This window comes from Oncorhynchus nerka, linkage group LG19, assembly GCF_034236695.1.
Source record: "Oncorhynchus nerka isolate Pitt River linkage group LG19, Oner_Uvic_2.0, whole genome shotgun sequence".
NCBI classification, from domain to species: domain Eukaryota; kingdom Metazoa; phylum Chordata; class Actinopteri; order Salmoniformes; family Salmonidae; genus Oncorhynchus; species Oncorhynchus nerka.
The window spans coordinates 15,836,914-15,958,342 of NC_088414.1; the positions used below are offsets into that span (position 1 = coordinate 15,836,914).

The 121,429-nt window shown below is 42.7% G+C and overlaps 2 protein-coding genes across 6 annotated transcripts in view; both read right to left on the bottom strand.

The window, feature by feature from the left end:
* LOC135562530 (uncharacterized) overlaps window positions 1-4,683 on the bottom strand; it is a 35,148-nt gene extending 30,465 nt beyond the window's left edge. Inside the window, exon 1 of the mRNA XM_065005031.1 lies at window positions 4,639-4,683. Within this exon, the coding sequence (XP_064861103.1) occupies window positions 4,639-4,683 (45 nt within the window). The remainder of the gene's footprint in view (window positions 1-4,638) is intronic.
* A 16,120-nt stretch (window positions 4,684-20,803) lies between these two features.
* On the bottom strand, window positions 20,804-119,186 carry fcho2 (FCH and mu domain containing endocytic adaptor 2). 5 transcript variants are annotated; one of them, XM_065004750.1, is made up of 31 exons: window positions 118,993-119,186; window positions 92,382-92,473; window positions 87,533-87,607; window positions 87,007-87,148; window positions 85,564-85,716; window positions 85,055-85,159; window positions 78,412-78,510; window positions 72,526-72,622; window positions 63,660-63,704; window positions 63,261-63,333; window positions 62,613-62,637; window positions 62,282-62,338; window positions 62,137-62,197; window positions 61,734-61,909; window positions 55,543-55,567; window positions 53,182-53,229; window positions 52,590-52,632; window positions 52,293-52,372; window positions 48,020-48,036; window positions 39,773-40,178; window positions 39,525-39,740; window positions 38,908-39,020; window positions 38,558-38,690; window positions 38,248-38,334; window positions 37,965-38,024; window positions 37,000-37,111; window positions 31,724-31,879; window positions 30,709-30,841; window positions 30,170-30,369; window positions 24,004-24,233; window positions 20,804-23,749 (listed from the first exon to the last, which is right to left on the bottom strand). In XM_065004750.1, the coding sequence occupies exons 1-31, from the start codon at window positions 119,023-119,025 to the stop codon at window positions 23,727-23,729; spliced, it is 3,315 nt and encodes a 1,104-aa protein (XP_064860822.1). In that variant the 5' UTR covers window positions 119,026-119,186; the 3' UTR covers window positions 20,804-23,726. The 5 variants fall into 5 exon arrangements, with proteins under 5 accessions (XP_064860822.1, XP_064860818.1, XP_064860820.1 ...); XM_065004746.1 differs by lacking the exons at window positions 39,525-39,740; window positions 39,773-40,178; window positions 48,020-48,036; window positions 53,182-53,229 and having other exon boundaries at window positions 61,734-61,907; window positions 62,135-62,197; window positions 118,993-119,184; XM_065004748.1 differs by lacking the exons at window positions 38,248-38,334; window positions 39,525-39,740; window positions 39,773-40,178; window positions 48,020-48,036; window positions 53,182-53,229 and having other exon boundaries at window positions 61,734-61,907; window positions 62,135-62,197; window positions 118,993-119,184.
* Window positions 119,187-121,429: the final 2,243 nt, after the last annotated feature.

Below are 121,429 nucleotides of genomic sequence, written 5' to 3' on the forward strand. Positions count from 1 at the left end.
GAGGAAAAAAGGGGGGGTGAACCTACCCCCAGGCCAGCGTCATGACACTAGTAATATATAAATATATATATATTTATATATATATATATTTATGAATTCTAAAAGTTATGGGTGGAGCTAAAAAGTTGGCTGACAGAAGTGTTAAAATGTAAACTTACTTTTAATCCATCTGTCTGCGTATTTCAAGACATGGCATATGGGGGTGGTCATCTTGGAAAAACGTATGCTAAAAACCTGGAAATCAATCAATCCACCATCATTAACACAATGGAAAAATCCAATAATTTATTATTGAAATAGCGCGGGCGAACATGTTGATACAATTTAAGGCCATGTGGCAAACACTAATGCAGGCACTAGGGATGGGGGTGTGAGCATGTAGGTCCGGGCAGATTAAACGTAGTCCTTGTTTGTGAGCGTCTGTAAGTTGTTGTTTGTATGTATATGTTTGTAACTGGTTTGGAGAAGAACTGGTTTGGAGAAGAAAAAAATAAAAACATTTGAAATAAAATAAAGAGTTTCCCCATTTGGAGAGAAAAAAATGACCCCCAGTCAATCATAGTCTGGCGCCCACTCTGGGGCGAGTGAACTACAAAGGCCTTTTTTTAAACATTATTTATTACAAATTATACCGTTCAATTTACAAAATGAACTGAAAGAACTGTTAGGCTTGGCTACCAACAGCCCTAAGCATAACTGAATTACAACCTGTCCAGAATAAGTAAAGATTATCTTGTTTCTTATCAAGTCCATATCTTGAGTGAAAACCTGTCATGGCTGAGAATTGTAGCCTATACTCTGTCTCCGGTGTCCCGTGTCTGATTCCAAATCCTGCTACACACACACTCACGCACACATACACACACACGGGTAAAGGGCCTGGTCATCCAGTTCTAGGCCGAATGTATTGGATGGACTTGCCACTTTTTTCAATACATTTCTTAAAAATGATAATAATACAAAAATTAAACGATCAAGCAGACGCGTTAACATTTTTAAAAAATGTTTTATTGTATGCGTTCAGGTGTTCACACATTCAACAAGGTGTTAGTAAGGCTTTCGGTCGCTTGCCCCCTTCAGTTCATTTATGGCCCTAATCACCCTTCGTGTGTGTAATCTGCCCAGCAGTTCATTGAATGTGGTTGGGTTTTTACAACTGCAAACACTAATGAATGCAAAGAATCCATATGAACACAGAGTGTTTAAAAGAACCCACCAGAATTGGAGCGCCACACATTCTTTCAATTAAAACAAGTCCAAATATTTATAATCAGCACATTTCTTCTCTGGAGCTAGTGTGTGTGTGTGTGAAGTGGGGGATCGATGACTCTGTGTGTGTCCTGCTGACTCATTTAGAGTTCAAATTGATTCCCTGTGTTCTTGCTTCACTTCCCTTCACTTCCTACTTTCCCTAGATCTACACCATCTCTGAACAAGTTAATAAAAATACACATTTATAACTCCTAATAGCAGAGCAAAGGAAAACATACAATCTTCCTTTGAATAGCTAAAATTATTCTGGATGTTTTATTAACTTTCACAGAAAAGTTACTGTCTGTCTCTCTCCACACTACACCCCTCCCCCTCATTCCGTCTCGCATGCTCAGCTGCACACAATATTTAGCTGCACGCTAGGCTAGACTCCAAGCGTCGCTCCTTGCCCGACAGACAGATGGACGGATGGATTGGGCATGGTGTCTGACCATGGAACGCTAACCTGATTCGCCACCACACCCTGCTTTTACAATCCATTTCCTACATTAACCACACCCACCATAATACCACGCTACGAGTCCACAGCTGCTTTGATTGAGACAATGTACTTTTTGTGTTCATGATTTTTACATTAAAAGTCTCAATTCAGAGTACTTTGCACTTTACCCAGGGAGAGGTTGAACTAGAATTACATGGTAGTAGTCTGTGATGTCTTTCTCTGAGGTCAGAGGGGACTAGAGAGGACAGGGTCCTTAGGGAAAAACCACATGATTTTCATATGTGAACACGTGATCTTCTATGATAACACGTGATTTAATGTGAAGGTAATGTGATAACGTGACAACATGTGAAGCAACATGTGATAACATAAATCTACACATGATCTCATGTGAAACTACACGTGACAACATGTGAGTGTAACAGGGTTATATTGGTGCCACTTTATTGTTAAGCCAATGGGTTTTTGGTTTTATTTTTGTCTTGCCTTCACCTACTCAACATGGCATCTTATTGGTTGGTTTGCGTAGCTTGCTTACGAGGGAGGATGTTTCAGTTAGAATCGTACCAGTGAACAAGCACCAAACCAGCGGTAAGTTGTTGGTTGCAAAGCACTCTACATCAAAAGTGATTTTTGTACTCCCAAGTGATGAATTAAATGTACAATTTATATCTATTTGTTTGTAAATGTTATTAGAACACCACACATAAGATGTAGCATTTTTTGGTGAATATTTGTTGTGCATTATATTGTAGAGAATTCCAGCTAATACTAGCTAGCAACTTACTGTGTCTGGTGGGAGGGTTCGTATATTTTGTACAGTGCGTGAGTGCAGAGTTGGATGGTGAGCCGTGCATTGCATGACGTGCAATTTTGTGCTGTTTCTATCAGGTACATTGTTCAAAATATTATATTGTATATTGTAATTGTTGTATTATTTTGGTAACTACATCGTCCCAGTGAACAAGCACCAAACCAGCGTGCGTGAGTGCAGAGTTGGATGGTGAGCCGTGCATTGCATGACGTGCAATTTTGTGCTGTTTCTATCAGAATAAATCTCCATGACTGGTGTTACAAGTTGGAGTCCGTGTCGATGATTGATTGAACACCACGCAAGAAGAGTACTGTTACATGAGCACATGTGGAAATGCAATCTCATGTGAATAAATGTGGCAACATGGTGATGCAAAATGTCTACATGTGATACCATGCAGGCACATGCACAGCTCTGACAGAGTTCCGGAGCTCCTCTGTGGAGATGGGAGAACCTTCCAGAAGGACCATCTTTGCAGCACTCCGCCAATCAGGTCTTTATAGTGGAGTGGCCAGACGGAAGCCACTCCTCAGTAGAAAGCACATGACAGCCCGCTTGGAGATTGCCAAAAGGCACATACAGACTCTCAGACCCTGAGAAACAAGATACTCTGGTCTGATGGAACCAAGATTGAACTCTTTGGCCTGCATGCCAAGTGTCACGTTTGGAAGAAACCTGGCATCATCCCTACAATGAAGCATGGTGATGGCAGCATCATGCTGTGAGGATGTTTTTTAACGGAAGGGACTGGGATACAATTATATGCATATCCTAGCTTCTGGGCCTGAGTAACAGGCAGTTTACTTTGGGCACGCTTTTCCCCCGGACGTGAAAATACTGCCCCCTAGCCCAAAGAGGTTTTAAGCTACCAGGAGTCAAAAGCCACCTACTGGGAAAAACATTTTGGAGGTGCGCATGGATTATTTGGACAATAATGTTGTGTGGAGTCCTTTTATTAGTGGGAAGAAGTTTAATTCATTGTGGGGTCTTTGGTAAACAAAAGTGACACAATATTTATCAATCAGGGCAGTTGAAGCCGAGCAGAGACCATTATGCCTTCTGCCAAACCTGGTCTGATATCGCAAAGAAGATTACAACTTTTATGAAACATCACAGCACAGTTGAAAATATATGGCAAATACAAAACTGGATAGTGTTCAGAGATAGATGGGAGGGGTTGAGTGGAGATGAAGGGTGGGACTGAAAATAACAAGATAACTAAAGTAAAATATACTGTGTTCGTAAAATGTGTAAGTTTGGACACACCTACTCATTCAAAGGTTTTTCTTTATATTCACAATTTTCTATATTGTATAATAATAGGGAAGATGTCAAAACTATGAAATAACACATGGAATCATGTAGTAGTTAAGAAGGTTACTAAAAGTAAAATTTGAGATTCTTTAAAGTAGCCACCCTTTGCCTTGATGACAGCTTTGCACACTCTTGGCATTCTCTCAATCAGATTCATTAGGTAGTCACCTGGAATGCATTTCAATTAACAGGTGTGCCTTGTTGAAAGTTAATTTGTGGAATTTCTTTCCTTCTTTATGCGTTTAAGCCAATCAGTTGTGTTGTGACAAGGTAGGGGTGGTTCACAGAAGATGACCGTATTTGAAAAAAGACCAAGTCCATATTATGGCAAGAACAGCTCAAATAAGCAAAGAGAAACGACAGTCCATCATTACTTTAAGACATGAAGGTCAGACCCACTTATGGCAAGAACAGCTCAAATAAGCAAAGAGAAACGACAGTCCATCATTACTTTAAGACATGAAGGTCAGACCCACTTCGGTCGTCAGTTGAACGGTGTTTCCTGTGATTCATTGTTGCGGCTGGCTTCTGGGTTAAGCGAACTGTAGTTAAGAAGCGCGGTTTGGCGGGTCATGTTTCGGAGGACGCATGACTCGACCTTCGCCTCTCCCAAGCCCATTGGGGAGTTGCAGTGATGAGACAAGATCGTTAATTGGATAGCAATTGGGGAGAAAAAAATTAATAAATAAATAATCGTTTGTGAACTGCACATCAGTATAGACCAGGTATTTATACTGATAGGATCGAATGAAAAGCAGCACTGCTCTCAGATCAGCTTTCTCCATTCAAATTTTACCTTGACGATTACACAGAACCCAAACCGGCTGCGCACGTGCGCCATCGTGCATAAATTTATTTTGTCCTCCCACACCAAACGCGATCACGACACGCAGGTTAAAATATCAAAACAAACTCGAAAAGCATTAAACATTTATGGAAATTTAGCTAGCTAGCTTGCACTTGCTAGCTAATTTGTCCTATTTAGCTAGCTTGCTGTTGCTAGCTAATTTGTCCTGGGATATAAACATTGAGTTGTTATTTTACCTGAAATGCCCAAGGTCCCCTACACCGACAATTAATCCACACATAAAACTGTCAACCGAATTGTTTCTAGTCATCCCTCTTCCTTCCAGGCTTTTTCTTCTCTTGACTTTATATTGCAATTGGCAACTTTCATAAATGAGGTGCAATACCGCCACTGACCTTGTTCATCTTCAGTCAGCCATGTGGGTATAACCAATGAGGAGATGGCACGTGGGTACCTGCTTCTACAAACCAATGAGGAGATGGGAGAGGCAGGACTTGCAGCGCGATCTGCGTCCGAAATAGAACTGATTTCTATTTTAGCCCTTGGCAACGCAGATGCTCGTTGGCGCCCGCGAGCAGTGTGGGTGCAATAATTGAATAACATAGATTTCGAAATATATTTTGCAACACTCGAGCGGTGTGGTCAGCCTATTAGAATTAATCCACAATACTGAATACGGATCGGATTGAGGTGGCTTATGACGCTTACCCAATAATAATGCACTACATCACAACATCAATGCGCAAGTTGTCAAGATGACGAAGAAAAAATTGAATTTGTTCTAAACAATCCCATACTGCCAGTGCCAGCCCATAGCCAAATGTTTAGCTAGCTAGCTAATGTTAGCATATTTTCTAGCTAGCACAACATTCAGTAGCTAACTAGCTAAGGACACTGCACTAACTGGGCTGCTTAAACCGGCGTTTCATGGAAACTTGCTAATCCATTGTGATTTAATTATAATGTCAATACAAGCTACAGTTGAAAGGCTATTTTGGAGGAAGTATTTCGTTTTGTGTCCATTGCTTCTGTGCACTTAGCTAGCTACCATACCATAGCCTACATTGCATATGAAGGATGTACGGAGAAAATGCTCTCTTTTTTTCTGTATATATTTTTGGGGGTCCCCGATGTGGGAGTTATTGCTCTCTGATTGGCTCCTGACAAGCATTGTTGGCCACTGACAAGCATTGGGATTCTACAAGTAGAAACGGTAGGTTCGGCGCTACTGGGTCGGCACGCAGCAGGTACCGCTTTTGTTTTAGCAAGAAAAGGAACGGCCTCCCACTGTGATAAGTATCTATCGGCAGTCTATCGGCAGTGAGATTATTGGTGTGTTTCATGCTTAACAATGATGTCAATGCTACAAAAGCTCTGGGAAACGTAGACCTGGTTTATTTATATGATATGAAGAGTAGCTACCCCCCAATTTAATAGGCATACCTATTAAATAGGCATACCTGTCCCAATCCACAGTTTGACCTCTAACCTAAAGTAAACTACAGCACTTAAGCCTAAAAATGCAGGAGAAGTGGAGGAGAGGAGAGAAAAAAAGAGAGAGAGAGGGAGAGTCATACACACAAAGGGGTGAGGGGGTGTTGTGGAACGGAGAGAGAGGCTTCTGCCTCTACAGCTGGCGGCTTCGAAAACTAGCAAATCACAGAGCCTGCTTTAGTTCACCTCGGCAGATGGCCAATTGTATCACTTCCAGCCTCTAACTGGATTTGGGCCAGACTTCATGCACACAATCGAAGCAAGGAACGGGGGGAACAGACACTTCAACCTGCTGGGTTTTTTTTGGGTGTCAGAAACACACACACCAAATAACTGTACCAGCAACCACGCATGTACACGCACACTCACTCAGGGCCAGCGGGAAGACCCTCTAATTACATCTGATTATTCTGTTAATACCAGAGGAAGTGACAAAGGACACTGTGACATCACTACAAGAGATCAGACGGCAAAGGTTAAGGGATAGCTTGGACAAGCATGCAAGTCAAATCAAATTTTATTAGTCACGAGCGCCGAATACAACAGGTGAAGACCTTTAAAGGGAAAAGCTTACTTACGAGCCCCTAACCAACAATGCAGTTTTAAAACAACATACGGATAAGAATAAGAAATTAAAGTAACAAGTAATTAAAGAGCAGCAATAAAATAACAATAGCGAGACTATGTACAGGGGGGTACCAGTACAGAGTCAGTGTGCGGGGGCACCGGTTAGCTGAGGTAATATGTACATGTAGGTAGAGTTATTAAAGTGACTATGCATAGATGATAACAACACAGAGTAGCAGTGGTGTAAAAGGGGGTGGATGGAGTCTTTGACAATTTTTAAGGCCTTCCTCTGACACCACCTGGTATAGAGGTCTTGGATGGCAGGAAGCCAAGGCACTACCCTCTGTAGTGCCTTGCAGTCAAGGGCCGAGCAATTGCCATACCAGGCAGTGATGCAACCAGTCAGGATGCTCTCGATGTTGCAGCTGTAGAACCTTTTGAGGATCTGAGGACCCATGCCAAATCTTTTCAGTCTCCTGAGGGGGAATAGGTTTTGTCGTGCCCTCTTCACGACTGTCTTGGTGTGCTTGGACCATGTTAGTTTATTGGTGATGTGGACACCAAGGAACTTGAAGCTCTCAACCTGCTCCACTGCAGCCCCATTGATGAGAATGGGGCGTGCTTGGTCCTCTTTTTCCTGTAGTCCACAATCATCTCCTTTGTCTTGATCACGTTGAGGAAGAGGTTGTTGTCGGTGATCAGATTATGTCATCAGCAAACTTGGTATTGGAGTTGTGCCTGGCCGTGCAGTCATGAGTGAACAGTAGAGGAGGGGACTGAGCACGCACCCCTGAGGGGCCCCTTGTTGAGGATCAGCATGGCGGATGTGTTGTTACCTATCCTTACCACCTGGGGTCAGCCTATCAGGAAGTCCAGGACCCAGTTGCAGAGGGAGGTGTTATGTCCCAGGGTCCTTAGCTTATTGATAAGCTTCGTGGGCACTATGGTGTTGAACGCTGAGCTGTCATCAATGAATAGCATTCTCAAATAGGTGTTCCTTTTGTACAGGTGAGAAAGATTAGTGTATGCAATAGAGTGCAATAGAGATTGCATTATCTGTGGATCTGTTGGGGAGGTATGCAAATTGGAGTGGGTCTAGAGTTTCTGTGATAATGGTGTTGATGTGAGCCATGACCAGCCTTTCAAAGCACTTCATGGCTACAGATGTGAGCGCTACGGGTCGGTAGTCATTTAAGTAGGTTACCTTAGTGTTCTTGGGCACAGGCACTATGGTGGTCTGCTTAAAACATGTTAGTATTACAGACTTGGACAGGGAGAGGTTGAAAATATCAGTGAAGACACTTGCTAGTTGGTCAGCGCATTCTCGCAGTACACGTCCTGGTAAAATACATTAGGCCCTTCGGCCTTGTGAATGTTGACCTGGTTAAAGGTTAAAGGTCTTAATTATAGGCTGCGGAGAGCGTGATCACACAGTCTTCTGGAACAGCTGGTGCTCTCATGCATGTTTCAGTGTTATTTGCCTCGAAGCGAGCATAGTAGTTTAGCTCGTCTGGTAGGCTTGTGTCACTGGGCAGCTCTCAGCTGTGCTTCCCTTTGTAGTCTGTAATGGTTTGCAAGCCCTGCCACATCCAACAAGTGTCAGAGCCGGTGTAATACAATTTTATCTTAGTCCTGTATAGACGCTTTGCCTGTTTGATGGTTCGTCAGAGGGCATAGCGGGATTTCTTAAGAGCTTCTGGGTCCCGTCCTTGAAAGCGGCAGCTCTAGCCTTTAGCTCAGTGTGGATGTTGCCTGTAATCCATGGCTTCTGGTTGGGGTAGGTACATATGGTCACTGTGGGGGGGGGACGCCATTGATGCACTTATTGATGAAGCCAATGACTGATGTGGTGTACTCCTCAATGTCATTGGAGGAATCCCGGAACATATTCATATGTGTTCCGGAGTTCTAAATTGAGCAGCTGCTGAAAAATGAGCTCCTGTATATATTGAGATTTAAATGGTTTTTTAGAGTGAAGTACATCGAAAAAATCAAGAGAAAACTGCAAGACTCAAAAGAAGACAAAACAAGGAACAAACCAAAAAGACAGGCTTTTGAAGAAGTAACTATTTTTCATAAAATTGTACAGTTATCTTAGCTAGCTGAATTGCTAGCTGAATTGTTTACTTGTTGCTAAGCAGCAGGGACTCTCCTGGAAGAAGCTAGCTAGCTTACAAATAATAACAACAAAAAATATCTAGTTAACAGAAGAAAGGAAGACAAAATAAGGACAGAAGAAAAAGGAAAAGAAAAAGGACAACAAAGTGAAACCTCTAAAGAAACAAGAGACCATAATACAAGAAACAGCACTATAGAGAGATAGAACAACAACAACGCAGCCACTGCCAGCTAGCCTACTTCAGCAGTACTGTATCATTTGAATTATTTTAGTCAATAAGATTCCTGCTACGTAAGCTTAACTTTCTGAACATTCGAGACGTGTAGTCCACTTGTCATTCCAATCTCCTTTGCATTAGCGTAGCCTCTTCTGTAGCCTGTCAACTATGTGTCTGTCTATCCCTGTTCTCTCCTCTCTGCACAGACCATACAAACGCTCCACACCGCGTGGCCGCGGCCACTCTAATCTGGTGGTCCCAGCGCGCACGACCCACGTGGAGTTCCAGGTCTCCGGTAGCCTCTGGAGGATATAACCCCACCCTCTTTGCTAAAGCACAGCCACCACTAGAGGGATATCTTCAACCACCAATTTACCATCCTGAGACAAGGCCGAGTATAGCCCATACTAACTGGCCACGTTCTTATCCCTTGCTTGCTAGCTAGCCAACTACGGCTAACTTAGTCATGTCAAACAGTGCAGCCAGAATAACAACAAAGTAGCTGCATTTGCATTTGTTTAAGCTGTTTTCTAGAGACATTTATTTGGACATCCATAACAATGAGCTAATGTAGAGCGATTTTGCCTGGCATAGAAAATGTGCTCTCTCGCCAGGACACTGTTGTTCAGAGGAGCTAGGCAACACCACAGCTAACACAATCACTTCAAACGGAAGCTGTAAAGACTGCAAAATAGCTGCACTTCATTTCGTTTGACCTTTTTTAAATTGACATTTCATTGTATATATTCATAAAAATGATGCCAGTTGATTCATGATTTCGACTGGCTGAGTAACGCTGCCTGCCTGTCTCGTTAAGACTCATTACTATGTGACAGCTGGAGATCGAATTTAAATATTGAAACAATGTTGCAAATGTCGGCGAGACAGACAGCAAGGTTTATACAAATCTCCAATGTTAAACTAAATGTTAGTCTAAAAGAAATGTGAGATAATGTCTTGATGCTTTTTATAGTGGAGATCAAGTTTATAAATTACCTGGCTGGGCTGAAGAGACAGTGGCTTGCGCAGTCAGATGGAACAGTAAATAGGCATTTTAACATCATAGATTTAGCAGGTGGTAACTTGTGGAATAGACACCGGCTGGAATGCGGTTTTAACCAATCAGCATTCAGGATTAGACCCACCCGTTGTATAAAGACTAATAATTACTTGGGGAAGTTAGACTATAGATTATATTTTGGGGAAGGGGGAAGAATATTGTCTCAATTTACGATGAGCTGGTCCTAGGCATCCATGTATGTAGCCTAGTGTGTTTATCACCTTTTCCCGCCTCTTCCTCTCCTCAAAGCAGTGGGTTCTCCTTCAACTGGAAGGGATTCTTCCACTGTGTCCAGGACCTCGTCTGCACTTGTGAATTCCATCCTTTGCTTTCCATTCCATACCCACAGCACTGCCGGGAAGCAGGGCATGTGGTGGCATGTTGTAACTAATTGGGAAAGACAACTTGTCTGTTTTGTGCAGGAGCGCTCGGTCAAATTGATAACACGGCAGTCTCATCACAATGCAACAACAGAAATGAATGAATTTACTTTAGGAAACTTTCTGAATGAACATTGAGAGAATTAGAGAACTCACATGCACACCAGTTAAAAGGACCCATCAATCATAGCCCCCAGCGCATCTCAAACACACAACAGCAAATCATATTTATCCTTTCCACAAAACGTAGGCTATTAAAAACCTAGGCCTATGGGATCATGCTAAAACAATGTAGCCTATCAAATTAATTGACAAGGAAAGTTTGAAGGGGATAGAGAGACAGCTATGAGACATCTGCCCAGCAGCTAGCCAGCTAGCTAACGTCCACCGTCTACCGAACAGCAGCACTGTAAAAACTATTACACTCAACTGAACGACTTGATTAGTGTAGTGTTAGCTAGCTACATAGTTGTCTTTGCTGTCTTCGTATCCAAGATAATTGTGTAGTTTAGAGTGTGTAGTCTTAGAGTGATTATCTTAATTTACCGAGGTTAGCTAGCCAGCTATCTGTCGTCCTTAACGTAGGAGACACTGCTAGCTAGCCAACAGCTAGCCAACGTCTACCGAATAGAACTTACTCACTCAACAACCCGGTCGCATTCCGCTTCGCTCCACAGGTAGTATCACATTTTCATTTCATTTCATTACAGTACAACGGTTTGATTTGTTTGATCGTAGCTAGCTACATAGCCGTCTTTGTATCAAAGATAATTGTGTAGTCTAGAGCGATTTCCTAGGTTAGCTAGCCAGCTATTGTCGTTCTTTTAACGCAACGTAACGTAATCAACACTGCTAGCTAGCCAGCTAGCCCCCGAATAGCAGCACTGTAGAAACTATCACACTCAACGGAACGACTTGATTAGTGTAGTGTCAACAACGCAGCCACTGCCAGCTAGCCTACAAAGTCAACAACGCAGCCACTGCCAGCTAGCCTACTTCAGCAGTACTGTATCATTTTAATCATTTTAGTCAATAAGATTCTTGCTACGTAAGCTTAACTTTCTGAACATTCGAGACGTGTAGTCCACTTGTCATTCCAATCTCCTTTGCATTAGCGTAGCCTCTTCTGTAGCCTGTCAACTATGTGTCTGTCTATCCCTGTTCTCTCCTCTCCGCACAGACCATACAAACGCTCCACACCGCGTGGCCGCGGCCACCCTAATCTGGTGGTCCCAGCGCGCACGACCCACGTGGAGTTCCAGGTCTCCGGTAGCCTCTGGAACTGCCGATCTGCGGCCAACAAGGCGGAGTTCATCTCAGCCTATGCCCCCTCCAGTCCCTCGACTTCTTGGCACTGACGGAAACATGGATCACCACAGATAACACTGCTACTCCTACTGCTCTCTCTTCGTCCGCCCACGTGTTCTCGCACACCCCGAGAGCTTCTGGTCAGCGGGGTGGTGGCACCGGGATCCTCATCTCTCCCAAGTGGTCATTCTCTCTTTCTCCCTTACCCATCTGTCTATCGCCTCCTTTGAATTCCATGCTGTCACAGTTACCAGCCCTTTCAAGCTTAACATCCTTATCATTTATCGCCCTCCAGGTTCCCTCGGAGAGTTCATCAATGAGCTTGATGCCTTGATAAGCTCCTTTCCTGAGGACGGCTCACCTCTCACAGTTCTGGGCGACTTTAACCTCCCCACGTCTACCTTTGACTCATTCCTCTCTGCCTCCTTCTTTCCACTCCTCTCCTCTTTTGACCTCACCCTCTCACCTTCCCCTCTACTCACAAGGCAGGCAATACGCTCGACCTCATCTTTACTAGATGCTGTTCTTCCACTAACCTCACTGCAACTCCCCTCCAAGTCTCCGACCACTACCTTGTATCCTTTTCCCTCTTGCTCTCATCCAACACTTCCCACACTGCCCCTACTCGGATGGTATCGCGCCGTCCCAATCTTCGCTCTCTCTCCCCCGCTACTCTCTCCTCGTCCATCCTATCATCTCTTCCCTCTGCTCAAACCTTCTCCAACCTATCTCCTGATTCTGCCTCCTCAACCCTCCTCTCCTCCCTTTCTGCATCCCTTGATTCTCTATGTCCCCTATCCTCCAGGCCGGCTCGGTCCTCCCCTCCTGCTCCGTGGCTCGACGACTCATTGCGAGCTCACAGAACAGGGCTCCGGGCAGCCGAGCGGAAATGGAGGAAAACTCGCCTCCCTGCGGACCTGGCATCCTTTCACTCCCTCCTCTCTACATTTTCCTCTTCTGTCTCTGCTGCTAAAGCCACTTTCTACCACTCTAAATTCCAAGCATCTGCCTCTAACCCTAGGAAGCTCTTTGCCACCTTCTCCTCCCTCCTGAATCCTCCTCCCCCTCCCCCTCCTCCCTCTCTGCAGATGACTTCGTCAACCATTTTGAAAAGAAGGTCGACGACATCCGATCCTCGTTGCTAAGTCAAACGACACCGCTGGTTCTGCTCACACTGCCCTACCCTGTGCTCTGACCTCTTTCTCCCCTCTCTCTCCAGATGAAATTTTGCGTCTTGTGACGGCCGGCCGCCCAACAACCTGCCCGCTTGACCCTATTCCCTCCTCTCTTCTCCAGACCATTTCCGGAGACCTTCTCCCTTACCTCACCTCGCTCATCAACTCATCCCTGACCGCTGGCTACGTCCCTTCTGTCTTCAAGAGAGCGAGAGTTGCACCCCTTCTGAAAAAACCTACACTCGATCCCTCCGATGTCAACAACTACAGACCAGTATCCCTTCTTTCTTTTCTCTCCAAAACTCTTGAACGTGCCATCCTTGGCCAGCTCTCCCGCTATCTCTCTCAGAATGACCTTCTTGATCCAAATCAGTCAGGTTTCAAGACTAGTCATTCAACTGAGACTGCTCTTTCTCTGTATCACGGAGGCCCTCCGCACTGCTAAAGCTAACTCTCTCTCCTCTGCTCTCATCCTTCTAGACCTATCGGCTGCCTTCGATACTGTGAACCATCAGATCCTCCTCTCCACCCTCTCCGAGTTGGGCATCTCCGGCGCGGCCCACGCTTGATTGCGTCCTACCTGACAGGTCGCTCCTACCAGGTGGCGTGGCGAGAATCTGTCTCCTCACCACGCGCTCTCACCACTGGCGTCCCCCAGGGCTCTGTTCTAGGCCCTCTCCTATTGTCGCTATACACCAAGTCACTTGGCTCTGTCATAACCTCACATGGTCTCTCCTATCATTGCTATGCAGACGACACACAATTAATCTTCTCCTTTCCCCTTCTGATGACCAGGTGGCGAATCGCATCTCTGCATGTCTGGCAGACATATCAGTGTGGATGACGGATCACCACCTCAAGCTGAACCTCGGCAAGACGGAGCTGCTCTTCCTCCCGGGAAGGACTGCCCGTTCCATGATCTCGCCATCACGGTTGACAACTCCATTGTGTCCTCCTCCCAGAGCGCTAAGAACCTTGGCGTGATCCTGGACAACACCCTGTCGTTCTCAACTAACATCAAGGCGGTGGCCCGTTCTTGTAGGTTCATGCTCTACAACATCCGCAGAGTACGACCCTGCCTCACACAGGAAGCGGCGCAGGTCCTAATCCAGGCACTTGTCATCTCCCGTCTGGATTACTGCAACTCGCTGTTGGCTGGGCTCCCTGCCTGTGCCATTAAACCCTACAACTCATCCAGAACGCCGCAGCCCGTCTGGTGTTCAACCTTCCCAAGTTCTCTCACGTCACCCCGCTCCTCCGCTCTCTCCACTGGCTTCCAGTTGAAGCTCGCATCCGCTACAAGACCATGGTGCTTGCCACGGAGCTGTGAGGGGAACGGCACCTCAGTACCTCCAGGCTCTGATCAGGCCCTACACCCAAACAAGGGCACTGCGTTCATCCACCTCTGGCCTGCTCGCCTCCCTACCACTGAGGAAGTACAGTTCCCGCGCAGCCCAGTCAAAACTGTTCGCTGCTCTGGCCCCCCAATGGTGGAACAAACTCCCTCACGACGCCAGGACAGCGGAGTCAATCACCACCTTCCGGAGACACCTGAAACCCCACCTCTTTCAGGAATACCTAGGATAGGATAAAGTAATCCTTCTCACCCCCCTTAAAATATTTAGATGCACTATTGTAAAGTGGCTGTTCCACTGGATGTCTTAAGGTGAACGCACCAATTTGTAAGTCGCTCTGGATAAGAGCGTCTGCTAAATGACTTAAATGTAAATGTAATATTCCAGTCTGTGCTAGCAAAATAGTCCTGTAGCTTAGCATCTGCTTCATCTGACCACTTTTTTATTGATCTAGTCACTGGTGCTTCCTGCTTTCATTTTTGCTTGTAACAGGAATCAGGAGGATAGAATTATGGTCAGCTTTGCCAAATGGAGGGCAGGAGAGAGCTTTGTATGTGTCTCTGTGTGTGGAGTAAAGGTGGTCCAGAGGTTTTTTCCCTCTGGTTGCACATTTAACATGCTGATAGAAATTTTGTAAAACGGATTTAAGTTTCTCTGCGTTTAAGTTTCTCCCCGGCAACTAGGAGAGCCACCTCTGTGTGAGTGTTTTCTTGTTTGCTTATGGCAGAATATGGCAGAATACAGCTCATTCAATGTTATTTTAGTGCCAGCCTCTGACTGTGGTGGTATGTAAAAGAGCTACGAAAAATATAGATGAAAACTCTCTAGATAGATAGTGTGGTCTACAGCTTATCATGATATACTCTATCTCAGGGAAGCAATAGCTTGAGACTTCCTTGGATATCGTGCACAGCTGTTATTTACAAAAATACATAGCCCGCCACTCTTTGTCTTACCAGTAGCTGCTGTTCTATATACAGCGTATAACCAACCAGCTGTATGTTGATAGTGTAGTCGTTCAGCTACGACTCTGTGAAGTATAAGATATTGCAGTGTTGAATGTTCCATTGGAAGTTTAATTTTGCGCGTAGGTCATTGATTTAATTTTCCAAAGATTGCACATTTGCTAGCAGAATGGAAGGAAGTGGGGGTTTATTCGATCACCTACGAATTCTCAGAAGGCAGCCCGCCCTCCTGCCCCTTTTTCTCCTGCTCCTCTTTACGCAAATCACAGTGATCTGGGCCTGTTCCCGAGAAAGCAGTATATCGTTCACTTCGGGCTCGTCAGACTCCTTAAAAGAAAAACACTAACTGGTTGTGAATAATTTTCTTCATGTGACATACTGTATGTGAGTCAGTAAGTGAATACTCAACTTGACAAATACACTAGAAAAGGAGGGAAAACAGTACATGTATGCAACTGAATAATAGTTATAGATACATTTTCTATCACATTGGAATGAAAGGTCCTGAAACCTGTCCTTTTGTTCCTATTTTCAGTGAGCGGGGATGAATAGTTCAGGGACTGCGTCACCAATGGTACCCGATTACACATATGTAGTGCACTACTTTTTGACCAGAAACACATAGGCTCTGGTCGAAGTAGTGCACTACATAGGGAATAGGATACCATTGGGGATGCACTTGGGGCTTGAGCTGCTCTTCCAAAGGAAAATATGATGAGAGATCATTCCACTGGATGTAAACTGTACCACTTCAAGCTCTGAGTTATACTGAAGAGGTCTTCTGGGCTTTAGAGCGTGGCGAAGGAGGATAGGAATCCATATTAATGTAATAAACTTACACCATCCCTGTTTGTTCAGATGGTTTTCCTCATGTTAGAGAGAGAGATCAAATAAGCACATCAATTAAATGTAACTGATGTTGCTCTCGTTCTCTGATTTCTAAAATAACTCATGTCTATGGCTCCACTGGGCCTCTGGACAAATATGACTCTGTGTGTGTGTGTGTGATGGCAGCCAGCAAAGGCCAACTGCTCCCTGTGCTCCAGGCTCAATCGGAGTCCATCTGAGGCCCAGACACACAATCTCAATCTATACCAGATACATATCCTTACAGAGTACATCAGACACACTGACCCCCTCAATCCACACCAGATTCATAGACCTTCAGGGCTATAGTCTAAGTGTACACTATAGTCTCTCAAATATATTTTGTTCAACCTACACCACATCATAGACCCTCTCAGTCAACGCCAGACTCACTGATCATCTAGATCAGTGGTTCCCAAACTTTTTATAGTCCCCTTCAAAAATTCAACCTCCAGCTGCCCTCTAGCACCAGGGTCAGCCATTGTAAGCCTGCCATTGTAAGCCTGCCACACTCTATACGATACAATTATAAGAATGAGTGTGAGTTTTTGTCACAACCCGGCTCGTGGGAAGTGACAATGAGCTCTTATAGGACCAGGGCACAAATAATAATATAATAATAATCAATCATTTTGGTCTTTATTTAGCCATCTTACAATTTTTGTTTATCAAAAATTGTGAATAACTCACCACAGGTTAATGAGAAGGGTGTGCTTGAAAGGATGCACATAACTCTGCAATGTTGTATTGGAGAGTGTCTCAATCATTTTCCACACACAGTCTGTGCCTGTATTTATTTTTCATGCTAGTGAGGGCCGAGAATCCACTCTCACATAGGTGAGTGGGGCATTTGTGTCTTAACAGCACAATTTGCCATGGCAGGAGCGCAGCCCAATCCAGAAATCTGGCAGTGGCTTCTGATCAAATTTTCACAGAACAGCTTGTTGCAATTTCAATGAGGCTCTCTTGTTCAGATATCGGTAAGTGGACTGGAGGCAGGACATGAAAGGGATAACAAGTCCAGTTGTTTGTGTTATCTGTTTTGTTAAAGTACCTGTGTAATTGGGCTCCCAATTCACTCAGGTGCTTTGCTATATCACATTTGACATTGTCCGTAAGCTTGAGTTCATTTGCACACAAAAAAATCATACAATGATGGAAAGACCTGTGTGTTGTCCTTGTTTTAATGCAGACAGAGAAGAGCTCCAACTTCTTAATCATAGCCTCAATTCTGTCCCGCACATTGAATATAGTTGCTGAGAGTCCCTGTAATCCTAGATTCAGATCATTCAGGTGTGAAAAAACATCACCCAGATAGGCCAGTCGTGTGAGAAACTCGTCATCATGCAAGCGGTCAGACAAGTGAAAATTATGGTCAGTAAAAAAAACTTGAAGTTTGTCACTCAATAAAAACAAAGTACTTTTCCCCTTGATAACCAGCACACTTCTTCTGTATGTTATAAAAGTGTTACATGGTCGCTGCCCATATCATTGCATAATGCAGAAAATATACAAGAGTTCAGGGGCCTTGCTTTAACAAAGTTACCATTTTCACTGTAGTGTCCAAAACGTATTTCAAGCTGTCAGGCATTCCCAAGGCAGCAAGAGCCTCTCGGTGGATGCTGCAGTGTACCCAAGTCCATTTGATGTCACAAAGCTGTCCAGTATTTAAAAAATATCCTCTCCTGTTGTACTGGTTTCCAGTAGTTTGCAGAAGAGGATGTCTTCCTTAATTGACCCCCCCCCCATAAACGTAATGGGAATATACCAGGAGCTGTGTCAGGCCTGCCAAGTCTGTTGACTCATCCAGCTGTAATGCATAGAATTCACTGGCTTGGATGCGAAGCAGTAATTGTTTCAAAACATCTCCAGCCATGACTGATGCGTTGTGAAACAGTGTTGTTTGATGAAGACATTGTCTGTATAGTTTTTTGGCCTTTTCCTCCAGCATTGTCCCAGCCATATCTGCGGCAGCAGGAATAATTAAATCCTCCACAATAGCATGGGGATTGCCTGTCCTAGCCACTCGGTAGCTCACCATATACGATGCTTCTAGTCCCTTCTTATTAATGGTATCTATTGCTTTTATACGTCTTACTATTCAGAAGTTGTCTTAAACTTCTTGGTGACATGGGGCAAAATTTTCACATCCGGATGAAATGCATGCCCAAATTCAACTGCCTGCTACTCATCCCCAGAAGATAAGATATGCATATTATTATTAGATTTGGATAGAAAACACTCTGAAGTTTCTAAAACTGTTTGAATCATGTCCGTGAGTATAACATAACTTATGTAGCAGGTGAAACCCAGAGGAAAACCCTTTTTTTTTTTGAGGTCACTATTTTCAATAAGTTTTAATTGGGAATCCAGATTTCTAAGGGACATTCTTGCAGTTCCTACCACTTCGAATGGATGTCACCAGTCTTTAGAAATTGGTTGAGATTTTTCCTTTGTGTAATGAAGAAGTAGCCCTGTTCAAAACGAGGGTTACTTCAAGTGTACTGTTTGTTAGAGGCGCGTGACCCGAAAGGTAGCGTCAGTTTGTTTTCTTCCTGTATTGAACACAGATCATCCAGTCTTCAATTGTATCGATTATTTACTTTAAAAAAATACCTAGAGTTGTATTACAAAAGTAGTTTGAAATGTTTTGGCAAGGTTTACAGGTAACTTTTGAGATATTTTGTAGTCACGTTGCGCAAGTTGGAACCAGTGTTATTCTGGATCAAACGCGCCAAATAAATGGACATTTTGGAAATATATCGACGGAATTAAAGGAACAAACCACAGTCAGAGGTCTGAGAGAGAGAGGGGTCTGAGAGAGAGGTCAGAGAGAGAGAGAGTGCCTGACGACCGGCAGGCCAACCGACCAGGCGGCTCAGAGAAGCTTTATTTCAATTAGCAAGGAGGTCTGGAAGTGAAGCAGCTGTGACATAAGGCATGACTGGCTGTGTAAATATGCACAAGGAGGCGGATGTAGTGCCCGTACGCACACGCCATTACCTCAGCCTCAGAGCCTGATGCTCTCATCTCGTCTCCCGTGACACACTCCCTCTCTCTGATGGTCGGTCTACTGTAGGCCACTGCTTATACATCACATGTGAAATAGCTTCAATGCCCTCATTATGAAATGTTCAGAATGATACATCTTGAATAGAGTATGCTGTACAGACAGTGGCTGTATGGAACTTTATGAAAGAAAATGGTCAGACAAGAGCAAAATTAAGCAACGCACGCACACATACTCACACACACTGTCCACACATAGGTGGGTGGATATGTACACACAGTTACGTCTCACAGATTGTGAGTGTCAGCTAATTAGCTGAATAAATTAGGCTAAAAGGTGTACCAGTGAATTCATTGGATGTGTTGCTAGTCTCTGAAGGCCAACTCAGCCTGCTTGAAGAAAAAGAAACACAGCCAGGACCGTTCATATGAGCAGTGGGTATAGTAAGGCTATCAGGTTATATTTATTCCACTTCAAGTCCTTTTCCCTATACTAAAATCAGAAAATATGGTCATCCTAACAGTAACCGGTCATTTGTTGACTTAAATACTCTAAAGTCATTGTGGGGCTGTATGAAGCCAGGACAGGAGAAGAGAGGCAAAGGCCAGTCAGTTGGACATAATAAGGTCTCTGGAAGGTCAGTGAGAAAATTGCTCCGAATGCACTGCTGTAATAGGGTTCATACTAACAAGGTCTCATCACCCTCTGTTTTTCATTCAGAGCCTGGGCTTGTTGAGATCCCCAAACTCAAATCAGACCTAAATCGAGGCTCTATCTCAACCTAGAAATCAACCGTCATCTCTTAAAAAGCAAAATTATGCAAGTGTGTCCCTTAGATTGTTCTTGCACATAGTGACCTAGTTTTGAATTTACCTTTAGTTGACAAAGGGTTCATGTCTGATTTTCTTTTTGACATGATAGCGATCTCTGAATGATCTCCCTTTGACAATAGCCTTATAAGGCATCATCATAAATTTAGGATCTACATTTAGAATCTAGATGATTCACACAGGTGCACAAGAAAAAAAAACATACAAAAGACACCATTTTAAGTAGTCATTTTTATATACACATGTATATATTCATATATTACACATTTAATACAGGCATAATAAGATCGATCATAAAGAGAAGAACAGAAAAAAGTGGCTGAGATATTTGTAAAAATGTACATTTCATGAGAAATCATATACACACAATTTTGCTTTTTCTACTATCCTTTTGACAGACATACATACAAAGAATTACCATAATGACAAGCTCCCCCCCCCCCAAAAAAAGAACACAGGGTGTTATGTAGAGACAGCAAGAACCAGCTTGCTAAATATACGTTGCATATATATTCCCGTTTCTGTGTGGGATTTCTCTGATCAAAGGGGTGAATCGAGAGTAGCCTGTGCTGTTTAAAGGAGAACGCCACAAAAATACGTTGTTCCTCTCTAAACTTTCCTCACCTACTACATTTGTTTTGCATGATAATGCTTTAGTTGAGTAAACTCCATTCAGATAACCTCACATCATTTGGTTGGGACAGTATGGTGTCATATAGTGTTCTTGAAGAGATTTAAATAAATGTTGAGTTTTTTTGTGTATTATTTTACCCATCATACAACTAAAGTAAGTATCTGCCTCTACAATGCTACTGAAGGTTGCAAATCTAATCTTAATTTTTTTTTTTTTTTACATACAATTTTAAAATTTCCAATAAAACAGTGGTGATTCAGATGAATCCATGCCCTTACAAAACGAAATCTTGACCGAATCGTACTGTGGTACAAAACAAATAATATTTTAAACATCAACATTGTTAAACAATAATTACTTCTTTCTCATAGTTATTCAATTCTGTGGCCACATGGACTAACTATTTTGTTGTTGTACTGAACAGTTTCATTTTGAGGATAGGTTGGATACAGAGATACATAGAGATAGATAGAGAGGAGTCTAGATGGATATATGGAGATGAGTCCTATCTATCTCTATAGGCGGATCACATATTAACTAGTAAGCGATGCGATGTGACGAAAGGCATCTTTTTATACAAGTAAGCGAAAGGCTTGGATTAACCAGATCTACTCATAGTGCCTCTGAAATGGTACACTATTCCATAGTGCACTACTATTAAACAAAATAATTGAACTATATACTGTGGGGGATAGGCTGTCATTTCAGAAGCAGCAAGAACGCTAACAGTATCAAAGCCTAACTGTTCCAAAGACCAGGTGTCTACAAGGATACAGTGGTCAGATGGCCACATACAGGATGGACAGTAACAGTACAAATCTAGTATTGAAGTAACCTACAATGCCTAGAGGGGCCTTTAGAAAATAGTCCACTATCACAGTGTTGCTGATGTGCCCATTATCAATGTTTGTAATGACATTACAGTACTGATCATTTACCTATGTCAAAACAATGGTTTTGGGGAGGAGGCATTGGATGAAAAAGGCATACAAAAACATGTTTGTGATATTGATAGAACTAACTGCTACATAACGTGCATGCATATCCCTCCATCTAGGAGATGTAGCCCATCTAGATACTGGTCCTCCCTTGGTATATAAGGCAAGAATGAATCACTCAGTATGACATCGAGTCAGCACCAAGAACCTTTGTCTGTCTCTCTCCTCACAGGCAAATATGGCAGTTACAGTATGTAACCTATCCCAACTGGGTAGCATTTTATTACCGTCATCAACAGACGTCAAGGTATATTTTCTTAAGGCATTTCTAGAATTGATTTGGCCTGATTTTGATTATGAAGCTAGGTCAGTAGGCTGTCCAGTGCTCTTAAATGGACAGAAGGCTTTTTGGGAACAAAGATCTCTCTCTGATCAAAGAGAAGAAAAATACCCCAGATAGAAAAGACTTTCAAAGATGACATCGTAGCAAAGAGTGAACTGAGACAGTGAGTCCACTGGATCAGTGGTTTCTGGAAGACAGATGCCTTTGGGTTTGACTGGTGTAGAAACTGGAGGCATTTTCCTTTCAATGTCCAAAAACAGTACTATTATAAAACAACAACTGGCACAAGATTAGTGCTTTCTTTTTTGTTAGCTGTGTTTTTTAACATACAAAAGGGCAGAAAGAAAAGATAGGCACGTTTCTCAATGAATTTATCCACAGTAAGAAGAGGCACTGAGGTCAGTTCAGTATGGGTTGCGCCTGTCACTTGGCCGTGTCATTGCCATTGTTATCAATGTTCTAGACGTCACAGCCATATTGATATCCAAAAGTAGAATGTAGGCTAATGACTGTTTTGTCTAAATTACACTATAGTGGCATGGAAATACGATGACATTTCTAAAGTAGGCAAATATTTAGTAAGAAACAACTTTGCCATCATTATGATGTTGTCAAATGTACTTTATGCAGATGGAAATGTTGTTATTACTTAGCACAGTTCCTCAATCTTAGCTAGCCAGCAAACATTACACTGCACCTAGTCAATATGGCAAGTCAATATAGCAAGATCAAAATGTTGACAAAAGGTTTTCCTACTAATTATTTTCCTTCTTTAGTAATGTAATTATATTTCCAAGCCACTGTAATGCACTTTTGATTAAATATTCATCAGCACCAATTGACAATGCATTGAGTGGAATGATCAGTCGGGCATCAGTCCTAAAACCAATGTTCAAAACAATATTGTGACGAAACGTGCAGCACACAAATTGTTTTTTGCCTTTGAACGAGAAAACTTAAAATGTACTTTGTATGGTTGTCTGAAGCAACATACAACCAATTAAGCTTGTGCTATGACAGTTTTAGAGAAGGTGTTTAGTTTAAGACAGCTTCTACTTAAATTTCTTCATTGCACACAATCAGAATAGAAACAGCCCAGAAAAAAAAAAATCTGTAAAAAGAGATCTCGAGTTAAGTCTTGCAAAGTACAATACTCAGCGACCGTATTTCGACTGGAGAAGAGAAGGAGAGGGGGGTGAGGGAAGATAGTTTGGCCTTTCCACTCCTCTTCTCACATCTTCTCTTCTCACTGTTTTACACAAAATCTTTGTTACTCAAGAGCTTCAGTGGAATAAACAGAACATTTACAAAGGAGAAAATAAAATGTCCGGAAAGATTGTTAGTGCAGAATTTTTCCCCATTTTTTTGTTGTTGTTGATATAATATATATATATTTATATATAAGCCATACATTGTCACCTATACATAACAAAACACTACGATTCTGACTTTATAAAAGTCTGAATTAAATCAGAAAGCATTACACTTCTCAATATCTATACCTTTACATTTCCTGACAGCCCAATGTTTATTTTAATTGTATTATTTAAAAAAAACAGTGTTCAATACTCAGTGCTGCTTTACTGCAGTAAGAAGCTCTCTTCTCTCTTCCTGGGGACAGACTGGTCCATTGGGACATAATATTAAGACGGTTTACAAAATGTCTGGATGTGTCACAAAAACCTGTTGTATTCGCTTGCACCTCCCCCCTCTAACCCTCCCTTTACATAAATATGACAAAAAAGACTAAACTATTGAAAATAAAAACTTTCAATAGAGCCGTTGTGCTTGGGGGTCCAGGCCGGTGTGCCTACTCAACAGTCTGCCATGTAACGACCTAGGAGAATAAGGAACAACACAGACATTAGACCCCAGTATAGACCACATCATTCACATTTGACTACCCAAAGGGAGTGTCTTCACCTCAAGTCACAACAGATACAAAGAAGAATAGATCTAAGAATAGATTATGTGGCGAGTAGGAAAGAAAATCTACCATACATGTTATATGCTCCTTTGCTTTACTGTTTTGGCTGCAGAAGCCTTTATCAGGTGTCAGATTCTGTGTCTAGATCTTGGTCCTATACATACCTGTGGCAAACCTCTTCTTGTTGAGGGACAGTCTGTACCCGGCTCCCAACAGCTCCATGTCCACCCCTGACAGCGTGCTCCCCTCGCTCATAAACTGCACAGCCAGGGTGGTTGGGGTGGAAGGGCCGTCCGACAGCTCAAACTTAGCCCTCAGAGACCCCGAGCCTTCATTATCAGACTTCTCTGAGATATCACTCAGCTTCCATAGAGACTTATTCAGCTCTGAGTTCCTGGTGGAAAGAGATGAAATAAGTATTTATTTTTTATTTTATTTATTTCACCTTTATTTAACCAGGTAGGCTAGTTGAGAACAAGTTCTCATTTGCAACTGCGACCTGGCCAAGATAAAGCATAGCAGTGTGAACAGACAACACAGAGTTACACATGGAGTAAGCAATTAACAAGTCAATAACACAGTAGAAAAAAAATGGGCAGTCTATATACAATGTGTGCAAAAGGCATGAGGAGGTAGGCGAATAATACAATTTTGCAGATTAACACTGGGGTGATAAATGATCAGATGGTCATGTACAGGTAGAGATATTGGTGTGCAAAAGAGCAGAAAAGTAAATAAAAAAAAAATAAAAAAACAGTATAAAAACAGTATGGGGATGAGGTAGGTGAAAATGGGTGGGCTATTTACCAATAGACTATGTACAGCTGCAGCGATCGGTTAGCTGCTCGGATAGTATCTTACACAAGCAGTTGCACTTCCACTCCACCATAGAGATATGACAAACAGAAATACACTATTCAGTGTTTCCCCTAAATTCATTCATTTTAAATCGTTGCCACCACTGACAAAAAAGGTAAATTGTGAGTCTCATAGCAAAGGGTCTGAGAATACTTATGTAAATAAAGTATTTCTGTTTATTATTTTCAAGAATTATGCAAAGAATTATAGAAAGCTGTTTTTGCTTTGTCATTATGGGGAAAGGGTCTGAGAATGATGAGGGAAAAAAATATTTTATACATTTCAGAATAAGGCGGTAATGTAACAAAATGTGGAAGAAGTCAAGGGGTCTGAATACTTTCAGAATGCAATGTATATATAAAGTATATATAGAATTCAAATGTTTTTCTGCACAGATGGGCTTTTAAAATCAGAGTGACAAGTTGCAAAGTTACATATCTTCAGATTCTCATCAGATCGTCCGAGAAACCTCCAAGGTAACTAGCTAGCTAGCGTGTAATCCTGGATGTGTAGTCAATAGACACAGGTAATAATTGTTAGCTAAGATGCAGTAATGTTAAGCTAGCTAAATTCTTTGGGGGTTAATATAGAATTGGCTGGTGATGTCATTGAGTTCAAGAAATACAATTAAAACAGTCCTCGAATTTCAAATGTGGTAAAAAAGAAATGAATTTCAAAGAGAACATAATTAAATGTTCATGCATTTTGGAGTAGGAATGTCCTTTTAAAAAATGTGTTAAAAAAATGACCTCACAGTCATTCAGGAAGACCCCACCCTCGCCACTACCTCTACCCCCACTCCAGAAAAAAATCCTAGAGGAAACACTGCTATTACTACAGATATACAACAACAAAAAACACATGTAATGCTAGCGATAAGTACAGTACAACATTAACCATGCTCACAGCTGATGCCAGTGCTGTGCTGTCTTGACTGTTGTGGTCTGTTTTTGTAATGGAAAATCAAATTTACCAAAAAGAGTCAGTCAATCCGAATCAATCAAGCAAGCAATATATCAAAGCATCAGTGACTGGCAGGTGGCAGCGTGGTAGGAACAGCTTGTCCCATGAATTCATCACAAAAATTGAGGATTAGCTGATAACTATGAAACAAACATTCTGGATAATATAGAGAATCTGGAGCTACTTATTGATCAGAATTTTGATATGCTCGAAAAAGAAGCGAACAAGAGAAGACCTTTAATCGAGTTCTGCGAGCGAAACTGAAGAGAAGCCGTCTAAAATTCCAAATGTAACATTGGAGGGGTGACGTTTTTATAACTATGTCTCCAGAAGATAGAGCATTGCTCACAAGTATGAGCAAGCAGTTAAAAAAAACTGGATCTATTGCATGGGCTACTGCGGGAGGTTGAGACCTTAAAAACAGGAATGGATTACAGTAATAAAATGCTGGAAGAAATACGAGCGGATAATAAGATATTGAAAACTACCGTGGACTCCCTAAAAGACACTACAGAGAGGCTCTGGTATGATAAAACAATGAAAGCCGAATTACTTGATCTAAAGTGCAGAAGTATGAAAAATAATATTGTTATAATTGTTATAATGGGCATAAAGGAAAAAGTCAAGGTGTTCATGAAACATAATCTCAAGATGACGGACGAACAGGTGGAAACAATTGATTTTCAAACGGGCTCACCGTTTCGGTGGAAGAGCAGAGGGAAGCCCCGTCCGATCGTAGCTATGCTAACCGACTACAACATGAAAATTGTCTAGTTTACAGGGTAGGGAAGAACACCCCATTCTCTATTAATGAACAATTTCCTCATGAAATAGTGGCGACACGACGTGCCCTGTACCCCACTTTCAAAAGGCTCCGAGCAGAGAAGCAGAATGTTCGTCTAGTGGTCGATAAATTATACGTCAACAACCAAATGTTCAAGGACTCAAAGATTACAACGTGGCTGTGAGTGATAGCTACCTCCTGTTGAATAAGTTTCCAGATACATATTTGCACCGCATTACACAGTAAACATATGGATTCAACTAACCGGTGCCCCCACACATTGACTCTGTACCGGCTATATAGCCCTGTATATATTGTTATTTTTTACTGCTCCTCTTTAATTACTTGTTACTTTTATCTCTTATCCGTATTTTTTTAAACTGCACTGTCGGTTAAGGGGCTGGTAAGTAAGCATGTCACTAAGTTCTACACCTGTTGTATTCGGCGCCTGTGACTAATAACATTTGATTTGATTGATTTGTTTTTTACATGAAGGACTTTTATTTGTCTTTTTCATACAGTATGGAACCGTGGACTATGTGGACTTAAAATAAGGTTGGACTTGTGGTAATGCAGAATGGGAATGATGAACTTAACCTTTTTCTATTTAGGCAATATGGAACTTTGGACGTAGTATCAGGTTTTGATTCAGGGGAAGGCGAAGTTGATTATTTATTTATTTAATTCGAAGATTGAACATTATAAATACCAAGGTTGTGTTTTTCAGTTTGATATGATATGGCCTAATTGTAGAGGTCGGGTATATTATGACTTAAAAGCTGTTATATAGTGCGGCCCTTGTTCGCCGATGTGAATCGGAATGATTAGCGTTTTAAGATAAAACGTAATAAATATGAATAGATTTATTATAAGGCTAAATTATTATATAACTAAAGACCTGCCTAGGTTCTCTATTGGAATAGTCCTATACGATCCTAAAATAATTGGTGTTATTACCCTTTTACATTTAAAATATTAAATCTCAATATAAAAAATGTAAAGGATGATTATTGTTCCGATACACACCGGCAAATGGAGTAGGTATTGTCTACAGGGTTGTTGTTTCTATTAGTGTGTGGCGGGCTGGTTAAGACAGATAAACTGATTGAAGTCAAAGGTAGAACTAACACAATCACTGGCTTATGGAAGCACTTCCCTAAGGGAGAGAGAGGTATATTATATTTCTATATAAGCTATTTATGCTACCTTTTATATTATTGAGTCTAATGATATAGGCCTATGTGTAAAACAGCTGAGGTGATAGCGCAACGACCCTGGAATAAAAACAAAATGTGTATCGGTGGAGAGAGGGTTGGTTTTACAGGTTTACTCGCTCTGTATTATATGCATGTATTCTTGACTATCGTGCCATGGCTGTGTCAGAGTCGATTGTAAGTTAAACTTGGGTAATTCCTTTATGGGCAGTGTGATGCCTAAGACACATTTTTACTTGCAGTCATTAGCGGCCGTTAGAATCTATGTTCCTTTTTCCTTTTCTCTACAAAACATGACTTAGTACTTGGTGGCAAAACCCTTGTTGGCAATCACAGAGGTCAGACATTTCTTGTAGTTGGCCACCAGGTTTGCACACATCTCAGGAGGGATTTTGTCCCACTACTTTTTTTATTATTTTTTTTATTTAACCTAGGCAAGTCAGTTAAGAACAAATTCTAGGATTCGGCCTAGGAACAGTGGGTTAACTGCCTGTTCAGTGGCAGAACAACAGATTTGTACCTTGTCAGCTGGGGGGTTTGAACTTGCAACCTTCCGGTTACTAGTCCAACACTCTAACCACTAAGCTACTTTGCAGATCTTCTCCAAGTCATTAAGGTTTCGAGGCTGACGTTTGGCAACTCGAACCTTCAGCTCCCTCCACAGATTTTCTATGGGATTAAGGTCTGGAGACTGGCTAGGCCACTCCAGGACCTTAATGTGCTTCTTCTTGAGCCACTCCTTTGTTGCCTTGGCCATGTATTTTGGGTCATTGTCATGCTGGAATACCCATCCACGACCCATTTTCAATGTCCTGGCTGAGGGAAGGAGGTTCTCACCCAAGATTTGACGGTACATGGTCCCGTCCATCGTCCCTTTGATGCGGTGAAGTTGTCCTGTCCCCTTAGCAGAAAAACACCCCCAAAGCATAATGTTTCCACCTCCATGTTTGGCAGTGGGGATGGTGTTCTTGGGGTCATAGGCAGCATTCCTTCTCCTTCAAACACGGCGAGTTGAGTTGATCCCAAAGAGCTCCATTTTGGTCTCATCTGACCACAACACTTTCACCCAGTTGTCCTCTGAATCATTCAGATGTTCATTGGCAAACTTCAGACGGGCATGTATATGTGCTTTCTTGAGCAGGGGGACCTTGCGGGCGCTGCAGGATTTCAGTCCTTCACGGCGTAGTGTGTTACCAATTGTTTTCTTGGTGACTATGGTCCCAGCTGCCTTGAGATCATTGACAAGATCCTCCCGTGTAGTTCTGGGCTGATTCCTCACCGTTCTCATGATCATTGCAACTCCACGAGGTGAGATCTTGCATGGAGCCCCAGGCCGAGGGAGATTGACAGTTCTTTTGTGTTTCTTCCATTTGCGAATAATCGCACCAACTGTTGTCACCTACTCACCAAGCTGATGGGCGATGGTCTTGTAGCTCATTCCAGCCTTGTGTAGGTCTACAATCTTGTCCCTGACATCCTTGGAGAGCTCTTTGGTCTTGGTGGAGAGTTTGGAATCTGATTGCTTCTGTGGACAGGTGTCTTTTATACAGGTAACAAACTGATTAGGAGCACTCCCTTTAGAGCGTGCTCCTAATCTCAGCTCGTTACCTGTATAAAAGACACCTGGGAGCCAGCAATCTTTCTGATTGAGAGGGGGTCAAATAGTTATTTCCTTCATTAAAATGAAAATCAATTTATAACATTTTTGACATGCGTTTTTCTGGATTTTTTTGTTGTTATTCTGTCTCTCACTGTTCAAATAAACCTACCATTAAAATTAGAGACGGATCATTTCTCTGTCAGTGGGCAAACGTACAAAATCAGCAGGGGATCAAATACTTATTCGCTCTCACTGTATTTGGGGCATACAACTATCTCAGCTCTGTAGACTTTGCTGCGAAGAGACAAAATCAATAGATAATTTATTCTGGTATTGCCCCGATGTAGCTTGTTTCTGGTCACAGGTTCAGGAATTGTAAAAAAATAAATAATCACAACATGCACTTAAAATTAACTTTACAAATACCATTGTTGGGCGATTTGGAAAGCCATCGTCAGTCAATAAATAATATAATAATACTCGTAGGAAAGGTTTTCAACTTTAGCTCACAATATGTGGATACTACATGATTATAAAGGTTAAAAAAATGATGTAAAACATCACAGCACAATTAAAAATATACGGCACATGGAAACCAAACGGGGGTGGTCTATGGTGATTAGGTGGGATGGTCTGAGAATGGCTGAGGGTTGAGATGAAAGAGTTTATGTTTGGTATTGTATTATTGTTATGTGACTGCTTTAAATATAAAAGTACCATTTCTGTCAAATTTATATGTAAAATGTATATGCTACATTTTTATGTAAAATGTATGTATATGTAGCAAAAAAAGCTGTAAAAAAAACTAAAATATATTTGTCCTCCGAAGAGGGGTGGAGGGGTTAATAAAATTAAATATATATAAACAAAATAGTACTGCTGTCCACATGTTCTCTGGTCATTTCTCTCACCAGACAGCATTGGGCAGGGACTGCATGTTGATGACCTCTCCGTCTACAGGCACTAGGACCTGTACGTTGGAAAGAGGGCCGGGGCAGAGCATGGACTCTGGATTGTAACGGTAGTCCAGCCTCAGGTCAGTGGTGGTAGGGGTACACTTCCAGTACACTGCCAGGTTCAGAGGGGTGGACTGGATCCCATTAGAGGACACCTAGACAGAGGGACAGGTCAGAGATCAAGTCAGTGGTAGCGAGGGTGCACTTCCAGTACACTGCCAGGTTCAGAGGGAGGTTGACTGGATCCCATTAGAGGACACCTGCACACCTAGTGACACAGCATAAGGTCAGAAGGAAAACAGCAAATATCATATTATTGAAGAGATGCCAAAACAATTAATACACTAACATTATGTGAAATAAATACATTTACAAACACAAATTTGATGGTAATAAACATTTCATTTTGAGTACAACTTATTTTACTTCTGGAGTATATACTGTAGGGGTTATCAATATACTAAAGTGAGTATTTAATTTAGTCTGGGACTAACCTGGTATTTGAGGATGTCCACATTGTAGTAGGATGCAGCAGGGTTCTGCTCTGATGCTTTCCTGAGGTAGGATGTGAGAGCTTGCATGTTGAACCAAAAGTCCTTGGTATTAGTGTCACTTTGCGAGGGATCACTGGATAACACACACACACACACACACACACACACACACACACACACACACACAGGAAATGATCAGAGACTCAAGTATTCATTGCTCTGTGTGTGCATGCGCACTTGCACCGAGCTCCAATAGCTTGGAAACCCTTTAATTGCCCCCCAGCTATTAAAAAATGAATTCCGTTTGATTCAATTAGTCCAGCCATGTGGACTCAGAATGACCCAGATGAAGAAGACCGAGAAGGACAGAAAGAAAACGGGGTAGAAAATATCTTCTTTTCCTTTGGGGGAAGAAAGGAATCCACTCTTCAAAGAGACTCTCATGTGGCTGTCTGTTTTCCACTGATGATTCACTGCTAATAAGTTGGCTAGGGCTAAACACATGGTGGCTATGCTGGAGAAAACACAACACGAAGCTTCAATTTAGAGGTGATATTATCGCTTGTTGAGAGTTGACGTAACACCAGGCCTGTTGAGAACCTGATGTCTGAAGAGGAATGGTGGAAAATAGTTCGCTGTCAGGATAATGATAGGTTTATGACCGATGCTAATAGAATTTCCCCTCAATGACGCAAGATAGGTTTCCCCTCATTACCCCACCACCACCACTATCCCCTCAACACCTCTCTCTCTCTATGGGCTGCCACCCTGATATGCTCCACTCTTGTCCACTGGTGTTCAACCAGTGTTATAGCCTTTCTTTGGGTCCAAACGTGCACACACCTGTATTGGAATCTGGTCATTACTGATATAGCTGAATGATTCTCTATGGTCCTGTATGCCTGTATGGTAACCACACATCAATCAGGTTCATTAAAACATTGTATGAATGTTTATGTTAACCATATCAACTGTGAATAAAACATTATCAGAATGTTGGAATTTCTCCACTCACCTGAACAGTAGTGTCTGGTTGGGGAGGATCTGCTCCAGTTTGGACGTGCTCTTCAGTTTGAAGGTGAGCACGGCAGGGGAGGGGTTACTGGTGAACACCTTGATGATACCCATGGGGAAGGACAGGGTCATGTCACCAGTGATCTTTACTATGCACCTAGATAGAGAGTGAAGGAGAGCAGCACGTAAAGGGTTAAACCTGTGATCTTCACCACACCCGAGGAGACGAGAAAATCAGCAAAGAAAGAGAGCAGGCCCTACAGCTCACGCAAAGAGACAAATTGCCACCACTCTGGATAGTTTTGTTCAAGTGACATGCGGATGTTACAGCACATCAGAGATTGTACTGCCGCGGATGCGCACAGAAAAGGAAACAGTACGTGGGACATGTCTATGCATGAACTCAAAGCATTTATTGCACTCATATCAATTTGATCTGATAGGTTTGAGGTTAACTTTTTTTCCCCCAAGAGTCCATGCCACGCAACTGCTTCAGAGAGATTGAGAGACACCTGCATTTTGATGGCGAGGATACCAAACACGCGTGCAGGCGGACCAAGATCACTGCCGTCTCAGACACCTGGAAATGTTGTGTGAAGAACTGCATTGCCAGGAGAGAATATAACTGTTGATGAGCAACTATTCCAAAACCAATTCTAGGTGCCATTTCACCCAATACATGGCCAACAAACTGGACCCAAGTTTTGGTAGGCCGCCGATGTCGAATCCAAGTACTTGCTCAATAGCTTTCCATATCTGGGGAAAGATTAATCCAGGCCAAGCGGGTGATCGACTGTTTGAGCCTGTGGTTTTGAGACTCAGAGCGTTACATGGGCAAAGGCAGTGACAACGGACAACTTCTTCACATCAATTTCCCTGGCAGACAAGTTGATTGCAAAGAAGACTAGCCTGCTCGGAACCTTGAACAAACAGACTAGGGAGCTGCCGCCCTCTGCGCAAAACATACCAGCGGAGCTGTACTCCATATCGGTGACGGAGAGAGACAACCACCTGGTTATATTATCTTTTACTTTCTACATTGTCAAAAGAAGCTGAAAATTAACTGTATTACTTACTATAACTATATTGCCAATCAAATCTACAAATCAAATGTATCAAATGTATTACACTAATGTTTTATTGTAGGGTACGAAAATAAGCTATACGTTTTTCACGATGACTTTGTAGAACGTTACAAAACTTATCCTTGACTCTATCCAAACAATAATGATTGTTGTATATCTTGTCATGGATATATTTCCACATCCTTTATAATTGTTTATGCACTATTTAGCAAATCAAATTTTATTACTCACATGCACCGAACACAACAGGTGTTGTACAATAAAATGCTTACTTACAAATCCCTAACCAACAACGCAGTTTAAAGAAATACGGATAAGAATAAGAAATAAAAGTAACAAAGAGCAGCAGTAAAATAACAATAGCGAGACTACCAGCACCGGTTAAGTTCAGGTAATATGTACATACAGTTGAAGTCAGAAGTTTACATAAACCTTAGCCAAATACATTAGTCAAATAATTCCTGACATTTAATCCAAGTAAAAATTCCCTGTCTTAGGTCAGTTAGGATCGCCACTTTATTTTAAGAATGTGACATTTTAGAAAAATAGTAGAGTATTATTTATTTCAACTTTTATTTCTTTCATCACATTCCCAGTGGGTCAGAAGTTTACATACACTCAATTAGTATTTGGTAGCATTGCCTTTAAATTGTTTCAATTCAGTCAAAAGTTTCGGTAGCCTTCCACAAGCTTCCCACAATTAGTTGGGTGAATTTTGGCCCACTCCTGACAGAGCTATCGTAACTGAGACAGGTTTGTCGGCCTCCTTGCTCACACACGCTTTTTAGTTCTGCCCACAAATTTTCTATAGGATTGAGGTCAGGGCTTTGTGATGTCCACTCCAATACCTTGACTTTGCTGTCCTTAAGCCATTTTGCCACAACTCTGGAAGTATGCTTGGGGCCATTGTCCATATGGAAGACCCATTTAGACCCAAGCTTTAACTTGTCTTGAGATGTTGCTTCAATATATCCATGTAATTTTCCATCCTCATTATGCCCCCAATTTTGTGAAGTGCACCAGTCCCTCCTGCAGCAAAGCACCCCCACAACATGAGGCTGCCACCCCCGTGCTTCACGGTTGGGATGGTGTTCTTCAGCTTGCAAGCCTCCCCCTTTGTCCTCCAAACATAACGATGGTCATTATGGCCAAACAGTTCTATTTTTGTTTCATCAGACCAGAGGACATTTATCCAAAAAGTGCAATCTTTGTCCCCATTTGCAGTTGCAAATTGTACTCTGTCTTTTTAATGGTGGTTTTGGAGCAGTAGCTTCTTCATTGCTGAGTGGCCTTTCAGGTTATGTCGATATAGGACTTGTTTTACTGTGAATATAGATACTTTTGTACCCGTTTCCTCCAGCATCTTCACAAGGTCCTTTGCTGTTGTTCTGGGATTGATTTGACCTTTTCGAACCAAAGTACGTTCACAGAACGCGTCTCCTTCCTGAGCGGTATGACGGCAGCGTGGTCTCCTGTTTATACTTGCATACTATTGTTTGTACAGATGAACGTGGTACCTTCAGGCGTTTGGATATTGGTCCCAAGGATGAACCAGACTTGTGGAGGTCTACAATTGTTTTTCTGAGATCTGGGCTGATTTCTTTAGATTTTCCCATGATGTAAAGCAAAGAGGCACTGAGTTTGAAGATAGGCCTTGAAATACATCCACAGGTACACCACCAATTGATTCAAATGATGTCAATTAGCCTATCAGAAGCTTCTAAAGCCATGACATAATTTTCTGGAATTTCCCAAGCTGTTTAAAGGCACAGTCAACTTAGTGTATGTAAACTTCTGACCCACTGGAATTGTGATACAGTGAATTATAAGTGAAATAATCTGTCTGTAAACAATTGTTGGAAAAATTACTTGTGCCATGCACAAAGTAGATGTCCTAAACGACTTGTCAAAACTATAGTGGTTGAAAAACCATTAAACAAATGGCTTCAACCAACCTAAGTGTATGTAAACTTCTGACTTAAACTGTACATGTAGGTAGAGTTATTAAAGTGACTATGCATAGATGATAACAACAAAGAGTAGCAGCGGTGTAAAAGAGGGGGGGCAAAGGTGTTCAGGAGTCTTATGGCTTGGGGGTAGAAGCTGTTTAGAAGCCTCTTGGACCTAGACTTGGCACTCTGGTACCGCTTGCCGTGCAGTAGCAGAGAGAACAGTCTATGAATAGGGTGGCTGTGGAGTCTTTGACAATTTTTAAGGCCTTGTTCTGACACCGCCTGGTATAGAGGTCCTGGAGGGCAGGAAGCTTGGCCCCGTTCACACTACCCTCTGTAGTGCCATGTGGTCGGAGGCCGAGCAGTTGCCATACCAGGCAGTGATGCAACCAGGATGCTCTCGATGGTGCAGCTGTAGAACCTTTTGAGGATCTGAGGACCCATGACAAATCTTTTAGGTTTTGTCGTGCCCTCTTCACGACTGTCTTGGTGTGCTTGGACCATGTTAATTTGTTGGTGATGTGGACACCAAGGAACTCGAAGCTCTCAACCTGCTCCACTGCAGCCTCGTCGATGAGAATGGGGGCGTGCTCGGTCCTCATTTTCCTGTAGTCCACAATCATCTCCTTTGTCTTGGGCAATTCCAGCCATCGAGGGCCTGATTGGTGTCACAGTTTGCCGCCGCCAACACACCTTACTCCAATAATAACCTAATCGTGATCATAAGCATTGGTGCTTATGTTTATTGCAAATCATTTGGCCTGGGGTTAATATGCATCTGATGCGTATGCTAAAGGGAACGCCCGGAAACGTTCTCTATCTAGCCTAGCGGGTACTTATAGGCTGAAAAGCCCAGCGGTTCTATTGTTAAACCTGTGCTCTTCACTATGCACCTGAGCGGCACAGCAGAGTGTTAACACAAAGGGTTAAACATCTGCCCACTAGTCCAGTCTATCACAGTACTGTACCTTTAATGGAATTGTAGTCCAAGGCAGTGCACAGTCTCAGTCTTAGTTAGTCCACTCGTTTAACTCCAAATGTAACTCATCCACGTCTAAATTCGACCCTGTACAACTCAGGCCAAGGCTACCTCAGTCCAAATGTAAACAAGGCCTGGTAGTCTAGCCCCATCCCAGTCTGCTGTGGTGTGGTCCACGTGCGAGCCCCAACCCTGCCCTGTGTGTCCACTGCACTGCTTATGAAATGTTCCATTTGCTAATCCCTGCAAAAATAATCATTTTGCACAGCAGCAATCTAACAGCAGTTAACCAATAAAAGGGTGTATGTTTTCTATGTCCCAGACTATAATCTGCCCCATGTGGGTTATCCACTATGAAAGAGTAATGTCGGTAAAACCAAAATCATCGCACGCACAGAGAGACGCACACAGACAGATGCACACAAACAGACGCACACAGACAGACAGAAAAACAAACGCACAGTCAGACAGACGCACAGTCAGACAGACGCACAGACAGACAGACGCACAGACAGACAGGCGCACACACAGACGCACAAAAACAGACAGGCGCACACACAGACACGCACACAGACAGGCGCACAAACAGACAGGCGCACACACAGACAGACGCACAGACAGACAGACAGGCGCACAGACAGACAGGCGCACACACAGATGCACACAGACAGACAGACAGACAGACAGACAGGCGCACAGACAGACGCACAGACAGACAGACAGACAGACAGACAGGCGCACAGACAGACAGACAGACAGACAGACAGGCGCACAGACAGACAGACAGACACAGACAGGCGCACACAGACAGGCGCACACAGACAGGCGCACACACAGACAGACAGGCGCACACACAGACAGACACACAGCCAGACAGGCGCACAGACAGACATACAGACAGACAGACGCACACAGACAGACAGACAGACAGACAGACGCACACAACGACGCGCACACAGACAGACAGACAGACAGGCTCGTCATGTGTGTGTGAAGTATGGAGCAAATTTTTTACTTGAATATTCGTGTAACATATTATGTGCATTGACGAGTTGAATAGCTATATGCAGCAGTAAATGCAGTGCAACAATGGTTGTTCATAGTGTGTGTACGCGTTTGTGTGTACAGTGATATGTGTGTGTGTGTGTCTATGTGCAAGGTGTGTGTTTACTTGCGTGCAGGTTGTGTGTTAGTGCTTGGGTGCTGTGTGTGTTAGGCCCAGGCTAGCTCTCTGTGCTGTAGGTGGTCATGTGAGACTCACTTAGTGGGATCAGCTCCTTTGAAGTAGGCATTAACAGACTCTGTGAAGGCCACAGCGATGGGCAAGGCATCCTGGGATGCCAGGGTCACCGGGCTGGGACCGCGAGATGTCCCTGACAGAGGGAGAGATAGAAAGGGAGAGAGATAAAGAGAAAGAAATAAAGAAAGAAAGAGGAGGAGGGAGTTGTGAGGGATAGAGGGAGAGAGATAAAGAGAAAGAAATAAAGAAAGAGGAGGGAGAGGGAGTTGTGGGTGATAGAGAGGGAGAGAGATAAAGAGAAAGAAAGAAAGAAAGAAAGAAAGAAAGAAAGAAAGAAAGAAAGAAAGAGGAAGAGGGAGTTGTGGGGAGAGAGATAAAGAAAGATCAAATGAGTGTACTGTTGACTGAAGTGTACAGTTCAATTGAACATTGAAATCAAAACGAGAAAGGCTCACACTCATTCATTCAACAGACAACACAACCTGAAGAACACAGTTAATTTACTACATAATAAGGTCATTCATTCATTATATCATTAAGGAAAATAGGCTAATAATCATTCCATTATTTCAGAGGAAAAGTACATTTAAAAATTCCCAAGACATTACATGCCAAAACAAATCACACCTCTCTAGGAATTAAATGTTCTAGATTTGGGTAAAATATTATGTAATGTTAAGAATTATTATAAATGTACCATTGGAATTAATCACTGTCTGGGATTCTTTGAGTAAGAACTGTTAAACACTGCAATTAACTTCCAGCCTTTAAATGATTTGTTATTTAACAGAACACAACCATGCTTTACGGTTTGTTGATTACATGGACGTTCACAGTGAGAGACGGGCGTATGCTGACAGACGTGTTGAAAAGAGAGGTACATTTCATAAGCAGGCAGACAGAGATTAGACAGCCAATCCGAGTGGCCGTTGTTAGTGTGTCACACACAGAGAGGCGTGTCCGGGATATTTGACCACACCCCCTACCTGCAGGCGTTTCACAGCGCTTCTCAAAGGTGGGCAGCTTCCCAATGAAACCATCATCCTCTTTAAAGGGCCCAACAAAAGAAAAGAGAGGAAAGAAACCAAAACCCCCAAGAACGTGGTGAGATGATGACACAGGGCAATGGGCTCCAAACCAACCCACCTGGGTGTGAATGTGAGCATCTGTACGAAATCAGGATGGGTGACAAACCCTAAAGACACACTGTGTGCATTAGGTGCTTTACGGAGTGACAGTGAGGGTGGAGGTGGGAGAAAGGAGACTCACTTTGGCTGAGGAGAAACAGAGGAGAGGGAGAAAGGAGGAACTCTGGTTCCGGAGAGGAGCGGGAGAGACGAAAGGTATGCTCAGACCCTGTGAGGAGGAGAGGTGTGAGGGAAGGAGAGAAGCCCAATAAGATTTAAAGACAAGAAGTGGGGTTAGGTCAGGTGAGAGTGGAGAGGAAACAAGCTGAGAATTGTTTGAGAGGAAAGGACGTTGTTAAGAAATGTGAATCGCAGTAGAGGAGGTGAAAGGAGAAGATTGTAAAGAGGAGGTACAGAGAAGGGAAGGTGATGGAGCTTGGTCATGTTCTTACCCACGGTGGGTGTGTTGGAGGCACTGAGGGAGGCGGTGGAGGACAGGGAGGAGGAGCTCTCTGCCCGGGCGAGGGGAGCAGCCAGAGGAAGACTGGCGTTGGACAACGTCTTTGGCGGGCTGAACGGCCGCACCTGGTTGGATAGACCACACAAACCCGGAAATTTAACCAATAGTAACGGATATGGCACGTTAACCCCATACATGGTACTGTATATAGCAAGAGTGAAAAACTCTAAATAAATGTAGTCCACTATCATTAATTAATAGAAAATGGTTTCATCGATCAATGCTCTAATGCACAAAGAGATATGTTAGATACTGGGCAGATACTCTGCTGGAGATACTCACAATTTCAGTGATTCCTGTGAGTTTTCCTGTGGGTAGTTTGGGTCTGGAGGAGGGTCGTGGAGGAGGAACCAGGGCTCCAGCTAGAGGAGTATTGGGTCTGGCCAGGGCAGGCACTGCAGAGGGACGGGGAGGAGGGGGTAGAGAGGGTCAATCATAGACTAAAAGCAGAAGTGAGCTACGGTATGATAAGGTAACGCCATGCTGCAATACTTGTGATGTACTTGTGATGGAATTCGAAAAAACAGGTTCAATGAATTTAAACTTCTTAGACAACAGAATCTCTCAAAGTAATGCAAAATCAGGCATCAAATGCAGAAGTCACGACATGCAAATTCCAAATCATAGAATACAAACAGAAAAAAATGAACATAGCTCACAAAACTTTGGGTTAACAATTCTCTAAAGGCAAACAAGCATATGCCCCGCAAAACAAAAACACACAAATACAAATGTATTATTCAACCAAAAAATATTGTAAATAAGATCAAAAGAACAACATTGTTATGAAAAGGTGGACATTTCAAACTGAAAAGACAATAAAAATAAATAAAAATAAAATAAAGTCAAAACTTCACTCAGACAAAAAAAACATTTGTTTATGGCATGCTAGAGGTTACCGTTGTTTGTTTGGCTAGCTGCTGAGGCTACCATCCCCTCTGTCAGTGCTGATAACACCTCCGAGACACAGGAGGCGCTGTCCTCCACAACCCCACTGCTCAGCGGCATCTTGTTATAGGGGTCAGTGGGGTCCTCAGAGAAGAAACGGATGGACCGGCCAGACTGGACCCTGCCAATAGGAGGGTTAGACTGGGTCCTGCTGGTAGAGGGTTTGACTGGGTCCGGTCATGGCTGACCGGGCCTGTACTCGTACCAGGACCGCAACTCTGTTGGCGTCGGAATGGCACAAAGTCATCGTTGAAGGCTATCCACTGGCTCTGGGACCAGGAGAATGCTGACTGGTCCTCTCCCTGAGGGAGCCTGGCTGGGGCTGCAGGGGTTGGGGTTGGATCCTGGGGGTCTAGGGGCTCAGCCTGCCGGGTGATGGGGGCACTCTGGGCCCGGGCTGGGATGGGCTTCAGAGCCAGGAAGGGGTCGTCCGGTGAGGCCTCCCATGGAGAGAAGGTATTAGTGGTGGTGGAGGCGAGGGGAGGGAGAGGGGTGACCTCTCCTTTGGTCTGCAGGCTGTCTGCCAGTGGGGGAGAGGAGAGCTCCCGTTGTAACATCACTTCAGCTGTGAGGGGCGCCGGAGAGTCCAGGGTGGGGCAGAATGATAGACACATGCCACAGATTAAGGAGAAGGAACCAAAGATATTCATGCAAACATCTTTACATTCCTACCTAATCAGGTGAATGATAATGACAAGGAGAAGTAATCAACATTTTAAAATGAATAGATTTGATATAGTTTTTCATTATTTTGACCTCCCCACATTATAATTGAAAGAGGAAGTGTAAACTCTAACATAGCCTATTAGCTAGAAAGGTGACTCCAAACATGTTCACTAAGAGCAGCTGTTTAACTGGTTAAAACAAAGGTTAGCCATGTGTTGGCAAAAATGTGTCAAGAGAGCTTACCAGCAGCCAGCAACACTTGTCGCAATGGTGCTTTATCAAAGCCTATGTCGGATACTCCAGTGAGTGTAATTTGCTCAATATTAGGAGTTGTAAGTCGCTCTGGATAAGAGCGTCTGCTAAATGACTTAAATGTAAATGTAAATGTGAGTTGAGAAACATACACACACACACACTATATTTTTTGTCCATTAAAATAACATCAAATTGATACAGTATAGACATTGTTAATGTTGTAAATGACTATTGTAGCTGGAAACGGACGATTTTTTATGGAATATCTATCTTCCATTCTATCATCTCTTCCCTCTGCTCAAACCTTCTCCAACCTATCTCCTGATTCTGCCTCCTCAACCCTCCTCTCCTCCCTTTCTGCATCCCTTGATTCTCTATGTCCCCTATCCTCCAGGCCGGCTCGGTCCTCCCCTCCTGCTCCGTGGCTCGACGACTCATTGCGAGCTCACAGAACAGGGCTCCGGGCAGCCGAGCGGAAATGGAGGAAAACTCGCCTCCCTGCGGACCTGGCATCCTTTCACTCCCTCCTCTCTACATTTTCCTCTTCTGTCTCTGCTGCTAAAGCCACTTTCTACCACTCTAAAGTCCAAGCATCTGCCTCTAACCCTAGGAAGCTCTTTGCCACCTTCTCCTCCCTCCTGAATCCTCCTCCCCCCCCCCTCCCTCTCTGCAGATGACTTCGTCAACCATTTTGAAAAGAAGGTCGACGACATCCGATCCTCGTTTGCTAAGTCAAACGACACCGCTGGTTCTGCTCACACTGCCCTACCCTGTGCTCTGACCTCTTTCTCCCCTCTCTCTCCAGATGAAATCTCGCGTCTTGTGACGGCCGGCCGCCCAACAACCTGCCCGCTTGACCCTATTCCCTCCTCTCTTCTCCAGACCATTTCCGGAGACCTTCTCCCTTACCTCACCTCGCTCATCAACTCATCCCTGACCGCTGGCTACATCCCTTCTGTCTTCAAGAGAGCGAGAGTTGCACCCCTTCTGAAAAAACCTACACTCGATCCCTCCGATGTCAACAACTACAGACCAGTATCCCTTCTTTCTTTTCTCTCCAAAACTCTTGAACGTGCCGTCCTTGGCCAGCTCTCCCGCTATCTCTCTCAGAATGACCTTCTTGATCCAAATTTCAAGACTAGTCATTCAACTGAGACTGCTCTTCTCTGTATCACGGAGGCCCTCCGCACTGCTAAAGCTAACTCTCTCTCCTCTGCTCTCATCCTTCTAGACCTATCGGCTGCCTTCGATCTGTGAACCATCAGATCCTCCTCTCCACCCTCTCCGAGTTGGGCATCTCCGGCGCGGCCCACGCTTGGATTGCGTCCTACCTGACAGGTCGCTCCTACCAGGTGGCGTGGTGAGAATCTGTCTCCTCACCACGCGCTCTCACCACTGGCGTCCCCCAGGGCTCTGTTCTAGGCCCTCTCCTATTCTCGCTATACACCAAGTCACTTGGCTCTGTCATAACCTCACATGGTCTCTCCTATCATTGCTATGCAGACGACACACAATTAATCTTCTCCTTTCCCCCTTCTGATGACCAGGTGGCGAATCGCATCTCTGCATGTCTGGTAGACATATCAGTGTGGATGACGGATCACCACCTCAAGCTGAACCTCGGCAAGACGGAGCTGCTCTTCCTCCCGGGAAGGACTGCCCGTTCCATGATCTCGCCATCACGGTTGACAACTCCATTGTGTCCTCCTCCCAGAGCGCTAAGAACCTTGGCGTGATCCTGGACAACACCCTGTCGTTCTCAACTAACATCAAGGCGGTGGCCCGTTCTTGTAGGTTCATGCTCTACAACATCCGCAGAGTACGACCCTGCCTCACACAGGAAGCAGCGCAGGTCCTAATCCAGGCACTTGTCATCTCCCGTCTGGATTACTGCAACTCGCTGTTGGCTGGGCTCCCTGCCTGTGTCATTAAACCCTACAACTCATCCAGAACGCCGCAGCCCGTCTGGTGTTCAACCTTCCCAAGTTCTCTCACGTCACCCCGCTCCTCCGCTCTCTCCACTGGCTTCCAGTTGAAGCTCGCATCCGCTACAAGACCATGGTGCTTGCCTACGGAGCTGTGAGGGGAACGGCACCTCAGTACCTCCAGGCTCTGATCAGGCCCTACACCCAAACAAGGGCACTGCGTTCATCCACCTCTGGCCTGCTCACCTCCCTACCACTGAGGAAGTACAGTTCCCGCGCAGCCCAGTCAAAACTGTTCGCTGCTCTGGCCCCCCAATGGTGGAACAAACTCCCTCACGACGCCAGGACAGCGGAGTCAATCACCACCTTCCGGAGACACCTGAAACCCCACCTCTTTCAGGAATACCTAGGATAGGATAAAGTAATCCTTCTCACCCCCCTTAAAAGATTTAGATGCACTATTGTAAAGTGGCTGTTCCACTGGATGTCTTAAGGTGAACGCACCAATTTGTAAGTCGCTCTGGATAAGAGCGTCTGCTAAATGACTTAAATGTAAATGAATATCTACATAGGCGTACAGAGGCCCATTATCAGCAACCATCACTCCTGTGTTCCAATGGCACACTGTGTTAGCTAATCCAAGTGTATAATTTTAAAAGGCTAAGTGATCATTAGAAAACCCTTTTGCAATTATATTAGCACAGCTGAAAACTGTAGTTCTGATTAAAGAAGCAATAAAACTGGCCTTCTTTAGACTGGTTGAGTATCTGGAGCATCAGCATTTGTGGGTTCGATTACAGGCTCAAATTGGCCAGAAACAAATAACTTTCTTCTGAAACTCATCAGTCTATTATTTTTCTGAGAAATGAAGGCTAATTCCATGTGAGAAACTGCAAAGAAACTGAAGATCTGGACAAATAAAATGTGATTTTCTTTAAAAAACAAGGACATTTCTAAGTGACCTGAAACTTTTGTACCGTAGTGTACAGTCGTGGCAAAAAGTTTTGAGAATGACACAAATATTAATTTCCACAAAGTTTGCTGCTTTGTGTTGTTACTATGGTATACTGAAGTATAATTACAAGCATTTCATAGGCGTCAAAGGCTTTTATTGACAATTATATGAAGTCGATGCAAAGAGTCAATATTTGCAGTATTGGCCCTTCTTTTTCAAGACCTCTGCAATTCGCCCTGGCATGCTGTCAATTAACTTCTGGGCCACATCCTGACTGATGGCAGCCCATTCTTGCATAATCAATGCTTGGAGTTTGTCAGAATGTGGGTTTTTGTTTGTCCACCCGCCTCTTGAGGATTGACAACAAGTTCTCAATGGGATTAAGGTCTGGGGAGTTTCCTGGCCATGGACCCAAAATATATATTTTTTTGTTCCCCGAGCCACTTAGTTATCACCTTTGCCTTATGGCAAGGTGCTCCATCATGCTGGAAAAGTCTTTGTTCGTCACCAAACTGTTCCTGGATGGTTGGGAGAAGTTGCTCTCGGAGGATGTGTTGGTACCATTCTTTATTCATGGCTGCGTTCTTAGGCAAAATTGTGAGTGAGCCCACTCCCTTGGCTGAGAGGCAACCCCACACATGAATGGTCTCAGGATGCTTTACTGTTGGCATGACACAGGACTGATGGTAACGTTCAACTTGTCTTCTCCGGACAAGCTTTGTTCCGGATGTCCCAAACAATCGGAAAGGGGATTCATCAGAGAAAATGACTTTACCCCAGTCCTCAGCAGTCCAATCTCTGTACCTTTTGCAGAATATCAGTCTGTCCCTGATGTTTTTCCTGGAGAGAAGTGGCTTCTTTGCTGCCCTTCCTGACACCAGGCCATCCTACAAAAGACTTCGCCTCACTGAGTGCATATGCACTCACACCTGCCTGCTGCCATTCCTGAGCAAGCTCTGTATTGGTGGTGCCCCGATCCTGCAGCTGAATCAACTTTAGGAGATGGTCGTTCTGCCCTTTAACAGGCAGTTAACCCACTGTTCCCAGGCCGTCATTGAGAATAAGAATTTGTTCTTAACTGACTTGCCTAGTTAAATAAAGGTAAAACATTTTTTGGAACAAACCAGTAGCGTAGTTTTCTTTTTTTTGTCACCAATTCAAAGAACAAGGCTTTATAATCCTTACACGCAGTGACTTTCATGATAATAACAAATGGTTTCCATCTAAACCATTGAAACATTAAATCCAACCCTGCTATGAGACAGCCAGGCTTAGTTCACTGTGAACTGCAATAAAATGCCATCTCTGCGCAACATTAGGCAATGTGAGTGTCAGGCTATGATAGGAATGCCTGACATGTTTAAAATGTAACTGAAGGGTTGGTTGTGGGTAATAAATGTGTTAGAGGATTACAGCTGGTTGAGGGGAGCTCAGTTACTCGGACTGTTTGGTGTTCGGTCATCACACCTTGCAGACACACAGCGTCACACAGAGCTCTCAGCTTATCAAAGCTTAGCAGGGCCTTTAAAATCTACCACTGTTTAAATTAGCTATCTTCCTCACTGGCTTGATTGAAAAAAAGTAAACATAGCTACAACTCATAACTATGAAATCCTACGATAACAGAGTGGATTTTTGGAGAGAGACACACAAAGCAAATTTTGACACAAAACGTGTTCATTTGAAAAACCAAAAATGCCACCAAAAAACACAAACAATTGTGCAACGACAAGCAACGACAAGCAATTGAATTGAATGTCGGATGCCATGTAAAGGATATTTGTAAGTGAGGTTAGACAGTTGAAAAACTATTGGATACTTGGAAAACTATTTAGTACAGTGCAACCATACTGCTCTAAAGAGGGGCAGCTAAGATGTTACCTGGCTACCCTGGTAGAATGACAGGGGACTCGTTAATGTGTAGAGGAGATAAAGGGATGGAGAGGAAAAGACAAAATGTCTGAGGAGGAGGGGTGAAAGGAGGAGAAAGGAGGAGGATAAACACACATACAGATAGCAAAAAAAACAATAACACAGCAACCAAACCAAACACAAAACTGCAAATCTTACCCAGAAAATAAGACACAAAAAGAACAAAAAGCAAAAGAACCAACTTCAAAGTTGGAAAGCCCCTGAATAATCAAACAACTATAAATTCTTACATGTTTCTCAAATGAACTGTTTGCAGTTCAGTCAGGGCTAGCTGAATGTGATGAATGTGTTATCGCCTGGAAAAGCCTCCATTGTACAGAGAGAGCTTAAAAAGCATCACAGTATCTTAAACCAGGGAACTTTATGCTGCTCTTTTGGCTTTTAAGCTAAGACCTTTGACAGTAACGAGATAGTGTTTGACAGCATACGTGCCAGTGGGCCTTATAGCCAGCCCTCTGACCCAAACTAGGTGCAATTAACTGTGGATTACGATTAGCCCAGGCAATGGATCAGCAGTAACGTCACTCTATATGAAAACACACACAGCCAGTCACACAATGGGCTGTGACGGTCTTGAAATTTTGTCAGCCAGTGACTGTCCCGTGGATCATTTTCATGCCAGCCAGGTAGGCTATACTCCTGTTGTAAAGAGAAGCAATGTGCTTAATATTAGGAAAGTTTAGAAAAATTATATAGTAGGCCTAGCCTATAGAAAGCCTATGGGATCCTCCTCTTTTTAATAGAGGCCATCACTCTGTTTTCTCACACAATTGCATAGCCTATAGAAATGTTGTGCAACATGAGCTCATGGGCTCTCATGAAGTGTTTGATTAGATTTTCGATTACATTTGCATTAATGTCAGAGTGATTAGAGTGACAATAGAGTGCTGAGTACCAGGCAGTTAGCAAGTTTGGTAGGCTACTAATTACCATGAGCAGCATCAGAGCTTGGAGTAGCCTAATTACCATTACTTTATTTAACCAGGTAGGCCAGTTGAGAACAAGTTCTCATTTACAACTGCGACCTGGCCAAGATAAGCAAAGCAGTGTGACAAAAACAGCACAGAGTTACACATGGGATAAACAAAAGTACAGTCAATAACACAATAGAAAAATCTACATACAGTGTGCACAAATGTAGTAAGATTAGGGAGGTAAGGCAATAAATAGGCCATAGTGGCAAAATAATTAAGATTTAAGATAATAATTAAGATTCCTTCCAGTCATTGGCAGCAGAGAACTGGAAGGAAAGGCAGCCAAAGAGGTGTTGGCTTTGGGGATCAGTGAAACATACCTGCTGGAGCACGTGATATGGTGGGTGTTGCTATGGTGACCAGTGAGCTGAGATAAGGTGGGGCTTTACCTAGCAAATACTTATAGATGACCTGGAGCCAGTGGGTTTGGCGTTGAATATGTAGCGAGGGCCAGCCAACGAGAGCAGACAGGTCGCAGTGGTGGGTGGTATATGGGGCTTTGGTGACAAAATGGATGGCACTGTGATACTCTACTCAGCAAACTGGATGTAGTCGGAGGCTATTTTGTAAATGACAATCGCCGAAGTCAAGGATCAGTAGGATATTCAGTTTTACGAGGGTATGTTTGGCAGATTTAATTTTGGATTGGAGATGCTTATTGTGAGTCTGGAAGGAGAGTTCACAGTCTAACCAGACACCTAGGTATTTGCAGTTGTCCACATATTCTAAGTTAGAACTGTCCAGAGTAGTGATGCTAGTCGGGCGGGCGGGCGGGTGCGGGCAGCAATCAGTTGAAGAGCATGCATTTAGTTTTACTAGCATTTAAGAGCAGTTGGAGGCCACGGAAGAAGTGTTTTATGGCATTGAGGCTTGTTTGGAGGTTTGATAACAGTGTCCAAAGAAGGGCCATATGTATACAGAAAGGTGTCGTCTGCGTAGAGGTGGATCAGATAATCACCAGCAGCAATGGTGCCATCGTTGATATATACAGAGAAAAGAGTCGTCCCGAGAATTGAACCCTGTGGCACCCCCATAGAGGCTGCCAGGGGTCCGGACAACAGGCCTTCCGATTTGACATACTGAACTCAATCTGAGAAGTAGTTGGTGAACCAGGCGAGGCAGTCATTTGAGAAACCAAGGCAATTGAGTCTGACGATAAGAATGCGGTGATTGACAGAGTTGAAAGCCTTGGCCAGGTCGATGAAGACGGCTGCACCGTACCGTCTTTTATCGATGGCGGTTATGATATCGTTTAGGACCTTGAGTGTGGCTGAGTTGCACCCATGACCAGCTGGGAAACCAGATTGCATAGTGGAGAAGGTACGGTGGGATTCAAAATGATTGGTGATCTGTTTGTTAACCTCTTCAGTCGACCCTCTACTTTTTTGAACATTTTGTTAAAAATCGCGCAACATTTCAGCGCCCTGCTACTCATGCCAGGAATATAGTACGTTCATATGGTTAGAATGTGTGGATAGGAAACCCTCGGACGTTTTTAAAACTGGTTAAATCACGACTGTGGCTATTACATAACGTGCGTTACATCGGAAAGCGCAGGAAAACCTGATCACAGAAAATGGAAATAAATATCCTTGCGCCACTTCCAGCAATTGTTAACAGTGAGCCGAATTAGATAAGACCGAGCATTCAACTCCCACAGCATCCCCATGTTGTCATCATCTTTGATTCTTGGTTGAACCGAAAGAGGGGCACGACTTACCTCCGGTCTCCGCCCAGATCATTCCGGAAGAGCTCTCTCCTGAAATTTTTTCCAAGACGACAGCTAATGATATTTACATCGCCTACGGATGATTTTTATCGCTTATTAACGTTTACTAATACCTAAAGTAGCATTACAAACGTATTTCGAAGTGTTTTGTGAAAGTTTATCGTCTATTTTTTTTATTTAAAAAAATGACGTTACGTTGTGAAATCGCTGTTTTTTTCGTTTATCACACAGTCTACATATAACGATATCTTGGCTTTATATGGCCCGATTTAATCGAAATAAAGACCCAATAGTGTTTATGGGACATCTAGGAGTGCCAACAAAGAAGATGGTGAAAGGTAATGACTGTTTTCTATTTTATTGTGCGGTTTGTGTAACGCCGAAATGCTAATTATTTTGTTTACGTCCCCTGCTGTGCTTTTCTGTTGTAGTGTATTGGTGCATGCTATCAGATAATAGCTTCTCATGCTGTCGCCGAAAAGCATTTTAAAAATCTGACTTGTTGCCTGGATTCACAACGAGTGTAGCTTTAATTTGATACCCTGCATGTGTATTTTAATGAACTTTTGAGTTTTAACTAATACTATTAGCATTTAGCGTAGCGCATTTGCATTTCCAGAGCTCTAGTTGGGACGCAAGCGTCCCAACTAGAGGCAAGAGGTTAACTTGGCTTTCGAAGACTTTAGAAAGGCAGGGCATGATGAATATAGGTCTGTAACAGTTTGGGTCTAGTGTGTCTCCCCCTTTGCAGAGGGGATGACCGCGGAAGCTTTCCAATCTTTAGGGATCTCAGACGATACGAAAGAGAGGTTGAACAGGCTAGTAATAGGGGTTGCAACAATTACAGCGAATAATTTTAGAAAGAGGGTCCAGATTGTCTAGCCCGGCTGATTTGTCGGGGTCCAGATTTTGCAGCTCTTTCCGAACATCAGCTATCTGGATTTGGGTGAAGGAGAAGTGCTTGGGCAAGTTGCTGCGGGAGGTGCAGAGCTGTTGGCCGGGGTAGGGGTAGCCAGGTGGAAAAGCATGGCCAGCCGTAGAAAAATGCTTGTTGAAATTCTCGATTATCGTAGATTTATCAGTGGTGACAGTGTTTCCTAGCCTCAGTGCAGTGGGCAGCTGGGAAGAGGTGCTCTTATTCTCCATGGATTTTACAGTGTCCCAAAACGTTTTGGAATTAGTGCTACAGGATGTAAATTTCTGTTTGAAAAAGCTAGCCTTTGCTTTCCTAACTGACTGTGTAAATTGGTTCCTGACTTCCCTGAAAAGTTGCATATCGTGGGGGCTATTCGATGCTAATGCAATATGCCACAGGATGTTTTTGTGTTGGTCAATGGCACTCAAGTCTGGAGTGAACCAAGGGCTATATCTGTTCTTCAACATTTTTTTTATGGGTCATGCTTATTTAAGATGGCGAAGAAATAATTTTTAAAGAACAACCAGGAATCCTCTACTGACAGGATGAGGTCAATATCCTTCCAGGATACCCGGGCCAGGTCGATTAGAAAGGCCTGCTCGCTGAAGTGTTTTAGGGAGCGTTTGACAGTGATGGGGGGGGGGGGGGTCGTTTGACCGCAGACCCATTACGGACGCAGGCAATGAGGCAGTGATCGCTGAGATCCTGGTTGAAGACAGCAGAGGTGTATTTGGAGGGCAAGTTGGTCAGGATGATATCTATGAGGGCGCCCATGTTTACAGATTTAGGGTTGTACCTGGTAGGTTCCTTGATAATTTGTGTGAGATTGAGGGCATCTAGCTTAGATTGTAGGATGGCCGGGGTGTTAGGCACCCCTGTTTAGCAGTAGGACAGTACGAACTCATAAGATAAAATGGGGGGGCAATCAATTCACATATGGTGTCCAGGGCACAGCTGGGGGCTGCGGGGGGTCTATAACAAGCAGCAACAGTGAGAGACTTATTTCTGGAAAGGTGGACTTTTAAAAGTAGAAGCTCAAACTGTTTGGGTACAGACCTGGATATCGTGACAGAACTCTGAAGGGCTATCTCTGCAGTAGATTGCAACTCCGCCCCCTTTGGCAGTTCTATCTTGACGGAAAATGTTGTAGTTGGTGGATGGAAATTTCAGAATTTTTGGTGGCCTTCCTAAACATGACTAAACGGTCATGTGGAATTTGACTACCATCATGACTCGTGACCGCCAGTGGTAATACGGTCACCGTAACAGCCTTAGTCACACACACGGTTTTGATAGTCACACCACACCACATAAACCTTGCCACTAAAAAAAACAGGTTCTCACATATCTGTACTGGAGTGAGGCAGGACAGAGTGAACAAGAAAAAGTGGGATGTAAATGAGATGCAAAATAAAGTAAACATACTTGTAAGTACAACCCCCCCCCCCTCACACACACATTTGAAGACAGCCAAATGCATACTAATCAAAACTGTGACAAGAATTCCACACAAAAAATCTCTAAATTAAATACACCGCAAAATAAAGGTATGAACAAAACCTCCTCACTTGAAACCTTTTAAGTCAAATTTTAAACAAATAAAAAGTCACATCTATTAAAAACTCATAACCAATACAAACAGTACACAAAACATGAGCACTGGAGAGTTCCCTGTCAACATAAGATATGTATGAGGAAGACTGATGTCAATGTGTAATGTGTACACAGTAGGAGCTTCCTAATGTTGTTGAGCTCTGCAGGGGACTGCCTGGCCTACCTGTGGAGCTGTGTGGGGTTATGTCTGTATCAGTAGTAGTCTGAGATGATAGTGAAAACATGACCTAAATGATTGGCACCCTCGATAAATGAGCAAAAATAAATTAGAAAAAAAAGACTAAAATAAAATCTACAAATAATGAGCTATATTACATGCAAAACATATGTTTTAATGATATTATTTTACACTAACACAATTGCTAATAAAATTTGATTTTTGTTAAAGCAAGTAATGAAAAATATAAAAAGATATGGGTAAACATTATTGGCACCCCTGTGTTCAATACTCCGGCACTCAATACTTCAATACTCTGGCACCCTCCCCTTGTGAGGACTAAGCTCTTTTCTAAAATGTTTTGTAAGATTGGAGAACATATTGGGAGGGATCATAGACCATTCCTCCCTATACACAGTGCCTTCTGAATGTACAAATTCCCCTTCAATTATTCCACATTTTGTTGTGTTAAAGCCAGAATTCAAAAGGGATTAAATATATTTTTTGGATCTCACCCACCTACACAAAATACCCCATAATGAAAGGTCTAAAAACATTTTTAACACAAAATATATATAGTGACTCCCTTCTTGACAGCAGAGAGAAACATTTATGTTGTAAAGTTAATTTCTTGAAATTCTACACATTTTGCCTTTGGGGCTTGCAGAAAAATGTGTTGTTTTAAAGCACGTTTCATGCAATTCTACTCATTTTCCCATGGGGTGGAGAGATGTCATTGCAGTTTTAAAGATAAATTCCTGCAATTCCACACATTTTGCCAAAATCAAAATGGGGGCCCCTGGGGGTCAGGGCTCCTGGGCATATGCCCTACATGCCTGGTGGGTATCAGATATAATTTCTAGACTAACTGGCTAGACTAATTTACTAATCTAACACTTGTTAGCTGACATGGCTAATTGAGTGACTGTTAGTGACTGACATTACAAGAGAAAAACTGCTGATGCACAAGCACATTTTTTAATTGCACGTTGTGCATTCTACTATTCTAATAAGTTCAGACCCCGACTGAGATCATAAAAAAATATATACAAGGGCCTCCCGAGTGGCGCAGTGGTCTAAGGCGACCGGGAGACCCATGCAGCGGCGCACAATTGGAACAGCTTCGTCCGGGTTCGAGGAGGGTTTGGCCGGCAGAGATGTCCATGTCCCATCGCGCACTAGCGACTCCTGTGGGGGGCCTGGACGCAGTGCACGCTGACACGGTCGCCATGTGTACGGTGTTTCCTCCAACACATTGGTGCGGCTGGCTTCTGGGTTAAGTGGGCATTGTGTCAAGGAAGCAATGCGGCTTGGTTGGGTTGTGTTTCGGGGGACGCACGGCTCTCGACCTTCACCTCTCCCGAGTCCGTACGGGAGTTGCAGCGATGAGACAAGACTGTAAACTACCAATTGGATACCACAAAATTGGGGAGAAAAAGGGGGTAAAAAGTATAAAAAAATACAAATATTAAATAAATAAATGTATTCACACACACACACAGAACCCCATGGTTGGCACCGAACTCGCCCAGCCACCCACAGGAAACTCTGTTTATACAGCTCTGGAAAAACATGGTGGGTAGGGGCGGGGCTTACCTGTCGATGAGGAGGAGCCTCCCAGGGTCGGGCCGAAAGGATCCAGAGAGAGAAGGTCATTATTGAAAGCAGGCCTACTGCTGAGAGAGCGACAGAGAGCAAGAGAGTGAGCGAGCGCGGGACAGGGGGAAGGGAGGGACAGGGGGAAGGGAGAGGTAGGGATAGAAAGAGACATGGAAATTAGAGCAATTACTAAACAGTGAGAGAAGGGCACTAAAGGGTGTCAGTCAAGGAGCTTTTACTGTGAGTGTTTCTGAGCCCATTTTTAACTGTGAAAGTTAAGGGACATCAACTTACTCGTTGAAAGACGCTGGAATCCTGGTCTTTCCCAACTCATCGCCTGGTTGAGGAAAGAACATACAAATTACAGACTTAACCTCGGCACACACAAGGTTACATAGGTGCAGAGGAAAACCCTGTCTCATACATACCCAACCAGACACGCACATAAAACACACACTGCAGAGAGCCCATGTTAAAGGACAGGGCTGCAGTGCGCTGCGTGGCTCAAACTAGAATGTGTGTTTAGGTGCTATGTGAAGCAGAGGTTTCCCACCAGCAAGACATTCCTTGGACACATATTTGTTCAGATCTACATCAAACTACTTAAACTTACGTGTATCCTCTCTAAGACAGTGGCAAATATAGCCACAAAGCCGCATATCCATAGTGTTAGCAAAGCTCTAGCTTTAACTAGAATATTCTAGTTTTGAAGAATTTCTAATAGCATTGTTATTATGTTCGCTTTAGCTGTAGAGAACAGAACAAGCCAAGGTACTGTATGGTCCTCTAGCCTAGGCTGTGGCAGTTGGACTGGGGTGGAGGTCAGGAGGACTACCTGGCGTGGTGGTGGGAGGTCAAACTAACTAGAGAGGTACATAGTACTCACCTGGCATCTGAGAGCCTAACCCTGGGGTGGAATACACTCCTAAAAGCCCTGAGCACGTGTAGAACACATGGCTATCAATTTCTTATCTCTACCAAATATACCCAGTAACAGTCTTAAGGATTGAACTATCACTCTTAAACTCTTTCAAAAAGTTGGAGGATTAGCCTGAACTCTATCAAATGGATAAAATACTTATAACTATAACTTGATATGATGGAAATATGAATAAAGGGATCATAAAGTGATGTTATTTAAACCTTCAGAAAGTATTCATATCACATTCAAAATTGATTAGTTTCTCACCCATTTACACAAAATAGCCCATAATGAAAAAGTGAAAACATGTTTTCAGAAAATGTTGCTAATTTATTGAAAATGAAATACAGAAATATCTCACACCCGAGTCAATAATTTGTAGAAGCACCTTTGGCGGCTATTACAGCTTTGAGTTGTCTGGGGTATGTCTATATCAAGCATTTCACTACACTCGCATTAACATCTGCTAACCATGTGTATGTGACCAATAAAATTTGATTTGATCAGTTTGCACATCTGGATATGAATATTTTCTCCCATTCTTACCTGCAGATTTTCTCAAGCTCTGTTAAGTTAGATGGGGAGTGGCAGTGAACAGCAATCTTCAAGTCTTTCCACAGATTTTCTGGGCTTTGGCTGGGTCACTCACATTCTTGTTCTGAAGTCATTCCAGCATTGCTTTGGCTGTATGTTTGGGTTCATTGTCCTGTTGGAAACTACATCTTTGCCCTAGTCTAAGGTATTTTGCACTCTGAACCAGGTTCTCAAAGGATTTGCCTGTATTTGGCTCCATTCACTGTTCCCCCTATTATGTTTATAATTTAGTAGATGCTCTATCCTAACCAGTCTCCCAGTTCTGCTGCTGAAAATAATCCCCATAGGATGATGCTGCCACCACGCTTCACAGTAGGGATGGTATTAGACAGGTGATGAACTATGCCTGTTTTTTTCACTTTGCATTCAGTCCAAAGAGTTACATTTTTGTCTCATCAGACCACAGAATCCGTTGCCTTATGCTTTCAGAGTCTTTGACGTGCATTTTTGCAAACTCCAGGCGTGCTGACATGTGCCTTTTTCATAGGAGTGGCTTCCATCTTGCCACTCTCCCATATGGCCCAGAATGGTGAAGTGCTATACTGTTGTCCTTCTAGCAGGTTCTTCCATCTCAGCCAAGGAATTCTGTAGTTCTGTCAGAGTGGTCATTGGGTTCTTGGTCACCTCCCTGACCAAGGTTGTTCTTTCACCGTTGCTCAGTTTGGTCGGACGGCCAGCTCTAGCAGGATCTGGGTAGTTCCATATTTTTTCAATTGCTCTTGGAGATTTTCACAACTCAAGAAATTGTTTCATACCCTTCCCCAGATATATCTAGGAGATCTACAGCCAGTCCTTGGACTTCATTGTGTAGTTTCTGCTTTGACATGCACTGTCAACTGTGGTACCTTATATAGACAGGTGTGTTTCTTTGTAAATCATGTCCAAACAATTGAATTGGCTACAGGTGGACTTCAATCAAGTTGTAAGGATTCAAAGGAAATTGCATGCACCTGAGCTCAATTTGGAGTGTTATAGAAAAGGGGCGTGAATACTTATGTAAATGAGATTTCTGTATTTCATTTAAAAAAATAAGAAATAAAATAACACATTTCTAAGAATATGTTTTCACTTTGTCATTATGGGGTATTGTGTGTAGATGGTTGAGATATTTAAAAATATATTTATAACATTTTGAATTCAGGCTGGACTAAGTCAAGGGGTTTGAACAATGTATACAGTACATGTATAGAATGTATAAATAATATACTTAATATATTATTCTTTCCTCATTCTTTACTTGCTAACCCCCACTAATACTTCATAGTGAGTTCACAGTTTGAGACTACGTGACTTGTTGCATTCCTCCATAGAAAATTAATTAACTTGTTCAAGCACTAATTTGTCCAAGCAGAAAATCAAACGTAGGAAAATATACAAAATTGTTGCCAAAGCGCAGGAGGAAAAATATAATTTCTGACATGCAAAACAGAAACAAGCAATTAAGCAATTCATCTTACTCGTAGCTTAGAGGGGGAATGGAAGTCATTTCTCAAATACACACATAAAAAACAAACTATGTTTACTTTCGCTGGGGATGTGTTGGTTTTGGCAGGGTCGCTAGGATTTTGGGAGAAAAAAAGAGCGAACCTCTTCAAAAATGACCGAGCTAAGAAAAATGAAGTTGAAAAGTCAAATGGTAGCCCCCTGGTCGCAGCCACAGAAGAGGAGGAAAGAGAGAGAGCGAGAGAGACAGAATCACAGAGAGAGAGGAGTGTAAAATAAAATACTCACTGGATTGATTCCTTCGCATCTGACCCTGAGAATATAAACACACTAATTAACTACAGCACAGATAAGTTACACACACTGAACTTCAGCCCTCATTCTCCACAAAAAAAAGACTCCCTAGCAAATCTAGAACAAACCAAAGATCAGGGAAAGTACATTTGAAGTGGATACCGTAACGTATGTAAAAAATGTTTGTATCTGGAATGTGCTTGAAAAGCATCCGTACTTAGATGTCATTATCACAGACTATAAATTATTTTAAGACGTGGCTTAAGTACTGCCTAGCCTTAGGACAGATATTGAGCAGAGTAGGTGTCAATTCACTTTTGCCTGTTTACAGGGACTGAAACTAGACCTACTTAAAATGACAGCACAAAGTTCCTCAATGTATTGCTCTTCAAGAATCAACACTTGAGTAATAACTTACTTTCTGAATTATACTTCCTAAAAACAGAGATGTGCGGTACAGGCTATATTTATCAGTGGTGACATGGTACTCGCAAGACCCCCAAATTGTCCCAAACAGTTAAGAGTATACACTGAGTATACAAAACATTAAGGACACCTTCCTAATATTGATTTGAATGCCCCTTTCCCCTTCAGAACAGCTTCAATTTGTCGGGGCACCGACTCTACAAGGTGTCGAAAGCGTTCTTTAGGGTTGTTGGCCCATGTTGACTCCAATGCTTCCCACAGTTGTGTCAAGTTGGCTGGATGTCCTTTGGGTGGTGGACCATTCTTGATACACCTGGGAGACTGTTGAGTGTGAAAAACCCAGCAGCGTTGCAGTTCTTGACACTAACTGGTGCACCTGGCACCTATTACCATACCCTGTTCAAAGGCACATTGTGTAAATCTTTTGTCTGGCCCATTCTTCCTCTGAATGGCACACATACACAATCCATGTCTCAACTGTCTCAAGGCTTAAAAATCCATCTTTAACCTGTCTCCTCCCCTTCATCTACCTTCTATACTGATTGCAAAGGATTTAACAAGTGACATGTATAAGGGATCATAGCTTTCACCTGGATTCACCTGGTCAGTCTGTCATGGAAAGAGCAGGTGTCCTTAATGTTTTGTACACTGTGTAATTGATACATGGAAACTTTATTAACTTTTTTTCACACCAGTGTTAAAAGACAGTAAATCACGGGATTAAGCCTCAAACGCACATAACACATTAAACCCAGGGGGAAGGATTCAGCTGCACAGAACAGACAGGACACAGTATCTAACCCTGCACTGTGATCAATCAGGCACTACACACAGAGGGAGAGACAGACAGACCGACACTGCTAGTCTAGCTCCCTAACAGAGGACATAAACCAGTTGTCGTGGCAAACAACAGAAGATCTGCATGTACTTTTGTGTGACCCAATGGAAACTAAGACCATCAATCCCAATAAAGCCTTTATTGACACACTGAAAAAGATAAGGAGAGGGAAAAAGGGAAGAGAACCAGAAGGGGGTTTAGAGGGACGCAGCTAAAGCGTTAAACCACCATAGCGCTGTGAGGTCAGGGTTTAGTCCCACAGGCACTAAGCAGCAAATGGGTTCAATCACAGCTGTAGCCAGCAACACAAACTCTACAGATCTCCACACACACACACACACACACACACACACACACACACACACACACACCTTATCAAGACTTCTATACACAGGCACACAAAAAGCACAGAAGTGTACCGGGAGAAAGACGAACAGCAACGAATGGGGAGGAAGAAGGAAAAGGAAAGTGTCTTCAATAATTCACACCAGATGCAATGTTCGTCTCGTCACCTAGATTTTTTTAACTTAAGAACTTTGAGCACAGAACATTTCCTTCAACATTAAAGTGGGGAAAAAATGGTGAAGAGATTTAAAGGAGGTATCGATAAAAGAGAAAACATGGAGGGAATAGTCCAGTATTTAGCTGAAAGACAAAGTAGAAAAAAAAGAAACAGTAGGTTGCTGTTTTCTGTTGTTGGACTGAGAAAATATTATTTGTAACGAACCAAGTCAGAGGTTCAGGCCGTGGAAAAGCCATAGAATGTTTTTCCTCAAGATACTCCTTAATGCTTAGAAAATATCAATAAATTATCCATAAATTTAGGAATTTTCGCCAAAGTGGAATCACTCTGTTTAAAACAAACTGTATGAATAACACATACCTGGAAAAACATTTCTACACACTTTGTCACATTTAATGGGCGACTAAACCCTATAAAGTGTGCATAAATAATCACATACAAGTAATGTCCAAACCAAGAAGCAAAATGACCCTAATAAAACAAGAGCGCAAAAGACCAATAGAGAGAGAGATAAAGAGAGCGTGGCAGAGTGAATGAGAAAATGATAAAGAGAGATTCCGTGACAGTTGTTTAGTGAGCAGTAGGACTCCTCTCCTGGGGAGGGGGGGGGACTCACACGACCTCTTTTAGACTCAGCACACTGAGCGTGCCCCCTACCGGACACAAACACGCACATAGTAGTGAAGTTTAATGGCAGTCGCTAATTCCAACCTGAGCAGGCAGGTAGAGAAAGACGGAGAGAGAGAGACAGAGGCTCAGACATTGAGAGATTTTATGGCTAGTCAGTTAAGGTTGAACGGAGAGAGCAACTCCAGGCAGAAAGGTCAAAGGTCAGGCCAGGCTTTGCGTGCAGTGCAGCTCTGACAGTCTCTGCATGCCAGCGCCTCCTATCCCATGCCATGCCATGCCATGATGTGACAGCAGGGTGAAGTGGTGTGTGTTTGTCTACTGACTCTACTGTGTAACACCACGCAACTAACTATACAGAAGCGGCATCCCTGCTGCCGTCTAAGCCGGGGGGGGCGGTTCTACTAAGCTAGATGGAATTGTTTTAAGAAAGTCATACCAAGGATTATTTAGCTCTTTGATTTTGAATTTTAAGACTCTTTGAAGTATTAAAAAATATATACAGAAACATTTGATTAAAATGATGTTTGGCCTTGCTGCTATTAGCCCATACAAATGCATTGAATAACAGATTCACCAAAAAACAGATTCACCAAAAAATTCACCAAAAATCTAAAAAGGAAGTAAGTTCTGAAGTGACTGTTCAATATCTGAGAGATGGAAGAAAGATCAGGAAACGTTTATTTAAAAAAAATCTATTTAACCTTTCCACGCGTGAGTTCCAAATATCTCTAACGGTCGTCCCCAGCGTGAGTTTTTCTTTTTATGTGCGTGATGTCAGAATGCACTCACTGTTCCAAAATGTGATTGTTACGCAACAGGACAGTTCACCCACGCTGCATTCAAACCAAGGCACGCTGCCTGCTAATTATCTATAGGCTACGTTTCAACTGACCAATTTCAAATTAATTTCTAACAAGTTTTATTTTCTAACAACAGTTTGAATTGAGGTGTGTTCCGCCTCCTCATTAATTCACATAGAAGTAGCCCATTTCACTGTTGAGGAAAATTTAGCTTTGAGGTTTTACTGAGCCGGACAAACTTCTCTCTTCGACAAGAGATCAAGCACAAACTTTTTCCTCCCCGGCACATTTTCCGGCTGGCACCCGCATTGCTTTCACTACTAATAAATAACTTTGGACGTGTGCGTTCCTATCAAAGTGCCTTATTACGTTATCATTATATTTTCTGAACATTGTGTTGACGTTTCTTCTGTAGCACACCGTATGAATGTATGGAGCATAATGTGTTTACTGTTTTATTCACATATTTTCAAGTACTGGTGATAAGTCATGCATTCCGATTTTGCATAGATTGTAATGGACACATACTGTATGATGTGTGTAAAATACTTTTTTGAAGGTTGTACTGATTATGATGAGCTAATGCTAAGTTAATTGCCAGCTATGTGTGGTGCCATGTTTACAATGCAATCTGGCCAAAGATGTTATAACAAAATGAGGTGAAAGGATGGTTCACTCAACTTTCAAGTAAACTGAATGAATGATGGAAGTGAATGATGGTAGACGACACACCCCCTTCAACATGCATACTGTAAACAGACCCAACTCATCTTGTAACTTCTAATCTTTGGTTGACACGAAAAAACAAAACATGGCAGCGAACACAACTACACATTGTCTAATAACTTCAAAAAAAAGAAAAAGAAAAGTGGTTTACTCAATTATTTAGATCACTGGTGAGGTCACCTGTGGTGTGATGAATTGTAAATAGTAATTGTTATTAGCTAATTCATATTATGGTTTCTGTCACCAGAGAGTTAGCTAAATATGACCGCCTGTGATAGGTCACTCTTTCCCCAGCGCTACGACTAATTGTGTTATGCTGTTGCTACTTCTGTGAATGTCTGAACATTGCATCCAAAAATAAACGGCTCACATTGAGGACACAACGTTGTAAAGACTGTCTGTGCAAAATGTTTCTGTGAAAAAAACTGTATGGCCAGCTCAAACACTGACTGTTGCGTCAATCGTAAGTGGACGTTCTAAATAAGCGTTCTAATCACACCGGTTTGAGCGTACAAACACATGTCAAAGTGTTAACCCTTTATTTTTGGCACTAAACAGTCTAAGCTATATGGAATTGTTTTAAGAATGCTATACCAAAGATCATGTTGCTATTAGCCCATACAAATGCACTGAATAACAGATTCACTACATGTAACAACAGATACCCCTCCCTAAAAAATCTAAAGGAAGTTTGTTCTGAAGTGTCTGTCCTATATCTGAGAGATATAAGAAAGATCAGGAAACATAAAAAAACAAAAACATATATTTAACCCCTTACAGTCTCCATATATAAACACACTACTTCCATAAAAAAAAAAACTGGAACCGGGAGACCTTCAGATGAGTCTCGTCAGGCCTGTGGGCATCGTCGAGAAAAATAACTGATACGTTGTGATACGTACAACTGATACGCACCTTTCCACAGAGGGGTATAGTGTGTAGCCCAAACTGTTTGGACGCTACAGAAAGAAGTTGACAGATCGGCAGGACTGACTTCTGACAAGTCCCAAGACGCTTGTGGGGTGGGGGTCATAAAGTACAGAGAACACCACCTCTAGCTCTATCTTTCAACACAGTGTGACATCGGCAGATGGGGTAAAAAAAACAGGTGTCTCTAGTGACTCATCTTAGAGAAAAGAGACAATGGTCCAAACAGGAAGAACGGAATACCTCAGGAACGACTTTCAAATATGAATGATACAGTGACTGTCTAATAATGTTTGTCAGCAGGAGAGCTTTTTGATAAGTACCCGTTTCCCAGAACTTACAGGTGAAATACAATGTACTGTTGCCCCCTAGTGTTAGAGAGGAGATGGGACAGACAGACGGACAGAAACTGTACTGCTCCTCAGACAGGCAAAAATACTAAGGTCAGTGAATGGGTCCAGATGAAGTGTACAGAGGAAACATCTTATGGAGTTAGGTAGGATACAGATCAGAATAAATTTGTTCTGTATGTACATGCCTAAAGTGATAATGGTAGTACTTTCTTGGTCTTAACATTGTAGGATATAGGATCTCCTTTATCCCAAATCTCTTTCTTGGTCTTTTCAAAGTATTCAAGTATGGAGGACTCCTTCATTATTGACTGATATATAATCAAATGGCCACCCGGGCTATTTACATTGACACCCCCTCCTGTCTTTACCCTGCTGCTACTCACTGTTTATCTATGCATAGTCACTTTACCCCTACCTACATGTACAAACTACCTCGACTAACCTGTACCCCCGCACATTGACTCGGTACCTCCTGTATACAGCCGCGTTATTGTTATTTTATTGTGTTACTTTTGATTTATTTTGAACTTTATTTAATTATTATTTAACTTTATTTTATTATATTTTATTTATTAAATATTTTCTTAATTATATTTCTTGAACTGGATTGTTGGTTAAGGGGTTGTAAAGTAAGCATTTCACGGTAAGGTCTGCACCTGTTGTTTTCGCCGCATGTGACAAATAAAATGTGATCATAATATATAATAATAATAATATCACCATTAAGCAAATGCTTTTATCCAAAGCAACTTATCCATGTGTGCATACATTTTACCTACGGGTGGTCCCAGGTATCGAACCCACTATTCTGAAATTGCAAGCACCATGCTGCTCTACCAACTGAGCTACAGAAGACCAAAACGTTTGTGACTGTCTACAATATGTGTGTGGAATCTCTGACAGAACTGTGGAGCAACAGGTTTCTATCAAATTAAGTTGTAAAGACTACAGAATTGACGTACCGTGGTTGGTGGCGACAGGCTGATGTTTCCGATGGAGGCCTTGAGTTCGTCGATGGTGGCTCGGCTCTGGTGCGTCCCGTTGTTGGGCGCCACCGGCTTGATCTCCACGCGGAACTTCCTGGGTTCATCCTCGTCCTCCGAGTCACTCGATGAATAGAACGAGTTCTCTTTGGCATGTGGAACACACGGTTAAGGAGCAGAACAGATCATAACACACAGCCACACTGATTAGTGGCTCTATGGCAATATAGTGGCTTCATGGGGATACGGTAACATGAAACCAACAGTTACATCTTATTGAATGCATATTAGAATGGGATCGGTGCAAGAAGGAATGATAAGATGCGTTTGAATACAAAGAGTTTTTGAACAGTGTAAAGCATTGAGGAGTGTTGGAGGATATCATTTTCGTTACGGTCTTCCGGTCTGATACAGAAGCCATCTTCGTCAACCGTGGGGACATTCTAGAAGAGACAACAAAATATTGGGTCATTTAATGCACATAACTTGCTGTGGTATTTTGCTGTTAGTGTGTGTGTGACACTCACAGCGTTCTGGAAGTCTATGGTGCCATAGTACCCAGGAGGAGCTCCGTTGGCATTATTCTACAGCCCAGGGAAGAAGAGAGAGGGACAGGCAGAGAGTGAGAGAGGCAGAGAGAGTGAGAGAGGCAGAGAGCGAGAGAGGATTACTATAACTTCAACAAATTTCGTTACTTTGACAATTTCTACAATAATTGACAAATGTTTGCAATACTATTGCATGATGACAACACTACAAAATAATTCACTAGTATAATAACCCAGTATCATACATACTGTTGAATTAATGTCATTCAAATAAATTCCATTTTAAAGTATGTAACTAAAGGGTACTCACAGCAGCTTCAACTTCTGTCGACTCCCTGAGAACATGCCAAAAGAAACAACCAAGAGTAGTTTCATACTCATAAAAAAAGCCATGGTCATAAAAGTTAAACATTTTATCATGGAGTCCAACGAAGTTAAAGGAGTATCATCTATCAGGACACCAAACCTGGGTTACATGAGTAATTGATTATTTGTTATTTAAATTCGTATTTTCTGTGTATTTTTCAAATAACTTGGCCAAATCAACTACTTCTATTGGAAGTATTTAAACGTATTTTCTAATCATATCCTATAAATAGCCTACTATTTCAAAGAGTTTTCATTACTTATTTCAAATACTATTTTCAAATACATGGGAGTGTATTTGAGTCTGCGCATGAGCATTTTCAAATTCTATCTGAATACGTATTTCGAAACGCATATGTGAAACTACTTGAGATATTTGAAATAGTCGAACCTGGGTCTGCAGGACACCACCATTAAAAAGCAAGATCATTTGAATTTATCTTGGATAATTTGAAACAGAATCATTCAGTTAAAAGCCATCCCATCCTATTCCCAGACAGTGGAAAGTACATAACTAACAGTATAAAAAAACGACTTACAAATCCTTGATAAATACTTTTCAAAGTGTAAAAAGTAGAATCTGTACACTCACGTGGAGTCTGTGTCCTTGTTGTCTTTCCGGCGGCCAGGGAACGCATATGTTTTTCTCTTTCTGGGTTTGGCTCCTAGAAACAAACCAAAAGAGTGCGTGTGAGACTGAACAAATGCATTTGTTTTGACAAATATGAGTGACAAACTCCAAACCGAAAAAAAAGTGATAAATCATCAACTTTTAGAAACACTCATAATTCTTCAGATTTATCACAATTGAGCTGGGAAGAGGTCGGACAACTTAAAACATCTAGACTAAGTGTTACCACTTATTTCCAAAATATAAAAAGGTCTGACTTTTCACATTTATTTCAGATTTTCATCCAGTTCTCGGGTTGGTTTGCCTGTTTCATTGAGGTGGGAATAGACTATAGAAAAGCAGAGTGTGTGTGAGACTTACCTTCAGTGGCGATGGCAGTGTTGCACTCCTCAAACTCAATAGGACCTGGTAAGACAGAAACAATCATTTAGGTTAATTTGGCATTCAGAGGGGCTGCAGTGGCTCACAGGTCTGCTTACCCACATCCTGACCCACACATGCAGTCAGAGCCAGTCCTAGCCTTTTAGGGGAACGAAGTGAAATACGTTTAAGAGTTCATTTCCAGCTATTTTATGCATTTTGCCATGGGGCGTAGAGAAAACGTGGTAGTTTTAAAGAAAGTTTGCTGCAATTCTACACATTAAGCCATGGGGCGGAGAGAATATTTAGCAATTTTATTATTGATTTCACGCAATTTGACCCATATTTGCGATGGGTTGGGGAGAAATGTTTGCAGTTTTGAATAATCCCTTCTCTAGAGTCTCCTGATAAGACAGAAACAATAAGTTAGGTTAATTTGGCATTTAACGGTCATGGAATTTTAGATGACAGTAACTGTCCAGCCAAATGACCACTGTCATTGTAATAACCAGCAAAACATATATTTTTTAAACGCACATTTTCTCCTCTCTGGACTACATGTGCTGACAAAGAGATATAATTAATAGAATGGGCATCCTCATTCAAGTCAATGATGGCAAAACAGGTAGACTAGCGGTCATTGCGAGTGTACCCATAGGAAGTAAAAGCAGGAAGTGCACCCATCAATGTGCCGTGATTTGTGGATTAAACTCAACTGACATAAAAATTCAAAATAAATCCATTGCATGAGCCACATCAGTTAATATCATTTGAATGAACATTCTACAACACCATGAAAATTATTACATGACAATACCAGGCAGCCATTGCGAGTTTACCAGTCAAATTGACAGGGTTAGAACATCCATGCCCTGCTGCTACATTGTGGGGGGTGTTGCCTAGGCAACCGACTCATTTGCTACAACAACTAGCTTGTTTTCGCAAGTAGCAACAAAGTTTCAATAAGTTGTTAAGAGTCCATGTTACCGCAGAAACGGACTCAACTGAATGAATGCCCGGCCGTCCGCTATTCAGTCAGCAGTTTGCTCCACAAAAACCATTTAAACGGTTAAATTGTATTTTCATGACAGTCTTCTTCCATAACCGTCGGTCACATGGTTATACGGTAGTTGTGCGAGCCCGAGGTGAATGACCCTCTGCTGGCAGTGTAGTGGATGTTGCGCACGCACACACAGCTTGGCAGGAACAGACAGCATCCGGTCAGATACACACACACACACACACACACACACACACACACACACGGTAAATTGTCCATGCTGATCCTAGAGGGCAGACAGTGTCCTGATCTGCCCTTCTCGTAAGCGAGAGCGCACGCACACACTAAAACACACAGAGCTTGTGAGTTGGCTCCATCTCAGTCTTCACAAACCAATGATAATGCATATAGTGATAATTCAATAAGTAGACATGTTTTTTTTTTTTAAAACAAAAAGGTCAAGTCTGCCTGGAGGAATGACCTTGATGTAATTTGGAGCCTAACTTGATTTTAAAAAATAAACTAAAATATTAAAAATCATACATAAATTAATAAGAAAACCCCCTGCGAAAAACAACAAAGATCTTGCTTAATTTAATGTTCATCAATTATGCATATTTACCTCTGAGCTCTTTCACTTGGAATGCCACGAGTCTTGAGAAAATGCCTCTAGTATCTCTATGCTAGAGGCGTCACTACAGGCCCTGGTTCGATTCCAGGCTGTATCACAACCGGCCGTGATTGGAAGTCACGTAGAGCGGCGCACAATTGGACCAGCGTCGTCTGGGTTTGGCCAGGGTAGGCCGTCATTGTAATTAAGAATTTGTTCTTAACTGACTTGACTAGTTAAAAAATAAAGGTTGAATAAAAAAAATAAAAGCTGTGGGGAAAAGCAACACTCACGATGAATATGCGTGTCAATAGTACAAGGCCCCATATGACATTGGCACAATAAGTCAGACAGTCAAAAGCTAGTGTGAAATGGTGACTTTTACCTTGTTTTACGTGAATTTTTTTAGAGGAATAATCTATGAACAATAAATGAATTCCTATTAACATAAGATTAAAGTGGTATAGACTATAGTAGGTGTGGAATAACTATGATTTTATTCATTTTGTTATCTATTTCGAACGTTGATAAAGCAATGTTGGGATTCCGTGACTACACAGCCTACTCATCAGAACACAGATCCGTTCCAAGTGCCTTTCTGGGCATTTTCCTTTGTATTTATCTTTTTAAAAGCTCATGCACAACACACAGTCTGCGTTTACTAGCCTATACCAGACCATGGAAAGAGAAAGAAGAGAGGGGAGGAGACCAGCCTTGGGCATGATTTTATTTCAATGGAACCCAAATGCCTTGACCTGAAAAAACAAAGCTAATGATATTTTAGTCAAACATATACGGCAACAGCGGTTCAATGCAGCCTTCCCCAGAGAACGTCAGTCGCGGGCAGAAATGACGCATTGTTCAGGGCGCGTGGAGCTTGGAGAAGCGCATGGAAGCGGCGAGTCACGAGAGGCACGCATCACGCCAAGTGAAGTGGATAGAGTTCACCAATGACCGATCTACTCTACTGTGCAATATCAGACCGTCTACCGTTAGCTCTTCACCGCCGGCTAACACACACTGACGTGACTGCTGTTTGTGTGTGCGCTCCATTCCAATCAAAACACAAACGCTACGCTCATCCAGGAACTAGTTCACGGGAGAGGAGAGGAGAGAGGGAGAGAGACCCTTGCTCAATGCCTAATCCACACAGTGCTGACATGAAGCAGGTATATTTACTTAGCCAAGAGGGAACACTTACATTTACCATAATCTCCAAAAGTATTAAACAGTTGCTGCCATTGCCAAACACCCCATAGTAACCAATTCTAAGAGAATAATAAACATATTTGAAAGAACATTTCTAAAGCCTATACTTAGGCTACTCCACATTGCATGACTGACCAAAACGGCTATTGCCTGAAATAAAGCAAGAACAATGCAGGAACCTTTCGCTGACAGCATCCTAAAATTGCATCTGACAATATTTACGCATACATGGACTACAGCAAAAAACCTACAAACTAGACACGCTAATCTTACCTAAATCTGCACAGGCGGCATTGGGAACCGTTTAAACATTTCATAAACAGACAGACGACTTTGTTTATATAGAGGAAGAGGTTTCTTTTCTATTTCTCTCTTTGAGAGAAGCATGCAGTCGAGTCACACATGAGCGGAGAATGGTTTTTTAAATTGCATATGCTTCATATGGTGCTCGGAGCGGAGCGGGGAGAGAGGGAGAGGGGCGGAGGGGTTGCGTGTCTGGCTAGCAGCCAGTTGACAGCTCAGCTGGATATCGGTGAACACTGCGAACCCCCCACCCACCCACCCTCGCAGCGTGTCACTTTAGGATTGTTTCCGCAGTAGAAAGTTTATTCAAGCTCCCTCTCTCTAAAAGGCACTGGACCGGCCATCCGTTCAGCTATTTCATCAAGGGACAGGCAGGTTATTTTTCTGACACGGCCTCGGCTGATAAGGGGAGGAATTTTACAACTGTTTTCAGCCCTCAATTAATTCTGCTGTCAAAACAAAATGAAGGCCGCTGCTGTCCGGACGCCACGTCTGGACACAGAGGTCAAGGGTCACCATTTGTATACACACAAACACACCCCAAGTTGGGCCCATTGTGTCGGCTACATGATAGGATGTGGCGCAAGCCCCTGGGAAAGCCACAATGCATAACACAACATCGGCTGTAACCATAGATAACTCCTTCACCAGGAGTCAAAAGGATGGCATAAGCTATTTATGAATATGGAGATGAGAGAAGGATGTGTCAGGTAAAGATGTGAATGATGCCCCATTATCCTTGCCATATTTACAGTGCCTTGGGGAAAGTATTCAGGCAACTTGACTTTTTCCAAATTTTGTTAGGTTACAGCCTTATTCTAAAATGTATTAATTAGTTTCCCCCCTCATCAATATACACATACAATAACCCAATAATGACAAAGCAAAAACAGATTCAGAAATGTTTGCTAATTTAATCAAAATAAAAAGTGAAATATCACATTTAAATAAGTATTCAGACCCTTTTACTCAGTACTTTGCTGAAGCACCTTTGGCAGCGATTACAGGCTTGAGTCTTCTTGGGTATGACGCTACAAGCTTGGCACACCTGTATTTGGGGAGTTTCTCCCATTCTTCTCTGCAGATCCTCTTAAGCTCTGTCAGGTTGGTGAGCGTTGCTGAAAAGCTATTTTAAGGTCTCCAGAGATGTTCTATCTGGGTCATTCCCAACTTCTTCCATGTAATAATGAAGGAGGCCACTTGGTTATTAGGGAACTTCAATGCTGCAGAAATGGCACCATTCCCCAGATCTGTGCCTCGACACAATCCTGTCTCGGAGCTCTATGGTCAATTCCTTCGACCTCATGGCTTGTTTTTTGTTCTGACCTTATATAGACAGGTGTGTGCCTTTCCAAATGTCCAATCAATTGAATTTACCACAGATGGACTCCAATCAAGTTGTAGAAACATCTCAACGATGATCAATGGAAACAGGATGCACCGGAGGTCAATTTCAAGTCTCATAGCAAAGGGTCTGAATACGTATGTAAATACAGTATTTCTATGCCTCATTTTGCCAGAGGCAAAAATGTCTAAAATCCTGTTTTCGCTTTGTCATTATGGGGTATTGTGTATAGATTGCTAAGGATTTGTATCTATTTAATCCATTTTAGAATAAGGCTGTAACGTAACAAAATGGAAAAAGTCATGGGGTCTGAATACTTCCCGAATGTGATAATCAACCCACTTTCTTTAGGCCTACCATGATTGGCTTTAAGATTAGGAGCTAATAAACTCCTGACACGCAAGGTTTTACACAGACGAGTTTGCGAGAGAGTGCAAGACCAACCGAGCAAGAGAGAGGGAGAAGGAGTTACACCATTTGGAGAGATTTCCCTTGATTACTGTAGCATGTCGTAGTTTACACAAGAGCCAAAGTTGAGCTCCTGACCTCCAGAAGAGCTTGGTTCTGGCTGCTTAGTTCAGTCTTCAGCCTCAACACAGCAATGTGTGTGTGTGTGTGTGTGTGTGTGTGTGTGTGTATATATATATATATATATATATATATACACACACAATTTTGACTTATATATCATAATTTCCAATGACCGAAAATAGCTTCTGAACCACAGAACAGCGATCACTAACCTCGATTTGGATGACAATTTCGAATTCAATGAGTCAGCAGCTCTGGATGTTCTGCTTTCTCCGGACCAGGCACTAATCCCCGGCACTCGAAAGAGAAAGCAACGGCGCCAGAGGCAAACGAGCCGGCATCCTGACAAGACTATGTTGGCGAACAAATAAACCGCCTCCACCCTTCATTCTATTGGCAAATTTACAAACACTAAAGAACAAACTGGAAGAGCTCTGCTCGAGACTATCCTATCAACAGGACCTGAAGTACTGTAATATTCTATGTTTCTCAGATGAAGAACATGGATAATATACATCTCGCTGTTCCTTTTCCATAAATCATCTAGACCGGACGGCTGCCTCAGGTAAGAAAGGGGGGAGGGGTGTGTGCTCTTTCTTACAACAGCTGTTGTGCGATCTCTAATATTAAGGGAGTCTAGAGTTTTTGATCGCACAGGTTAGAATACTTCATGATAAGATGCAGACCATACTATTTACTTTTCGTAACTGTCTATTTACCACCACAAACCGATGGTGGCACTAATACTGCACTCAACAAGCTTTATAGGGCCGAAAGCAAACAAGAAAATGCACATCCAGAGGTGGTGCTTCATGTGGCCAGTGACTAATGCAGGGAAACAGGACTCAGTTCTCATTTTTACTAGCATGTCACCTGTGCAACAAAACTCTTGATCACCTTTACTCCACACACAGAAATGCATAAAGCTCACCCTCGCCCTCCCTTTCGCAAATCTTACCATAGCTCATCCTTTGGATTCTTCTTTACAAGCAAAACAGAAAAGTACCAGTGATGCGCTCAATACCGAAGTGGTCTGCTGAAGTGGATGCTAAGTTACTGGACAGCTTCGCCAGCACAGACTGGAATATGTTCCAGGATACATCCGATAACATTGAGGAGTTTTACCACATCAGTCACCGGCATCATTAATAAGTGCATCGATGACGATGTCCCCATAGTGACCGTACGGACATATCCCAATCAGAAGCCATGAATTACAGGAAACATCGACACTGAGCTAAAGGCTAGAGCTGCCGCTTTCAAGGAGTGGGACACTAATCCGGACACTTATAAGAAATCCAGCTACGACCTCAGACGAGCCAAACAGGCAAAGCGTCAATACAGGACTAAGATCGAATCCTACTATGCCGGCTCTGATGCTCGTCAAATGTGGCGGGGCTTGCAGACTATCGTGGATTATAAAGGGAAACGCAGCCACAAGCTGCCCAGTGACACAAGCCTACCAGACGAGCTAAATGCCTTACATTCTTGCTTCGAGGCAAGCAACACTGAACCATGCATGAGAGCACCAGCTGTTCCAGACTACTGTGTTCTTGCTCTCTGCAGCCGATGTGAGTAAACAGGTTAACGTTCACAAGTCCACAGAGCCAGATGGATTACCAGGACGTGCACTCAGAGCATGCGCTGACCAGCTGGCAAGTGTCTTCATTGACATTTTTTGCCTCTCCCTGACCACCATAGTAACACCTACATGTTTCAAGCAGACCACCATAGTCCTTGTGCTCAAGAACATCAAGGTAATCTGCCTAAATGACTATCACTCCGTAGCACCCACATCTGTAGCCATGAAATGCTTTGAAAGCCCGTCATGTCTCACATCAACACAATCATCCCAGATACCCTAGACCCACTCCAATTTGCATACCTCCCCAACAGATCAACAGATGACGCAATCTCTATTGCACTCCACACTGCCCTCTCCCACCTGGACAAGAGAAACACCTATATGAGAATGCTGTTCATTGACTACAGAGCAGCGTTCAACACCATAGTGCCCTCCAAGCTCATTACTAAGCTCAGGACCCTAGGACTGAACACCTCCCTTTGCAACTGGATTCTGGACTTCCTGACGGGCCACGACTCCAACACTGTTACAGGCTTTGGTTTTTCCATTCATGTTTTGAAGTTGGACTTTAGCACGTATAGTTTGTTAGCACGTAGGGCGGATCTATTGGTGTCACCTCGTTAGTCAGTATACTGTATGTTACACCGGTGCTGTTTGCCATCTCATTTGTGGGAAGGTGTTTCACCTGTGCGAGCCCAGGTGCTATTTAAGAGTGGCTGGCGCAGTGCTCCAATTGTCTTGAGAGATGCGGAGGGTTAACTAACACCTTTAGTTGGATCTCCCTATTTTTTTATTTCTAGACAAACCTTTTTTCTTATTTTGTTTTTTTGGTTTGCTTCCTGTCTTTAAGTTTGGTGTTGGTTTTCATTTTGGTTTGCCTTTACTAATTTAGTGGGTGCTCATGGTGGGTGTTTTTAGGTCCCAGTTGTTGTTGCTGCTATGCAACTTTCAGTGGACACCCCCAAGAGTGTCTTTTATAACCACTCCTAAAACCCCACCTCTTTTGTTTGAGCAACAGTATTTGGTTTTCTTGCTGGGAAAAGTAACACACCATCATTAAGTTTGCTGACAACACAACTGTGGTAGGCCTTATCACCAACGATGATGAGACAGCCTGTAGGGAGGAGGTCAGTCAATTTGAAGGCCCACAACAACCTCTCCCTCAACGTCAGCAAGACAAAGGAGCTGATCAAGGACTTCAGGAAACCGAGGGCCGTGCACACCCCCCATCCATATCGTTGGGGCTGTAGTGCTTCAAGTTCCTCGGTGTCCACATCACTAAGGAATTAACATGGTCCACATACACCAACACAGTCGTGAAGGCACGAAAACGCCTCTTCCCCCTCAGGAGGCTGAAAAGATTTAGCATGGGCCTTCAGATCCTCAAAAAGTTATACAGCTGCACCATTGAGAGAATCTTGACTGACTGCATCACCGCTTGGTACGGCAACCGCTTGGCTGCATCCGACCGCAAGGCCCCACATAGTGCGTACGGCCCTAAAAATTGGAAGGCCCTAAAAGGAAGGAAGGCCCTGAAAATTGTCAAAGACTCCAGCCAACCAAGTTATAGACTGTTCTCTACCGCATGGCAAGCGATATTGATGTCAATATCCACTGGACCCTAAACAGTTTCTACCTCCATGCCATAAGACTGCTAAATAGTTAACCAAATAGCTACCCGGACTATCTGCATTCACTCCTTTGGCTCATCATATATGTTGCTGTTATTATCTATCCTGTTGCCTAGTGACTTCACCCACCTATATGTACATATCTACCTCAATTACCTCGTACCCCTGCACATCGACACAGTATATATCCAAGTTATCATGTGTGTAAACGCTCCGACCACTGTCCCAGCTTGCATGGTGTCACATGCGAAGTGGAATATCACCTACCTACCTTTACAGCAGATTACATATATTGAGTCAGATGACAATTTATACAACCTCTCATTACTGCTCTCTCATTGGCTAACTCCCTATCATAGGCCCCTATCCATCTTAAAGACAGAAAGTTACTTTCAAGGAAGTGGCCTCTAATAAATGGACACTGATACAGGGTCAGATTCAGCCACATTGAAGGAGTAAGTATAGAAGTTGCCCCTAACTAACCACTGATCCACAGTCAGATTCAGGCATACTGAAGGAGTAGACAAATTATATAAAATAGCCCCTAACCACTGAAGTGCTTCACCAGTCATACACAATAAGATGTGTGTAATACATCTGCATACGTGTTTTTCCTATCATCGCAGGTGTATGTGCGTGTAGGGCATCTTACCTGGTCTCTCTTTGCCCGTTCCTTTACTTTCAGACAGTTTCTGTATCAAGCCCTCCACAGAGGTGTTCTCCATGTTCCCCAAAAACTCTGTATGGACCTGCAGAGGGACAACGCAACAAACACATCGGGTCAAGAGGTGCCTTTCGTTTACAGATTGAGTAAGTTAGAATTTTGTCCCCAAAATGTATATTATATAAACTCAGCAAAAAAAAAAAAATTCCCTTTTTCAGGACCCTGTCTTTCAAAGATAATTCGTAAAAATCCAAATACCTTCACAGATCTTCACTGTAAAGGGTTTAAACACCGTTTCCCATGCTTGTTCAATGAACCATAAACAATTAATGAACATGCACCTGTGGAACGGTCGTTAAGACATTAACAGCTTACGTCGCAGTTATGAAAACTTAGGACACTTTCTACTGACTCTGAAAAACATCAAAAGCAAGATGCCCAGGGTCATCTGCGTGAACGTGCCTTAGGAGGCATGAGGACTGCAGATGTGGCCAGGGCAATAAATTGCAATGTCCATACTGTGAGACACCTAAGACAGCGCTACAGGGAGACAGGGTGGACAGCTGATCGTCCTCGCAGTGGCAGACCACGTGTAACAACACCTGCACAGGATCGGTACATCCAAACATCACACCTGCGGGACAGGTACAAGATGGCAACAACTGCCCGAGTTACACCAGGAATGCACAATCCCTCCATCAGTGCTCAGACTGTCCGCAATAGGCTGAGAGAGGCTGGACTGAGGTCTTGTAGGCCTGTTGTAAGGCAGGTCCTCACCAGACATCACAGGCAACAACGTTGCCTATGGGCACAAACCCACCATCACTGGACCAGACAGGACTGACAAAAAGTGCTCTTCACTGACGAGTCGCGGTTCTGTCCCACCAGGGGTGATGGTCAGATTTGCGTTTAGGAATGAGCATTACACCGAGGCCTGTACTCCGGAGAGGGATCGATTTGGAGGTGGTGGGTCCGGCATGGTGTGGGGCGGTGTGTTACAGCATCATCGGACTAAGCTTGTTGTCATTGCAGGCAATCTCAACGCTGTGCATTACAGGGAAGACATTCTCCTTCCTCATGTGGTAACCTTCCTGCAGGCTCATCCTGACATGATCCTCCAGCATGACAATGTCACCAGCCATACTGCTCGTTCTGTGTGTGATTTCCCGCAAGACAGGAATGTCAGTGTTCTGCCATGGCCAGTGAAGAGCACAGATCTCAATCCTATTGAGCACGTCTGGGACCTGTTGGATCGGAGGGTGAGGGCTAAGGCCATTCCCCCCGAAATGTCCGGGAACTTGCAGGTGCCTTGGTGGAAGAGTGGGGTAACATCAGGGACACATTAATCCATTTATGTTAGTCACATGTATGTGGAACTTGTTCAGTTTATGTCTCAGTTGTTGAATCTTATGTTCATACAAATATTTACATGTTAAGTCTGCAGAAAATAAACGCAGTTGACAGTGAGAGGACGTTTTTGCTGAGTTTATAAATAGTTTATGGTTAGTGAATGCCATTTTGTGAGATACTTCTCCTCATTAGCTGAAATCATAGTTTTTTCAAAGCAATTTTAGCTGTCAACCTAGCTGTTCGGTTCGAACAGATGCACAAATCATGGGAATTTGTTGCCCTACGCAGAACGTTTTCTCCCTCCAAGGCACGTGTTGCTCGGCAACCGCCCTGAACAGGCCTGCTCCCTCTGGATAAAGCCAGTGTAAGAATGCTAACAAACGTTTGTGCCATGAAACTAAATAAATGCTGCATCGACCCACACAACTTAAGTGTTAGACAAAGTAAGGAAAGTGAACTTCAAAAATGTTGTTTTATTGGAATTTGCAGCTGTTGTTGGTAAGTAATGAATCTGCTAGCTTCTGATAAGACTCATGGAATCTTTATCTTGGAGTTTGCACTTTTGGGACTATTCCATTGGTTCCATTTTGTACAGGGCAAACTAAATCAAGCTCAGCTCAAGCATTTTCACATGTATTTGACCACGGTATGGCATCAATACAGTTAGCATTATATGAATAAACAAAAAAATTACTTGAAGAAATGAAGGCAGAGAGGCAGACACTTGGAATACGACACACTTGAATGGGTGTTGATTGAGTCCATTGAGGGCTCACTCTGTGGTAGTAGTAACACTGGGAGGTGCTTGTGCAATAATAAAAATGGGGCAGTGGGTGTGTGACAGAGAGTGGGTATGCCTGTGTGTGTGTGTGTGTGTGTGTGTGATAGTAATGTGTGAGACGGAGAGAAAGGAGGGAGAATGTGTGTTTATTTGCTGTGTGGTGTGTGATGGTTTGTGTTTTGAGTGACAGCTCGTGTCCTTGGGGACTGCTCTCTGGGTGTCTCTGATTTTAGAATGCTCGGAAGGAGTGACACATTCAATATGGCTCTGTGCTTTTCACTGTATACTCCCTCTAAAACACTGTACTACCCAGTGTTTGCTTTGCTCTGTTATTTAAAAAACATATACAAATCTCTGTACAATGTGTCTCAATGGCCTGTGGAGACTGGCTTACATAATACATTTTGGTATGGTTTTGTGTCGGTAGGTTTGTTGTTGACAGAGCGGTTTCCTGAAGCCCTCTGGGTGCTATCACAGGAAGGATGGTGTTTGTTTATTTGTTTAGGATGTCAGTGGCGTGTGTGTCAGTGTGTGTGCGCCGTTTGTGTGTGGATGTCAGTGGTTTGTGTGTGTGTGTCTGTGTGAGACTGTATCGGGGAAGGGTAAAAGGACCAGACAGATGACGAACAGGGACTGACTGACTGTGCCATCTTGCCAAACGATTCAGATGTGCGTGATACTGTAAGCACAACAGAGTACCTCCATCCACTATCATGACCATACATACACGTCTCCCCCTCCCCCCTCCTGAGCCCCTCCGGCAAGGCGGAGTGCATTAGCCCCCTGCACCCTCACGGGGGGGTGGGGGTGGGGGGGGCCTTGGCGAGGTCGAATGCTCACTCCAGCACACGCGATATGTCAGGTGCTCTAGCCCAGCTGCTCACTGCTGCCGTGAGGAAATGCACTGTAATCTCATCACCTGCGTCTCACACACACACACACACACACACCCCCCTCAAACCCCTCTCTACCGGTAGTGATTTTTCACACATGCACAAAAAAAAACATACATTCGCACTCAAGGGCACTTCCCTCACACACAAATGCTCGCTTACAAATACAAACATTGCACGCACAACAAACACAAAGACTACACACACACACACACACTTGCCCTCCTGTGACTCTCTGCACAGCAAGGAGGCATATCGTTGTAAAAATATCAACCAGAATAAACACGCAGTAGTAATGAAGTAGTACCATAATACATAAATAATAGTACATGCCACAAAACGACATATGGGTGTTCTCAGGAATCGAACCCAATATCTTGGCTTTGCAAGCTCCATGCTCTACCAACTGAGCTACAGAGGACCTCATTCTCCTCTTAAACCGCATGGTACCGTGTGGCCTCACATCCCCTCTTTACTTCCATGCAGTCTCTTTACATCCTCCCCTCTTCCCTCCTCTTTTCCCATGCCGTGGTCTTTAGTGGTTTCTATTCATGTCCAGAGAGGAGAGGGGTAGTATAACTAGAAAATGGCTGAGACATGCAGAATGCCACGCCACTGTTTAGACCCCAGCCCCAGGTTAACATGAAACTACACTTAACGCCAGGCTAGCCAGTGTGCCAAACAGCCAAACTGGGGCTGTGTGCATGTCGGTACACATTGTGGTCACCTGGCCAGTTAAATGTGTGTGTGTGTTTGAGTCACTAGACCATATTAATTATTTAAGTGTGTTGATGTGTTTGGAAAATATGGATTGTTTAAGAGTGCGTTTACTTGACCATGTGTGTATACAGTGTAATGTCCATTTGCGTGTGCAGAGGCGTGGGGCACAAGGGCACATCCGATTTTCCCGGTTTTAAAACGTTGCATAGATTACTAAACTTCATTTTTAAGCCCATGTTTTATCATTATTTGTATTTTTGAGGAGGCACACTGGACCAGGCAAAAAGTACCCCCCCCCCCCCATTCTCCCTAGTACATGGTTTCTTCCATAGTGCACAATGGTGCATTTGATTTGATTTTAGCTGCCGGTGATGGGCAGGACTCACAGGAGGTATGTTTGTCAATGAATTTGATTAAGCTATGCAGCCTATTGATTCGTTCTTGATGAATAAATCAAACAAAAATGTTTTGTTGTTTCTCTGTAATAACAGCCACCTAGCAATCTTATGAAGTTGGCTTCAGCTAGCCAGCTAGAATGGGAATCTCCCAACCTCATAACTGCCTACCAACCCATTTCTGGCTATCAATCAGGTCATAGTTAGACAAGCTGCTCTCTTAGCTGGCATGCCTGCTGGAAATGTGGCTACACTTTAGAAAAGCAAGCTATTATAAATGTAATAAGACTCACATTCCTTTCAATATTTTACCCAGATTTTAGCAGAGAAGCAAATTAGGTTTCTTAAATAAAAAATAAAAAAGCATCAGTCAGGAGGATACAAACAGCTCAAGAGGTATGCTTAGATATGGGGAAAAAATACTTGGTTCACAAGTAAATCAGGCACCTTATGATAAAGAATCTACAAATATCATGATATTATGATGCCATGATATGTGCCTGTATTGATCATGTATGTTATGATCCCATGTACTATGTTGTCATTTGGATGTAATATCATAGGCATGTTAATGCGATGTGTGATTTTACAACAGTCAGAATGACACCCACATTGAAATGACAATTTAACAGGTAAAGATAATTTATGCAAAAAAAAATGGATTTGTTTTACATGGCATAAAATATTATGGTTCTAGATTGCAGATTCCATCCTCACACACTTTGTGCCCCCTCTAAAATAATGGGAGCAAGACACCCGTGCGTGTGTACAGTATATTGACAGTGTGTGTATTTGTTTGTCTATAGTGCTGGTCAAGTAAGTGTACCGTGTGCGTGCGTGTTTGCATATCTGGGCCAAGTTTGAGTGCCTGTGGTCTAACTGATGAAGCAGTATCTTGCACGATTAGAGTGGCCACATTCTCCCTCCCTCGCTCCGATCCCACCTCTCCCTCTCCCCTCCAACCTGGTTTGAAGGGTATTCATCACGGAATCACAATTACTTGGGCTGCCTGCGCGTCATTTCCCAGCTGTTTGGGACAGCACTCACCCACCTTTAGGCTCTATTTTAATTAAGCCCAGCCCAGCCTAGCCAAGCTAACAACGTTGTCCTTCTCCTGTTCAAATGCATGGTAAGACTGGGGCTTTATGGCAGAGAGTGGGGCTGTGGCTCCCCCTGTGGACACGACTGGGACTGCAGCAGCAACAGCCACTGCACAGTACACACACAGTGGAGCGGAGTTTCTTTTGAGTTGTCTATTCCGTCAAGTAGTAAAACCTCTAGAACTTCTTTATAAATATCTATCACAGAAGATAAACATTTGAGATAAAATGTTTTTAATGATATTATGTTGTAATTGGAATGATCAACATTGTAATTATCACTGATTCAGTACTATATGTACAGCAAAACACAGTTTTGTAAACACTTCTTAAGATCAGAGTGCGATGCCTAGTACAGTTGGCATGCCGTGCCTCTGGTTGCATGTTGAAGGTGTTTTAGATTGGTCGAGAGGGAGTTTTGATCAGTTTTTAATTGGTTGGTATAAACCACTGAATGGAAGGCTTCCTGGTTCTCAGTTAAACGATTAGAGTGATCAAAGACTACACTAATTCATCTGACAAACAGTGAACCCACTGAGCAAGGGGACAGGACACAAACCCCACCCCACCCACAGGAATGTGTGTGTGTGTGTGTGTGTGTGTGTGAATGTACGTATGTGTGTGTGTTGACTCACCTCTCCGATCTGAACGTGTGTCTCGTCAACAGATTGTGCGTACGACTGAATGATGTCCTTCATGTGAACGATGTGGCTCTCCTCGATGTTCTGAAATTTCTGGAACACAGAAAGAAAACACAAAGGAGTAAATATGCAGCAAATCATCCCCTTACAGTTAGGAGTCACTAAACTAGAGGAAAACAAATATGCCAGTAGAAGAGTTAGGATCCCGAGTTTTCCATGACGTTTGACCTGAACAGGAAACACGGCCCCGGCTGATTTATGTTTTGCATTTTGCATCCTACCTGCTGTATTCTTGTATTCTGAAAGTTACACAGAGTATCTTGAAAACCTGATTGCTGACATGCTAAATATTTTGGGACTATATCAACAATGGGACTAATGAAACAAATACCAAAAGATTTTCCTTTAAGCTACAGGTCCAGTTGACTGCCTGCCCCTCTAGAGAATCTTTGTTTTAATTTCAACAACTTTCTACTTATGACGTGCTAGATGCCTTGTGAAAGATGGATGTAAAAAAAAAGGGCTGGTTTGCTTGATCCTTTCTTGCTTCAGCTTTCTGCTCCTCCGCAGAAACTTTAACCTTACAATTATTTCTGGTACCATCCCTTGGGTCTGCAAGTATATATACACCCCCCTGTTCAGAAAGGTGGTGACACATGTGACCTAAATAATTTTCGCCCCATTTCCAAACTGTCTTGCCTGGCAAAAATGATAGAATCCTTGGTAAATACTCAACATTAGATTGGTTTTAACTACAAAATATATACTAAAATGTACAGTCGTGGCCAAAAGTTTTGAGAATTACATAAATATTAATTTCCACAGTTTGCTGCTTCAGTGTCTTTAGATATTTTTGTCAGATGTTACTATGGAATACTGAAGTATAATTACAAGCATTTCATAAGTGTCAGGCTTGTATTGACAATTTGTATTTATTTTATTACACCTTTATTTAACCAGGTAGGCTAGTTGAGAACAAGTTCTCATTTACAACTGCGACCTGGCCAAGATAAACCACAGCAGTTCGACACATACAACAGCATTACACATGGAATACAGTAGAAAAAAAGATAAGCCTATATACAGTGAGTGCAAATGAGGCAAGATAAGGGAGGTAGGCAATAAATAGGCCATGGTGGCGAAGTAATTACAATATAGCAATTAAACACTGGAATGGTAGATGTGCAGAAGATGAATGTGCAAGTAGAGATACTGGGGTGCAAAGGAGAAAGAAAGAAATAAAGAAAATAAATAAATACATTATGGGGATGAGGTAGTTGGATGGGCTGTTTACAGATGGGCTATGTACAGGTGCAGTGATCTGTGAGCTGCTCTGACTGCTGGTGCTTAAAGCTTGTGAGGTTGAAAAGAGTCTCCAGCCTCAGTGATTTTTGCAGTTCGTTCCAGTCATTGGCAGCAGAGAACTGGAGGGAGAGGCGGCCAAAGGAGGAATTGGCTTTGGGGGTGACAAGTGAGATATACCTGCTGGAGTGCATGCTACGGGTGGGTGCTGCTATGGTGACCAGTGAGCTGAGATAAGGTGGGGCTTTATCTAGCAGAGACTTGTAGATGACATAGAGCCAGTGGGTTTGGCGACGAGTATGAAGCGATGGCCAGCCAACGAGAGCGTACAGGTCGCAGTGGTGGGGAATATATGGGGCTTTGGTGACAAAACGGATGGCACTGTGATAGACTGCATCCAATTTGTTGAGTAGAGTGTTGGAGGCTATTTTATAAATGACATCGCCGAAGTCGAGGATCGGTAGGATGGTCAGTTTTACAAGGGTATGTTTGGCAGCATGAGTGGATGCTTTGTTGGGAAATAAGAAGCCGATTCTAGATTTAATTTTGGATTGGAGATGCTAAATGTGAGTCTGGAAGGAGAGTTTACAGTCTAACCAGATACTTAGGTATTTGTAGTTATCCACATACTCTAAATCAGAACCGTCCAGAGTAGCGCTGCTGGACGGGCGGGCAGGTGCGGGCAGTGATCAGCTGAAGAGCATGCATTTAGTTTTACTTGCATTTAAGAGCAGATGGAGGCTACGGAAGGAGAGTTAGTTAAGCTCGTCTGGAGGTTAGTTAACCCAGTGTCCAAAGAAGGGCCAGAAGTATACAGAATGGTGACGTCTGCGTAGAGGTGGATCAGAGAATCACCAGCAGCAAGAGCGACATCATTGATGTATACAGAGAAGAGAGTCGGCCCGAGAATTGAACACTGTGGCACCCCCATAGACACTGCCAGAGGTCTGGACAACAGGCCCTCCAATTTGACACACTGAACTCTATCAGAGAAGTAGTTGGTGAACCAGGTGGCGCAATAATTTGAGGAACCAAGGCTATTGAGTCTGCCGAAAAGAATGTGGTGATTTACATGAAGTTGATGCAAAGAGTCAATATTTGCTGTGTTGACCCTTCTTTTTCAAGACCTCTGCAATCTGCCCTGGCATGCTGTCAATTAACTTCTGGGCCACATCCTGACTGATGGCAGCCAATTCTTCCATAATCAATGCTTGGAGTTTGTCAGAATTTTTTTTTTTTTTTGGCCACCCACCTCTTGAGGATTGACCTCAAGTTCTCAATGGGATTAAGGTCTGGGGAGTTTCCTGGCCATGGACCCAAAATATCAATGTTTTGTTCCCAGAGCCACTTAGTTATCACTTTTGCCTTATAGCAAGGTGCTCCATCATGCTGGAAAAGTCTTTGTTCGTCACCAAACTGTTCCTGGATGGTTGGGAGAAGTTGCTCTCGGAGGATGTGTTGGTACCATTCTTTATTCATGGCTGTGTTCATAGGCAAATTGTGAGTGAGCCCACGCCCTTGGCTGAGAAGCAACCCCAAACATGAATGGTCTCAGGATGATTTACTGTTGGCATGACACAGGACTGATGGTAGCGCTCACCTTGTCTTCTCTGGACAAGCTTTTTTCCGGATGCCCTAAACAATTGTAAAGGGGATTCATCAGAGAAAATGACTTTACCACAGTCCCCAACAGTCCAATCCCTGTACCTTTTGCAGAATATCAGTCTGTCCCTGATGTTTTTCCTGGAGAGAAGTGGCTTCTTTGCTGCCCTTCTTGACTCCAGGCCATCCTACAAAATTATTCGCCTCACTGTGCATTCAGATGCACTCACACCTGCCTGCTGCCATTCATGAGCAAGCTCTGTACTGGTTGTGCACCAATCCCGCAGCTAAATCAAATTTAGGAGACGGTCCTGGTGCTTGCTGGACTATCTTGGCCGCCCTGAAGCCTTCTTCACAACATTTGAACCGCTCTCCTTGAAGTTCTTGATGATCCAATTGATTTAGGTGCAATCTTACTGGCATCAATATCCTTGCCTGTGAAGCCCTTTTTGTGCAAAGCAATGATGACGGCACATGTTTCCTTGCAGGTAACCATGGTTGACAGAGGAAGAACAATGATTCCAAGCACCACCCTCCTTTTGAAGCTTCCAGTCTGTTATTCGAACTCAATCAGTATGACAGAGTGATCTCCAGCCCTGTCCTCGTCAACACTCACACCCGTGTTAACGAGAGAATCACTGACATGATGCCAGCTGGTCCTTTTGTGGCAGGGCTGAAATGCAGTGGAAATGTTTTTGGGGGATTCAGTTCATTTACATAGCAGAGGGACTTTGCAATTAATTGCAATTCATCTGATCACTCTTCATAACATTCTGGAGTATATGCAAATTGCCATCATACAAAATGAGGCAGCAAGACTTTGTGAAAATGTATAGTTGTGTCATTCTCAAAACTTTTGGCCACAACTGTACACCAGTCAGGTTTCAGACCAGGTCATAAAACTATTTCTGATACTTCTTTGGTTTTAAATAATGTTCTTAATTGTTTCATAAGAAGAAACACTGTGTGGCCCGTTTTATTGACCTGTCTAAAGCCTTCGACACTGTGGACCAATCATTACTTATTCAGAGTCTTTTATCACTTGGCCTGGACCTGGCTGTGTGTGGCTGGAATGTATTTAAAGGACAGAACACCGTGTGAATTTACTGGTGGTGTTAAATCAGGGTGTCCCACAGGGATTGATCCTTGGTCAGGTTCATTTCACTATTTACATAAAAAAGATAGTCTGTTTTTTCTGTAAGAAACTTTCATCTGTATGCAAATGACAGTGTAGTGCATGATAATGCCCCCACAGCTGACCAGGCTCTGTCAGAGCTTCAATCAGCCTTTATAGCCCTGCTGAAAGCCTTTAACTACCAATTTCAGTTCAATGTAGGTAAAACCAAGTATATGTTATTTTCCAAATCACGTAAAAATGTTTGATGATTTGTGCATATGTACTTTGGATGGTGCCCTCATTAATCGTGCCCCCGCTTATAAATATTCTATTAGGACACGGTCCTGTCTTACTTTAAATAGCAGAAAACAAATAATTCACTTAACATTCATTCTGGTTATTGACTATGGCGATATCATCTATATGAATGCAGCTGCTACTGTATTGAAGCCATTTAACACAGTTTATCATAGCGCATTGCACTAGTGGTTAGAGCGTTGGACTAGTAACCGGAAGGTTACAAGTTCAAACCCCCGAGCTGACAAGGTACAAATCTGTCGTTCTGCCCCTGAACAAGGCAGTTAACCCGCTGTTCCTAGGCCGTCATTGAAAATAAGAATTTGTTCTTAACTGACTTGCCTAGTTAAATAAAGGTTACATTTAAACAAAAAAAAAAAAATAATAATAATAATTACGGGTGATCGAAAACGCAATGATGTGTACTGAACCTATCAGAAAGCAGACTGGCCCTCTTTGAAGGCTAGTATATTGATGCGTTGCACATTCAATGTCTATAAAGTACTCTTGCATAAACTTCTGCCATAGCTTACTACATTGTTAACCTTCAGACGTATAAGTTACCAGACCCGGAATCAGGGGTGGCTAAACCTGGCTCTACTAGCTCTACCGAGTTAGGTAAATCTGCTTTTAGTTTTTTTGTTGTGCCTCTCATGTGGAATGATATCCAAATGTTGGTGGAGTTGGTGTCTCTAGGGCAATTCAGGCGGATGTTAGAGGGCTTTTTACTGAATAATGTGTTTGTTTCATATGATTGTGTTTTGCTTTTCGTTTTTTCCGTGTTTTCTTTTCATGTATTGTGTAATTGATGTGTATATAGATAGGCTACGTAGCCAATAGTGTAACGGTGGTCTATTGATGTGTAGATGCAGGGCTCATCTGCAAAAGAGACCGTAACCTCAGCATGACTCCCTGCTTAAATAAAAGGTTAAAAATATATATAAGGAAACACCAACATAAAAGTATCTTAATAGGGCGTTAGGTCACCACGAGCCACCGGAAGCCACCGGAATAGCTTCAATGTGCCTTGGTGTGCGTAGCTTATAGATAACCTACATAACTAAGACAAATACTTTCTCCTGGTCAGGCAAGACTTTGGGCTCTGTCACGGTCTACGAAAAGAGGAATTCAAAAGAGCCCAATGTGTGTGTACAACAGAACATGTGCACCGTGTCCAATGCAGGAAAAACACTGCGTGGAAGGATTCCTCTTGGATTGATAAAAACACATGTATACATTTCCCTAAAGACTTCCTCTTTGTGCCCTGGCCACTTCCTTCTTGTGTGTGTCGTCTCTCTCTGGGTGGTCTGGAAACGAAGGGACACCAACACAGATCCCCCTGCAGCACAAGGTGCCAATTATCCAGGGTGGGCCAGCCACAAGGAGCTGGGCTCATCTCTGGTCTCTGGGTTTGGAGCGGTCTGTGTGTGTGTGGGGGGCTCTAAATGCTGGTGTTTACTCCCATCAAGTGCTGGCTGGAGAGAGCTTGGGGTAAACTGAGGAGAATGACTATAAATAATCATAAACTCCTAAATCACATGGTGGATAAAGAGGGGAAGATGAGCGTGCCTGACCACATAAACACATACATCGCAGACACACACACACACAAACTCGTAAAATGTGCACAAGCATGGATATAGGCAATCTCATATTCTTTCACACACAAACATCCATGATTGCTCGAGCAAACACTACCACATTTAGTGTGTACACAAAAACGCACGACACACAGAGTACATTCACAGGCGAGCACACATGCATAAACCCCAGTATTCACTTCAGCCTACACTCAGACAGACAGATAAGAGACACAAACTCGAAACACACACACGCAAGTGACGTCACAGAACACGTGCGCCCGCGCCGTGTTTATAAGTCATGTGCACATGTGTTGAATTTGAGATGAGCTGTCGACTGTGATCTAAGGAAGCAGAGCTGTCCTGCTGTTTTCTCTGGGGGGGAAACAGAAACGCTCCCCTAACTCAAACCAGTTTGGCCGTGTGTCTCGCTGCGGTGCAGGAGGATATGGAGGGCCAAATTCTGTTGATCTGATTTTAATTTAGAGTTGATCTAATCAGCCGTTCAGATGGTTCCAATCAGAGTTTTCCACAATGATTCCGTTAGGGAGGAAAAAACAAGCTGGAGATGATAAAGGCATGGAACGCAGAACACACACAGCACGGAATACTGAGTGGTGGACACACACACACACACACACACACACACACACACACACACACAAAAACAAGAAACACACAACCACATTCTACTGTGGTACTAGAAAGTGCACGGAATAACCAAATCACAAACCCACACCTGCGCAGTTTCAGCCATCTTCTGTTCAAACTCGGACTTGGCTGTGGCGTATTTCTCCACAAGGCCCTTGTAGGCTTCTGTGGCTTTCTTGGCCTTCACTCCCGCCTGCAGAGAACAGAGAGACAGACAACAGGAAAATGGCCATCTGTTCTCATGTGTCACCATCAGCATTAGAGTCGCACAGTGCTCTATGGAGCAACAGATCTCGCCAGACCAGAGACACCAAACTACTACTCACAACAACCAACCACAGTATGTGATTCAGAAACAGATTGTGGCAGTAAACAGTTCTTCTGGCTTTACTATTACGTATGTACATAATGACAGACTTGGGTATGGAAATGGAGACAGAGAATGGGCTAGTGATAGGAGGTATTGGGAATCTACAGCTGCACACTTATTGTCTTTGGTTGTCTACCTGTGATTTCCCACATTCCCACCTTGTCCACATTGCTCTGTGTGGCTCTCTCTTATAGTAGTTTGGTCTAGTGTACTTAAGTCTAGTGTACCTTGTCCACTTCTCTCTGTGTGGCTCCCTCCTTGCGGAGTCTCTCCTGATCCACAGTTTTGGCGTTGTAGTTCTCCTTGGACTTCTGTAAGGCCACCCCGGTTGTCTGGATGGTCTGTACTGCCCCATTAGTGGATGCCACCTCCTCCTTCGTCTGAACAAGGCAGGGGAGGAGACAACAACCATTAAAACAATCACGTTAGTATAGTTTGAAAAGCCAATTTTTTGAAACCGCCTTAACGGCAACAAAGATAATTAAAATAGAAGAGATTGGTTAAAACCACATTCGCATGAAGAGAGGGAGAGAGATAGGCGCTGTGTGTGTGACAACATTTTTGTCATGCTGAAAGCACAAAACACATCTCCGCCGCAAATTCACAGTCCCTGTTTTCGTTCGTTCGACTGGGACCTGACTCATGCATGAGACGACGCTCCGACATTGGAGGCTGCAGAGGGAAGGCTCATCATAATGTCTGGAACGGAGCGAATGGAATGTCATCGAACCGCGCATTTGATGCCTTTGATACCATTCCACCTAGTCCGCTCCAGCCATTACCACGAGCCCGTCCTCCCCAATTAAGGTGCTACCAACCTCCTGTGCGCTCCGAGTCTAAATCGAGCAGGGAGAGAGAGAGAGAAGCGTCTAAAATGCAGGCTTCAAAGCACAGCCCTGGCACGACAGCAACAACTAGCCTAGCTACTACTGATCAGCAGACTTTGGCAGGCTAAAAGACTGATCAAACAGAGCCCCTGCTTTGTTACTCTCTAGAGAAATGAAATGATTAATCACAAGCAGAACCTCATGGTTACTTTAGGAGGCTCCTCTAGAGTAGTGACATCATGTCTGCAAGCTGATCAGGGGTGAGATCATTCAGGATGGGCCATTTTCTATAACAGAATCAATAAAGCCAATAGAACTCAGAACGGGTAAACACATTACACGTTAACTGGAAGATGGGTCAGATCCACAAGCAGGGAGGGAAGACTGATCAAGCTCAACAGCTACACAGTGTGGCTACTGCAGGCAGGACAGTGAATCCCAGACAGAACACACGCATTCTCTCCAGAATCTGTAGAATCACTCTACTAAAACTCTTCCCCATAGTGGTGACTGAAAGGAATCAACTTTATTGATCTTGAGGGTGAACACATTTGGGTGAACACATTTGTCCCCAGCAGCAGCCAACGTGGACAAACAGTACGGACACACAGACATACAAAAGGACAGACTAGCTGATGCCTAAAGGTACAAAGCAGTGGTGCTCTGTAGCTCAGTTGGTAGAGCATGGCTTTGGCGTTTGCAATGCCAGGATAGTGGGTTCGATTCCCGGAGCCAACCATACATTCAAAATGTATACACGTACGACTAAGTTGCTTTGGATAAAAGCATTTGCTCAATGGCATATTATTAGTGTGTTGTTGTGTGCAGTTTTCCATGCCATACCTTTTTGTGGACCTTGGCCTGGTCGTCCACATACTTCTGCACATCTTTGATAAGCTCCTGTAGCTTCCTCACTAGCTCCAGGTGGCAGCTGGCCAGCTTCTCTGTGGACATCTTAAACACATCCCACACCGGGGCAAATGTCCTGCAGGACACACATGGGCACGCAGGCACACACACTTTATTAACTGGAGTATGTTCAGTGGCGCATTCAGGGAAGACTTTGTTATCTTTAAATAGGGAGGGTTGATAGGGAACACAAACTCAACGCTCTTCCCCAAAGTCCCCACCAGGATAGTAAAAACAAGGAAAATTGTCCCTTGCGAGGACATTTCACACATCCCCGTGAGGATAAAGGCTATTTCAAGCTTTGGGGTTAGGGTTAGAATTAAGGTAAGGTGTAAGGTGTAGGAGTTAGGTTTAGGGTTTGGGTTACAGGTCCGGGAAAATAGGATTTTGAATGGAAATCTATTTTAGGTCCTCACGAGGATAGAAGAACAAAATGTGTGTGTGTGTGTGTGTGTCTTACCCAAGCTGAGAGAAGTTGCCAGCTGACTTGGCAAGTTTGGTCATTGACCTGGCATAGACCTCTTCTATGGTAGCCCTAGAGGGACAAAACACATCACGTCATTACCTTCGTAATTTTTACCTACTGAATCAGTAACATCACTCAGTATGCGTTCCAAATGGATTCCCTATATAGTGCACTACTTTTGACCCTATGGGCCCCTAGTCAAAGGCAGTCCACTGCATAGGAAACAGGCTGCTATTTGGGATTCATCCTCAGTCTCTTCTGAATAAGTTCAACCAATATAAATCCAACAACACGCTATTAAAAGCCCTCAAAACCTCTACCAGTTGTAATGAGTTTTAATTGAGTGATTACAAGTACTGTACATGTAAGTCAAAGGATAAGACAACTCCACTCCCACAAAACACACACACGTAACATATATGTTTGACTGCAGGCACAAAGTTGAGTGTTGCTTGGGCTTTGCTTTGACTAAGTGTGGCTCATCTAGTAGCGAGAGCTGCTCGTCACAGACTCCCATCTAGTGTCATATCGAAGCACAGAAAGGAAAGAATTGCCCATCCCTCCCCTTTATTCCTCCCTCATCATCCCCCATTTCTCCTGCATGGAAGTGACAGAAGTAAAAACTTAAAACGTTGGTTTAGTGGAGGCCTGAATTATGCATGTGTCATTTACTAAGCCTCCCACTGCAGTCACGTCAGCACGGGAGGAGAAGAGGGTCAGGCAGGGGGAGCGGGAGCAAGCACGCATTCGCACGGCATGCACTCAGGCAGGCACAAAGACAGAACCTACCTTCACTAACAGATATTAGTGTAACTTAGCCTAGATGCACGGGAACGCAACCAAACGAAGGTTACCATGGTTGGTCAATAATAAAATAGCCCCAGTTCCCAAATCCATAACTCAAGGCTCTCACAAAGACACACAGAAAAAGACATGACTCCACAGAGAATAAACACACTCCAGGTGTGTAAATACTCTCTGGGCCAAGACAATTCTCCCCTCCTGAAAGCTAATTTATGCTTGATCCAAAAAATGTGGTCGGAGGCAGTATGGATGGTGTGATGGAGCCACTGGAGGCACGTAGCGGCCAAATTGAGCTCTCTACCGCATCGCCATGCGCCTCTCAAATTTTGTAACAATGCGGAGGGCTCCGTATAACTCTGCATTGACATGATTGGTTGATGGTAGGTGGAGGGCGGGAGGTCCTGTATAAACACAAACTCACTTCCTTGACAACTTCCTTCACAACAGCTCTGCGCTGCTCCGCAAAGTGCAAGAAGTATGAATGACCGGTCTTCTGCAGAGGCCACATCACCATAAATTCTTGCACGGCCAATGCAGACGTCGGATTGACCATGCAGCGCCTTTGACTCACACAGACCTGCCTGCACCCCTCCACTCCAAACTAAAACACTCAAAGTTACTGACCAAACCTCACTGAAATCTATTTATCTTTGACTTAAACATTGATTGTACAAAACATTAAAGACACCTGCTCTTTCATTGACATAGACTAACCAGGTGAATCCTATGATCCCTTATTGATGTCACTTGGGGACATCAATAAGGGATCATAGATGAAGGAGGAGACAGGTTAAAGAAGGATTTTTAAGCCTTGAGACATGGATTGTGCATGTGTGCCATTCAAACGTTGTATGGGCAAGACAAAATATTTAAGTGCTTTTGAACGGGGAATGGTAGTAGGTGCCAGGCGCACCGGCTTGTGTCAAGAACTGCAACGCTGCTAACTTTTTCACACTCAACAGTTTCCCGTGTGTATCAAGAATGGTCCACCACCCAAAGGATATCCAGCCAACATGACAACTGTATGAAGCTTTGGAGTCAACATAGGCCAGCAGAATTAAGGCTGTTCTGATGGCAAAAGGGGGGGTGGGTGGGGTGCAACTCAATATTAGGAAGTCGTCCTTAATGTTTGTATACTCAATTTATATATAGATACAAGTTAACAACTCCCTGCAGGACGAATATTGGTTGTGTGTTTGAGAGGCCTGGGAAACAGGCCACAGTCATAACAGCAGGCGATCACTTTACACAATACAGTACTGTAGGTGCATGTCTGTTTCTGGCCACCAGAGGGAGTCACGGTGCAGTGTTTCTGAGATATGAGAGACTTCCTCAAGGGAACGGCCTCAGAAAACCCAGATCCAGTCACATGAGAAGAATGATTCTGATGGGTAGGTAAGTGTGCAAGATGAGTTTCAGTTTCACAGAGGAGTAAAGATATAGCATAGGCATAATCCATAGCATAATCCTCAGATGTAGGCTAGTAAACTACCCGTCTACACCACAGGCCGTGTCTACACTTGACACTTGCATGTGACTTCTGCTATCAGAATATGAATATCGTATTGAAAAGACGGATCAAGACGCACAAAAATCGCATTGCGGTCTGATTGTGTTCAGGTCCGGCTGAGCACCTCAGGGGGTGGTCATGGATGCATTGTGTGTGGATTTCTCCTCAGTCTGGACGCAGTCAGGCTTTCGGAAAGTGCATAAATTGGGCGACGTCATCAGCACTCGGACCACACGCCTCCAGAAAACGTGTTTTTGGAGCGAGGCGCCTTTTCATTATAGTGTTGGAGGAAATGTGTTCATAGCGTGTGAGGAACGTGTTTGCTGGTCTTGTAAATTCTAGCCAGCTAGCTAATATTTAGAACAATTATTTTTTGTTGGACTAGAGCTATGCTAACCAGTTTGGGGTGCGGCGAGTTAGAGGGACATGAACAAAGGCAAACAAATATATATATTTTTTGTTTGTTAAGGAGCTCAGGTCATGCTTTCAACTTACTCTTGAAAGTATTATAGATGGAATGCACAAGGTGCAATTTCAAAATTGGGTAGTGCATCAGCAGTTTTCCTCATCATGTCAATCACTGCAGACCTTAGAGAGCTACACTGAACAAAAAGATAAATGCAACATGTAAAGTGTTTGTCCCATGTTTCATGAGCTGAAATAAAAGATCCCCGAAATGTTCCATAATGCACAAAAAGCGTATTTCGCTCAAATTTTGTGCACAAATTTGTTTACATCCCTGACAGGTGTGGCATATCAAGAAGCTGAGTAAACAGCATGATCATTACACAGGTGCACCTTGTGCCGGGGGGCAATAAAAAGGCCACTCTAAAATGTGCAGTTTTGTCAGATGTCTCAAGTTTTGAGGGAGCGTGCAACTGGCATGCTGACTGCAGGAATGTCCACCAGAGCTGTTGGCAGAGAATGATTGTTACCACAAGCTGCCTCCAACGTCATTTTAGAGAATTTGGTATTTCCTAATGTTTGGTATACTCAATGCATTTTGGTGAGTACAAACGTCTGTGGAGAAAGTAGATGAATATTGCAGCATTTCATACCACCCATTACAGTCCCCTTTAGCTCTACTCAACACAGAGAATTTGCTGTGGAAGGTGTCTGCGGTGTAGCCCACCTTAATCCTACCTTCCTTGCCAATTCCTCTCACACCTTGAGATATCTTGCATTGTGTCTGAGCTCTATATTTATAACCTCATCTTCTAAAATGTTTGATGGTGGAATTCCATCAAATTCTACAGGAATTCCGAATGCTTTACCTTCAGGCCAGGCTGGCCCACACAGAAATGTGATCATCACTTTTTCACTCATGCCACCCTTTTTTCCACTCATGCCACCCTTTCATCATTAGGGAACCAGTGCTTCCCCTAGGATGTTTTTCAGCAGCGGTGACAGGCTTAGGGGGAAATGTGGTGCTGCTAAATGCATGGTTATAAGTTATACTGAACAAAAACATAACACACAACATGAAATTATTTTACTGTTACAGTTCATATGAGGAAATCAGTCAATTGAAATAAATTCATTAGGACCTAATCTATGGATCATTCTTGATACACACAGGAAACAGTTTAGCGTGAAGAACTAAACCAGAAGAGTTGCAGTTCTTGACACACACTAACCGGTGCGCCTGGCACCTACTACCATACCCCGTTCAAAGGCACTTTCTATTTTGTCTTGTTCACCCTCTGAATGGCACACATACACAATCCATGTCTCAAGTCCTAAAAATCATTATTTAACCGGTCTCCTTCCCTTCATCTACCCTGATTGCAGTGGATTTAACAAGTGACATCAATAAGGGATCATATCTTTCACCTGGCCAATCTATGTCATGGAAAGAGCAGGTGTTCTTAATGTTTTTCCCACTCAGTGTATAAGTCAAGTAATTGATTAACTACAACACTGGTTCCCTCTACAGCAAATAGGTTGTCTAGCCCTAGTCTCACAATTATTTTAACCTACTTTAAGTGATTGATTAACTTGAGAATGTAATTTGGTTACCGTACTAATGAAAAAGTGAGCATGTTGGAAAAAAAATGGAAAATAGGTTCCATAAAGTCTTGAGAAACTTCTGTCTATAAATCATCTATCGGTGTCAATGGCAAATGGGTGCAAATCTTGAGATGCGTGTGAATCTCAAGTTAGGGTTAGGCTATGAACGAATGCCAAATAACAAGTCAAACAGAAAATCCCCAACATTTAATTTGCATAACCATTGAACTGGAAGACTGAAAACAACACCTGCACTGAGAGAAAGCCAGACTGAACATGAAATGTTTTAACAGATGGTCAACTCAAAGGTAAACTAGAAAAAGAGGGCTGAGTAACTTTGAAAGTAAGCCTCGAGATTCAAATTCACCTCTGTGATGAGAAGAACAACATTGGGTTAAAAGGCTCAAAATGAGAGTGAGTGGAAGTTTAACTAAGAAAACCCCATAGCCTGGTTACAACCATCGTTAGCACATGACATAGCATAAAACAGATGTGGAACCAGGCTAACCAACAACGTACCTTTCTCTGATGAAATCAGTAAGTTCCTTGGAGGAGATTTGGCCATGTTTCATGTTATGGTAGAGAACATCAAATCCATTGTTTTTTTCACCCTGGGGTAAAAAACAACAACAAACAGATGGTTAGTAAACTGAAATACCAGTAGGCAGTAAGCCTAAATCCACTGAGAACATCAAACACTCTATAGTGTTCCCTTGACTTTGAGTTAAGCGTTTCCTCCATGCTTTACCGCGCTGGCATTCTCCACTATCAGCATTCTCATGGTCTGCATGGCTGTCAGCTGCATCCTCAGCAGCCTTGACTGGTCCACCATAGTCATCCTGGCCATAGTGTTCAGGTTCTACTATGGTCCCTATACAGTTCTATGGTCCCTAGAATACTTCTAACGGTCCCTGTACGATTCTATGCTGCCTAAAACATTTCTACAATCCCCATACATTAAGCATGTTCCGAATAACGTTGATGGAGCAGGTTGACGATAGGTCTTCAACAGTCAGACTGTGTCGATAGTGGCCCCATCTGTGACAGTGGACGACAGTGTTTGTTTGTGTGTCAGTAACCATCACTACTCTGGAGAAGGGTGTCCAGTTGCACCACAGGGATTTAAAAATGCATTAAAAATGCATCACTAGGGCTGTGACGGTCATGGAATTTTGGATGCTGGTAACTGGCCAGGCAAATGGCCACGGTTTTTGTAATAACTGCACCTTGCTTGCACCTTTCTATGTTTCAGCAAGGAGCAACAAAGTCTCATCATGTTAAGAGTCCATGTACCGCAGAAACATCCATCTTCAGTCAACTGTTAGTTAAAAAATAATATATATATATTATTTTTTAACTAACGGTTATTTTATTTTCATGACGGCCTTCATCTGTAACCGTCGGTTACACAGTAATTGTGCCAGCCCTATACACCACCACTCAATAATTCATATGCCGTGAACATGTGTAAAACTGTCTGTTTGGCTAGTTTAAAAATGTTGATCTGTAGTTCAAATAATAAGAAAGCGACCACCCCGCCTCTGTTTTGGTAAATAGCTGAGGGATGGGGCTGGAGAATTGTAACTACCAGGAACTACTGTTCCTGGGGTCCAGCAACATTAAGGCAGTTATATACAATTTAAAATATATACATAACACTTTTCACAGCACAGTAAGTGTGTTCCCTCAGGCCACTACTCAAAAAAGTATTTAGTCAGCCACCAATTGTGCAAGTTCTCCCACTTAAAAGGATGAGAGAGGCCTGTAATGTTCATCATAGGTACACAGAAAATCACATTGTAGGATTTTTAATGAATTTATTTGCAAATTATGGTGGAAAATAAGTATTTGGTCACCAACAAACAAGCAAGATTTCTGTCTCTCACAGACCTGTAACTTCTTCTTTAAGAGGCTCCTCTGTCCTCCACTCGTTACCTGTATTAATGGCACCTGTTTGAACTTGTTATCAGTATAAAAAACACCTGTCCACAACCTCAAACAGTCACACTCCACTATGGCCAAGACCAAAGAGCTTTCAAAGGACACCAGAAACAAAATTGTAGACCTGCACAAGGCTGGGAAGACTGAATCTGCAATAGGTAAGCAGCTTGGTTTGAAGACATCAACTGTGGGAGCAATTATTAGGAAATGGAAGACATACAAGACCACTGATAATCTCCCTCGATCTGGGGCTCCACGCAAGATCTCACCCCGTGGGGTCAAAATGATCACAAGAACGGTGAGCAAAAATCCCAGAACCACACAGGGGACCTAGTGAATGACCTGCAGAGAGCTGGGACCAAAGTAACAAAGCCTACCATCAGTAACACACTACGCCGCCAGGGACTCAAATCCTGCAGTGCCAGACGTGTCCCCCTGCTTAAGCCAGTACATGTCCAGGCCCGTCTAAGGTTTGCTAGAGAGCATTTGGATGATCCAGAAGAAGATTGGGAGAATGTCATATGGTCAGATGAAACCAAAATATAACTTTTTGGTAAAAACTCAACTCGTCGTGTTTGGAGGACAAAGAATGCTGAGTTGCATCCAAAGAACACCATACCTACTGTGAAGCATGGGGGTGGAAACATCATGCTTTGGGGCTGTTTTTCTGCAAAGGGACCAGGACGACTGATCCGTGTAAAGGAAAGAATGAATGGGGCCATGTATCGTGAGATTTTGAGTGAAAACCTCCTTCCATCAGCAAGGGCATTGAAGATGAAACGTGGCTGGGTCTTTCAGCATGACAATGATCCCAAACACACCGCCCGGGCAACGGAGTGGCTTCGTAAGAAGCATTTCAAGGTCCTGGAGTGGCCTAGCCAGTCTCCAGATCTCAACCCCATAGAAAATCTTTGGAGGGAGTTGAAAGTCCGTGTTGCCCAGCAACAGCCCCAAAACACCACTGCTCTAGAGGAGATCTGCATGGAAGAATGGGCCAAAATACCAGCAACAGTGTGTGAAAAGCTTGTGAAGACTTACAGAAAACGTTTGACCTCTGTCATTGCCAACAAAGGGTATATAACAAAGTATTGATATAAACTTTTGTTATTGACCAAATACTTATTTTCCACCATAATTTGAAAATAAATTCATTAAAAATCCTACAATGTGATTCTGGATTTTTTCCTTCTCATTTTGTCTGTCATAGTTGAAGTGTACCTATGATGAAAATTACAGGCCTCTCATCTTTTTAAGTGGGAGAACTTGCACAATTGGTGGCCGACTAAATACTTTTTTGCCCCACTGTATCTACAATACAAAATCCATGTGTACATATGTGTAGAGTTGCGTGTCTTATGCGTGTGTCTCTCCCCACTGTTCCATAAGCTGAATTTTTATCAGTTTAAAAAAAATCTGATTCTACTGCTTGCATCAGTTACCGGATGTAGAATCAGGGTTCCATGTAACCACGGCTCTACAAAGAACTGTGCGCCTCCCATAGTCTGTTCTTGACTTGGGACTGTGAAGACACCTTTGGTGGGATGTCTTGTGGGGTATGCATGGGTGTCTGAGCTGTTTACTAGTAGTTTAAACAGACAGCTTGGTGCATTCAGCATGTCAACACTTCTTACAAAAACAAGTAGTGATGAAGTCGATCGCTCTTCCACCTTGAGCCAGGAGAGATTGACATTCATATTATTAACGTTAGCTCTCCATGTACATTTAAGGGCCAGCCGTGCAGCCCTGTCCTGAGCCAATTGTCATTTTGGAGGTCCCTCCTTGTGGCACCTAACCCACACGACTGAACAGTAGTCCAGGTGCGACAAAACTAGAGCCTGCAGAGGTCCTTTGCTAGATATTGCATTTCATACACGTGGGGAAGCGGCTCCTCACCTAAAGACATTCTGGTTTGATCATACACACACACTGAAGGTATTTCTTCCAATTATTTATTGAAGAGCAAGTTGTGTTTTGTCTATGTAGCCTATTTATTCATTCGGTCACTTACAAACAGTTCTAAGAGAACTTATCCACCATCTCAAACCTCGACAGCAAAGTGTTTATGTTTAATCATTTCTTTATTTCAATTGGCTGAGCTCTAACCGCCTGCCATTTCAAATAGGTGTCCCCTATTTAAGTGTCCCCCATAAGCTAGGTGAGCCACGGTTTTAAAAGGTGCCAATGTATTATTCATGGTTAACTTGCTCTGGAAATGCAGTTTTAAAAGAAACACTACTTTTGAACCGTTTTTATCTCGGCCTTTGTTTTAAGCATTAAGTAGTTGAATAAGGCCAGCTCTTTCACAATACAGCTGAATCATTAACTCTATTCACAGCAGAGGAGACAATAGGGCTGACACAGTAACACTGCTAATGTACCTCAAATACCAAACCGACAGGGAGAAAGAGCACTGGGTAGGTCAGCATTATAAATACACTGAACACAAATATTAAGGCAACATGTAAAGTGTTGGTCCCAGGTTTCATGAACTGAATTTTTTTTAAATCCCAGAAATGTTTCATACACATTAAAAGCTTATTTCTCCCAAATGTTTTGCACAAATTTGTTTACATCCCTGTTAAATGAGCATTTCTCCTATTCCAAGATAATCCATCTACATGACAGGTGTGGCATATCAAGAAGCTGATTAAACAGCATGTGATCATGGGATCCTCCTGAGTGCGCAGTAGTGGTCTAAGGCACTGCATCGCAGTGCATGGGGCGTCATTACAGACCTGGGCTCGATCCGAGGCTGTGTCACAACTGGCCCCATATGGCGCCACACGATTGGCCCAGCGTCGTCCGGGATAGGAGAGGGTTTGACTGGGGAGGGGGGGGGGCTTTACTTGGCTCAACGTGCTCTAGCAACTCCTTGTGGTGGGTCGGGAGGTCGCCTCCGACAAATTGGTGCAGCTGGCGTCCGGGTTAAGCGGGCGGATGTTAAGGAGCATAGTTTGGCGGGTCATGTTTCTGGGGTCGCATGACTCGACCTTTGCCTCTCCCGAGCCTGTTGAGGAGTTGCAGCGATGAGACATGATCTTAATTGGATATCACGAAATTGGGGAGGAAAGGGGGGTAAAATACACGCAAAAAAAACAGCATGATCATTACACCTTGTGCTGGGGACAATAAAAGGTCACTTTAAAAATGTGCAGTTTTGTCACACAATGCCACAGCAATGTCCACCAGAACTGTTGCCAGATAATTTAATGTTCATTTCTCTACCATAAGCTGCCTCCATTGTCATTTTAGAGAATTTGGCAGTACGTCCTACCGGCCTCACAATCGCAGACACGTGTAACTACACCAGCCCATAACCTCCACATCGGACTTCTTCACCTGCGGGATCATCTGGGGGTGGGGTGTGGGGGATGGTTGTGCTGATGCTGAGGAGTATTTCTGTCTGTAAAAAAAAAAAGCCCTTTTTGTGAAGAAAAAATTCATTCTGATTGGCTGGGCCTGGCTCCCCAGTGGGTGGCCCACCCATGGTTGCATCCCATGCCCAGTCATGTGAAATCCATAGTTTATGGCCCATTGAATTTATTTCAATTGACTGATTTCCCTATGAGCTGTAACTCCGTAAAATCGTTGAAATTGTTTATATTTGTGTTTAGCATATTTCCAAAATAGGCTATATGTGCAAACTTCACTGAGCTGAAATAAACAACCAAATTCACTGTGCCAAAAGTATAAACAACGATTTCCGAACCTCATGCTTTCCTCTGAATAGTAGGCTATGGTTTAGTGAAGTTCAATGGTCGTTCGAGGAATACCTTACAGTGCCATAATTTTACCCCTACAAATTATGGAGGTCAAACACAAAACTGGCCTAATATCAGGTCTTAGAGGCAATATCCTCCTGCAGCAAAGGGCTATCCTGTTGCAGAGCCTAGGGCTGTCCAGCAGAGGGCAGAAATTAGCAAACTGATCCCAGCGCACACAACGCATGTGGACTTCCTAGTCTCCTGCAGCCTTTGGAACTGCCAATCAGTGGTCAACAAGGATGAGCTCATCTCAGCCTTTGTCACCTTAAAGTCCCTAGACTTTCTGATGGAGACATGGATTACCCCATGAGAACAATGCTACTCCAGCTGATCTCTCATCATTTATGTGTTCTCTCATAGCCCGAGAGCATCTGGTCGTCGCGGCGATGGCACAGGGCTACTAATTTCTCCTAAACTGAGATTTTCTATTTTGCCCCCTTCTCTCACCTGTCAATTTCAATTCCATGCGGTCACTGTCACTTGTCCACTCAAGATTTGAGGTCCATGTTGACTACAAAGTAGCTTATGCCTACCTGGCAAAATGACATCATGATTATTTGCATCTATCCAATGGCCATTTGTTTTGCAAACTCTGCAATCACATGAGCGCTACAGAAACATCGCTAACCAAACAACAGTCTCCGGCTGGTGCACACTTGCATTAAAGGGTAACTACACGCTAAAATTAAAATGCAGTATATTTCTCCCAGACCTCAAAAGTGGTCTTCTGATGTGGTTTAAGCATTGTTGTGAACTTAGAACAACCCTCTGATGCTAGGACAGCAGAGTCTCTGCCCATCTTCTGAAAACAGCTGAAACCTTACCTCTTCAAAGAGAATCTTAAATAAGACAATTTGTACAAATTAATAAAAAAATTGAAAAAGTTCTTGAGTCAATAAGTATTCAACCCCTTTGTTACGGTCAGCCTAAATAAGTTCAGGAGTAAAAACGTGCTTAACAAGTCACATAATAAGTTGCATGGACTCAATAAGTGTTTAACATGATGTTTGAATGACTTCCTAATCTCTGTACCCCACACATCCAATAATCTGTAAGGTTCCGCAGTCGAGCAGTAAATTTAAAATACAGATTCAACCACAAAGACCAGGGAGGTTTTAGAATGCCTCTCAAAGAAGGGCACCTATTGGTAGATGGGGTAAAAAAAAACGGACATTGAAAATCCCTTTGAGCATGGTGAAGTTATTGTTTACAATTTGGATGGTGTATCAACACCCAGTCACTACAAAGATACAGGTGTCCTTCCCAATTCAGTTGCTGGAGAGGAAGGAAACTGCTCAGGGATTTCACAATAGCCAATTGTGACAGTTACAGAGTGTAATGGTTGTGATAGGAGAAAACTGAAGATGGAACAACAACATTGTAGTAATGCCACAATAAAAACTGAAATAATCGAGTCAAAAGAAGGAAGCATGTAGAGAATAAAAATATGACAAAACATGCACCCTATTTGCAATAAGGCACTAAAGTAAAACTGCAAATAATATGGCAAAGAAATTAACTTCACATCCTGAATACAAAGAGTTATGTTTAGGGCAAATCCAACCCAACATATCAGAGTACCACTGTTCATATTTTCAAGCATGGTGGTAGCTGCATCATCTTTTAGGTATGCACAGTGGTGTAAAGTACTTAAGTAAAAATACTTTAAAGTACTACTTAAGTAGTTTAAGGTATCTGTACTTTACTATTCATATTTTTGACAGCCTTTACTTTTACTTCACTAAATTATGTACCTTTTACTCCATACATTTTCCCTGAAATTCACACACTTATCAAGAGAACACCACTTGTCATCTCTACTGCCTCTGATCTGGCAGACTCACTAAACACAGAATGATGCCTGAGTTATGGAGTGTACCCCTGGCTATCCTTAAATAAATAAAAAACACGAACAATTGTGCCATCTGGTTTGCTTAATATAAAAAATTTGAAATGATGTATACTTTTACTTTTGATACTTAAGTATATTTCAAACCAAATCCTTTTAGACTTACTCAAGTAGTATTTTACTGGGTGACTTTCATTTCATATTATGGTATCTTTACTTTTACTCAAGTATGACAATTGGGTACTTTTTACACCACTTGGTATGCATGTAATCGTTAAGGAATGGGGATTGTTTCAGGATAAAACAGAAATAGAATAGAGCTAAGCACAGGCAAAATCCTAGAGGAGAACCTGGTTCAGACTACTTTCCAACAGACACTGGGAGACTAATTCACCTTTCAGCAGGACAATGACCTAAAACACAAGGCCAAATATACACTGGAGTTGCTGACCAAGAGTTCAGTGAATGTTCCTGAGTGGCCTAGTTCCAGTTTTAACTTCAAAATATATGGCAAGACTTGAAAATGGCCATCTAGCAATGATCAACAACCAACTTGACAGTGCTTCTTCAAGAATGTAACATTCAAGGGCAAATATTGTCCAATCCAGCTGTGCAAAGCTCTTAAAAGACTTACCTAGAAAGACTTACAGCTATAATCACTGCCAAAGGTGATTCCAACATGTATTGACTCGGGAGTGTGAATACTTATGTAAATTTGATATTTCAATTTAAGAAAAAGTGCAAACATTTCTAAAAACATGTTTTTACTTTGTCATCATGGGGTATTGTGTGTAAATGGGTGGGGGGGGGGGGTGTAATCCATTCTGAATTCAGGCTGTAACACAACAAAATGTGGAATAAATCATACTTCCTTTCTGAAGGCACATAGTTTCAGTTCTTTATGTCTTACAGGTAGTACGGAGCTGCGTCTCGGGCAGGTTTTCGGTTAGCCGTCAATTTCAGGCTTTTGGCCGATAAATACAATTTTTGACGTTCAAATAATCCCATTGCGAAATAATGCTTTTTAGTCATTAAATGGAAATACCAGTCGATGGAAATACATTTGACCGTCATGCATATTGGTTTATAGGTTAATTTGCATAATTTTGTTCACAACTATCACACAGACAGAGCCTATTTTCTTCCTCAACTGGTTGCTGCTGGATTAAACATGTGCTTTTATAAGCCCATTTATTGTGCAACAATTCTAAATGCAATCACGCGTTAAAAACAGTTTTTGCTGCACGATTAATTATAATATATATATTTTTTTTTAAACTTGTAATTGAAGCACCATTGAGGTGCAGGCAACAGGCTATCAGCACGTCACCCACACCTTACAATGTGAGCTGGAGACAGCATGCATTTTGAAAACAGAAAACGTTTTATTTCTTATTATGAGGCATGTCTTACCTTGCTTCAAAGTAGCCTATAGGCAAAATCCAACCATGGAAACGTGGAGGCAATTATTTTATGACGACTGGCAATTATTTTATGACGACTTCATAGGCGGCTCGTGAGTTGATCTTTTTATATATATATTTTTACTTTATTTAACTAGGCAAGTCAGTTAAGAACAAATTCTTATTTTCAATGACGGCCTAGGAACAGTGGGTTAACTACCTTGTCCAGGGACAGAACGACAGATTTTTAACTTGTCAGCTCGGGGACTCGATCTTGCAACCTTCCGGTTACTAGTCCAACACTCGAACCACTAGGCTACCTGCTGCCCCGGGAGCTTACAATTTATTCTACAATTTCCATCCTTCCTGCGTGACAGTTCCAATTTTCATATGTGAAAAATTTGTGGAACAGTTTCATTTTAAATACATTTTTGTTTCTCAAAATCAATGTCACGTGTTTAATCATAACAATCTAAAATAATAATAAAGTCAACCAATGCGAGATCACCAGCCTGCCATAAGGACACATTGATCCATTAACGGCTAAAGAAATGAGGGCTGGAACTCATATTTTTTTTTATTTTTTTATTTAACCTTTATTTAACCAGGTAGGCTAGTTGAGAACAAGTTCTCATTTACAACTGCGACCTGGCCAAGATAAAGCATAGCAGTGTGAACTGACAACACAGAGTTACACATGGAGTAAACAATTAACAAGTCAATAACACAGTAGAAAAAAAAGAGTCTATATACATTGTGTGCAAAAGGCATGAGGAGGTAGGCGAATAATTATAATTTTGCAGATTAACACTGGAGTGATAAATGATCAGATGGTCATGTACAGGTAGAGATACTGGTGTGCAAAAGAGCAGAAAAGTAAATCAATATAAACAGTATGGGGATGAGGTAGGTAAAATTGGGTGGGCTATTTAGCGATAGACTATGTACAGCTGCAGCGATCGGTTAGCTGCTCAGATAGCAGATGTTTGAAGTTGGTGAGGGAGATAAAAGTCTCCATCTTCAGCGATTTTTGCAATTCGTTCCAGTCACAGGCAGCAGAGAACTGGAACGAAAGGCGGCCAAATGAGGTGTTGGCTTTAGGGATGATCAGTGAGATACACCTGCTGGAGCGCGTGCTACGGGTGGGTGTTGCCATCGTGACCAGTGAACTGAGATAAGGCGGAGCATTACCTAGCATGGACTTGTAGATGACCTGGAGCCAGTGGGTCTGGCGACGAATATGTAGCGAGGGCCAGCCGACTAGAGCATACAGGTCACAGTGGTGGGTGGTATAAGGTGCTTTAGTAACAAAACGGATGGCACTGTGATAAACTGCATCCAGTTTGCTGAGTAGAGTGTTGGAAGCTATTTTGTAGATAACATCGCCGAAGTCGTGGATCGGTAGGATAGTCAGTTTTACTAGGGTAAGTTTGGCGGCGTGAGTGAAGGAGGCTTTGTTGCGGAATAGAAAGCCGACTCTAGATTTGATTTTAGATTGGAGATGTTTGATATGAGCCTGGAAGGGGAGTTTACAGTCTAGCCAGACACCTAGGTACTTATAGATGTCCACATATTCTAGGTCGGAACCATCCAGGGTGGTGATGCTAGTCGGGTGTGCGGGAGCAGGCAGCGAACGGTTGAAAAGCATGCATTTGGTTTTACTAGCGTTTAAGAGCAGTTGGAGGCCACGGAAGGAGTGTTGTATGGCATTGAACCTCGTTTGGAGGTTAGATAGCACAGTGTCCAAGGAAGGGCCAGAAGTATACAGAATGGTGTCGTCTGCCTATGCAGCACTAGGCCAATAAATTCTATTGCTCTTTCACACCAAGGAATGGTGATTATTGAGGGGGAGACTGCTGTAAAGATTTTTCAAATAGCTTACTGTGTGGAGCTATAGTTTTAATATAGAATTCGGAATATGTTAAAAAAAAAAAAACACACAAAAAACACTTTTCTACATTTTCGCGCAGCAGGCCAGGTACTTCTATAAATGCTCAGGTACGCATACTCCCTCATCATTACCAGGACAGAGAAACCAGACACATGCTCATTACTCACATGGAGCACTCCAAACAAAAGACAATGGATTTTTTTGACAAATCTCGTAAATGATGGATTGAAATAAACTAAAACTTGTTCTCACAAGTGTAGCAGTTTGTGAACTCCGTGTATTGTGTGTAGGCCAGTGACAAACAAAACAAATTTTAATCTATTTTAAATTCAGGCTGTAATACAACAAAATGTGCAAAAAGTCAAGGGGTGTGAATATAATCTGACAGAACTGTATCCTACATTCTGATATTACCAGGTTGACCTGCATTAGGTGATAATACATATTTTAAGGACACCCAATGTTAAAGGGAAAGTAAACCCAAATGACAAATATTACATATCGGTGTCCTTACCCTATAAGCAGTTTATAGAGAATGTATGACAGAAACCAATTATTTGGTTAAACCATCAACCCTGGCACAGCATAGATATGAAATACCCTCATTCTTCCATCTGTGCACCAGCTGTGATTCACCTCATCAACTGAAATAACCCTTGACTGCCACACAGCCACTTCCTGGTTGCGTCCTGAACAGGGCCACAGTCAGCGCTTTGTATCGGTGTCATACATCATCATCACACCCCGCTGTGCTCATTTAACACACGGATTCATTTAATTCCACCATATTGTGTGCCCCCTCCTACCTATCCCCTCCGAGAGGTCAAGGGTCATGCAAGGCTCATTCCAAACGAACCTGCAGCCTAGTGCATACGAGGATAGATATTTGCAACGCAAACAGAAACAAGAGAGAAAAAGACATCTCTGACATCTCTGCAGTGCCCTGTAGTTTCCTGCAGACAGAACAGCATTGGTCTGAAATGGACTTCTTGTTATAGTGTTATTTAACCCAGTCCAGTCTGTTGTCTGAAATGTCACTGCACAGGGCTCTAGTCAAATGTAGTACACTATATAGGGAACAGGGTGCTATTTCGGACTCAGCACGGGCCTCAGCTCTGTGGCTATAATCAATAGTATGACTTTAGCACATGACTCACACACCATGCTTTACATACCCTAGGCTAACAGCTGCAAACTGTGTCCACTGTCTGCCACCTACTGTAAAGACCGTGGCTGTCCCAGACCTTAGTCACCGCAATGACTAGATAACCAAGAGAGCTACAGAGAGTGAGAGACAGAGGCAGGAAAAAGAGAAATTAAGATTGTAGAGAGAGGAGTCGGAGACAAAATAAAACTCCAAACAAAATGTTTACAGTAATAGGAAGGGCTAATATTATGTGCTACTGGAATGCAGCAGTATAGAAGAAGAAAAAATGAATACAAAAGCGAAATAAAAACAATCACAGGAAACAGGCCTGGGCGTTCTTGCTTTTTCCACCCCACCAGTACAATGCCCCATAGTGACTCGCAAGGAACAGTCACACACATTCTATACAAGGGAAAGCTGTCACGGTTATGAGTCTGAAAACAACCGTGCTATTTTGTAACACTACTTACTCAGTGATACTAGGAGACAGGAGTGCCACATGGCTCTCGACTTTAAATGCCCCATTTGGAGACGTATTGACCAAGGCTCTGGTGTAGAGTGATTCAAATTCTAACCACACATTTTGAAATTCAAGGCCAGTCATTACTCTTGGCCTGGCAGTAAGTGGCCTGTAAAGACTGCCCTCCACCCCAGTGAAAGATAACCTGTGGAAGGGTTGGCACGTGCATATCAATCGATGCCTCTGTGGAGCGAGACTAGAGATGGCCACAATGTCCAATTGAAAGGGCTCAAAGCTTCCCAAGAACTGGGAGGGAGGGAGGGAGCGAGAGAGAGAGAGAGAGAGAGAGAGAGAGAGAGAGAGGCTGAGAAAGCTAAAAGAGAGAGAGATCACTTTAATAAATGTACCCATTTACCCAAATAGAATCAATAGACCTATTCAAGTTGTGCCGATGATTAGCAACTGATACAGTACAACATGCTACTTTTACCCCGCTTAAAGAATGGATTCTGTAATGTTTTGCATGCCAAATGCAGTAGAATATTGTTTTGCCAGTGAGAGACCAGACCATGGAATTGCTGCTATGCTGCACTGCTACAGTCAGCAAACAAACATTGGCCTTAGTTAGACAAAAGTAGGCAAGAGTATAACCATGCAAGAAGTTGACAAATGAAGACTGCACGGAGTGTGTACGTGCACAAGCGTACGTGTAAACGTGTGTATTTCTACTGGGAACACTGGTTTCACTCACACAGACAGCTAGCCAGGTCGGGAGGTAGTGAACTCAAGCTAAATTGTAATGGCTCTCGGTCTCTCATACTCAGTCTCACTTAGAGCTTCACTCAAACTACCTCTGTACGTCTCGCGTTAGTTCACAACTAACTAGCCTATATTCTCTAATGAGTGGAAATTCATTGGGACATTTTTGCTAACAAACAAAATACAACATGTACTGTACTTTACACATACAGTAGTCAATAGGACCGAGTGGAAAAAGTAGCACACACATTATGCAATTGACGTTTCCATCAGTTAGCCTATAGTGCCGCACTATCAATTCAGGGGACACAACTTTGGCTTTAGAAGTGGGTGGGGACTTCATACCCGACTACGCAGAGGCCTCCACATGGTCCTAAAGTGCACCGTTCCCTCATTTTGCATCACATTCCAATGATAAAACTGGGGGGCGGACAAAAATGCAGTGGAAGTTGCGCCCCTGCCATCAATGCATGGATCACTGAGAGAGATCAGCCAAATGTAGCAACACCTCAAATGTCAACAACTCACTCAATGCTTCTAATCTCATGACATGTGCAACGGTTGCCAGCAAAACATAGTTTAAGTTAAGTTTTAAATGTCACGTACACAAGTACAGTGAAAAGCATTTAGTCCGTTCCAATATCATATTTACATTCAATTATCAAAAGTATGTGGACACTTGCTCGTCAAACATCTAATTCTATAATCATGGGCATTAATATAGAGTTAGTCCACCCCTTTGCTGCTATAACAGCCTCCACCTTTCTGGGAAGGCTTTTCACTAGATGTTGGAACATTGCTGTGGGGATATGCTTCCGTTCAGCCACAAGAGCATTTGTGAGGTCGGGCACTGATGTTGGGTGATTTAGGCCTGGCTAGCAGTCGGGGTTCTAATTCATCCCAAAAGTGTTTGATGGAGTTGAGGTCAGGGCTCTGTACAGGTCAGTCAAGTTCTTCCACACCGATCTCAACAAACCATTTCTGTATTATCCTTGCTTTGTGCACAGGGGCAGTGTCAGGCTGAAACAGGAAAGGGCCTTCCCCAACACACAGTTGGAAGCACAGAATGGTCTAGAATGTCATTGTACACTGTAGCGTTAAGATTTCCCTTCACTGGAATTAAGGGGCCTAGCCAGAACCATGAAAAACAGCCCCAGAAAATGATTTCTCCTCCAACAAACTTTACAGTTGGCACTATGCATTTGGGGCAGGTAGCATTCTCCTGGCATTTGACAAAACCAGATTTGTCTGTCGGACTGCCAGATGGCGAAGCGTGATTCATCACCCCAGAGAATGTGTTTCCACTGCTCCAGAGTCCAATGGCGGTGAGCTTTGCACCACTCCAGCCAACAACTTTGCGATTGGTGATCTTAGGCTTGTGTGCGGCTGCTTGGCCAAAGAAACCCATTTTATGAAGCTCCAGACGAACAGTTCTTGTGCTGACGTTGCTTCCAGAGGGAGTATGGAACTCGGAAGTGAGTGTTGCAACTGAGGACAAACTTTTTTTACACGCTACGAGCTTCAGCACTCTGCGGTCCCGTTCTGTGAGCTTGTGTGGCCTACCACTTCGTGGCTGAGCCGTTGTTGTTCCTAGACGTTTCCACTTCATAATAACAGCACTTACAGTTGAATGGGAAGCTCTAGCAGGACAGACATTTGACAAAATGTCTGATGAGCTCTTCAGTAAGGCCATTCTACTGCCATTGTTTGTCTATGGAGATTGCATGGCTGTGTGCTCGATTTTATACACCTGTCAGCAGCGGGTGTTGCTGAAATAGCCAAATCCATTCATTTGAAAGGGGTGTCCAGAGTCAGACGTTTACATACACTTTGGTTGGAGTGATTAAAACTTGTTTTTCAACCACTCCACAAATTTCTTGTTAACAAACTATAGTTTTGGCAAGTCGGTTAGTACTTATAATTCACTGTATCACAATTACAGTGGGTCAGAAGTTTACATACACTAAGTTGACTGTGCCTTTAAACAGCTTGGAAAATTCCAGAAAATTATGTCATGGCTTTAGAAGCTTCTGATAGGCTAATTGACATCATTTGAGTCAATTGGTGGTGTACCTGTGGATGTATTTCAAGGCCTACCTTCAAACTCAGTGCCTCTTTGCTTGACATCATGGGAAAATCAAAAGAAATCAGTCAAGACCTCCAAAAAAATAGTAGACCTCCACAAGTCTGGTTCATCATTAGGAGCCATTTCCAAACACCTGAAGGTACCACGTTCATCTGTACAAACAATAGTACGCAAGTACAAACACCATGGGACCATGCAGTAGTCATTCCTCTCAGGAAGGAGACGCGTTCTGTCTCCTGGTTCAAAAAGGGCAAATCAATCCCAAAACAACAGCAAAGGACCTTGTGGAAATGCTGGAGGAAACGGGTACAAAAGTATCTATATCCACATAACCTGAAAGGCCGCTCAGCAAGAAAAAAAAAACACTGCTCCAAAACCGGCATAAAAAAAGCCAGACTATGGTTTGCAACTGCACATGGGGACAAAGATGGTACTTTTTGGAGAAATGTCCTTATTACTATTTTTTTTTTTTTAAAACCTTTATTTAACTAGACACCATCCCAACTGTGAAGCACATGCGTGGCAGCATCATGTTGTGGCGGTGCTTTGCTGCAGAAGGTGCTCTCACAAAATTGATGGCATCATGAGACAGGAAAATTATGTGGATATATTGAAGCAACATCTTGAGACATCAGTCAGGAAGTTAAAGCTTGGTCACAAATGGGTCTTCCAAATGGACCATGACCCCAAGCTTACTTCCAAAGTTGTGGCAAATGGCTTAAGGACAACACAGTCAAGGTATTGGAGTGACCATCACGAAGATCTGACCTCAATCCTATAGAAAATGTGTGGGCAGAACTGAAAAAGCATGTGCGAGCAAGGAGGCCTACAAACCTGTATGTTACGCCAGCTCTGTCAAGAGGAATGGGCCAAAATTCACCCAACTTATTGTGGGATCTTGTGGAAGGCTACCCGAAACATTTTACCCAAGTTAAACAATTTAAAGGCAATGCTACCAAATATGAATTGAGTGTATGTAAACTTCTGACCCACTGGGAATGTGATGAAAGAAATCAAATCTGAAATAAATCATTCTCTCAACTATTATTCTGACATTTCACATTCTTAAAATAAAGCGGTGATCTAACTGACCTAAAATAGGGATTTTATTAGGATTAAATGTCAGGAATTGTGAAAAACTGAGTTTAAATGTATTTGGCTAAGGTGTATGTAAGCTTCCGACTTCAACTGTATCTTTGCTACATGTACAAAAGTATAGGGGTAAGGTGACTAGGCATCAGGATATAGTGACTAGGCATCAGGATATGGTAAACAGAGTAGCAGCAGCGTAAATGAAGACACAAAACATGTCAAATATCCTATATCCACATGTGGCAGATGTTATAATCCTAATCAAACACCATGCTGCTTTATGTCGTGTGAAATGTGCATGGCTTTCCAATATATGTATTCCATTCTATGCCAATAGGAGGCCTCCATTCTGCACCAATATAACCACATGTAGTTCACAACGTTCCATATCCCGAGGAAGTTATTTGGTTATGGCTGAATTGCTAATTATGCAATGGATAGCATTAGAACATGTATGTTCCACCTCCAACTACACTAACTCTACAGTATTCCCATTTCTCTACCTACCATTATAGACCAGAGGTGTTGGTGTGTGTTTGCACACCAGACGTGGCGATTGTGTGGTTTTGCAGAGCCTTATGCAGGGAGAGACAGTACAGAGCTCAACTCTGATGATCATGAATTAGTGCTCATTTCAGTCACTTAGCAAATCGTGCATTAGTTTTAACAAGAGCTGTCCTGTGGTAGAGGTCTTCAGAGATCCACCCGTACCCGAATACCCGGATCCAGAATTCTAAATAATGTCACGGGTCCTGGTCAGATCTGATTGTCAAGGGTCTGTGTAAAGTTAACTGACTTGTCCAGAAGGACCCATACAGATCCAAATACTGCAGTGTGAGGTCAGGATTGGGGGAAGAGACGGAGAGAGAAATTATATCATTCATGCTACTGCTCTTTGCTTTTCATGAGTAGCGCGTGTAGCTTGTTTTTGGTCAATTCTAAGTCATCAAAGCGGCAATAGGCTACAGTCATAGAGCCTCTGTTTGGGGCAAATGTTAGGGGATAAATCAATGGAAGATGGAATTAAAAGGATAGGCTACAATGACCAAGATCCAACAGGTAGGCTGCTACTGTATATTCTGAATGGAGTTGTTGTTTGTAAATGTAGGACGAGAAAGCGCATACAGTCTCAATTAGCCTAGTTATCTAGCTACCTTAACTAGCTTCTCCGGGTTTCATTACAGTCAAGACATGTAGCTACTACGTAATCATATTAGATGATAAATAACCTAGCTATGGCAGGCATTAGCCTACTATAGCGCGAGTCGGCTTGGTTGATTGCTGTCTCTCGTCTCTCTCCCTCGCTCCTTCCGGTTCCCTGTGTCACTCGGTAGCCTATACACACAGCGGACCCTGCTAGAGCATCACCTCACTCTGCCGCCTCTCCCTCGCGCCTTATCAGCTCTGGTTAATAAAGTAGCTTAAAAATGGACTTTTCTGCTGCTTCCCGCACTCGGATCGGGTCTGATCATGTGTATGTATACATACACTGCTCAAAAAAATAAAGGGAACACTTTATTTTTTTTACCTTTATTTAACTAGGCAAGTCAGTTAAGAACAAATTCTTATTTTCAATAATGGCCTAGGAACAGTGGGTTAACTGCCTGTTCAGGGGCAGAACGACAGATTTTTGTACCTTGTCAGCTCGGGGATTTGAACTTGCAACCTTTCGGTTACTAGTCCAACACTCTAACCACTAGGCTACCCTGCCGCCCCATAAACAACACAATGTAACTCCAAGTCAATCACACTTCTGTGAAATCAAACTGTCCACTTAGGAAGCAACACTGATTGACAAATTTCACATGCTGTTGTGCAAATGGAATAGACAACAGGTGGAAATTATAGGCAATTAGCAAGACACCCCCAATAAAGGAGTGGTTCCACAGACCACTTTTCAGTTCCTATGCTTCCTGGTTGATGTTTTGGTCACTTTTGAATGCTGGCGGTGCTTTCACTCTAGTGGTAGCATGAGACGGAGTCTACAACCCACACAAGTGGCTCAGGTAGTGCATCTCATCCAGGATGGCACATCAATGCGAGCTGTGGCAAGAAGGTTTGCTGTGTCTGTCAGCGTAGTGTCCAGAGCATGGAGGAGCTACCAGGAGACAGGCCAGTACATCAGGAGAATTGGAGGAGGCCGTAGGAGGGCAACAACCCAGCAGCAGGACCGCTACCTCCGCCTTTGTGCAAGGAGGAGCACTGCCAGAGCCCTGCAAAATGACCTCCAGCAGGCCACAAATGTGCATGTGTCTGCTCAAACGGTCAGAAACAGACTCCATGAGGGTGGTATGAGGGCCCGACGTCCACAGGTGCGGGTTGTGCTTAGAGCCCAACAACGAGCAGGACATTTGGCATTTGATGGAGAACACCAAGATTCAAATTTGCAAATTAATTCATTAAAAATCCTATTTTCTGGATTTTTTTTTCTCATTTTGTCTGTCATAGTTGAAGTGTACCTATGATGAAAATTACAGGCCTCTCTCATCTTTTTAAGAGGGAGAACTTGCACAATTGGTGGCTGACTAAATACTTTTTTGCCCCACTGTGTGTGTGTGTGTGTGTATATATATATATATATATATATAGAACAGGTTTAGTTGTCCTCGGATCCATTCTGGTCTCTATTTTACAAATAAATTGATGCATATCGATTACGGATGGGAATGCCCCAGGTCCATCTGTCTTTCTGGCCCCAAACAGAGAATGTGTCATGTGTTCCGTTTGCTTTTGGTAGAACAAATTATGCTAAACTAGATCTTTATGGGAAATAGCCCATTATAGCACCAATCTTCACATTTCAGCCAAGCACAAAATGTACACAATGACGAATAACAAGCAAGTCAAAACAAAGGAAAAAGAAAATTGCAGTGCATAGATCAGAACTCTAGCACAGGACCGAAAAAAGTTTGCTGTAATTCTCAAAAGAAATTGGATTGGAAGAGAAAAGTGTGTTACAGCAACCAGACTAAAGAGCCCATTAGCCACCAGACCAGAATATGTATCCTCATCAAAACTTCATGATATGATTTGATTTGTGAGATGTGGAAAAACAGAACATGGTTTATTTTGCCCATTCAAAAAATACAGCTAAAATCCTTGGTTGGAAGCTACTCCCTAAATCATCATTGGTCATCACTGTATAAATAAATGAGGCAAAGAGTGCAATCTCTGGTTCTCTTCACTCCCACTAGGCTTGGCCAGGAACTTGGTTTTGTACTTGTGTACATTTAGATCAAATAACATCAGATCAAATGTTCACATATCCTTTGATTCTTCAGTAGTGGAAACTTCAGTGACGAAGCCAAAAGAAGCCTTGGAGCAGTTAGTTGACCAACGGTACTTATAACCCAGGTGGACACACTCACACTGGCCAAGTGAAAGCTATGAAAAAACATCCTTGTCTGTACAAACTCACAAAGGCTTTTAGTATGTGTGACAGCTTAAGTCTCTATCTCTCTCTCTCTCTCCAGACAGATATTGTAAAAGGTTTCCCCTCTGTAAATGGGTGGGAGGCAGGGAGGGAGCCCTCGGGAGAGCAAGAGAGCTCTCCTCAACACATGCATGTGTAAACCCAGACGCCCTTATGACATCATTAGAATGTCTGCCTGCCAACGGCGCTGAGGATCATGTGACTAGAGAACGCCCGAGAGGCGAGCAGAGCAGCACCACGCAGGTCTGTCACAACATGTCAAACCAACAGTAACTCACTGACTCACACTGGACCGGAGAGTTTCATGGTTAAGTAAGTACACACAAGGTTGTAGTGTAAACTCACATGAGGTTCGCTATGACTGCATGAAGCTAGGACAGATGGGCAGTATCTGTAAGGCCTTCTCCTCAATGTCATGACCTTTGGTATTTTATTAGGATCACCATTAGCTGTTGCAAAAGCAGCAGCTGCTCTTCCTGGGGTTCAACACGAAACATGATACAGAATGACATAATACAGAACATCATTAAAAAACAAAAACAGAACTACATGGTTTTAAAAAGGCACACGTAGACTACATATCAATGCATACACACACTATCTAGGTCAAATAGGGGAGAGGCGTTGTGCCGCGAGGTGTTGCTTGATCTGTTTTTTTAAAACCAGGTTTGCTGTTCATTTGAGCAGTATGAGATGGAAGGAAGTTCCATGCAATAAAGGCTCTATATAGCACTGTACGTTTTCTTGAATTTGTTCTGGATTTGGGGACTGTGAAAAGACCCCTGGGGGCATGTCTGGTGGGATAAGTGTGTGTGTCAGAGCTGTGTGTAGTTGACTATGCAAACCATTTGGGATTTTCAACACATTAATGTTTCTTATAAAAAGAAGTGATGCAGTCAGTCTCTCCTCAACTCTTAGCCAAGAGAGACTGGCATGCATAGTATTTATATTAGCCCTCTGATTACAATTAAGAGCAAAAAGTGGCGCTCTGTTCTGAATCAGCTAGGTCTTTCCTTGCAGCACTGGACCACACGACTGGACAATAATCAGGATTAGACAAAACAAGAGCCTGCAGAAATTGCTGCGAGGCAAGCAACTACCATTCTAGACCTATATTTTACTGCTGTCTCCACCACACCCCATTCATAATCAAGCATTCTGTTGGCAGAGGAATAGTTGCCTTTCCAAGTTGCTCCCAAGCACAAATGTCTATAGGGCCAGGAGTTTTCCTGACAACGTGACCTGACGAGGAAAAACTCTGGGCCTTATTTGGGAGGCAAAATATAAAATTGACTCGACTCAAGAGTAGCCGTTCCCTGCGGAACCCACGTTTCCCAACTCAATGTTGACCTATTCTTCCCAACCCCAGATACCAGGGGAGAAAGAAAAGATTCCTCCAACTGTCATATGGCTGGGCCCATCTCTGATGAGCTCAACACTGAATCTCATGGCCATAACCCAAAAGAAAACAACAACAAATTCTCCTATATTCCTCTCCACAGAGCGAGAGAGTCAGGGGTCGGAGTTAGGAGCTATCCTCTATCTAGCATGACATTTTGTGATGACCTCATATTCAACGCTCAGCGGAGGAAAACAAATAAGAGGCAAGACAAACAAAGGCAGCCATTTATTATTTGGACAGTGGCTCTTTACAGTGAGGGAGAGGGCAGAAGCTATGGTAATGTTACGAGGCCCGGTGTCTCATCTCACCATGTTTCATCACGTATTGGAAGGATGGAGTGATTTGAAACTACATTTGAGGCTAATCAAAGTAAAAAAAACAAAAAAAACATGTCAACAGTCATTTTTTAGAACATTCTCGTCGTGTTTCAGTGTGTAAGAATTATGTGGATGTGTGTGTCCCCCTAGGACAGCTTTCTCCTTCCTGGTGTGTGGTCTAATAACTTCCCACTAGCTCCCTTCCCTTTCCACTAATACACACACACACACACACACGCACGAGAAATATGTCCCAGGGCTGTTTGCTCTATTAACACGGTTTGCTTATCGCGGTGCCATCTTATTGTCCCATGAAACGCTGAGGGGGACAGACACAAGCCCTTCCTCCACACAACCCAACCTGCTGATCCACTGACAGACAGTTCACTTGGAGGGCAGTAGGCTATATGCCTGGCCTGGGGTACAGTCACATTCAGTAGGTTGAGACATTGAAATAGCAGACAGAAATCTAATGTTTAGAGGCGACACAAAGCTATTCCACACGATAAGAGAGCCATGTCTGTTCTGCACAATACATGTCTATCTGAACATTATTGAATACGCTCCTGGATTATATGGAGCCTACTGTACATGAACACAATGCATTATGCATGCAAACAAACCCAACATAAAAAACACAGTAGACCGCAAACAATGCTATACTGTACGATACTATTGACTGTTGGGTAGAAAATATTTAAATCCGAATGGAAAGAGGGAGCAGGTTCATTTAAAATGGGGAGCAAATCCATTGAATGGGAAGCATAGCAGTGACACAGTAGACACTACACTGCGTTTCCTGCATTCCTAAAACACTTGTTTGAGGGAAGAGATGCTGCCATGTCAACATTTTGAAATTCAGGGCATGTGCATGGATGGATGATGTGCAAGAGTCGGTGAAAATATCTGTGTGTGTAAGAGAGAGTGTGTGTGCCCAGCATCCCACATAGTTCATGACTTGATTTCTCTTGTAAATGATTTGATTTCTCTCTAGAGAAACGACACGTTGGGCAGAGTAAAAATACACCTTGTGGTCTTCATTCTTTCTCTCTAAACCTGATTTCCTACCATCATATACCGGTTTCTCTAGTCTAGTAAGTTGAAGTACATCAAAACATATATTTAAAAAATTATTCAAGAAATCAGTGGTGGTATTTAGCCAAGGCCTTTTTTTTCTCTTTTATTTAGCCTTTATTTAACTTTGCAAGTCAGTTAAGAACAAATTCTTATTTACAATGAAGGGCTACCCAGGCCAAACCCTAACCCGGACGACGCTCGGTCAATTATGCGCCGCACTGTGGGACTCACAATCACAGCCGGTTGTGATACAGCCTGGAATCTAACCAGGGTCTGTAGTGACGCCTCTAGCACGGAGATAGTGCCTAACATGCTGACCAAACCAGACGAGCGTGTGCGGACAGGTCGAAAAGCATTAATCCACAGATAGGAATTCAGTTTGCCGTTTTTTTCTCATCATCTCTCCTCCTTCCTCAGGCTTCTTTATCTTATTTTGGACTTAATATGCCGGTTGGCAACCAACTTTACAGCATTACTACAACCTACCGGGGGTATATGCTACAATCACCCACGTGGGTATATGCTTCTAAAAACCTATGAGGAGATGGGAGGGTCCGGACTTGCAGCGTGTTGAGCGTCACAAATAGAGACGATTTCTATTTAGCGCCTGGCCACGCCGACGCTCGCGAGCAGTGTGGGTGCAATGATTGAATAACATGTATGTGTACATTTATTTTGCAACGCTCGAGCACGCGACGAGTCTGGTCTGGTCAGCATGTTAGACCGCTGTGCCACATCAAGATTAGTCCAATTGTCGAGTGACTTGAAAGCGATCAATTGTATAAATTACTTAAGTAAAAAATACTTTAAAGTACTACTTACAGTAAGTCATTTTTGGGGGTATCTGTACTCTACCATTTATATATTTGACAACTTTTACTACACTACATTCCGAAATAAAATAATGTACTTTTTTCTCCATACATTTTCACAAATGTACTTGTTACATTTTGACAGGAAAATGGTCCAATTCACACACTTATCAAGAGAACACCCCTGGTCTTCCCTACTGCATCTGATCTGGCGGACTCACGAAACACAAATGCTTCATCTGTAAATTATGCCTGAGTGTTGGAGTGTGCCCCTGGCTATCCGTCAATAACAAAAGAAAATTGTGCAGTCTGGTTTGCTTAATATAAGGAATTTGAAATTATTTATGCTTGTACTTTTTATACTTAAGTACATTTTAGCAATTCCATTTACTTTTGATACTTAAGTATTTTTAATCCAAATACTTTTAGACTTTTCCTCAGGTAGTATTTTACTGGGTGACTTTCACATTTACTTGAGTCATTTGCTATTAAAGTATCTTTACTTTTACATGACAATTGAGTACTTTTTCCACCACTGAAAGTGAACAATCAGTTGTGTAGCTACTATTAGTGTAGGCACACAGTCATCCTCCTCCTTCCTCTCCTTGTACTATTATATGGCAGAGTACAAATACACTTTGTGCTCTTCACTCCGAAGCCAATTTCCTTGTATCATATACCCATTGCTCTAGTAGATAAAAATATATATCAAAGGTCTTCAAAAAGTATGGTGTGTGTGTGTGTGTTACATTATCTTCATCAAGATGAGTTCTACTGTCAATGAAGCCTTATTGATAGCGTTCAACCAGTCACAGCCGATATCAACCTACTGTATCACAGACTAGGCTAACCAGTGTTGTATCCCAGACTTCTGGCCTCTTTCCTCTCCATTGTACTGCTCCATCTCAGCAGGACCTCATTTCTGGGTCTGGTTAGTCCAGCTCACTGTTGTGATTGTTATGAAACAGAACGGAGGGGACGCACCCTGACCGCTACTTCCTTATGATCTCAACAAACATCTGTGGAATGAGGCCCCAAACACCAGCGATTACACACCACATGCACCGTCACTGTCCGTCTGTGCCCTTCAACAGGGAAATGCTGATGTCATGTTATGGTATGGTTACTGTATATGTGTGTGATGTACAGTAGGCAAGGGGGAGGGGGAGACAATATCAAAGTCCATTGCCATAAAGCCTAGGCTGTCAAAGTAGCAGGTGGCTGCGATAGCCAGCAGATCCAAAACCTTACGCTTGCTTTCATCTGCACGACATGGTAAAACAGGCCGTTTGCTTAAATTAAGACACTGCGGAGCGGGTGCGAGATATGGCTTGGAAAACGTACCTCAATCAAGGGATGAGAAATCTGTTGTACTCCAAATTGTCCCACTATCCCAAATGTTACACAGAGAAGATTGAACGACTACTAAAAAAACTCAAACTAAAGCAGGAAGCACCACTGACTTTGTCAATAAAAAAAGTGGTCAGAAGAAGCAGATGCTAAGCTACAGGACTGTTTTGCTACCCACAGACTGAAATATGTTCCAGGATTCTTCCGATGGCACTGAGGAGTACACCACATCAACAAGTGTATCGATGACGTTGTCCCCACAGTGACCGTACGTACATACCCCAACCAGAAGCCATTGATTACAGGCAAAATCCGCACGGCACTAAAGGGTAGAGCTGCCGCTTTCAAGGTGCGGGACACTAACCCGGAAGCTGATAAGAAATCCCGCTATGCCCTCCGACAAACCATCAAACAGGCAACGTGTCAATACAGGACTAAGAATGAATTGTACTACACCGGATCTGATGATCTGAGGCGGATGTGACAGAGCTTGCAAACTATTACACAACTACAAAGGGAAGTACAGCCACAAGCTGCCCAAGGACACAAGCCTACCAGAGAAACTAAATTACTTCTATGCTCGCTTCGCAGCAAGTAACACTGAAACATGCATGAGAGCATCAGCTGTTCTGGACAACTGTGTGATGGCACTCTCGATAGCCGATGTGAGTAAGACCTTTAAACAGGTCAACATTCACAAGGCCACAGGGCCAGATGAATTATCAGGAAGTGTAATATGAGCATGCGCTGACCAACAGGCAGGTGTCTTGACTGACATTTTCAACCTGTCCCTGACGGTGTCTGTAATACCAATATGTTTCAAGCAGATCCCCCAGATCACCCCCCCGATGACACAACAGTGGTAGGCCTGATCACCGACAACTATGATACAGCCTATAGGGAGTTCAGAGACCTGGCCGTGTGGTGCCAGGACAACAACCTCTCCCTCAATGTGATCAAGACAAAGGAGATGATTGTGGACTACAGGAAAAGGAGGACCAAGCACGTCCCCATTCTCATCGATGGGGCTGTAGTGGAGCAGGTAGTGAGCAGTCCTCAGATCCTTAAAAAGTTCTACAGCTGCACCAACCTGACTGGTCGCATCACTGCCTGGCATGGCAACAGCTCGGCCTCCGACCGCAAGGCACTACAGAGGGTAGTGCGAACGGCCCAGTACATCACTGGGGCCAAGCTTCCTGCCACCCAGGACCTCTATACCAAGCGGTGTCAGATGAAGGCCCTAACAATTGTCAAAAACTTCAGCCACCCTAGTCATAGACTGTTCTCTCTGTTACAGCGCGGTACCGTAGCGCCAAGTATAGGTCAAAAAGACTTCTTAACAGCTTCTCCACCCAAGCCATAAGAATCCTGAACAGCTAATCATCAACAACCCCTATTTTACATTGCTGCTACTCTCTGTTTATTATCTATGCATAGTCACTTAATAACTCTACCTAATACCTACATATTACCTGGACTAACCGGTGCCCGCGCATATTGACTCTGTACCGGTACCCCCTGTATATAGCCTCACTATTGTTATTTTACTGCTGCTCTTTAATTATTTGTAACTTATATATTTTTTAACTTATCACTTATTTTTCTTAAAACTGCATTGTTGGTTAAGGTCTTGTAAGTATGCATTTCACTTTAAGGTCCACACCTGTGGTATTCGGCATGTGACAAATACAATTTGATTTGATGCTAAATAAACATTGTGGACCTTATGGGAAAGGCCTTCATACGACATAATCGATTAAATTGAACTAGCTTCAGTCACAATGTGGCCACGTCAAAACAGAACCGATCACTCGGGGAGAATTCAGTATGTTTCAACGTAGTACAGTAACGGAAACTGCAACATTGTAACCATTCTTACTCAGACAAATGTTGCAACACCGTAGCACCTTAGTTAGCATAAACCTGCATCAAACTTATTAAAACATCTGGACTCACTGAAACATCAGTATGGAAGAAACTGACGAGTAGGGATTGTGAATGACAATGACAAAGGTCCAATCATTTCCACGGGAAAGACCATAAACATTCCAAGACACTCCTTAACAGCCAATTGACTGCACAAGAGGTGGATTCAATTCAGCGGTCATGTTAGATATCATTCAGAGGCCCAATCCCCGGGGTGACAAAATAATATTCGCCGAGAAAAGTAGCGGGGGTGACATTGTGTTGACCCAGATCCTTCAATTTCACTGGAAAGATCACGCATAAATCTGGTTGAAGCGAATAATATATTTGTTAATGTCTTTGTCACATCCACTTGCTGGACTGTGGGACTTGAGCTAAACAATTTAGCCTACTAACCCGGCCAAAAAAAAGCTGAACCTACCCAGAAATTCTCTAGGAAGTAGGGCGTTATCATCTTGATTTCTTCTTCTTTTCTCTCAGCAACTATATTCTTGTTTAATTTAAATTCAGGCAAATGCTCCGCCGTTCTCCGTTTCCGTTGTTTGCCTTTTGCTCCTTTTCCCTACGCTCCTTTCTTCTCCCTCCCCACCTCAGACTCCACCTCCTTTAGGAAGCGAAAGGCAACTGAATTCAATCTTTCTCCTCCCAAAATTCAGACGAAGAAACAGCGCCACCCATGGTGGGAAGAAAAACAGCAGTTTCTGTTCTGCACTGATATTCTAGAATGGGTTCTAGAATTATAGTGAACACGTGTTTTTTATTATTATTATGAAAACAAATACAACACCCCCCCCCCCCCCAGAAATATACAAGCAAAAGTACATAAACCTAACAGTGGTATTACATATCAATATTCATTTTCAATTTGTTACATTGTTTTATGGTGCGTATTGCTTTTTTGTTTTTACATTTACTGATAATTTCAAAATAATATTTAAATTCTATCTTAAATCATATGAAGAGGGGTTTGTTTTCTGCCCACTTCATTTTATGGATAAAGAATCTTCCATGAAAGATAAACAAATTAACAAGGACAGTTAAATCAGGTTCCATATCATTTGGATCAAAATAAAACATATCAGAGTCTCTCAGATTAACATTAATAGTCGTTTCTTATAAAATAAAATCTTCTAACTCACTCCAAAATCTTCTGACATAAGAACAGTCCCAAAATAAATGGTCAAGAGTTTCTGGGTCACAACCACAAAATACACATTTGTTGTCAATAGCTATTTTAAATCTGTGTATAACAAAAGGTCTTTACAGGGTAGATTCTATGAATGAGTTTGTATGATACTTCTTTCACCTTATTAGATATACAATACTTACCAGACAACTTTGTTCCAATTCACTTGTACTGGCTGAATTCCAGTACATTTTAGCAGAGGGAATAGTAACATATTGACATAGTTCCTTATATACATGTTATTACATTTACAGTTTAAAATGTCAAGTCCTTCTAATTGTATTGAGGCTACAAAATCCTCAACAGTTGCACTTGGAGTATTGTTATATTCTCCTAAAAGAAGAAAAGCACCTTTAGGGGCAGCTCTAACAACAATGTGATACTCCTCAGGAGTGAATGTAACATTGTGTGTTCTCCTAGAATTCTTGATAATCATATAGTTGGCCATCATTATTCAATAATTGTTTAACCCAAATAATGTTGTTGTCCAACCAGTTCTAGGAAAATAAAGACTTTTTGTATTTTATGTCTTTATTATTCCAGAATGTATACCTATGTGGGGGAAAATTGTGTTTGTACATGAGGTTCCAAGTAAGAAGTACTTTTTTATGAAAGTTAGCAAGCTTAATAGGGATTTTACCCATATCAACGTTGCATTTGAGTAAGAATTCTAGACCACCAATCTGTTGGAATATTAAATTAGGGATTATATTCCAAATGCAATCCTTATTTCTTAAATAGTTCTGTATCCATTTGATTTTAAAGATTATATTACCGCTTTTCTTAATGAGGTTTATTCTTCTATATGCAGTTAAATCATTTAGTATCAACCATTTTAGTTACTGACAGGAACATCTAAGGCAAGGGAGGTATAAACTAATCTGGACAGACCTTCAGATTTTGATAAAAGCACATGTCCAGATAAAGATCTCTTAATAACCAGGAGTTAAATCTCTTTCCAATTCTCTACAATAGAAGAGAAATTTAAGTTGGCCCTTTCTTTCTGATCTTTGCTAACTTTAATACCAAGATATGTGATCACATCTTTTACAGGGATATTACATACTGAGTTTAAGTCACATCTTTTCAACGCAAATAATTCACATTTCCTAATATTCAGAGATAAACCAGATACATGTGAGAAGGCATTAATACACTTAATAGCTTTCATGACTTCATTATGATCTTTAAAAAAAAATGGTGGTATCATCAGCCAATTGTGTACATTGTATCTCTTTGTCTTGTATCTGATTACCCCTAAAACTATCCTCATTTATATGAAGTGCCATAACTTGTGACCAATACATAAGAAAGGAGAAATTTGGCATCCTTGTTTAATTCCACGTCTAATGTCAAATCTCTGAAGTTCCATGGGATAACAAAAATATAAACGCAACATGGAACAATTTCAAAGATTTTTTTACAGCTCATATAAGGAAATCAGTCAATTGAAACAAATTCATTAGGTCCTAATCTATGAATTTCACATGACTGGGAATACAAATATGCATCTGTTGGTCACAGATTTATTTTTAAATAGGAGTGTGAATCAGAAAAACAGTCAGTGACTACCATTTGTCTCATGCACATCTCCTTCGCATAGAGTTGACCAGGCTGTTGATTGTGGCCTGTGGAATGTTGTCCCACTCCTCTTCAATGGCTGTGTGAAGTT

Excerpts from the sequence above, each read along its gene's own strand:
- fcho2 (XM_065004750.1), bottom strand. The coding sequence starts at position 119,025 with ATGATAACGCCCTACTTCCTAGAGAATTTCTGG. Across the intron at positions 87,608-92,381 it reads ACTGATTTCATCAGAGAAAG|GGCTACCATAGAAGAGGTCT; the intron begins GTACGTTGTTGG and ends TTGTCCCTCTAG. Across the intron at positions 23,750-24,003 it reads CAAGAAGAGGTTTGCCACAG|GTCGTTACATGGCAGACTGT; the intron begins GTATGTATAGGA and ends TTATTCTCCTAG.